Source organism: Pecten maximus, chromosome 19, assembly GCF_902652985.1.
Source record: "Pecten maximus chromosome 19, xPecMax1.1, whole genome shotgun sequence".
NCBI classification, from domain to species: Eukaryota; Metazoa; Mollusca; class Bivalvia; order Pectinida; family Pectinidae; genus Pecten; species Pecten maximus.
The window spans coordinates 20,448,819-20,570,714 of NC_047033.1; the positions used below are offsets into that span (position 1 = coordinate 20,448,819).

The 121,896-nt window shown below is 36.5% G+C and overlaps 4 protein-coding genes and 1 long non-coding RNA gene across 6 annotated transcripts; 3 read left to right on the forward strand and 2 right to left on the reverse strand.

The window, feature by feature from the left end:
- Window positions 1-3,961: 3,961 nt before the first annotated feature.
- On the forward strand, window positions 3,962-5,285 carry LOC117317459 (putative uncharacterized protein DDB_G0294196). The gene is made up of 2 exons (XM_033872270.1): window positions 3,962-4,585; window positions 5,247-5,285. Exons 1-2 carry the CDS (start codon window positions 3,962-3,964, stop codon window positions 5,283-5,285), a joined length of 663 nt encoding a protein of 220 aa, XP_033728161.1.
- Window positions 5,286-29,434: 24,149 nt separating this feature from the next.
- On the forward strand, window positions 29,435-45,244 carry LOC117318087 (chitin synthase chs-2-like). The gene is made up of 15 exons (XM_033873088.1): window positions 29,435-29,682; window positions 30,564-30,954; window positions 31,300-32,276; window positions 33,092-33,191; window positions 33,921-34,090; window positions 34,929-35,008; window positions 35,336-35,444; window positions 35,997-36,150; window positions 36,708-36,921; window positions 37,582-37,782; window positions 38,061-38,458; window positions 39,129-39,293; window positions 39,727-40,001; window positions 40,595-40,809; window positions 41,088-45,244. The coding sequence occupies exons 1-15, from the start codon at window positions 29,471-29,473 to the stop codon at window positions 42,404-42,406; spliced, it is 4,980 nt and encodes a 1,659-aa protein (XP_033728979.1). The 5' UTR covers window positions 29,435-29,470; the 3' UTR covers window positions 42,407-45,244.
- A 4,310-nt stretch (window positions 45,245-49,554) lies between these two features.
- Window positions 49,555-88,370, reverse strand: LOC117318088 (nicotinamidase-like). The gene is made up of 6 exons (XM_033873089.1): window positions 88,142-88,370; window positions 76,135-76,421; window positions 73,672-73,835; window positions 72,299-72,452; window positions 60,775-60,861; window positions 49,555-49,745 (listed from the first exon to the last, which is right to left on the reverse strand). Exons 1-6 carry the CDS (start codon window positions 88,156-88,158, stop codon window positions 49,591-49,593), a joined length of 864 nt encoding a protein of 287 aa, XP_033728980.1. The 5' UTR covers window positions 88,159-88,370; the 3' UTR covers window positions 49,555-49,590.
- LOC117318090 lies at window positions 82,995-83,892 on the forward strand. Its single transcript, XR_004530297.1, has 2 exons — window positions 82,995-83,413; window positions 83,759-83,892. It is a non-coding gene; the product is annotated as an uncharacterized LOC117318090 (long non-coding RNA).
- Window positions 88,371-93,892: 5,522 nt separating the features above from the next.
- On the reverse strand, window positions 93,893-120,400 carry LOC117317766 (chitin synthase chs-2-like). Of its 2 annotated transcripts, none has more exons than XM_033872692.1 (15): window positions 120,317-120,400; window positions 108,102-108,227; window positions 106,935-107,149; window positions 106,173-106,623; window positions 104,745-105,697; window positions 103,897-103,999; window positions 103,116-103,288; window positions 102,649-102,728; window positions 102,206-102,314; window positions 101,841-101,994; window positions 101,372-101,582; window positions 100,901-101,101; window positions 99,749-100,143; window positions 98,796-99,420; window positions 93,893-97,810 (listed from the first exon to the last, which is right to left on the reverse strand). In XM_033872692.1, the coding sequence occupies exons 1-15, from the start codon at window positions 120,386-120,388 to the stop codon at window positions 96,324-96,326; spliced, it is 5,355 nt and encodes a 1,784-aa protein (XP_033728583.1). In that variant the 5' UTR covers window positions 120,389-120,400; the 3' UTR covers window positions 93,893-96,323. The 2 variants fall into 2 exon arrangements, with proteins under 2 accessions (XP_033728583.1, XP_033728584.1); XM_033872693.1 differs by lacking the exon at window positions 120,317-120,400 and adding an exon at window positions 110,902-111,055.
- Window positions 120,401-121,896: the final 1,496 nt, after the last annotated feature.

A 121,896-nucleotide genomic window follows, 5' to 3' on the forward strand; every position in this document is an offset into this window, starting at 1 on the left:
TTAACAGGACATCTCTCTAACATGTCATCTCTCTAACAGGACATCTCTCAAACAGGACATCTCTCTAACATGACATCTCTTTAACAGGACAACTCTCAAACAGGACATCTCTCTAACAGGACAACTCTCTAACAGGACATCACTCTAACAGGACAACTCTCTAACAGGACAACTCTCTGACAGGACATCTATCTAACATGACAACTCTCTAACAGGACAACTCTCTAACATGACATCTCTCTAACAGGACATCTCTCTAACAGGATATCTCTCTAACAGGACATCTCTCTAACAGGACAACTCTCTAACAGGACATCTCTCTAACAGGACATCTCTCTAACAGGACATCTCTCTAACAGGACATCTCTCTAACAGGATAACTATCTAACAGAACATCTCTCTAACAGGACATCTCTGTAACAGGATAACTCTCTAACAGGACAACTCTCTAACAGGATAACTCTCTAACAGTACATCTCTCTAACATGACATATCTCTAACATGACATCTCTCTAACAGGACAACTCTCTAACAGGACAACTCTCTAACAGGACATCTCTCTAACAGGACATATCTCTAACAGGACATCTCTCTAACAGGACAACTCTCTAACAGGACGACTCTCTAACATGACATCTCTCTAACAGGACAACTCTCTAACAGGACAACTCTCTAACAGGACATCTCTCTAACAGGATAACTCTCTAACATGACATCTCTCTAACAGGACAACTCTCTAACAGGACAACTCTCTAACAGGACAACTCTCTAACAGGACAACTCTCTAACAGGACATCTCTCTAACAGGACATATCTCTAACAGGACATCTCTCTATCAGGACAACTCTCTAACAGGACGACTCTCTAACATGACATCTCTCTAACAGGACAACTCTCTAACAGGACAACTCTCTAACAGGACAACTCTCTAACAGGACATCTCTCTAACAGGATAACTCTCTAACAGGACAACTCTCTAACAGGACAACTCTCTAACAGTACATCTCTCTAACATGACATATCTCTAACATGACATCTCTCTAACAGGACATCTCTCTAACAGGACAACTCTCTAACAGGACAACTCTCTAACAGGACATCTCTCTAACAGGACATATCTCTAACAGGACATCTCTCTAACAGGACAACTCTCTAACAGGACAACTCTCTAACAGGACATCTCTCTAACAGGATAACTCTCTAACAGGACAACTCTCTAACAGGACATCTCTCTAACAGGATAACTCTCTAACAGGACAACTCTCTAACAGGACATCTCTCTAACAGGACATCTCTCTAACAGGACATCTCTCTAACAGGACATCTCTCTAACAGGATAACTATCTAACAGAACATCTCTCTAACAGGACATCTCTGTAACAGGATAACTCTCTAACAGGACAACTCTCTAACAGGATAACTCTCTAACAGTACATCTCTCTAACATGACATATCTCTAACATGACATCTCTCTAACAGGACATCTCTCTAACAGGACAACTCTCTAACAGGACAACTCTCTAACAGGACATCTCTCTAACAGGACATATCTCTAACAGGACATCTCTCTAACAGGACAACTCTCTAACAGGACGACTCTCTAACATGACATCTCTCTAACAGGACATCTCTCTAACAGGACATATCTCTAACAGGACAACTCTCTAACAGGACAACTCTCTAACAGGACAACTCTCTAACAGGACATCTCTCTAACAGGATAACTCTCTAACAGGACAACTCTCTAACAGGACAACTCTCTAACAGGACAACTCTCTTACATGTAATCTCTGTAACAGGACATATTTCTAAAGATATTATGCTAAGCTCAATTTTAGAAAAATATGATGACAATAGCTTAATTCATTAGCGAGTAATAAGGGAAAAACTTTTAATTGTTTTGCTCTAAATAGACACTAATCTACATATAGTCTATGTAGAGAACGTATATGGGTGTTAGGGGCCCACAGACGGGATATGTTACTGAAGAACAGGTCTCCTGTATGTATAACCTCGCCGGTCACACACTCGATAATGGAATCAAAATTTGTCCCTCATTTACTGTGTCTGTTTCCATGAGCGAAAACATTCCATGATATTTCGAACTTGTACTGCTGGTATGACAAATTAGTTGCAGTCCAATCAAGTGTTCAGCTTACCTGGCACAAAGTACCAATGACCTGACGAAATGGCCAGGAGTGGTCGTAATCCACTTTCAGTTCCTTCCAGAAAACTGTTAGTTGACACTGGACACTGCTATTTTTGCAAACCAGTGGTTCATTTTTTTTTTTTGTACATATGTAAGTTACTTCTCTGTAGAGATGAACATCTGCCCTTAGACACAAACATAATTATGTTTATAAAAACAAGCAATAGATTAACGGTTATAATATAGAAAATTAGTCGGTTTTTATGTTTGAAACGAGAGACGGTCGCCATCTTGGGAACTCGCATGAGATTCAATGACGTTCCATTATATGTCCCATACTATTTGTTACAATTAGGGCCAGTTTCATTAACGTTCCTTGACTTAAAAAATTGCTTGACTTAACATTTTCTATTAGTAAAGCATTACAAAAAAAAGAGAGGTGCTATTTTTGGCCTTTCTGTGGCCAATCAGTGATAAGGTTAATATTTTGCAGGAAGATACATGTACTTCAAGGTCAGCGGCATATGGTATGCTATTCAAAACATCAGATTTTTTCTGCGCTCATAGACATTTCAGGGGTCAAAGGTCACAGGGTGTAAAATGTAAGTTACATTTTTCGGGCTTCCCGAGGCGAACAATGTAGTTACAGTGTGTGTTTAGTTCAGGTTTTTTGCCGACATGACTGTCTATTGCTGGTGTGCGGCAATGTCTCTTCGGTCCCCTGTCGAACACCATACATATATTGTATCCATAGCGGAGAGTGACTCAATTATTATGTAATAGGTCATGCCACGTATCACTATATCACTTAACGAGATGTGCGACAGATAACCGTCAATAAAGAAGTCGTTATCGAATGAATAAAGGTACTCTCGAGTATCTCAAGAAGATTTATCGCTCCTGTATTAAAAGGTTATCTCTGTAGTATTGATAAAATACCATAATAGTTCGGATATATCTCACTGTCCGTATAATTTCTGGGACAAGTCGCCTTAGTCGGAGATGTACATATTTTCTACCGTATATGCACATGTTATAAGCTCGATGTGTTGCTTGAACAAAATTAATGCCTTTATTTGACCTTAAAATTAGCGTAATTTGAAATTCCGTAGAATAAACGATTTTATATTGTATACACAATATGTTATCTTACATCGCAAACATGTTGATAACTTTGAATACCTGATAACAATCTAGTTCGATTCTCTCACAATTCAGAATGTTACTACCCTTAACGCTGGTAGACTGCAGTGACGTAACTTCCGGTCTGTTAAAGGTGTTTTTTTGCAATTCTTCCGCCTATTGATACTTGCAATATAGTACATGACTTGTCAAGGGAGAGACTTGCCGGAAGATGACAATTGGTGAAATTGGGTTTATATATCGATGAGTTATACTGATTTCTTTTTTGATTTGATTAAAAAAAAAAAAATTGTTGCTGCAAGTATCTTGAGTTGTCTGTTGTCGCCCCAGGTAAATCGACATGTTGTTCTAAAGCTATTTGTCAATACTGGATACCGGGGTAATGCTTGTGAAACAAACACCTATTACTGATAACACCACGATAAGAAGACATTTAGTATCCATACCGAATCTTATCGATTTAATTGAACTAGAGTGCAAAGCCATATTTTACTTCCTACACATTCGGTATTGGTCATATCGCGGAGGGATATATTGCGGGACTCTTTACATGCTATCAGCGGCTCTGGGCATATTGTCAAGAGGTTTTTTCGTTTCTTTTTTAAGACATTGTACATGTACTACGTAATTTTACAATATTAGCCATGCATTTGTCTACAAGCGGTCATCATGAGCAGGTACAAACTAACTTCCCTTGTGTTTGATTCCCAAAAAGCCGACATCAAGTTTACAAATGAGAAACCTACATTACCGGTGAAAAAGAAATCACCCAAAATCAATACAGGGACAAATTATTTGGATATTTTGAATTCACCATCGGATACTGGTAATGAACCGGAGGAACGCCGACTAGATTCTCAGCAGCCAGACAAACATTTGTCTCCACTGACACCATCGGCACCACCACCACCACCACCACCGCTACCACCGCCAGCTGCACCGCCTTCTCCCTCACCGCAGCCGGCACCACAATTTACATCGCCACTTCCGGAACCGACGTTATTTGACCATCTTACACCGCCTTCCTATCCCGCTGAAGACGGAGATACAACAGTCAAACCGAAGATAAACTTGTTTGCAGAACTTGAAGCCCAGTCTCAATTCATGATGGGGTCACGTGATGAAGAGACAATGGAATCCAACAGCAGCTGGACAACCGATGACCAACAGCCTCTGGCGGAGAGTTCGCCACGAGAGAAACGACGAGGGGGAGGTCGTCCTCCGGACTTTTCATTGACCGGAAGTGTGAGATTCCCCGTACAACCAGATAACAGGATGTCCAATATCTACAACGTGAGTATCATTTATGTACAATCCAAATTATTTCATTTATATGTTGTCTTCAAAAGACGCATTAGATCTTTAATCTCGTCAGGTATGGTGTGTCCATGTATGCGGTGTTTGGAGTTTTCAACGGGAGTTGGTTTAGAAATTATACTTTATTCAAACAATAACTTTTCATTTTTAATGGAACTTCGACGCTGGAATCATCTAAGCAACCATATTATGTTTCCTGAAAGTGCCGAACACAGATAAATATTAGTTCCGCGTATTTCCAGAGAACCAACACGCAGAATAAACATGGGTCATAATTTGTTTTTGTACATGATCATTCGCTTTCCTGTCCGTAGACATACTTTCATATCTATTTTCGTTTGAAATTCATCTATATATCGAACATACCTCAAATTTCAGTAGCTAGTAACATTAAATATCTGCTCAGATACGCTTTACTAGAGCATTGTTACCTAGGCGACTGGGGTTCGATTCCCCGATCGTTTGTGAAAAGGTATTGTCGTCACCTTCCTGACCAGGAGTTTTCTGAATTTATGCTTGTTTTACCCCTCGCGCGCTTCAATCGGTGGCCCAATAACATTGGTTTATAAGCTGATTTAACTTTATACGTAATTATTGTAAAAGAAATAAAGTTATTCGTTTTCATAATTCTTTTTAGAATGATTCCATGCGAAGATTTGACCCGACGATATACTAGAAAATCCCTGTATACTATAGTAACTATGGACTCGAGTCATTCTCCAGACAACATACTATTGTACGTACGGTATCTACGTTGACCTTCACGTCTGATCGTGACCTTGAGTGTCACCAGATGTAGTTACTGCATTTAATGCATATACTAGTAAAATACTTGAGGTATTAAATCAACAGTTTATCTCAAACCAGGGGGCCAGATAATCTGGCTTATTGCAAGCAATATATAGATAGTCACATTTTATATCAACACACACACACACACACACACACACACACACACACACACACACACTCAGACACAAAGTTCAAAGAAACTATCTATGCCTTACACGTTTCCACATGTTGTTATCCGGGACCGGCCACCAACCTCATTTTTTTTTAATTTTTTTTTTTTAATTTAGAATTGCTCTAGTAAATTATAATACTACATTATCTTCTTTAATTTGAAACTTAATCAGACATATCCTAGAGACAAGAATCACAAAGTTTAATTTTGTTTATAGTTTTGATAGTCTAGAGACAGGGGGCTAGTCTTTCCAAAACTTGACTAGCAAATTAAGAATTCTATAAATTCCCCGGGTTGTTACTTACCCCAGATATCAATTGTTCGGTACTTATTCGTTGCTTACATGCGCTAATAATGATTCGGCATTTTGCCTACTCCCAAAATCAATATTTCAAACTCATGATACGAGACGTCTGCACCTGAACATGGTAACTGAGCACCGAGTTATAATTAAATCAATTTAACTGTTTTTTTCTGTTTCAAAATCAGTCCTGTATTGACTGTGTGAAAATTTAAATTGTGCTTAGGAATCAGCATAAATTCTACTTTATTGAAAATCACGTGAACGATTTTTGATTGTTTGCCTTGTTTTTTGTTTGTTTTTTTGATTTTTTTTTTGTTCTTAATTTTTGTTTTTGTTTTTAAATCCTTAGATTATCTATATTTACCTCGTAATGACCTTGACTGAAATAAACACAGCAAACAAATAAACAATTAAACAAACAAACACAGCAGACAGACAAACAAACAAATAAACAAACTTCACTCATTCTGTATATTTAAAATCTAAATCTAAACTCAATATACATGTATGGGCTGATGACATTGAATAGTTTTGTCGCAAACCCCGGCTCATATAACATGACATTTCCATTGTATATTAACCGTGTTAACATACAATGTAATTTGTTGACTTCTGTTTAACTTCACATGACACATAAACCAGTTTAAAACACACGACTGATATCACAGCGCAAGTGTGACTTTATAATGAGGCTAATCAGAATCTTGATTCACTATATCAAGAATACCTGTAAAAGTATTACTGTATCTTTTAATTAACCTTTGACATCTTAGTTAATCGTGTAATCGGCTTGTCGCTACTGTGAAATACCAAGGAGAGTTTTTCGTTGGCTGTGTAAGTCAGAAATTGATGTGATGTCATAATAAGGAAAATGGCGTGATGTCATAAATCGCGGATGGCGTAGAAGAGCTTCCATATTTTGACTATAAAACTTGTCAAACTAATTATCTGATAAAAAGAAACATAAAGTTGTTTTCTTTTCATATCAGATTTAATGAAGCTCGTCCCGAAGATTTAATTTTTGTTCGCCAAGCCTTGCAAAATTGAAAAAAAAAAAAAAAACTTTAAAACTCATTTAATCAAATTTCAACTGAAATGAAACAAATGTTTCAGATTCTACATCGGTGTTTTTCACACATTCATCCTATTATCCGGTAGATTCATCAATACTATAGTTTTTGCATATGTCACTCGTGCTATATATTCTGACTCATTTTTATCCGAGTTGAAATTCGTCTATCTTGTAAAGAAATATATTTGAATTTGACTTATACTCTCATAAATAAAAGTTATGTGATATACAGAGTCTTACACTCAGGTTCATATGGGATTCGGTATCTTATTGAATTGATTAAACTCGAAAATTAATCAAAATAGTTAAAATTATCAAACTCGTTAAATCAATCAAACTCGTTAAATTAATCAAGCTCGTTAAATCAACCAATCTCGTTAAAATTAATCAAGCTCGTTAAATTGATCAAACTTGTTAAATTGATCAAACTCGTTAAATTGATCAAGCTTGTTTAATTGAGTAAACTTGATAAATTGTTAAACTCGTTAAATTTTAAAACAATTAAACTTGTTGCCTGAAGGTTCGTCCGTTAATGTTGCCACTCCATAAGATCGTCTATTTATCAATCACAACGTATAGTATTCTATACATATTTGAAGTCATCAGCAAGTAGGTACCAAGATGATATTTAAAACTGATGTGGTATAGACGAAAGGAAAAGTGTAAGTTCGATAGATTTAACATCTGGTAAACATTTGATTCGAAATCATATCAACGCCTGATTGACTGTTCAATCTTAAGTGATCATGCTATATCCACCAACCAAATAATTTTACTTTGGAAGATAAAGTTTAGGAAAAACTCATAACTTTTAGGTTTTAATAATTATGCATGTTGCATGTACAGGCAGCATGTCATGTTGCACTAGCGCGCAACATTGTGTTTGCCTACTCACGTAAAATAACATCAAGGAAGTTCGATTGTTGAAGAATTTCTAAAAATACCTTTGTTACTTAGTAGAAGTCTAGTCATAAGGGGGTTTTGGTCCTTTTACCTGTTTCTAATAAATCAATACATAAATAAATCACAATGCGCCATGTTGCCGATACCATTGGGCAGGAAATCAATATAGCCTTTTATATCAGCGCACGATTTGGACAGATTCGTACATACAATCTAGAAATAGTCAACTTCCTGGATCATGTGATAAGGACATGTACACGTGAATAGCACGTGATTTCACCGAAATATATGCAAACGACTAGTTTCATACTATAAGCATAGCATACATTGGACATGTTAAAACTGAGTGATCGTTCTATATTATGAGAAATAATAATTAGAAATATGAAAATACCCTCAAACCAGCACATGAAAGTTATATTCTTACGAAAACATACAATCGAAAATCAAGGGTTATGTTATTGATATAAAAAGATCTACAGATATGTTTTCTGATGAGAAAATACAAAGAAATTGAGCAAATAATTGTATTCGTTTCAACAGGAAAAGTCATTCCGATGAAATTCGAAGACAGATTACTCTAGAACATTGGAAACAAAGTCATGTATTATAATCTTTTGAGGTAAGATATTGGGTATTATAGAGTTGTAGAGATTTAAATGGTGTTCATGGATATACCGGAGATACAGACTGACAACAATGTTATAATCTGGCCAATTGATTTATTGTAGGAATAAATACTGCTTTATATAGTTTTATATCGTGTTGGTAGTAATATCAATATTATATAAAATATTGGTTAATCTACTGGAATAAAGTATTTAAACATTATAAATGCCGAATAATTCCCTGGAAAAACATCGTTACCATGGTTGCCTGTGAGGAATTTGTAATAAACTTAGTGGTTATATTCCCAGCGCTAATGGTTCATATTTAAATGTGACATTCCCTAAACGGCTTTGTTTGTTTGTTTGCTGAATTAATCGCTCCGTGAACAGCCAGTGTCATTTGGAGTCAGGGTCTCCCTGTAGTAGTTGGTGACTACCTCACTGAATAACATACGGGAGACCCGTCGTATGGATTTGATATTTGATTATACATAGCGGTTTGCGTAAATGAACCGGAATAAGCAGTTTCCTTGAACATTTTGTTTCAAGGGTGATTGAGTTTCTGCTCTAAAGTTGTTCAAATTTACGGGGCAATTTTGTTCGCGGGTATTACCATTCGTTAAACCGCGCCTTATTTACATTCTACAGTAATCACTTTTACTCATTTGTACAAACATTCGCTCGCTATTTATTTATTGACCGTGAATATAGCGAAAAATTTAATTCCCGCCAATATTATTTTCCAAACAGTATTTAAACCTTTTCTTTAATTATATTTTGCACTCGTTACCTTGGTTTTGAGTTGGAATAACGGTTTCATTTTCAGTCAGTAGTTTATTATTGTTTTTTTTTTGTATTTGTTTTATTTTTTCAGAGATTTTCATACAGTGTAAAGTACATAGTATACAATTGTATTCAGAATAATCATTATTACAGCACCATAGAATTGTAGATGATCCAACACAAATACACACATCTTAATCCAGATTCATAAAATCATTTACTTTTGATGAATTTTCTTAATGTTACTTTCCCACTGTATTTAAAGAAAGGAAGAAAGCAGAAGAGAAGGTGTAGAGCAAACAGAAAAATCATAACAATAAAGCAATAGGAACGAAACAAGAAACATGGACAAAGACATATATATAGTAACAAAGACAGACATAGAGACAGAGAGAGAGGGAGAGAGAGGGAGAGAGAGACAGAGAGAGGTATCAGAAAATCAAATATTTATAGTATGGTCTGTAGTCTAACCCAGATGTACCCAGGATAGACAGAATTGCTGGTAAGACAATTTAGGTCTGACTTATAATTAGACCAGCTTTACTGTATATGAATGAAGACTGGCAAGGGAAAAGACAAGAGGATTTAAACATGTATTGTCGTCAGCAAATGTCACCACATATGATTATAGCAATAAAATTTTATTTTGAAATCTTATAGAAACAATAATATGTATTAACTTTGGTTAAATATAACATTACAAAGTATAGCAGTACACAAGAATCTAAGGACAATAATCAGCAAATTGAAGTTCTAAGAGATATTAAGTAATTTTTGCCATTTTTCCATTCATTTTGAAAATTTTCCTTATACTTGTCCCCTTTACCCATTGCAATATATTTTTGTGTAACATAATGATCTTTAATAGTTTTTTTGAGACCAGTCAAAGATAAAGCATTTTGTAGACACCTTGTTGAATAAATATACTGTTTAATAATTAAAATGATTGTACTGTCTATTGGTGTTCTTATTCCATCTTGATTATATAATCCAAAAATAATTAATAATATTATTGTTTTTATCAAGGAACAACTTCGATTAAGTATGTAAACCAAGCGTATAAGTTACCGTTAAGTTATTAATATTTGGGGACTAAACTGCGCGAAATTAAATAGCCGCGGACTAGGTCTGATTAGGATAACCGCGAAATGTAAGCCCCGTGAAATTTAATAATGATGCAGTATTTTCTAAAATATAATATGTGAACAATTGGCACCCATACATGTATACATTGCGATCCAAGTATACATATCATATAATAGACGATTTTTCGGGCCGAAAAAGTTCTTTTTAGTGGTATTTCTGGCTAAGCGATAGGGTGCCGTAGATCGTGAGTTCGAGGCCCGGCCAGGGCACGAGTCATAAAGTTGTTTTCCTTCGTCATTTGTGTTAGTTTGTTATATAAAAAAAATACATATATATATATTATATTGAGATATATAACATCTTCAAATGAAATATAGGGCCGGTATTTCTCTTAGAATAAATGTCAACATAGCATGGTTTGATAAATACGACAAGATATATGTTACTTGGCGAGAGGCAGAAATGAGGAGTAGTCGGAGATCTACTGTAAACACAATCTTAAACTTTTCAGGAAAGGTCTCTGTTAAATAAATACAAATCTATCTACAGTTTGAATTTTAGGCGTTTCCCCTCATTCTCAATAAACGGAAGGGCACGTAACTCTCGAAAACCGGAGTACATACCTTTCTTACAGGTACGTTTCTTATCAGGATTACGATAGAGGATAATGGATTTATTGTCCGGTCATTTTCAATCGTTCACTTTTATGACTAAAAAAAAAAAAAAAAAATAATAAAACAAAAAACAAACAAAAAAACACGTATATGTTTATTTCTGTATTATGTATACAGTATTGTGAAACGCTGTTGGAATGTCGATTGATTAAGTAAGTGGATTTTATCTTACTATTTTAGAAACAGGTGGTTAATGACGACACCTGTGTCGTGCCTGGTTCCTAGTTACGCGTGGATAACATACAGATCTTACGCTGAACCAGGAAGATATTTTCATGGTTAGAGGGTCCCTAGAGATTATCTACTGCACAAAGTACTGCACTGTGTAAGTCTTATTCAAAGTAATAAGATAACGTCTCCTTCCAAATATGTTGTGATTGGAATTTCTCCAGAATGGTAATAACGTCGTCATCAATGCCTGATTTATTAGAACCAGTCAATAAGAATTGAGAATTAGATTAGTACAGCTAGAAAGAATTAAACTGCACTGTTTTGTCCTTCTAGAACTTGTCAGTGAAGAAAAAACAAATAAATAAATAAAAATAAATAAATAAATAAATAAATAGAAATAAATAAATAAATATAAATAAATAAATAAATAAGTAAATAAATAGATAAATAATGTGTCGATAACCAGGAAGCGAAAAAGGAAACAAAATAATAAGTCAAAAGAAAATTCAAAATCTAGAATGGTGGTACAATAGCTCAAGAATTCAATAAGGGACCTCTTTCACGAACAACAGACTTTTAGCCACGAACCAATTTGACCAAAGTCAGATGTTATTTGTAGCACCCTTAGAGTGAACACTTAAAATAGGCTTCAAAAATTCAAAAGGTCCCAGGTGCCTGTGCTATGGCCAAAATATACTTGTCTATCAGAGGTGTATGACTGAGTTCACTTTTTCATCCAAAACACTATCAAAACAATATTTTATTTGGTCAAATGATCTTATTTCTAAAGAGCATGATTAGCCGTGTTAATTCTTTACGTTTGCTTAATTAATCAAAAATTGAATGAAAATTAATGACTGGTGAATTTTTCATTTAAAGAATATATGCAAGGAGTCAGTACCTCGAAATCGTCATTATCAAATTTAATGTTATGGATATGACTGTTTTTTTTATTTATCTTCAGTTTTTTTGTTTTTCAAATGATGATATAAGTATTCTGATGAAACGTTTGATATGATAGTATCTATGAAACTATATCTGAACATAAAGTAAGAGGCCTAGAGGGGTCTGTGTGGTTTTTCGGCATAGCCGTATAATTTTCTTTTGGCCCCGGATATGACGCGATAGGTGGTGTTACTGGTCAAGATGAAGTATGTGATTGGTCAGTGTAACGGTAAATGCAAATTACAGATATGCAGTTAAAAACGAAACAAAGATAAGATTGAATGCAAGCTGAATAAGTAGATTATCTATTTAAATGACACATTAATAAAATTATATTCCTGATTCAAATGCAGTCTTATTATTACCAAAAATTATTCAAAATGATATAATTTTGTTAGTCGTGCTAAAACGCTTTAGTTCGTTAATTTATTTCACCATCAGTTTTACATTATAACCACCAGCATTAAAACTATGCCGTTTATCTTTTTTAAGATATTTCTTGTTTCAGTTTTAAACGAATTACAGTGTAGAGTGTATAATGTTAAGATGGTATAATAGCATTATCATCACTGTAATTCATTGTTTATATAGAAATAGCAATAGATAAGTTATTATGAGCTTTGGTGTACATACATACATGTATGTACATGTTGTGTCATTTGTCTACAAGTTCAACACGGCCACAAGTGTGAACAAAAGATATAATGTGAGGGATCACTAACGCAGATGTGTTTTAGAAGAGCTTGCTCAGCGTCGGCGTCAACATGTCGAAGTGGTTTAAGGTAAATAGTTTATTAAGATAAAATTAAATTAAGTTTCGAAAAATAATTTGATTATCCGAAAAACATTAAAGTACATTTTGAACCTCTGTTTTATAACAAAAGCATGGCTATAGCACACGATGATTCCAAAAACAAGGTGTTAATTCCTATGTGATTGGATTCGAAATAAAGAGGATATGGTATGTCACATACCATCTAGACAAATAAGGGTAACGTGTCTTACCCAATGATAAAATGACGACAGCACAGATCGGCCTGTTTCTCTCCTTCCTAAGAAGCACAAACCGATACTCAATTCATGTATTCCTTTGGCCTTTCGGCCAATCAGATTTTACAACATACATTAGACATATACATCAGTAACACGACGCAGTGGAGAGTGACACACCCTTGGGTATCGCAAAATATTACACGACTCACATTAGATATAATACGGTATACCGTAAAACTACAGCTGTGAGATTAAGGTATCACACCTTCATTTCTAAACAGCATGTTATCCGTACAAGCAAATATACACGTACGTACATTCAGGTACGCCCATACATGCGTACATAAAGTACAAGCATGCACATACATGCGTACATACAGGCTCACACATACATGCGTACATACAGGCTTACACATACATGCGTACATACAGATTCACACATACATGCGTACATACCGACTTACACATACATGCGTACATACAGGCTTACACATACATGTGTTCATACAGGCTCATGCATACATGCGTACATACAGGCTTACACATACACATGCACGGATAGGATTTGTCGAACCACTCACCTCTGACTTTCACCTAAGGTTACGCGGGCGGGGCTCTAACCGACTGACCATTCACAGCCCAGAATAGAAATAAGGACAAATGACAAGATAGATACGTTAAAGCTGTATCATAAAAAATGATTTTATCAAATATTTTATTGTACACATGCTTATTACACACAATTAATTTCGTAAAAAAATAAATAAAATAACGCACTTTCAAACTTTACAGGATTATTGTAACGTTGAATTAGCGGATCAACATTATTACCTATAGAAATAGTATATATAAGGTGTTATAAATTTCAAACGTGATTCCAGCTCAAAAACGTGAAAATATAAATTACCGTTAGGGTATGTGAGTTTACAGTAGGCTTAGCAAAAAAAAAAAAAAAAAGCAATTCGTTACAATAATTCGTTATTTATTTATTTCTGTTGAATTCTTTTGATTTTCTTTTATTTCCATTTGGATATAAACATACAGTAAGTGACATATTTTATGTGCAAAGTAGTCTTAATCAACCAAAGTTTGTGTCATGGTGTCGCAGATATTATGCCGAAAACTCCAATGAAAATGTAAACTGATTGTGGCAGTTATACCTTGAGGAAATTAATGCTTTATTACATTGTATTTCAACGAAGCAACACGTTTGATTTTGTAACCATGTATGTACAACAGTGATATTTGTTTGTTTAATGATTAATGTGCCTCATACAACTCGAACTAAGGTTAGCATACATATAAGGTCAAATGTTACCTCTTAACGCAGATTCTACGGCAAGAAACAAGAGAATTTAACAGCAGGAAGTCCACATTATTTCCATGGTATAGTTTAAACACTTGGAGGCAATGACATGACAACAACATCCCGTGCCATCTTTATTTTCATCACGCCTCATTGACATACAGGAAACTCACAATACGGCCAGCTTTAAATATTGTGATGATTTCTTAATGGACATTCCAAAAACATTACAAAATAAGGATTTTATAACATGCAACTTGCCTGGTATTTAATGGATTAATATTTATTGTATCAACTTTTGATTTGAAGAACTTTAATTTGTTATTTTTATTCTGTTTAACTATCATAGTGTTACATAATTGAACTTGAAGTGAAACTGATCTATTTCGATAATTGCATTATTGTTGATTATTCTGACTGGATTGATAAACACATCCATGAATTACGGAATGTGATATATCTATCCTTTCGGGATACATCGGATCCTTTACTAGAGATATGTCTATCCTGTTCGGGATACATCGTATCCTTTACTAGAGTGATATCTACCCTGTTCGGGACACATCGTACCTTTACTAGAGTGATAGCTATCCTGTTCGGGACACATCGTATCCTTTACTAGAGCGATATCTATCCTGTTCGGGACACATCGTATCGTATCCTTTATAGAGTGATATCTATCCTGTTCGGGACACATCAGATCCTTTGCTAGATAGATATCTATCCTGTTCGGGACACATCGTACCTTTACTAGAGTGATAGCTATCCTGTTCGGGACACATCGGATCCTTTATTTGAGTGATATCTATCCTGTTCGGGATACATCGTGTCCTTTATTGGAGTGATATCTATCCTGTTCGGGATACATCGGATCCTTTTACATAGAGTGATATCTATCCTGTTCGGGATACATCGTACCTTTACTATGTGTAGTTCACTTGGGTCTTTTGTAAACATTTAGATCTATTTCGCACTATTATTCAATATTATAGCCCGTTTTAAATCTAAATCCGAGTATTTTTAATGCTTTAGCACGTTTTCGATATAAGTTTCCATTATATTTTATGTCACGAAGCCCATTTTAAAGCGAAATAACTCTATTCCCTAGTATTGTACAGCTTCAAATCATAATCTTAACTCTGTCCTGAAGCTGGGCAATGTTTAATGTGTGTGCTGATTTACGATCCGTCTTATCAGTATCTAGATATGTGTTTATTTCCTATAGTGATATACAGTAGACAGGTGAGGGTATTATGACGCCGAAATCCACAACTCGAAATAAAATGTATTTTAAAACGGTGATTGTATTGAATTTGTATTAAAAGGTGCTAGTATCGTCTGTTTTATGTGCAATCCTTGCAGGTGGTAGACTCTTGATGGACTTAAGTCCCCAAAATTTACTAGTATACCTACGTCACGTTTAAATACATTTGTATAGTGAAACGGTTTAAAACACACAGATGTACTCGGCGTTATTTCGAAATCTAACATTTAAAACTATGATTTATTACATTTTTACCAGTGAAATATCGAAAATTATACATAATGTAAAAGTGACATTTTTCACTAGCGAAAACTATGACTTTTTCTTATTTGACCAAACATTCACTGCTTGGGTAAAATTAAGATTTGAACTGGTATATTTTACTATAAAAATGTAATTAACATCTAGGCCAAACAGCATCTGGGCACTCATGAAAAATATCAAAATATCTGCCCCTATCGTGAAATATAATTAGTATTACTGAAGACTCTCTGCATTTGATTTCTGCCTTTACGATATCAAACTATCGATTTGAAATGAAAACTGTTTATATATGAGGTGTGTTTTTGTATATTCCCTGTAGGCATTTTCAGGCAACATAAAATCAAAAGGCTTATACAAAGTCATATCAAGCAATATGGTCCAAATGATGAACGCAAAATGTTTGATATACAATGTGATTAATTGGGAGTTGTTTTGGACATGAATTTGTACAGCTTTACAGCTGTAGAACTTGTTAGTACATGTAATGTTAGGGTTTAAAATCGTGAAAATCCAGAGGAGAAGTTGGGAAAATCAAATAGAGCCAAATACGTGGTGCGATATAGAGGGGTGGCACTTAGCCCCATGATTGAATACATATGTTTTCATATTCTGAAGCGATCTGAATTCAGAATTCATAGGAATTTGAACATTGCACAGAATTAGATTTTATAATTCTATATACATGTATAACGACTTCAAATATATATGCTTTGACATATAAACATTATTTGTTGGGGGTTAATATGAAAACATAGATGTTTATCAGTAGAATAAATTAAATCACATATCATAGAATAAATATCAAATATAATTGAAGAAAACTATAGAACTATTATATCATAACGTAAATACACTCTATTAATCTGTATGGTCTTTAGTATAACACAAATCATGAAATATGTTCATAACATACTTAGACTGAACGCTAATGTAATAATAAAAACGTGGAGTAGTAAATATACCATAAAAAATTGGGTGGCAGTAGGTTTATATGATATATAATAACTTATTACACTGTATATAAAGTAAACTACATGATATTTTCTATCAGAAAATGTGTAAAATAATATTATATCATAACGTATCATTTGTTACATACAGTGACGTGTCAAACGGATTCGGTCGCGGAATATTTTTACTATATACTTATTGCATTTTGACAAATTTTCTATGGATTTTTATGACTTCGTTTTCAATGGAAATTATGAAATTTTGTGTACGTGTAGAGAAATATTTGCTCATTCCGTTGCCGACTTCGAGATGATGTATCAAGTAAGTAAGAATTAAGGAAGGAACGAAATTTGTGACGTGCATATATACGTCTATTTCAGGAAAAATTGAAGCACGGAGAAAGAATGTAAATATTTTAAAGGTAAAACAAATTTGCAAATGTTTACTAGCGTAAAGAGAATCCAACGGAAATCAAAGTCTTAAAATTTCCTTGAAAATTTGTCATTGTACATGAACGACATACAATGTAGTAGGAATGTTATGTTATCGAATACTGTAACAGTCGATCACTGGAAGACTTACACGTACAATGCTCTGTGAACTTTCGGTTGTTTAAATGCTAAATAGTTATAAGTCACACAATAATCGGTAATGTGTGAATCTTTCCACTCATGTCTTGTTTGATTTCTCTGTTAGGATATATTATACAACCTAACCGCATTTTAAATTTAAATTTAAAATGATATCCATAATATGTTATTGTTTTCATTATGTGTTTTCCATTTCCAATTTTTGTATTATATTAAAATTCAAAATTAATCCAAAAAAAAAAAAAAAACAATCCAAAAAAAAAAAAAAAAAAAAAATTAAAAGAAACAAAACAAAGGGAAAAACAAAAACAAAAAAAGCAAAACGCAATCTACAGTTTTGACAGCTTTTGCAGCCGTCCACATGCGTGTCGTTTAAACGTAGACAAAGATAGATATCGAAATCTGATTTGACCTGTGTACAACACAGAAAGATAAAGATGTTTGTATTAATAAAATAAATAACATTGGTGCCCTTTTTGTCTTCCCACGTCGCTGTTTAAAATGTCATTTTATCCAATATTGACCATCGTAAATTTCGTTTTATTGTCTCACTGTGACATTGGAAATGCGTAACAGATTATATCTGTTTTCCCGGGTTGAGATCTGATATAACCCCTAAACACATCTCATCTCTGTCGGGATACACAAGGGCAGGCTATGGTGCCGGCGGTCAAGGTGGTACAGCAGCATGATAATATAAATGAAGTTTGATAATATAACTGAAGTTTGATGCGGTGTGTGGAATATTAATACTGGTAGGTATATCAATTTGACATAATCTGAAATCAGACATAGTCTTTATTGATTATCAAAATATCTGCTTGAGCAAATAATCGTTATTCGTACTGTTGTCAAATTAAAAAAAAATATCAAAAATATAACATTTAACCAATCGAAATAATCAGAAGAACAATTAGAATAAAGAAAAAAAATATATTGAGCTTCACGTTGAAAATTAGTATTTGCATCTCTTAGTGACAGGAATAGGATTTGGAGAAATTTAGTTACCTAGATTTTGTTCTTTGTCTACACTAACATGACGTTATAATGGACATACCTATCTGTAGGTTTGTGATCTCCAATAGCCTCTATAAATCAGGTCGTCATACTCTTGAGACGGTAGAGATACACCCGAACTCATAAAATCTATCAGCAATATAATGATAAGTACCATAGTTAGTTTAGGTTACCTTGGTTGTTGTTGTGAGTTGTCTGGTCGGGTGATAGTAGAAAGGTCATGCTCTCTAGGCAGTAGGGAAGGGCTGACACCATCGATATATCGTATCTTTAAATCATGAAGGGGACGAAGAAATCAGTACGGGTAAGTATTCATCTTAGCAACCATGTAGTTAGAATATTGTCAAACATAATAAATTACTATATAGACATTGGTACCTTATATATACATATGCTGTTCAAAACAAGGCATGCATAAAGTTAAAAATAGATAATCAAATAAATATATAAATATAAAATAAATAAATGAATAATTGAAAATTAAGCAAATGAATTGAAATAAAGAAGGAAGGAAAAAAGAGAGAAATGAATGATATCAGAAGGAATCCTGGACTATTTTGTACACTATTTAAATGTAATAACAACATAAGTTATATTAATATGATAATTATTCTTATTCACGATGTATACATTAGTTTACGAAAGCTTATAATCATAGGCTTGAGTAGAATGTATCACATTCTAGTTATAAACTGAAAATACGACTTTTAAATCAGATTATTGTAATCCTCAAACAAAAGATGATAACATAAAAAATATCTGATATAGATAATGATAAAATAGTCTTTGGTTCTCTACGAGTATATACAGCTTTTATAGTTCAAGATATTGCTTATCACTTTATCAAATAGTTTTGTTCAAGCAGATTTCCTGTCAAAAACGAAACATAAAAGTAAACTCTCATTAAAGAAGGAAAATACAAAGTTTAGAATAGTCGTTACTTTGCGAAAATTGACATATTGATTTATCTTGCATAGATAGTTTTTCAAAGTACAAACTACTTTAACATTGGCTCCGTAATACACGTTTTTGAGACGAAGATACAATTAACGAAAACCTATGCCTGATTTTTGTTAAAAGTAAACGTTGCCAGTAAGCGTTTTCACTTGACATGCTAACCCTTTCCATCGATGCAATATTTTATGTGGCTTGACACCGATATACAGGCGGTCTTTCCTCGTGGTAGATAAAGTGGGTTGTAGTTAATCACAACACCAATAAACGGGATACTTTTAGATATATATGTTTACTTGTAAAACTGTTTTTAGAGTCATGTCTCATTCAGTTTCAATCCGCGTACCGTTCGAAATTCAGTGTTCAGCATAAAAAACAGCTAACACCTTCAATATATTTATTACGTTATGGAGATAAAACACAAGAAAAGGAGTGAAGTCTAAATGATCTACGGTTTATGATAAAAATACACTCCGGTCTTCTGTGTTATAGTTCAATAACATAAATATATATATATCGGAGTCAATCCTTTTAATTCAATTTAAATTTACTGTTAAAATCCAGTTTTATTGACGGACTCTTTTTCTCTTATATATTTATTACGTCGCTGTATCGGCCAATCAAAGGCGACGTTACAAACAGCGATATCATCTTTTATAAACCAATGAAAAGGCTTGTTACAATCAAGATTAAAATATTCACTAATATATGAAATGAAATTAATGAAATTACAATTTAACGCAACTCTCCCCGAGCGATAAACACGAAAATAAGCTTACCGTTTAAGTGCCTTTTCAGTCCATACATTTAGTATGTGGCCCCAATCTATAGAAATGAAGACGAAAATCGAAACATAAGATTTGGCTGACCGAGGAATTATTGGTTAGAAAAATTTACCACCGAAGCGATGTTTCTAATGTTATACGAAAGAATAATGATGTTGAAAATTGATGTAAATATTGCATAACTGGGTATATTGCAAAATTTGTAACAAACATTCGTTTGCCTGAATGCATGGAGTTTTAGGTTTTTATCAAATAAATTAATAATAAATAAATAATTAAAGCATACTATCGCCCGAGTGTAACGTCTACCTTGCTGTTGGTATTTATTTACTTATCTTGTTATTACGTGTTCAGATTTACCGATTGCAAAAAGTAATCTTAATGTTGATTATAGGTAAGTTTTCAACCAAGTTTACGTCTTTTGGCTGTACATATACTTTATCTCAAAACATATATACTTTATCAACAATAACAGAAAAGAACTATTTAATCAAGAAAAAGATTCTTCGAAGCTCGTTGATATTTGACCTGCCGTTAAACAAATGCTGAATACATGTTCAGACATGAACATATTTTATACTTCAATGTAATCTTGTCCGTCGCTCACAGAAATGTCAATCAAAGTGTCTACGATGACCTTCAACGACCTTGTGATTGTCCTTTCAGGAAGTGCACCTTTACGTTTACTGACAAATTAATGCAAACCAGCCGCATGCTGTGTCGTAATACTTCTCAAAGGTCCATTACACTTCCTGGGTGATGTAGTTATGTTAGACGATAACGCCGCGATTTTCTGACACAGGTGCAAATGACTCGCTGATTTAATATAGTAACTTTATTATGAAACATTCAAGGATTGATTATTGCTTGATCATATATTAGCCCTCGATAAAAATGCAGAGTGACTTTGCAATAAAATAATTTAGAGTGTTATCAACAGTGTTATGTTTTTCGATCTCACGTATTCGATATGGAATAATGTTTTAAATCTTCTTGGTTCATGATTAAATGGCTCACTCAATTGATTCGTTTGTTATCACATAATCGAACATATGTATTAAGAACGTTGCTGTAGTGTTGATAATTTTCTACTAATAAAATATATATCAATAAAAAATCCAATAAGAAGAAGGAATATTGCAGGGCACGTGCTATAGCACGACTTAGACCAAATAAACACACATGGCGTCAGGCAGCTGTGAAACATGTACCAGAAATGTAAAGAAATTTTAGATATAAGCTATCAACTGGAAAATAATTGTAGTCGCAATAGGAAAAATAGAATGCATGGAAGTCGTTCATCCTTTTGATAGCAAAATGATAAATTACAGCATGCTTTTAAAAGCAAATACTTTAGTATTGTTCCAACACCTTTATGTATATTATGTTTTAAAGAAAGATAAACACTTATTCACAGTATATGGGAATGTCAAGAAGTTCAAAAATTACTGAATAGCTTTGAAGTACTATTGAATATACTAACTATTCCATTCTCTTTGAATATAACTTCTTACATATTTGGAATACTAAATTCAACTTGTGCAAATGCTAGAGTTGATAATGAAATAATGTTACAGTGTACTTGTTAAACAATATATATATAGAAGCAGGTGTCTTAATGATTCTCTTCTTTTAGGAGCCCTGGTTCATACAATCAGGGATAATTGCCAAACACAGAAATATATATCAAGAAGAAAAGGTCTGACTGAAAAAAATGACAGATCTAGAGAATGGGACAAATACATTGGTTTACTTGAACTAGCCATTTGACTTAACTTATAATTGAAATACCATAATATCCTAATCTTCCCATATACATGTACTTGATAGTTAACTTGAAACAGATACAAGTTACATGTAGCTTTACATTATATATAATTTATGTATATTTTACTAGTGCTACCCCCCCCCCCCCCCCCCCCGCCTCCACACACACACCACCTCCCCCTTTCTTTGCTCTCCTTATTTCTCCTTCACATGTACGTGTTTATACTAGAGTTATGTATGATGGTATATGCATGTTTTCTGTGTTCTATCTAAAAGGTTCATCTTTTCATTATCAGAAGATAAGAAGAATTAAATATTACCGATAATAGAATTACCTCTCACTACAGGAAGAGGAAAGCAATAGGGTAAGGTGAGGCAAACTCGTCAGCCAATACATTGTCTGGAATCTATACTGTAGTTGAGAGGTAAATTGTATGTCCATTCTAAACGTTACAGTAATATATAGACTATTCCATGTATCTCTAGGACATGAGTGCTCGGTTTGTCGAATGGATCCCCTCCTCCGTGAGGGCGGCATGTTGTGTTTTCTTCTCTATTTCTTTAAAAAATAAAATCATTGAACCTAAAAAAAAAAAAATGCAACTTTGATAACCATAACATGTCACATACATGATTTAGGACTATAAGATATTAATACATCCTGAGTAAGGAATTCAACATTAAAAAATGATGACTAAATAAATACATGTACAGTCAAACTTGTCTATTACATTTATTAAATGAAGAAGCCCAACTTTTATAGACAAAGGAACTCAAGATGAAAAATAATGCCGAATCTTACATTGGGGATCCAACAAAGTGACAATATAGACAGGCATTTTGTTCAGAATAGTTTTGATTTTGTCTGATTGTGAACTATGACTAGATACTGAATACATTGTTTAATAGTATTACGGACTAAGCTAAATATTTTATTTATATAACTGTCTCCAAATCTCTGTAGCTATTGATAATTCCATATCAACAGTTTTGTCGTTGTTGAATTGTTTTCTGTCGTGTAAAGTCAATGTTACTGCTTTACTTGATTAAACGAATACAGATATACGTTGGTTATTTTCGATAAATAATTCTTATCTTCTTTGTCCCCTATACAAAATACCAATGTTCATTGACTCTGTAACAAATGACAAACCCCTCCTATGGCTTGTCCTGATTTATGATTCTAGGATTTGGTTTAATAATGCTCACACGAGAACAATTTCCAAAGATGATCAAGGATTATGGTTAAAACCAGGAAGACATTAAAACTTCAAAATTACCGAAGTATTGATCCTACGAGAATGGTCCTATTACGTGACTTGCTGATAATGATTTCTTACATAAAGATCAATACTAGGCATTGGATATAAGGACAAGCTCGAAGTCAGTCTGTTCTTCATATCTTATCGAATACGCATGCTGATGGGTGAAATGTTGTTTGGTCTGAAAGACATAGCCATATAATGACCATCCCCGCTGATGTGTATAATTTTGTCAGATTATGCGCCGATATTTTCAGTCAGTGACACACAGAACTATATAATTGACTACGCCCGCCATTTTATGCAAATTGCTAGGTTCCTGTATTGGAGTTTCAGTCGTCTGTGAAACAAAGATATATATTTGACTACATCCGCTGGAGTTATATTGTTAGATTCGTGCACCGAGATTTTCAGCTTGGGATAAAAACAATCTGCATATATGATTACACTCACTGGTCGGTGTAATCTTATATCATGTAGCCCTACAGATGCTGCTTTGTAGGACTTAGCATGACAAGGAACCGGTACTCGGTATGTGATTAAAGTGACAATCATGCTGTATTGAATTGTACCCGACATATACCCCATATTTTAATGACATGCGTATTTCAGCTTAACCTTCTATTTGATGCATGTGTTGTTTATAAATAATTTAGATATTTTTAGACCTATATTACAGAAATAACATATCAGCATCATTTCTTATATTGGTTAAGTAATGTAATGATACGATGGAAAGATATTACAAAATTAATTAATTTACATACAAAGAGATACTTGTGTAAAAATGAAGAAATATTACATTGAAGTATTGACGTCGTGATCGCATTTGAAAATATTCTGTTTACTATTTGGAACACCTAGTCTGGTATCCATACGAATGTATATATTTTTGTGCGTGTTGTGTCTGTGTTTTGCGATTTTTAGTTAGAATTACGGTTTCCGATTAATTTTGATATTTTCTTTTTCTTTTTTAATATACATTAATGATTTGATTATGAGACTGTGACACATATATTTTGATTATGTTATTCATTTATATATATATTGGTACCAATGTGTTTGATCTATACTATGAATGAGCAGACATTATGAAACTTTCAAATGTGATGATTCGATGTGATGCGACAAATTACGTCGCAAGTAATTTGTATTTAAGCGCATGAACAAATTTCACAAAGCTTTTAACTGGTCCAACCATTGTGTACGATATAGATTATTGCCATAACCTCCACCAATTTTAGGGTAAAACTCGAATAGCTCTAAATCAATACTATCATTTAGGAAAAAACATAATTCGGCCGTTTAATATTTGTATCCGTGATGGCAGTGACGAAATGTGCGGAAACATAGAATTATTTTACAAATGGATCAATATAAACCGGCAAACGAACTAGTCATTTAGCTTGATGAGTTCAATTTTCCTGGTATATTGACAATTTGACAGCTGAATATTTGTATGAATCTGTAGTTATTATCAATGAATGAATTTAATTAATTATTCGATCAATAATGTGACACATATGTAGTACTGGTAAGAAACGTATCAGTGATGTGAGGTTTGGAACCACGTTACAAGAGTAGAGGCCATGCATAATGATAAAAAAACCCGTGATGTACATAGACTTTAAAGCTTCCTAGTTCATGCTGCACGAACTAGGAGGCTTTAAAGTCTACTACTTACAATGTTATCAGCAATGTCTAGGGCTTTTCTGTATCAACATAGCCTTCCTTTATCTGAACTGAAACCCGCTGGGAAATTCCCATACGTTTGGCAGCAGTGATTAGACTATAACTTGATCTCACATGGGTATGAAAGAAAGGTTAATCGCAATACATGCTTATCAGACATTAATTTCGTTTTCATACAATGGTAAATTTCTCTGATGAATACTTCAACGAAGTTTAGTATTAGTATTAGGAATATTGGTCAGAAAAGGGCCGGAACAAATATAATTACACTAGTATGAAAAGGTATTCGATTAGATTTGGATTTTGGTTTGTTTTTGCTTAACGTCCTATTAACAGCCAGGGTCATTTAAAGGACGTACCAGGTTTTGGAGGTGGGGAAAAGCCGGAGTACACGGAGAAAAACCACCGGCCTACGGTCAGTACCTCGCAACTGTCCCACGTAGGTTTCGAACTCGCAACCCAGAGGTGGAGGGCTAGTGTTAAAGTGTCGGTACACCTTAACCACTCGGCCACCGCGGCCCTATTTCGATCAGAATCTCAGGGCCAGTATAAATATGTATCTTCTACGTACAATTAATTATCTTGTACGTATATCTTAGTATTCTATTTGTACAGTTTGTTATATTGTACGTTGAGGGTTATCTAACCATTTTTACGCTTAGTCTAAAATATCGATATTTATTTGGTTGAATTTTAAGTGAAGCAAAATCTCACAAAAACAGTAATTTGATGAAACTCTCAACGACTTTTTTTATTAACAATCTGGTTAGGAAGGTAATATGTACATGTCGAATCAATTCTTATAGTTTCCAAATGACCTTGACTTATATTCAAGGACACTTGGGTCAACGTTATCAAATAAGCTCAAAATATCATTTTAGGTTTCCAGAAAGGCCTAGAAGCAGGATGTTAAATACCTCATACAATTTGTCCTGAAACCAAAAAAATCTAGGTTTACAATACTTGATATGGAACACACTTGGAAGAAGCCTGATTATATGAGAACTCGATTTCAAGACGGTCATTTTACGGCTATTTTATATAGCTGACCAGTTTCAAAACTGAACATGTGCAACTAGATTTAAGGGGATACCAACATTTGAAGTTCTCGAAAGAACAATTTAGGAACCTATAAGAAATATTGGTATAAGTTCGAAATGACATCTTGTCGTCCAATCTTTTCATGCGCAGTTACGGACTAAATGATAACGTTTTTAAGATGAAAAGAGAAAACAAGACTTACAATTGACTTACGGACGGACAGCCGGACGACGGACTATGGATAGCGATTTGACAAGCACGTTTCACCAGATATTTTTCGGTTGGTCAGATTAAACAACAAAATATTTCATTATCGTCATAGAACAACGGTGTTCTCACATCGACATCTCCACACAGGGGAGTAGGAGGCATGCTTGATTGTTTCAATGCCATAGACGCCGGTACCATTCCCAGTAATCCATTGTGAAGTGTATGTGATATCTTTGTATCATTACATACATACTAAATACATACATACATACTTGCATGCATGCATGCATGCATGCATACATACATACATACATACATACATACATGCATACATACAAGCAAATATCCATATCATCAGAACGAAATCGAAACTCGATGAGAAAACATCACAGTTATGTAGTTCACTTTTCAAACCCTATGTCGACATCCTTATATAAATGACAAACAGAATGACGAGATAGCAATAAAAAAAACACGGGGTTTCTTGAAATAGGGATAGCGTATTTGACAACTATATATTAACATGAGGGGTAGTGGTGTTTGTTTTAGATAACGGATTTGAATAGCTTTATACATGCAAGCCAGTGTCGAGACAGGGATCGGCTGGAGTTCACAGTGCGTAGATTTTCACCTCTTTTAATAAAAAAAAACCAACAACCTTACTCTTGCACGTTTTGTGCACTATAGAGAAATCTTATGATAGTAAAGTTATGATATAATATTTAATATAAAAGGATTACATATTAATAAAAAAAAAAGACTATCGTATGAACTCGATAAATAGGATTGCATAAACATTTTTGATCAAATAGAACACAAACAATAATTTGATCAAGTTGAACACATGATATTGGTAATTCATTTTTCAAGATTTTTTAAACTAATTTAATCTTACATTGATAGGTTCTGATAGAATATGTGGATGTTTTACAAGAGCTTGCATCTTATACGTCCTTATGGCGAAGGAAGAGTTTAGTCCTCTTTACTTAATAGAAATAACCCTTTAAGATGCTGATTTCCATGGTGACATCAACTCCCAAAAGGATTTGGTAATAAAGGAGGGATAATACTATGTTATATTTTAGAATATATTACACAAACATCGATATAAACAACTCAAATCATCCTGAAACTGCAATGAAGGAATTTATTTTTATTTTTGCGAACATACATATACAAGCCGTTTTTTGGTTTTTGTTTTGTTTATGATTTATTTTTTTTATTTTTTTTTTCGATTTTTAGGTTTGGGATTTTTCATTGACACTTGGAACCAAAGATATATATGATATCATACGTATTCGAATTATAGCTGGCGGCCATAAAATGTCCACCCACCCACATACAAATGTAGGGTGATGCCCTAATATTGCTGTTCTCAAGTAGGCAAATAGTAATAAAATCCATATCGCCATTATAATAAAATAAGAGATCTAGTCATAAAGGTTGATAAGATGATTTTACCGTATAAGAAGAAAGTGTCTAAACGGATAAGATGTATAGTACTCTGAAATATTTACATCCCGGGTGTATCTGAGTAGTAGGTTAGCGCTTTCATGTTCACACATAGCCCGTGCGTCATACGACTATCATACGTCAGGATCACATATCATATTCTATAACGAAGAATGAAACAATTAATCGTCTCTTAATACATACATAGTTACTAATATTCGCGAGGGATTCACTTTTGCTGAAGTCGCGGCCATTAAAGACAGCGCGAACATAAATACCCCGGTAACATTAACACGTTGTGTTTGGATAACACACTACATAAACCGCTTATGAAACCAGACCTTGGTATCATAATATCTGAATGTGCCCGAAACACAACAAAATATGCCAGAAGCTACTATTATGTTTGGACCCTTAGGTGAACTCAGGTTCGCTTGGTGCTCGGGGAGTACCCTACATAAATATATTCACTTAAATCTATAGCATTGATAATTTCAAATTCCCTACAAGACGTGGCTGCGCGAATTCATCCCTAGCTATCTTGATTCGACTTAAGCAACGCCGAAATATTAGTTCCATGACATTTTATTTTGCTTGCTTTTTTAATGTCTCTGCAGTACTATTCATAATTTTCTTATCTTTTTTTCTTACGTCTTAATGGTCATCGATAAAGGGAGGCATTTCAGTCAAATGCTCCTATATCATCCTTTAAGGCAACTGGTTATATTAGCAATGACCTTTTTAAGACAAATTTCTAAACTGGTGATTTTAAGGGCCTTGTTCAGAAATATGCATCTTTTACCCCAAACTCAACGGATAAACATTTTCTTCTAAAACAGTCTTCCTGCCAGGTCTAGAGTTCTAAGAAGTATCTAATAAGAGTATTTTATGATGTTTGAAATACCTCCTTATATTCTATAATTGTGTGATATTATTCACAACCGACTTTTGTGTTTCAAGGTAACATAAAATCAGTGTTTATACATATTATAAAGTCAAATCTTGTCAAACCAATGCTCCTATTGTGTGCCCTATACACTTGTGAGCAAAACGACATGACTGTTTTGTGCAATTTATGCGAAACAAATCAGCTAAGTATGTCCCCTGAAACATGCATTTTCTCATGTTTTGTGGTAATTTATAAACAACTTAACAAATTGAATATCAACAGCAAAGCCCTCAGTTTGACATGATACATATCAAAAGTGTATCAAGTTACTGCTGATAAATTGCCCCTAGTAAGGATTTTTTGTACAAAATATAACTGTTTTAACTGGATTTACTGTTTAGATGCCCTTTATCATTTAGAGTCTGGATATTTTGGTCTAGTAATTAATATCCGGTGTTTTCTATGTTGATATTATAATTTGGCTGAAAAGATCATAACGTTGAATAGTCCCTGGAATATCATATGAATCTTTAAGGTAGCTTTAGTTTATCGAACACTACAAACCGGGGGATGTGATAGGGTAAAACGATAAGGAATTGTTAAAATGAGCTTTGCCCTCCAAATGCATGCACTGCTGAATGTTTATGTTATACACATGTTTATTGATACCTACGGTTTTATGTTACGGCTCTTTGTAGACTTGAACTACAAAATTGTTGAAATGAGCTTCCCTCCAAAATTCTTGTATTGCTGAATGTTTATGTAATATTTATCTATGGTTTTATGTTATGGCTGTATGTTGAAAACAAATTAAGTATCCTATCAGATATTATATGCAGACTTTCACAAACAGTAATCTCGTTTTCTTTTAGTTAAATCCTTCTGGAAAATTCTTCCCGGTTCTGGCCACGCAAATGCCAGAAACCGTACAAATGTCCGGCATGACGAACGGCCATGTCAACGCTGCATACGTCCCAGATGAAGACGCGGATTCCGAAGACTCCGAAGCATCTTCACATGAAATAGTGGATGAGGTTTTCGATTCTGATCGTGAAACGGAACCGAAAGTATGCTTCCCACCTGAAGTCGGAAATGGAGACATGTCTCGTAAACAATCTACAAAAGAGTAAGTAAAATACCTGTACATTGTTTATCGTTATCAAAACATAGATTTCGAAAGGAAATATACATTTCATAGTATCTTTCAAGCATACAATTAACTTTAAACGTAAATGATTACGTCAGAAGTGAAGGATTATGTAAAGACAAACTTGATAGGCAAATTACTTTCCTAAATAAATGTCAAGTAAAAGTTTCCCTCAAAATTGCTATTCTTGTCATCAATGATAATCGTAATATTAACAATAAAGAAAAAAGAGGGGTCTCTTTTATTTAACATTGATAGGTACGTTTAATTCACAAATTCATTTGTTCGATAAAGTATAATTTGTTAAAACTAACTTGTTTTAATATAAAAAAAAAATTTAAAAAAAAAGAAAAAAAAAGAAGAAAAATATGGATTTTTGTCCACAATTTATCAACGGATTAAAGCAGTATTGTCATATATCGTGAATTAAATGTAGATATCTCTATTTCTGAGAAAATGAACTTTTTCTTAAAATATCAAATTAGAGTGTTTTTTGTGATAATAGCAAAAAAGAGAATAATTTACGATGTGGCCAAATTGATGCCTTTTGATAGTGAAACATTTTTTCTGTATTAAATGTCAAACGGGTTAACTTTTAAAATATCAAATTAGAGTGTTTAGTAATATTCTCTTTTCAAGAAGAGAACGTTTTTTCGAGGTGGCAAAAATGATGCCTTTGGAACAAAAATATTTTTGGAAGGATATATTTCGAAAATATTTACAAATTAATGTTTTTTGTGATAATAGCTTTTCAAAAAGAGAATAATTTACGATGTGGCCAAACTGATACTTTTGGATAGAAAAGAATATTTTTGGAATGTTCATCCAAACCGGTCCTTTTTATGGTATTCTATTTCCAGGAAAAGCATGTTTTGGGATGTGTTCCGAACTGGTTCAGACGACAACGTGTCGAGTTCAGAGATAGACTGCTGGAATAAATGCACTGTCATCGCCCGTATCATCGTCCTCATCATCATGTTCGTAATCGTGCTGATATTCTCAGTTTTGTCTAAACTCACTTTCGTCATGATGACCTCAAACATGTTTCCACCAGCCGATAATTCGAAAAGTGCCGCGCATAAAACTTTTAACGGAAAATTGACATACCACAATGGTGGAACAATGAATGTTACGTGGATATGGGCTTTTAATATGGTACTGTCGGCGCCATACTTCTTTACATTTTGTAAGTACCTCTGGAGATTATGTTTCAAGAAGACAGGAAAACTACAATGGCGTCCTTTTCTCGCCGTGAGTATACATCATTTTGTGGTGATGATTTGAAAATTCTTTGAATTTGGCGATTTTCATAATCACTCCTATGAGATATATGGTTGTTCTCGAATAAATAAAAAGATAAATAAATCAGATGAAATACATGATATAACAAATTCACCAACAACATGATGATTTTGCCTAATGATGATTCTTTTTTTAATAACAATTATAAATGATTTGATTTTAGCGACCCGAACCGAATGTATGCAAGTAGTACACATCTTAGTTTATTGCCAATGTTATATTTGATACAGTATGTGGATCAGGATATTGTATGCTTTCCAAACGTATAACAACATTTTATACAATTTCTTGCAGTCGATGGTAACAGAGACGCTGCACACTATTGGCCTTTCCTTCTTCGTGTTTCTTGTTCTGCCCAGTTTTGAACCAATAGCGGCGTGCCTTTTATGCATGAACATCGCATTGATACCAGGAATACTAAAGATTTTCTATCCAGCAAGAACTGTTAAAAAGGTGGAGCCAAGTAAATCAGTTAGATTTGCGCGGTTGATGAACTTCATAGCTTGTGTCTTACAGATTGCCAGTCTGGCTTTTTGGATTCTGTATGTATATAACGACCCAATAAAACCCTCTGGGGATCTTTATCTCATCATAGCGATGGTTGTCTCCCCTATATTCATATCTGTGAACTACTGGGAAAACTACGTTCGCAAAGGTGACAAAGACTCCTCAGGCCTGCCATATCTCAAAAGAATGATCACACGGGGAAGAACGAAAATCGGACTGCTTACCATGCTATGGAAACTTGTACTGACCTACAGTGTCATGCCCGCTCTATTGTTCGGCGCCAACTGCAATTCATCGACATCCTGCATTGACTCCGTTTTCTACCACTTTGAAGATAATGTTACACCACACATGAACACGCCTATAGGTGATGATATAATCATGCAGGATAACAGAGAAGATTGTTGGTATTTGCCATTACTGATGGCAGTTACGAACATCCTTTCCGACATTATCTGTTTCAAAGTGGCGAAGGCAGCTTGCAAAATATTGGCTCACAAAGTTGGATATGCACTTCCGATCGCGTTATCGACACCGGTCACGATTGCGTTACTGTTTGGCAGTTACTCCAGTACCACAGTGTCCACCTTGGCTTCCTGTAAGATTCCCTTCCCAACCTGGGATGGTGACGCCAGTAACGTTGTTGATGAATTCGACTTCTTCAAGTATGCTGTTATCGCAGGAATTCTAGCTTACATGTCACTTCTTCTCATAACAAATCACGTGTGGTCACCGGGCAAGGAGAGGCTCGCCGCCACCGAAAAGTAAGAACAGCATACACATTGTGGTGATCATTGTTATCTTAATCAATGTTGCTGATACTGCAGATTTAACGCAACTCAGAACATTTTCTTTCTTCATGAATATTTCTTGAATTTTCCTTTAGATAGCCAGCATCTTAATTTAAAGTTAAAAGATAATCAATTGCATCCTATCGCATTTTTTTTTCTCCGCCTACAGATTTGTTGTTAATTTTTGAACTTTAATATACCATTTCAGAACACGGTTATCATCTTTGTATTTATCGACGATGATAACATTTATTTCTATACTGTATCAGCGAACAAACATATTCTAACGCTTGCATCAATTCACCAAAGGCATAAATGTCATACATATCACACACAAAATAGAAAAAAAGATAATACAATATTATAATAATAAAATAAAAGTACAATATACACATTGTACATAGCATTACGCTATCAATTTAGAAAAAAAGATTCTACAGACAACGCAACTAAGAACATTTTAGTCGCATATCCATGTCAGGTCATTTTAGATAAAACAGTATCATATTATAGAAACCGTTAACAATGTTCTTTTGTTGAATTTTTGTTCTTTAGACCATCGTTGTTTTAATGCTGTTCGATATATGGTAAACGTTACTTAATCATAATACTTTCAATTAAGGTTAAAGGATTATCATAATGCGTCGTCTACGTCTTTAGATAGACGGTATGTCATGGACCTCGAGGGGAGCTACTATGCACCGTTACGAACATAAACACATGACAAACACTGTTGTTTGACTATTCTGATTATGTACATCACAATGTTTTCCTGTTTTAATGTACAGGATCTTTGTTAAACCTCTGTATTGTGGAGCCCTTCTCGACCAATCAATGCTACTCAACAGACGGCGAGTAGACGACGAGTTCAAGTCAGCCAATGAGAAGGTATGGTTTCTCACGTGATCTCTATCCGTGTTCGTTATTAGACAGGCAAGATCACGTGATATGACGCGTTATACCCCGTTAGTATTCAAGTTGACATACCGTGTTTAATACATAAAATGACGTCTGCAATTTATACATTTCCATTACGCGATCGGTTTGTTCACTTAGTTTATTATAAATGTTAAATACCGTTAAGTTACTGCAGTTGAGACATATCATTCAAACTGTGAATGTAGAACTTCTATATCTCTTATAGTTTTTCACAACATTTTCATCCTTGGCAATTAAATTTAAATTTTAATACATCCCAGAAGGTTCTGGCGCTTAAGGCTTCTTCGCTGTGTATAACTTTCGCAAATGCTTTACTACTTTTTTGGTTATTTTAAAAACAGTAAGTTTACGCGGATTTTGATATTGTATAATAATACAAAATGATGAAACAGTTTCCAAAATTCGTATTTATAGTTTCACTTATTTATTTTAAGCTGACCAGAGGTTAACTAGTGGTTAGACACCTTTAGGTTTTAGAGAAAAAAACCTATGCTTAACAATATGTTTCCTTGTAGATGATTCTCTCGAATATGATCAAATCACTTATTAATATTATTGAGTTAGATTAGAGCCTGTTCATACAAAGTAATGCATAAAAAGGCATATTTATGGAACCAAAAGCAATCAATGTTGGGAATATCGAATCTGATTACATGTATGTGATTGCCTTACTGACAGAAGGTCAAGGTGGATATCCCTATCCCGGACATACCGACTGACCGGCAAACAGATATCGGGGAAGAATGGTCCTTCCTGCGCAAAGACGACACTCCTTTCCTCTATCTTTGCGCAACCATGTGGCACGAGACAGAAGTCGAAATGACACAAATTCTCAAGTCCTTGTTCAGGTAAAATACATGTAGTTGTCCCCCATTGGACTAGAATTCACGCTACTTTATTTTGCGATTTAATGGGAATGTATACCCGAACAAACATAGCACGTAAGAAAAAAAATCAGCAAAAAATACTAAAACGTAATGATGTCACTACGAAATCACGTCAATAGAATATTGACTACAGTGAGTGTGACGAAACCCGGCAATAGGCAGTCATGTATAAACCAGTAGATAACTAACTAACAATACGAAATCGTAAATAATAGTTTATGTACTTATGTATTGGAAGCTGTCAAAGAAGATACAAAAATGCATTTCCTATTTAAAGGGACACATACAATTTCACAAATGTCGAGATATTTTACGATGAAATATGATTGTTTTTTTTCCAAATGACTCGGGTGTGATTTTTAGTAATAATGTTTATTTTCAAATGGATAGGATAGAGAACAGTTACTAAACATAGATGTATTAACAATAACATCAATCAAAGTATATGTAAAACGTTACATTTGTTGCACCTGGTCTTCAGAAATTTTGATTATTCGTATACCACGAAACATTCAATATTTCAAACAGCATTCCACAGAGCACATGCACGTTATGTATAAGCACTATTGTTTTCAAATTGTTTTTTTTTGCGGCAAAAAATACGTCCATGATTTCCCCGACAAAATTCTTTTTAAATCAGTTTTCAAATTAAAATGTTTTGCTATTGTTAGACATGAAAAAAAACCTAGTGAACTACCAAATTCTTAGGAGTCATGGGAGGCGACTCGCATATCCTCTAACAACCATGAGTAACAATTCAATGATATAATTATCTAATTTTGTTTCCCACTTTCTGTAGAATGGATGATGATCAGTGTGCAAGACGCCATCTACAGATGTACCTCGGTATCCGAGACCCAGATTACTACGAATTCGAAGGTAAGGTCTTTTGTCTCTAACAGATGGTATAATACACTTTCTAAATACAAGTAGTGGATAATATGTTTTCTATGTAACACATAGACAATAAAACGCATGTCAAATTAATGAAATGTATGCCGCTTTGGATTCCAGCAGTGTTTCTTTCATTTGCTGAACGTTAGCATGGATAAAGTGTAAATTCCCCGGAAGACGGATGGCATTTACATGTGTACATATTTCTTGATATATTGTTTATATGGTACACATAAGGCCAAAGTAACATCAAATATACCAGGACAAGGAAGATACAGTTAACCATTCATACATACATACGATTCCTTGCAGGTCACATTTTCTTTGACGACGCGTTTGACAGTCATGACGAAGACGGGACCGAATACTTTGCCAATGAATTTGTTCAGTTATTGGTTAATGTTATGGACATAGCAGCGAGGTGAGTGGTTACATTATATCTTAAAATTCATTCATGCCCTTTCGGGCCCAATACTGTTGTCAGATAAGCCTATCAAATTCAGGTCTTGTTACAGCTTAATAAAACCAATGTTATTCTTTTTTTCATTTTTTTTGTGAACTCATTCATAACACATTTCATAATTTTAAAATGACATCACCAACTTCTAAGATTAAACGTATTGTAGTTATTAAGATGACTTCCTGACTGAAATTTTAAAATGGATTTCCTTTGTATTAAATGCATTATGAATTTATCTCAATGCCATAAGATTGATGAAACTCGACAATTCTATAGAATAGCATTACAAAACTCTACAACTTTTACCACGCAAATGAATCCCAGATATGATCCTTTATCGTGTACATTGTATATACGACTGCTTATCGACACTCGAGAAATGTGAAAGTCTCCTCAATATTTTTAGATTAATTAATTTGTTTGATTGATGTTTTTTTGTATAAAAAAGTTCATATTCAATTTCGGGGTTATGAATTAAAATAGTGATTAATGATATATAATTAAAACCTACAGTGCAGTCCATGGCAACGTGATACGTGTGCCACCCCCTACCAAGATCCCTACCCCTTACGGTGGACAGCTAATCTGGAGACTTCCTGGTGGCAACAAACTCATCGCTCATCTCAAAGACAAGGCCAAAATACGTCATAGGAAACGATGGAGCCAGGCGAGTGGTCACTTTATAATATCATAACGTAGAACTTGTACAGAGAAAAATTATATCTACTCAATTTCTATCATTTCGATATTTTTGTTTTAAAACAAGTTCAACTCGGATTGATTTGCTTTTTACTTGGCCTTTAGTACAAAGAAGAAAACGACTAAAAACAACCGAAAACCAAAACAAAAACATTTAGCACAACTTGATTTTAACTGGTATCTTCTTAAAAAGAGTCCCAAACAAGCTTCCTGAATACAGGGTCTAATCTCGTCTTAGGAAGTTTCGAATGGACGTTTTACTGGATGATCAGATACCTGGTCCTTGCTACAGATTACAAACGGCCGATTTTCACATGTTTACCAAACTTTTGAAGCAAAGCGTTTATAATTTTCAAAACGCATTGATTAGAACTTGTTCTATACTTTCAAGATAGATATTTTCAATGTTTTTTATGCTACACGCGTAAAATTGTAAAAATAGAAATCTGGGAATCTAATATCTTGTACATGATGTTTTCGGAAATATCCTTGTCATAACAATATGTTTATGTTGCTGCTGTGTAGGTGATGTACATGTACTACTTCCTGGGTCAACGCCTGATGAACATTCCAAATAAAAGTCGGCGACAGAAAGAGACGATAGCTAATAACACATTCCTACTGGCCCTGGATGGTGATGTCGACTTCCAGCCATCCGCGGTACAGCTGCTGGTCGATAGGATGAAGAAGAACCCGAAAGTTGGTGCAGCATGTGGCCGCATCCACCCGATAGGCTCAGGTTTGTACTATGCATATACTCGCTCTTATATTTTATGTATACACACGCTTGTTTTCTTCTGTGTTGGTTGTCCAATTTGATGTCATAGGTCCAAGTAAGCTATGACGATATGCTGTAAAATTAAAGCTCACTGATCATTGATTGTTTATGTATACAGTCTGGGAACTCAAATAAATCCTCATATTATGTGCGTGTGGAGAAATAACGGATTGAGTAACAGCTCCGAATACTTTCAGTCGACTTTTACCCGTATGTAGATTTATCAATGAAACAAAGATGATTGTATGGATTTGGTCTTAGCACAGGGGAGACAACTCTTTGATTTAACATTCTCAACACAACGATGACAACTTACTCATAACTATTCAGGATACCAAAGACTTGAAAAGTTATCGGCGAGTGTTACCCTTATTGTAGGTGTAGTAAAATCTTAGTGTTAGCTAAGGAGTCCAAGTAACAGTCTCCAATACATAACCTTACTCTTTGTTCTTTGAAACACTATGCAATAATTGTATGATTACACATCATTGCAAATTAAATAAAAGATACACCTTTAATGGTTGACCCGTGATTACATAATTACTGTGTACAGCGATGCATTATAATGATCATACCCACATGTAACGAAGTTGTGTATTTTATTTCCTTACCCCCATACAGGTCCCATGGTATGGTACCAGAAGTTTGAGTACGCTATCAGCCATTGGCTTCAGAAGGCTGCCGAACACATGTTGGGTTGTGTGCTTTGTAGTCCTGGCTGTTTCAGTCTGTTTCGGGGTAAGGCTCTCATGGACGACAACGTCATGAAGAGATATACTACACTCCCAACAGAACCGGCTCATTATGTCCAGTATGATCAAGGTAAGTACAATCACTCAAAATAGAACTGTTACATTTTCTTCCGCTTCAGGACTTTATGTTTTAAAGATGACTTTCTGCACTTGGCACATATATATAACGATATTATGATCAGTTATAAATAAACGACAGATTTAAGGGGTAACCAACCTCAATTCACAACGATTCAAACAAATAATTTAACCAATATGCCCTCTAGAATAAAAGAATGAAGCTTCATGTTGGAGCTAGTTCTAACATATCAATTCCTTCATCACGACTGATTTCTTCATCTCTTTAAGGCGAAGACCGGTGGCTATGCACATTACTTATACAGCAAGGTTACCGTGTAGAATATGTTGCGGCCTCAGACGCATTGACCTATGCCCCGGAAGGATTTTACGAATTCTACAACCAGAGAAGAAGATGGACACCGTCTACCATGGCCAATATTATGGATCTTCTAATGGACTGGAAAAACGTCACACGTAAGAACGAAGACATATCCATGCTCTACATCTTCTACCAGATGTTTCTGATGGTGTCCTCTATTTTGACCCCGGGAACAATTTTCTTGATGATACTGGGCGCCATCACAACTGGCTTCCCGACAATCAATGTCTGGACTGCGTTTGGAATAAACCTGGCGCCCGTCATATTGATGGTGATTCTGTGTTTCGTAGCGTCATCACAAACCCAGGTAAATCACTATGTTTTGTGCCATTATACTGTAAACGTGGTTATTTTTGCAGGGGATTAATTTCACGATTTCGACATGTAAACTTCATGCGTTGGGGAAATTTTCGCGATCAATCCACCTTCGTTTGTAGTTCGAGATTACGTAAATTTTCTACCTCGCGTGGATTTCCACGTTTACAGTACTAGAGAAGTGATAACACTTCTGTACCTCCAATGAAGTTTCCTTTATCATGGAGGTATGGTGTTAATTTCTAACTCACAATGTATATCAAGATCTTGTGACACCGATTGTGTTAAAATGATTAAGTAAGGAACAGAGCCACTATGAAGTTATAGTCAGAGTGATGAAGGAATGGTATATGTGCATTCCATTCCAAGCGTTATTACCTAATTTTATTTTAAAGCATCCCATATACATGTTTAAACTTTTCCATCTCATACTAAGAATATCAGTATAACATTGTCTATTCGAAGTGGTTCATACAGAATTGATCTTTTCATTTCAATTCTGAGATAAACGTGATATCGTTTATTGATGACGTCATGGCAATGCATACATTTTTAAAATAAAAATGTTCAGCGATACATACACAAACAATTATTTTTACTTCTAAGAGCGCACAAGTTTCTTCTTTTGTACGCAATATATATATGGCGTGTGTTTGTTCCAGTTGGCGTACTCGGCAATCTTATCAACAGTGTACTCCTTACTCATGATGATAGTGTTTATCGGTTTACTAAAAGAAGCCGCTGAGGCCGGATTCTGTTCTGTCACGACTGTCTTCCTTCTGTTTGTGGCTGGTGTCTTCGTTCTGGCTGCATGTCTTCACCCACAAGTAAGAAAGTTTCATTTATGGTTGGATCGGCAATATATGTGAACTTAAAATCTATAAGCATACATTATACGAAAGAAAAATCAAAGTTTATCCTCGAGAATTATTGTCTAAAATTGATATGCTTCTTGCAGGTTTTAAACAAAAGTATCAATTGAAATATTATGATAGGAGTTGGTATCAAATAGCAAGATCTGTATACCAATGAGATCCAAATGTCATTATAATGTATGTTATTAATACTATCTTAATACTTTAATACAGAAATGATATTTTTCCTAAATAGTCGCTGATGAAATAAAATTATAGTATGCTTCCTTACCCAAACATCTTTTACATTTATCTTGTTCTATTTCAGTAGTATTTCTGGATGTGTAGCCTCTAACTCAGGAAATGTTTTTGTTAAATTTTGTTAATGATGTTCATTTCTTTCAAGGAGTTTTTCTGTGTCTTACACGGGTTTCTCTACTTCCTGTCCATCCCTTCGATGTCTATGCTGCTCATGATCTACTCTCTTGGAAACCTCCACGTGGTTTCCTGGGGAACACGGGAATCCAAGCAACCAACCACGGCTCCGAAACCCGCGGAACAAAAAAAGGACGAGGGCAGGTTAGGTCAAGTGAAGGACTGGATCAATAAGCAAATGCCTGCAAGCGGTTCAGCAGCAAACCCTTCCTCGGAATATGCCTTCTCGTTCGGGAATTTATTTAGGTAAATCTTTACTATTTTTATCACGAAGTTTACATGTGCATGGCATGCATAGGTAAGCATAATTGAATATTTCACTGCATTGGATAACACACATACTGTGTCTCAAGCCGAAAGTGGTTCTTCTGATTATAAACATGGCAATGTAACAATTGTGCCTCAGGATTTGAGATCGCCCTTCCCAGATCACATGAGGATTGAATATTAATGATGTTTTACTCGGTTGGTCCGCTAACTTGTGTAATATTAGCGTTATATAAATACAACATTCTGTTAATCCAATTCAATTGTCAAGATGACATCATAGAATCGTTATTGTGACGTCATAAGTTGTTTAAATGGGGAAAACAGCCGGTATAGATCCAGGGTTGAGACAACATAATGTCATATATGTAAAATAGAGAAGAGAAATGATATTCCTGTAATAATAAACAAAATGCCGAACGACGGAAAAATATGAGAATATACCTCGTAAACGACTAATTTGGAAATTTGACTTGAGGAAGGTCGAATTCATGTGCCAAAGACCACTTTACAACAGTTCTTGTTGTTGTAATTGTTGTTGTTGTTGTTATTGTTGTTGTTGTTATCTACAGGTGTTTTTGCTGTCCAACCAACGATCATAGTGAAGATGACAAGTTTAAACAAATTCTATTTCGTCTGGCCGAAATGGAAGAGCGCATTACAGACGTTACTCGCCACACTTCAAGGAATGCTTCTTCAAATTATTTACCAGAAGCTGAATCTATTGTACAAACTGAAACTCCATTTTCTCAAGCGACAGGGTTATTTGAAGGTGCAGGAGAACGTCGTAAGTATTTTAATCACATTTATATCAAAGATTTGTTTTAAGGTCTAACTCAGTTGACGCGTCAAGTACAGATTAATAACGAGAAACACTCACTGATGGCAATTTTGGCATCAAATCATTAATTTTAATATCGACATCAATAACGAAAATAACACAAATATGTTTAATGATTAAACAGTACAGATATGTGTCCTATAGTATCAATTGATATATATATATATATATATATATATTGGGTGACAATGTAAAAAATCTCAATTATTTCACTCAATTTGCAGAAAATCCCATGTTTGAACCGGTGGTGGTTCCGAAGAGGAATGACTTAGTTAATCCATACTGGTTAACAGACAAAACCCTTAAGAATGGAGCTGTTGATCGCATGGGCAAGGATGAAACAGAGTTTTGGAGAAACTTTATCGAAAAGTATCTCTATCCTCTCGAAAAAAACCCGGACGTTGAGAAGAAAATTGCGAATGATCTGATAGAGCTTAGAAACAAAACGTGTTTGGCGTTTCTTCTGATTAATGCTCTCTTCGTAACCATTGTCTTTGTTTTAACGATTGTCAATGCTGCAGACAGCAGTCTATCGATACCTCTGCCATGCACTAACACCAACGGCGATGACCAAGGCCAAGTCGAACCAATCAGCTTCGCGTTTACGGTCGTGTTTGGAATGTTGCTATTCGTTCAATTCATCTGTATGTTATTCCATAGACTGGCAACCCTACTACATATTTTGGCGGCGACTGAAATCAAAGCCAAGCGGCGTATCAGACAATCGTTACAAGGGGATGATCAGGACGAACGTTCTATCGGTGTCGATGAAGGTTTACAGCTTGTGCGCGACATGCAGTCAGCCGCTATTGAAGACGACACGCGATCCATCGTATCTGAATTTAGTACAACAAGTGAGCCCGAGGATGATGAAGTCACTATCGGAAAAACGAAAGGGAAACAACTTTGGAAAAAATTCGATCAAAGACGACGAGAACAACAGAAGAGCACGCTTGGTAAAAATTTTCTTCGGAACTTCCAGAAACTTCAGAATGTTATGGACGATGATGATAATATGAGCACAACAGGCGTAGCTGAAGGAACTGTAGAAGAAGATGCCACAAGGATGAACGATATCCAGAAGAAATTCTCTCGTTTTGGTCGTCCATCTTTGTTCACAATCACGAAAATGATCAGAAATTCCTCTAATCGTGATGAGATAAGACGGCGTGGAAGTATGGTAACTGCTAGGAATAGGTGGAAGACAGCAATCAAACAAAGTAAGTTGAAAGAGCTCATGGCTAAAGCCAGAGACAATGGAGGAAATACTGAGGGTAGTTCCGCCAATGGAGGGAACCGATTCTCGGCGTTGGTGAATGCCGCCGTTATGAAAAACAGAGAAAATGAGCAAAAAAACAAACCAGAAAATGATGTCATCAAAGAAGAAGAGGAGGAAGAAGATAAAACAGAATCTGACAAGCAAACAGATGCAGTAGTTCACTTCAATAGCAACATGGACACAGCACAAGGGGATACCCAGCCAGAACCCCCGACCTTTCATGGACAGTCGACTGGGCTGGAAAACGTAGATGTTCTGTTTTGAGGAAATGTAAAGATGTGCTGGACGCATTTGTATGTTTTGAACATGTATGTGTAAAACACAGTCAATACTGTAAATAGTTTCTGTAGCACCAAAGAGGCATACCTGCTTGTTTTTTTTTGTTTTTTTTTATGTAATGTATCTTTCATCAAAATTGTTCACATTTGCCTCTACTATGTGTAGTTACATTATTATTTTTATTCCGAATTTCAACGAAAAAGTAGTTTTTATCACCCCGTGAAATTACAAAATGAAAACTACCAAATAATATGTTTAAGGAAGTCCCAACTGTACGAAAGATCATATAGACAAACAATTGGATTAAAAAAGATCAAGTAGTCGTTTTTTAGATAACAGAAAGGAGAAAATTTCGACGAAAAACGGTGTTATTATAATTAATTTCTTGACATTTTTGACAGCGATGAGCATCCTTATATAATAATACACGGTTTTGTTGCAGGTAAACACGATTTTGCTCAATAAGCGAAGGATATTCCCAACTGTTTATGTCGATATAATAATTTCAGTTCCGGTCAATGCAAATAAAAACTAAACTCCGACCTGTCACATGGCACAGTCAGTTTGAAAGTTGTATTGTAGACGTATATTGACGTCCTAATGACTCCTAATCGATGTATCGTGGGGCGGTTTGGTTTAAAGGGGGAGGATATAAAAATTAAACATCATAATCCTACAAACTTTAGGCAATTTATTTTAATAACTCATAAAGCAGTTTTGCTCTGTTTCATACATTATTTGTAATTAAGAGGTTTCTATTTTTGTCAATGCTATTCGTTATAGTTTACTTTTCCGTTGGACTGTGTTTCTATAGAAACGATGTAAATATCTATATCAGGTTATACCTAATCTCAGACATGCAGGCTTGTTTTATGATTGATTTTGGATTAAGATTTTCAGCGAATTAACAAGTAATACCACAATCCGATAGACAGGAGGATTTCAGGTATTATTCCATTGTTGACTAGATTTTTCCACTGCGTCACATATTTCCATGTATATGATAGTGACTCTTCTTTTCAAATTACATTCGGTACATTTGTAGATTTGCAATGATATCCAATTATGTATATATGACTGTTTGATTAAGAATGTGGAGATGGCGCATTGGTATAAGATGCGGGTATTTTTGGCTAGGCAATGAAGTGACGTGAATATATCATATTCACTATGTGCTGTAAGCCTAAGGTTAAAGAGTTGAGTTTCCCATCGTTGCTGTACTCTGTTGAATATATAATTGTTTTCTTATATATAGATGTGTAAATTATTGTTCTTTTGTGATTATATAAAAAGGAAAGTAAATATTTCGTACCATTTTTATAAATAAATAGTAGGTGTATGTGTATCCCTCCTCCCCCCATATGATGGAATGTATAATGTAAATACTTTCTGTACAGTACTTAATGTACAGTAATTACATAATTGTTTTTGTGTCGCCAATCGGAATGTAATTAGCCTAGTAACATGTATATATAGGTATTATTGTCTACCCAACCAGAATGAAATTACCTGCAGTATGTAAAAAATATGTCCTGTTGATTCGGGATCCATGCTTTTTTGTTACTCATTAAACAAGCTGTGATATAATTATTCGTAATCAATTAATGTAACCGCATTTTTTTTTTTTTTTTTTTTTTTGCATTTTCAAACTTATCAGGTCAACGCACCAACATTTTTACTATATAATAAAATACAGAGAATATAATTAGCACAACCGTAATTAAGCAATGCTCCCAGCGCGGAAACATCTGTAACATATGTATCTATTGTAGTATTTAGTGAAATTTGTTTGATAGTAATGGGATCTATGACGTCATTGAGACTTTTGAGTTGGTCTTTATCTATCCTTCCTATTACCTATGTTTAGTTCGAAATATACTGCCCAGATAATCATAACCGGATTAGGATAAATTGCTAGATAACCTTTTGTAATGATTGTAATTGAAATGCAGAAAGTATTCAGCATTTTATAGAAAAAAAAGCATTTATCAGTCAGCTATAGCAGTACAAGCCATGGGTCAAACGTGGGAAATTTCTCTTTTTATATCTCAAAGATTGTTATCACCGATTCATAGATAAAAACATTATAAATATAAAATATAAAACAAAGTTAATGTTTTTTTCTTTGGCAGGACTTGTCATCGTATGTACAACGACGAGGGACAAGAATTTGTTGATAACAATAGAAATTTATCTTTTCATCACCTGTACCTTTGTAAGAAAATATTGTAATAATGAGTGTTTTCTGTTGTATTGAGCTATTTTGATGGATTGTTCAATACTGCATTGTATACAGATATCGTTCGTTCTATTGGAATCCCTACATTCAGTGGTAACAATCACTTTCAGTTTTACGAGGGATGCTACAAAATATATTACCTGATAAGGAAGGCAATCGGTTCATTTAAACGGTGTTTGACGTAACCTTTGTTTTGATTAGAAACGATAGACAATGTGTGCATTAATTATGTATTTTTTATTTCATCATTTAAGTTATTTGACTCTCTCTCTGTCTCTCTGTCTCTCTCTGTCTCTCTCTCTCTATTTTCATATATTACCTTATTATAATATCCCGTTTTACATGTATATTTTCGGGTTATATTATATGTGTTAAAGTTATGTTATTTCAAAAATAATGTATAGTTTATGTGTATGTTTGAAATGTTTTACCCTAGATGTTTTTATCAGATTATATTTGTAGAAATCATCTCTATATTTATTGAAATCAAACTGAGTGAATTCAACTTATATTTTTGTATTGAATGCGATGAAAATCAAAATTATCATTTTTTCTTCAATAATAATTAATTAAAATTGATAAACATCATCGAAATACTCTTCATTGTTTGTTCATATCAATTTTAATTTCACGTTACATTAAATGTTTTACATCAAAAAATGATATTGAGGACATCAAGATAAAATAAGTACGTAGAAGATATAGCGATGCTCAATGCGACGTGTTGAAATTAATTTAATCGTCACCATAAAAAAAACTCTGCTGTAGCTTCCACGCGAATTCATACAGATAAATAAAGTTTATCTTGTTTCCTTACAAATACTGTGGAGCTGGTAATATTTGATTTTTTACAGTAGAAATTTTCCAATTTGTGGTCGAGTGAAATTAGCCGCGAATAACACAGTATCCGATATCGGCTACAATGGAATCAGGTGTGAGATGAAACATGTTATTTCCAAACCATCTTTTTAAACTGGGCTCGATAAACATAATACGGATATGCTTAACAGCTATCCGAGTTTATTCTAATTAAAAACCTAATGACGTCACAATGTCGGCCTTAAGATTAGTTATAATTCTGATATAGTTTTGAACATATGATGACGTGGGTCGAGAAAAATCTAAAATAAAAAGTAACGTATCTGTTCTTAGAAGTTCAGGCAGTCCCCATGTCTACTCGGAAGTGGGTCGTTATAATTATTCCCTCAGAGCAAGTTTGAAGACGTTGTTTTTGCTCCATTCCTTATGTTTTCCGACATGTTTCTCGAAAACAATAAGGGGTAATTGATTGAAACTACACGTGAGAGTAACATTCAGATCCACCAGAGTGACCTCCCTTTGTATATCGGTACAGTGACAAGCTTTCTACCTTAAGGTATCCAATAGGATAAACAGAACACAAACACGTGGATGCATTTCACAGCGACAGAGGTACCGCATGATTTAATCAAATAACACGTGTCAAACATTAAAACAATTTAATTGATACTTTCCGTTCCATAAAGCTATCAAAAAGCCATTAGATTTCAACAAATTAAATGCATTCTCATATGATGAGTTATCGCTCAAACGATTGGCAGCAAATTAAACCCATCATTATCAAAAATAAAACAAGAGCTGTTGGAGAACAGCATAGCTCGTCTCGCAAATGTTTGTCAATAAATAATTAAAATATATTAATTGGTATGGTTTCGCAAATTGCATTAATAATATTTATATTGTTTACTTGATCAGATTGTGTTTTGTGTATTCATGCAATTTTCAAAGCCATACAAATTTATATCGAAATTATTTATTAACAAACATTCGGGAGACAAGCTATGATGTTGTAGATTGAATAAATATATTAACTACAAATGTAATTGCTTTTGGACCTATTTCTTCAATTTTTTGGATAAAATATTATCCTAATGAGAATTGTCTCCCTTGAAAAATGTGGACGATATATAAATTTTCTAATGTGAGCATTTTCACATTGTTGTGTAACTCCAGAGGGACTCTTCTACCAAATATCAGCACCCTAGTACAATCATAAAGTGATGTGTTAATAGCTTTCAACACTTGCACACACACACAAAAAAAAATAAAAAATCTGTCCCCCCCCCTCCCCAAAAAAGGTTTCAGTTTAACTCCGGCAAGGGATAGTTTAAGCCCCAAAGGAGACCTAATACCATGTATTACTATGCCTTTCACCACTCGCAACATAAACTTACAAAAATCATCTAAGTCCAAAGATTTAAAAAAAAAAAAAAAAAAAAAAAAATTTAAAAGAAAAAATCTTTTTTTTTAGTTTTACTCCAGGAAGGGATAGTCTTACTCCTGCCAAATCTCAGCAACCTACTACAATTATAAAGTGATGTATTAAAATCTATTAACGCTTACACCAAAACGTAACGCAAACATTTTCTAAGTCCAAAAAATTTCAAATATGAGTCCCCCCCCCTAAAAATCTTTAAGTTTAACCCCTGCAAGGGATAGTTTAACCCCCACAGGGACCATATTACCATAAATTATTATGCCTTTTAACATTTGAACCAAAAACTTAACATTTGAAAAACCAACGCCGACACCGACATCGACGCCGACGTGACAACATAAGCTCTCAATATGACATCTGATGATAACCAAGAATGATACAAGAAACCATCTTTCAGTCTAGAATGTTGAAAGTTTCTATGAGTTAACCAATATGTGAAACATTATACGGAATACACAAAGCGATAGAAACAAGTATAAACAAATTAAATGGCGACAGATTATTTTTCAATAAATCAAAATTTAATTAATGTTAATGAAAAATGTTTCAATCAGAAAGAATGTAAATGATCACAAATCATTCATAGAAAAAAAACCTAAATACTTTAATTTGCAGTGTAGCAAAGAATCAATTCTGATAAAACAAATTACACGATTGGCGCCCCTGTCCAATTCATAATTCAAATCAGCTATATATCCTAACATAGAGTTCGTTCTGTACAAGTCACATGTTCAGTGGACATAACAAATAAGTTCAGGAACACTTACATGTACCTTAGAGTTATACTATCTCACCCAATATAACGTTTTGCAAACTTCAAGCACAAACAAATATACAAAAATCATTTCATTCAACCTATATGATTGATGTGATATTGTGAAATGAAATTATAGATCAGTATTTTTAATTTAGATTTCAACGAATTTAAAAATAATATCAAGTGATCATAAAATTTGAAATATTTAAAGATATGATTATCAGAACTAGCGGAAATATATGTCATTCTTCATGATAACCATGATATATATATTACACCATCAAGGCTAACAAATACAAAAGACTTTGTGACACTAAGTTCTGCTATTACTACTTTAAACAATAGGTGATGTGTGACACTATTAAAGGTGTCACTGGCTGAACCGGAAACAGATAGACCGTATTTGTTGTATATAATGCTTTATTGCAAATAGGGTGATTTAAATAAGTGTTAAAAAGTTTTATTATTGAATGTTTTGTGTTAAATATACGTAGAGAGATAATATAAACATTGGAGTATACGATTTTATGAAGTGTACAGTTGTAGTGGATTTAGGTGTTGTAAATGTTTATACAATAGGTGCACTAAACATGAATGACCTTTGCAAACCAGTACTGTATAGGCACTGGAGACCGGTGTGTAACCGGTGGTTTCAGAATCGGCATATTTGTATGAACAATGTTTATGGTGGCCGACCTTAAAGGTCAGTGTATACTATTGAAGCAAGTGATGTTACATGTACGTATCATGAAATAGTACATGTATCATGTAATGTTTACTACATTATGTTTATAGTTAAACAGCAGATGGTTTTATCTGCGCAATTAAAACTAAAATAAGTAAAATGTTATATAAATAGTGACTGGTATCCCGGTGGTCTTTCTTGCTGGAACACCTGGATGTCACTTGCGTCAATGCGGCTTAGGATTGGGGAATTGACCAATCAACGGTTGTCGCACTAAATGTGCATCCCCAATCTGTCAGCACTGTCGCCATGTAGAATAACAGATGGCCCCAAGATTCTGCAGTTGAATCCAAAAATGTATCATTTTGACAGAATCTTGGTGTGCTTAGGTCGCTTAGATCAACCATTGTTATTGTGGTGTTTGTAGCTGCGTAGTTGCCCAATGTTTGGTTGGCCCTATAAATTCAGGAGCAGGTTCTCTGCTCACCGCACTTGGTTTTGGGGGCTTAACCAACGTACAACTTCCGCCGCTACAACATCAGACTTCACGGAGCTGGGCGTGCCTTTGGAGTTGTGTACCTGGCCTCTACTATACATTAAAAGACATTGAACCTGGGATCCTTCTTGTTAACTCTATTGAATGATAGGGTGACAATTGTCGCCCCTGTCCAATTCATAATTCAAATCAGCTATATATCCTAACATAGAGTTCGTTCTGTACAAGTCACATGTTCAGTGGACATAACAAATAAGTTCAGGAACACTTACATGTACCTTAGAGTTATACTATCTCACCCAATATAACGTTTTGCAAACTTCAAGCACAAACAAATATACAAAAATCATTTCATTCAACCTACATGATTGATGTGATATTGTGAAATGAAAGTATAGATCAGTATTTTTAATTTAGATTTCAACGAATTTAAAAATAATATCAAGTGATTATAAAATTTGAAATATTTAAAGATATGATTATCAGAACTAGCGGAAATACATGTCATTCTTCATGATAACCATGATATATATATTACACCATCAAGGCTAACAAATACAAAAGACTTTGTGACACTAAGTTCTGCTATTACTACTTTAAACAATAGGTGATGTCATATTTCATCTCACAATAATTCATTACTTAAAGACATTGGTGATTCACAGAATAATTACACTTTATGACACAAAGACAATGATATACGTGTACATACATGTACTATAAAAAGCTACAAAATCATTCCGAGACAGATTGGCAACCGAGCAATTTCATAAAAGTTACCATCGTGACAACTATATAAATCGTTACTATCGGACCCCCACGTGATCTAGCACCACTTGTGATCGATTCCAAAATGGCGCCGACTTCTTTGCTCTGTATGATGTGAATTCCTGCAAAACAACAAACATAATTCCCGCTTTAGGTTAAAGGAACTATAACTGAAAATTGGTGATGGAAAATATTATCAGGCGTTACATTTTTTTTCAGATAATATTTAAGCATAGCGTAGCGGATTCTTACAGAAGTTTGCAAACAAAATTTGATTCATACCCCGATGAAACTAAAAAATAATTGACATCAACGCTTATAATTAATTTTTGTAAATGATTTTCTAATTTAAAACATGTTTTATGTACAATTTTACTGGTTTTTAGATGGGATTCCTTTTCTCAAATCAATACGCAACGTCAATTGTCGTATTGTGACGTCACATTTTTCACGCCATTCTCGGAATTTCTTTCATATATGGATTGAATAGATTTTTTTAAATTTCCATTGCGGCTATGAATACCAGTAGCTAGCTACATATCCCACCGCGCGCCTCGGAGGATATGTAGCTAGCTACTGGTATTCATAGCCGCAATGAAAATTAAAAAAAAAAAAATCTATTCAATTCATATATTTACATAACCTTGATTTAAAAAATTTATATCGAGAAAACGAGAAATTTTATTAAAAATGAAAAATGTGTCATGTATACGACGAAACGCCAAATTCTTAGAACAGCCGGGAGATCCCGCCTATGCACCACGCCATTGTTTTAATGTCGTTCCGCATTTTCCGGTCTTTTTTGTTTAATTTTGTATAAAACGAAAAGAAAGAAGTATTAAAGTAAAAATAATATTAAATACAACCATTCAATATTTTTAACACTTATCTCGTACCAACGTTATCGATCCAAGGGAAGCTACTCTTCCTGTCTTACTGTCGATGGCGTATGAATATGACCCGATTAATCAGGTGATTTGCACGAGAGACAGTGTTTTCATACTGTTTTCATAGTGTATTCATGGTCATGTGTTTGTTGTTTTCACTTGGTATGCTCATATCAGCAAACCACATTAGGAATGTAAATATAGAAGAATGAAAAGAATCTTTCGACCAATCACATTTGAGTATTTATCATGAGAACAAAGAAAAATTAATTATATAATAATAATAATAAATACCTAAATCAGTGCAAAATAATTACATATCAATTCCGTATTTTCCGCAAGGATACAGATAAACCAGACTGCATCCTTAGTTAATTCATTGCCTCCGCTAGGGATCGAACTAGGGACCTCTGGCTTACTAGTCTTACACTCAACCGATCGAGCTACACAAAATATCTCCCTAGCCGAGCGGTAAATTACAGCTAGTAATCACCAGGGTGACATACTCCCCCTCCCGGAAAGAAATCGTCCTCGAGTTTCTATGGGTTACAGCGATGCTTTCGCAAGCGACGCCGAGTATAATTCCCGGGTCCCTAAATGGGCGCCATAGTAAATATAAAACAATATACAAGCGGCTGTTTTGTCGTTCTAGGACTCGTAAGGGACCAAATATGTGAGAATGAAGAGAGAAGTCAGAAAATCAAAACGTGCTGACGCAATTTTTTCACGATAGGAGCGAAGATGAAATATGTCATGTGTCGTGAACGTGTAAGATATTAAGTGTCATGTGTCGTGCACGTGTAAGATAGTTAGTGCCATGTGTCGTGCACGTGTAAGATAGTTAGTGCCATGTGTCGTGCACGTGTAAGATAATAAGTGGTATGTGTCGTAAACGTGTGGAATATTTACTGTCATGTGTCATGAACGTTTAAGATAGTAAGTGTCATGTGTATTGCACGTGTAAGATATTTAGTGTTATGTGTCGTGAACGTGTAAGATAGTTAGTGTAATGTGTCGTAAACGTGTAAGATATTAAGTGTTTTGTACTCCAACCCCGCCCTACCAACATGTAGTCAGCAAAATCGACAAACACTCCCATACAACCATCGAGTTATTATCTGTAGACTTGTGTAATGTAAGTTCAAGTTTAAAGAAGAGGCCAAATTGGCCTCCAATTTCACCTCCTGATGTAACTTTTGGTTGATCTGGGTCATTTATGTGAAATGCTAAGCTGACTACCACTTTATTCAAATGAAAGAGGATAACTTAAATCATTTAAGGACATTCTGTAGCCGTAATCGCATCATACTACTGACACGATACCACATACTACTGACACGATACCACATACTACTGACACGATACCACATACTACTGACACGATACCACACACTACTGGTACGATACCACATACTACTGGTACGATACCACATACTACTGACACGATACCACATACTACTGACATAATACCACATACTACTGACACGATACCACATACTACTGACACGATACCACATACTACTGACACGATACCTCATACTACTGACACGATACCACATACTACTGACACGATACCACATACTACTGACACGATACCACATACTACTGGTACGATACCACATACTACTGACACGATACCTCATACTACTGACACGATACCTCATACTACTGACATAATACCACATACTACTGACATAATACCACATACTACTGACACGATACCACATACTACTGACACGATACCACATACTACTGACACGATACCACATACTACTGACACGATACCACACACTACTGGTACGATACCACATACTACTGACACGATACCACATACTACTGACATAATACCACATACTACTGGTACTATACCACATACTACTGACACGATACCACATACTACTGACATAATACCACATACTACTGACATAATACCACATACTACTGACATAATACCACATACTACTGGTACGATACCACATACTACTGACACGATACCACATACTACTGACACGATACCTCATACTACTGACACGATACCACATACTACTGGTACGATACCTCATACTACTGACACGATACCACATACTACTGGTACGATACCACATACTACTGGTACGATACCACATACTACTGACACGATACCACATACTACTGTCACGATACCACATACTACTGACACGATACCACATACTACTGACACGATACCACATACTACTGACACGATACCACATACTACTGACACGATACCACATACTACTGTCACGATACCACATACTACTGGTACGATACCACATACTACTGACACGATACCACATACTACTGACACGATACCACATACTACTGTCACGATACCACATACTACTGACACGATACCTCATACTACTGACACGATACCACATACTACTGACACGATACCACATACTACTGACACGATACCACATACTACTGACACGATACCACATACTACTGACACGATACCACACACTACTGGTACGATACCACATACTACTGGTACGATACCACATACTACTGGTACGATACCACATACTACTGACACGATACCACATACTACTGGTACGATACCACATACTACTGACACGATACCACATATTACTATCACGATACCACATACTACTGGTACGATACCACATACTACTGACACGATACCACATACTACTGACACGATACCTCATACTACTGGTACGATACCACATACTACTGACATAATACCACATACTACTGACACGATACCTCATACTACTGACACGATACCACATACTACTGACACGATACTACATACTACTGACACGATACCACATACTACTGATACGATACCACATACTACTGACACGATACCACATACTACTGACACGATACCACATACTACTGGTACGATACCACATACTACTGACATAATACCACATACTACTGACACGATACCACATACTACTGGTACGATACCACATACTACTGACACGATACTACATACTACTGGTACGATACCACATACTACTGACACGATACCTCATACTACTGACACGATACCACATCCTACTGACACGATACCACATACTACTGGTACTATACCACATACTACTGACATAATACCACATACTACTGACACGATACCACATACTACTGGTACTATACCACATACTACTGACATAATACCACATACTACTGACACGATACCACATACTACTGGTACGATACCACATACTACTGACACGATACCTCATACTACTGACACGATACCACATCCTACTGACACGATACCACATACTACTGGTACTATACCACATACTACTGACACGATACCACACACTACTGACACGATACCACATACTACTGACACGATACCACATACTACTGACATAATACCACATACTACTGACACGATACCACATACTACTGACACGATACCACACACTACTGACACGATACCACATACTACTGACACGATACCTCATACTACTGACACGATACCACATACTACTGACATAATACCACATACTACTGACACGATACCACATACTACTGACACGATACCACACACTACTGACACGATACCACATACTACTGACACGATACCTCATACTACTGACACGATACCACATACTACTGACACGATACCACATACTACTGACACGATACCACATACCTCTGACACGATACCACATACTACTGACACGATACCACAAACTACTGACACGATACTACATACTACTGACACGATACCACATACTACTGACACGATACCACATACTACTGACACGATACCACATACTACTGACACGATACTACATACTACTGGTACGATACCACATACTACTGACACGATACCACATACTACTGACACGATACCTCATACTACTGACACGATACCACATACTACTGACACGATACCACATACTACTGACATAATACCACATACTACTGACACGATACCACATACTACTGGTACGATACCACATACTACTGACACGATACCACATACTACTGACACGATACCTCATACTACTGACACGATACCACATACTACTGACACGATACCACATACTACTGACACGATACCACATACTACTGACACGATACTACATACTACTGACACGATACCACATACTACTGACACGATACCTCATACTACTGACACGATACCACATACTACTGACATAATACCACATACTACTGACACGATACCACATACTACTGACACGATACCACATACTACTGGTACGATACCACACACTACTGACACGATACCACATACTACTGACACGATACCTCATACTACTGACACGATACCACATACTACTGACACGATACCTCATACTACTGACACGATACCACATACTACTGACACGATACCACATACTACTGACACGATACCACATACTACTGACACGATACCACATACTACTGACACGATACCACATACTACTGACACGATACCACATACTACTGACACGATACCACATACTACTGACACGATACCACATACTACTGACACGATACCACATACTACTGACACGATACCACATACTACTGACACGATACCACATACTACTGACACGATACCACATACTACTGACACGATACCTCATACTACTGACACGATACCACATACTACTGACACGATACCTCATACTACTGACACGATACCACATACTACTGACACGATACCTCATACTACTGGTACGATACCACATACTACTGACACGATACCACATACTACTGACACGATACCTCATACTACTGACACGATACCACATACTACTGGACACGATACCACATACTACTGACACGATACCACATACTACTGACACGATACCACATACTACTGACAGGATACCACATACTACTGACACGATACCTCATACTACTGACACGATACCACATACTACTGACACGATACCACATACTACTGACACGATACCACATACTACTGACACGATACCTCATACTACTGACACGATACCACATACTACTGACACGATACCACATACTACTGACACGAACATACTACTGAACCATACTACTGACACGATACCTCATACTACTGACATAATACCACATACTACTGACACGATACCACATACTACTGACACGATACCTCATACTACTGACACGATACCACATACTACTGACACGATACCACATACTACTGACACGATACCACATACTACTGACACGATACCTCATACTACTGACACGATACCACATACTACTGACACGATACCACATACTACTGACACGATACCACATACTACTGGTACGATACCACATACTACTGACACGATACCACACACTACTGACACGATACCACATACTACTGACACGATACCACATACTACTGACACGATACCACATACTACTGACACGATACCACATACTACTGGTACGATACCACATACTACTGACACGATACCACATACTACTGACACGATACCACATACTACTGACACGATACCACATACTACTGACACGATACCACATACTACTGACATAATACCACATACTACTGACATAATACCACATACTACTGACACGATACCTCATACTACTGACACGATACCACATACTACTGACACGATACCTCATACTACTGACACGATACCACATACTACTGACACGATACCACATACTACTGACACGATACCACATACTACTGGTACGATACCACATACTACTGACACGATACCACAAACTACTGACACGATACCACATACTACTGACACGATACCACAAACTACTGGTTCGATACCACATACTACTGACACGATACCACATACTACTGACACGATACCACATACTACTGACACGATACCACATACTACTGACACGATACCACATACTACTGACACGATACCACATACTACTGGTACGATACCACATACTACTGACACGATACCACATACTACTGACACGATACCACATACTACTGGTACGATACCACATACTACTGACACGATACCACATACTACTGACACGATACCTCATACTACTGACACGATACCACATACTACTGTCACGATACCACCTACTACTGTCACGATACCACATACTACTGACACGATACCACATACTACTGTCACGATACCACATACTACTGACACGATACCTCATACTACTGACACGATACCACATACTACTGACACGATACCACATACTACTGGTACGATACCACATACTACTGACACGATACCACATACTACTGACACGATACCACATACTACTGACACGATACCACATACTACTGACAAGATACCACATACTACTGACACGATACCACATACTACTGGTACGATACCACACACTACTGACACGATACCTCATACTACTGACACGATACCACATCCTACTGGTACGATACCACATACTACTGGTACGATACCACATACTACTGACACGATACCACATACTACTGACACGATACCACATACTACTGTCACGATACCACATACTACTGACACGATACCACATACTACTGACACGATACCACATACTACTGACACGATACCACATACTACTGACACGATACCACATACTACTGACACGATACCACATACTACTGACACGATACCACATACTACTGACACGATACCACATACTACTGGTACGATACCACATACTACTGACACGATACCACATACTACTGACACGATACCACATACTACTGACACGATACCACATACTACTGACACGATACCACATACTACTGACACGATACCACATACTACTGACACGATACCACATACTACTGACACGATACCACATACTACTGGTACGATACCACATACTACTGACACGATACCACATACTTCTGGTACGATACCACATACCTCTGACACGATACCACATACTTCTGGTACGATACCACACACTACTGACACGATACCACATACTACTGACACGATACCACATACTACTGTCACGATACCACATACTACTGACACGATACCTCATACTACTGACACGATACCACATACTACTGACACGATACCACATACTACTGGTACGATACCACATACTACTGACACGATACCACATACTACTGACATAATACCACATACTACTGACACGATACCACATACTACTGACACGATACCACATATTACTGACACGATACCACATACTACTGACACGATACCACATACTACTGATACGATACCACATACTACTGTCACGATACCACATACTACAGTCACGATACCACATACTACTGACACGATACCACATACTACTGACACGATACCACATACTACTGACACGATACCACATACTACTGACACGATACCACATACTACTGGTACGATACCACATACTACTGGTACGATACCACATACTAATGACACGATACCACATACTACTGACACGATACCACATACTACTGACACGATACCACATACTACTGGTACGATACCACATACTACTGGTTCGATACCACATACTACTGACACGATACCACATACTACTGACACGATACCTCATACTACTGACACGATACCTCATACTACTGACACGATACCACATACTACTGACACGATACTACATACTACTGACACGATACCACATACTACTGGTACGATACCACATACTACTGACACGATACCACATACTACTGTCACGATACCACATACTACTGACACGATACCACATACTACTGACACGATACCACATACTACTGACACGATACTACATACTACTGACACGATACCACATACTACTGGTACGATACCACATACTACTGACACGATACCACATACTACTGACACGATACCTCATACTACTGACACGATACCACACACTACTGACACGATACCACAAACTACTGACACGATACCTCATACTACTGACACGATACCACATACTACTGGTACGATACCACATACTACTGGTACGATACCACATACCTCTGACACGATACCTCATACTACTGACACGATACCACATACTACTGGTACGATACCACAAACTACTGACACGATACCACAAACTACTGACACGATACCACATACTACTGACACGATACCACATACTACTGACACGATACCACATACTACTGGTACGATACCACATACTACTGGTACGATACCACATACTACTGACACGATACCACATACTACTGACACGATACCACAAACTACTGACACGATACCACAAACTACTGACACGATACCACATACTACTGACACGATACCACATACTACTGACACGATACCACATACTACTGACACGATACCACAAACTACTGACACGATACCACATACCTCTGACACGATACCTCATACTACTGTCACGATACCACATACTACTGACACGATACCACATACTACTGACACGATACCACATACTACTGACACGATACCACATACTACTGGTACGATACCACATACTACTGACACGATACCACATACTACTGTCACGATACCACATACTACTGACACGATACCTCATACTACTGACACGATACCACATACTACTGACACGATACCACATACTACTGACACGATACCACACACTACTGGTACGATACCACATACTACTGTCACGATACCACATACTACTGACACGATACCACATACTACTGACACGATACCACATACTACTGACACGATACCACATACTACTGACACGATACCTCATACTACTGACACGATACCTCATACTACTGACACGATACCTCATACTACTGACACGATACCACATACTACTGACACGATACCACATACTACTGACACGATACCACATACTACTGACACGATACCACATACTACTGACACGATACCACATACTACTGACACGATACCACATACTACTGACACGATACCTCATACTACTGACACGATACCACATACTACTGACACGATACCACATACTACTGGTACGATACCACATACTACTGGTACGATACCACATACTACTGACACGATACCACATACTACTGGTACGATACCACATACTACTGACACGATACCACATACTACTGACACAATACCACATACTACTGGTACGATACCACATACTACTGACACGATACCACATACTACTGACACGATACCACATACTACTGGTACGATACCACATACTACTGACACGATACCACATACTACTGACACGATACCACATACTACTGACACGATACCACAAACTACTGACACGATACCACATACTACTGACACGATACCACATACTACTGGTACGATACCTCATACTACTGACACGATACCACAAACTACTGACACGATACCACATACTACTGACACGATACCACATACTACTGGTACGATACCTCATACTACTGACACGATACCACATACTACTGGTACGATACCACATACTACTGGTACGATACCACATACTACTGACACGATACCACATACTACTGACACGATACCACATACTACTGACACGATACCACATACTACTGACACGATACCACATACTACTGACACGATACCACATACTACTGACACGATACCACACACATACTACTGGTACGATACCACATACTACTGGTACGATACCACATACTACTGGTACGATACCACATACTACTGACACGATACCACATACTACTGACACGATACCACATACTACTGACACGATACCACATACTACTGACACGATACCACACACATACTACTGGTACGATACCACATACTACTGGTACGATACCACATACTACTGGTACGATACCACATACTACTGGTACGATACCACATACTACTGGTACGATACCACATACTACTGGTACGATACCACATACTACTGGTTCGATACCACATACTACTGACACGATACCACATACTACTGGCCATGACCCTGGGTTTCTTGGTAAAAGAGAAATCGTTAAAAATTACCATAAATGACCTATGTAGCCTTGAAATTGTGTCAATGTGATTCATTTGAATAAACTTGGAAGCCCTTTATCCCAGCATGCTATTGGCCTACATAGCAGGACTTTTAGCCTCTTGGTTCTTTTGGTTATTGAGAAGTTGTTTAAAGGGAAATGTTGACGGACGGATGGACAACAGATTTCTCAACACGACATAAGGGCATTCGCCTTTCGCCAGGCGAACTAGCAAAAATCAATACAAACTGCTAAAAGGAACAAGACTACAATCTTTAAAGAAAATTAAATTGTAACTCAAGTCACATCCGTGTGCAGAATCAGTTTGATTTGTCATATTGATCAAGATATAATTTGTTTTTACGATTTCAGGTGAGGTTTTATTTAAGAAATTATCATCTATATACCAACCTTTGGATTTCATGTCCGCCACGGCAGCCACTGATGTAGCGTTGGCGACTCCACGACTGGCATCCTGGACTAGGTACGTCGTGTATCCTACCACGGAAACAACATATAATTAACAATCTAATTAAAATCAGACTGGTAATTCCCACTCATCTACGATACACTGCAATACTTGTATTACAGTGTTAAGTACGGTATCATAGAGGAATGGAAATTACAAGTCTTATCTTAATCAGATTGATATAAGTAATTAAGAGAAATTACGTCGGAAGGAGAGTCATTTCGACTCGTGCTCGATCAACCATCTATGGCGCCTAATCGGCAAGGCAGAAATACCCGCAGCTTACCTCCCTCTACCGAGAGCTAGGCATTGTAAAACAAAATCATGAAAGTTATTGTACAATAATCAATGGGTCTTTTACAAACAAACAATATAGCTAGCCCATTGTACAAAATGAATATAATCAAGAAACACCAATGGCTGCACCATGGTGTTCATCACGTACATATTACGATTTAGTTTTGTAATCATCATTTTGACATCCAAGGTGAGAAAGCTTACAGGTTTGTACCAAATGCAGATATTTGTAACTTTTAAAATAAGAGTGGGTCGCTTTGTAAAATCGATGAAGACTTCTATCAAGTAAAAGTATTTTGGTTATCTCTTGTTAATTAGACTTGAAACAAGTGATCTAATTTCTTAAAAGATTAGGTTTCCGCCGTTAAAGCTTGTCACTTAAATTTCAATTATTAAAAGCTTTCTCGATCCAAAGAAATTAGCATCGCTTGACGGAAATGGGACGAACATAACCCAGACATTCGGTACACTTAGTGCATTATCGTAGTATAATACTGCCACTATACACTGAATATAGCCAAACTATACAATACACAATAACGATGATGTTTTCCTGTGTAAAAAAAGAGAGAAGGTGTCTAATACCAGCTTGTATATTGGAAATTGACATTTAAAAGGGACAAGCTTCCGTACACAATACCTCATTAAAAGATTAATCGCTTTTTGTTTTCGAATTAAAAATTGATAAAACGTATCAATATATATTACACTCTACTTTCAAAGCATAAAAAATATTCAACAACAACAACAACAAAAAAAAAACACGAAAAAAGTACGTCATGAGCGTAAATTGGTAAAGAAATTGCTTCCAGGTACTTCTAATGCAAAATATATCAGAATATTTCCTGTCGGTGTCTCCCTAGATACATGTACTACAGTATAGCTCCTGTCGGTGTCTCCCTAGATACAGGTGTACTACAGTATAACTCCTGTCTGTGTCTCCTTAGATACATGTACTACAGTATAACTCCTGTCGGTGTCTCCTTAGATACATGTACTACAGTATAACTATTGTCGGTGTCTCCTTAGATACATGTACTACAGTATAGCTCCTGTCTGTGTCTCCTTAGATACATGTACTACAGTATAGGTCCTGTCGGTGTCTCCCTAGATACATGTACTACAGTATAACTCATGTCGGTGTCTCCTTAGATACATGTACTACAGTATAACTCCTGTCGGTGTCTCCCTAGATACATGTACTACAGTATAACTACTGTCTGTGTCTCCCTAGATACATGTACTACAGTATAGCTCCTGTCGGTGTCTCCCTAGATACATGTACTACAGTATAGCTCCTGTCGGTGTCTCCCTAGATACATGTACTACAGTATAGCTCCTGTCTGTGTCTCCCTAGATACAGGTGTACTACAGTATAACTACTTTCAGTGTCTCCCTAGATACATGTACTACAGTATAACTCCTGTCGGTGTCTCCCTAGATACATGTACCATACATGTACTACAGTATAACTCCTGTCGGTGTCTCCCTAGATACATGTACTACAGTATAACTATTGTGTGTGTCTCCCTAGATACATGTACTACAGTATAACTCCTGTCGGTGTCTCCCTAGATACATGTACTACAGTATAACTCCTGTCTGTGTCTCCCTAGATACATGTACTACAGTATAGCTCCTGTCGGTGTCTCCCTAGATACATGTACTACAGTATAGCTCCTGTCTGTGTCTCCCTAGATACATGTACTACAGTATAACTCCTGTCTGTGTCTCCCTAGATACATGTACTACAGTATAACTCCTGTCTGTGTCTCCCTAGATACATGTACTACAGTATAACTCCTGTCGGTGTCTCCCTAGATACATGTACTACAGTATAGGTCCTGTCGGTGTCTCCATAGATACGTGTACTACAGTATAGCTCCTGTCGGTGTCTCCCTAGATACGTGTACTACAGCATACCTCCTGTCGGTGTCTCCCTAGATACATGTACTACAGTATAACTCCTGTCTGTGTCTCCCTAGATACAGGTGTACTACAGTATAACTCCTGTCGGTGTCTCCTTAGATACATGTACTACAGTATAGCTCCTGTCTGTGTCTCCCTAGATACATGTACTACAGTATAGCTCCTGTCTGTGTCTCCCTAGATACAGGTGTACTACAGTATAACTCCTGTCGGTGTCTCCATAGATACATGTACTACAGTATACCTCCTGTCGGTGTCTCCCTAGATACATGTACTACAGTATAACTCCTGTCTGTGTCTCCCTAGATACAGGTGTACTACAGTATAACTCCTGTCGGTGTCTCCATAGATACGTGTACTACAGTATAGCTCATGTCTGTGTCTCCCTAGATACATGTACTACAGTATAACTCCTGTCGGTGTCTCCCTAGATACATGTACTACAGTATAACTCCTGTCGGTGTCTCCCTAGATACATGTACTACAGTATAGGTCCTGTCGGTGTCTCCATAGATACGTGTACTACAGTATAGCTCCTGTCGGTGTCTCCCTAGATACGTGTACTACAGCATACCTCCTGTCAGTGTCTCCCTAGATACATGTACTACAGTATACCTCCTGTCGGTGTCTCCCTAGATACATGTACTACAGTATAACTCCTGTCTGTGTCTCCCTAGATACAGGTGTACTACAGTATAACTCCTGTCGGTGTCTCCTTAGATACATGTACTACAGTATAGCTCCTGTCTGTGTCTCACTAGATACATGTACTACAGTATAGCTCCTGTCTGTGTCTCTCTAGATACATCTACTACAGTATAACTCCTGTCAGTGTCTCCCTAGATACATGTACTACAGTATAACTCCTGTCGGTGTCTCGCTAGATACATGTACTACAGTATAGCTCCTGTCGATGTCTCCCTAGATACATGTACTACAGTATAACTCCTGTCGGTGTCTCCCTAGATACATGTACTACAGTATAACTCCTGTCGGTGTCTCGCTAGATACATGTACTACAGTATAGCTCCTGTCGATGTCTCCCTAGATACATCTACTACAGTATAACTCCTGTCTGTGTCTCCCTAGATACATGTACTACAGTATAACTCCTGTCGGTGTCTCCCTAGATACATGTACTACAGTATAACTCCTGTCTGTGTCTCCCTAGATACATGTACTACAGTATAGCTCCTGTCGATGTCTCCCTAGATACATCTACTACAGTATAACTCCTGTCGGTGTCTCCCTAGATACGTGTACTACAGTATAGCTCCTGTCAGTGTCTCCCTAGATACATGTACTACAGTATAACTCCTGTCAGTGTCTCCCTAGATACATGTACTACAGTATAACTCCTGTCGGTGTCTCGCTAGATACATGTACTACAGTATAGCTCCTGTCGATGTCTCCCTAGATACATGTACTACAGTATAGCTACTGTCAGTGTCTCCCTAGATACATGTACTACAGTATAACTCCTGTCGGTGTCTCCCTAGATACAGGTGTACTACAGTATAACTCCTGTCTGTGTCTCCCTATATACATGTACTACAGTATAGCTCCTGTCCGTGTCTCCCTAGATACATGTACTACAGTATAACTCCTGTCTGTATCTCCCTAGATACATGTACTACAGTATAACTCCTGTCGGTGTCTCCCTAGATACATGTACTACAGAATAACTCCTGTCGGTGTCTCCCTAGATACATGTACTACAGTATAACTCCTGTCGGTGTCTCCCTAGATACATGTACTACAGTATACCTCCTGTCAGTGTCTCCCTAGATACATGTACTACAGTATAGCTCCTGTCGGTGTCTCCCTAGATACATGTACTACAGTATAACTCCTGTCGGTGTCTCCCTAGATACATGTACTACAGTATAACTCCTGTCTGTGTCTCCCTAGATACATGTACTACAGTATAACTACTGTCGGTGTCTCCCTAGATACATGTACTACAGTATAACTCCTGTCGGTGTCTCCCTAGATACATGTACTACAGTATAACTCCTGTCGGTGTCTCCCTAGATACATGTACTACAGTATAACTACTGTCGATGTCTCCCTAGATACATGTACTACAGTATAACTCCTGTCGGTGTCTCCCTAGATACATGTACTACAGTATAACTAATGTCGGTGTCTCCCTAGATACATGTACTACAGTATAGCTCCTGTCGGTGTCTCCCTAGATACGTGTACTACAGTATAACTAATGTCGGTGTCTCCCTAGATACATGTACTACAGTATAACTCCTGTCCGTGTCTCCCTAGATACATGTACTACAGTATAACTCCTGTCTGTGTCTCCCTAGATACATGTACTACAGTATAACTAATGTCGGTGTCTCCCTAGATACATGTACTACAGTATAACTCCTGTTGGTGTCTCCCTAGATACATGTACTACAGTATAACTAATGTCGGTGTCTCCCTAGATACATGTACTACAGTATAGCTCCTGTCGGTGTCTCCCTAGATACAGGTGTACTACAGTATAACTCCTGTCAGTGTCTCCCTAGATACATGTACTACAGTATAACTCCTGTCGGTGTCTCCCTAGATACACGTACTACAGTATAGCTCCTGTCGGTGTCTCCCTAGATACGTGTACTACAGTATACCTCCTGTATGTGTCTCCCTAGATACATGTACTACAGTATACCTCCTGTCAGTGTCTCCCTAGATACATGTACTACAGTATAACTACTGTCTGTGTCTCCCTAGATACGTGTACTACAGCATACCTCCTGTCGGTGTCTCCCTAGATACGTGTACTACAGTATACCTCCTGTCAGTGTCTCCCTAGATACATGTACTACAGTATAACTCATGTCGGTGTCTCCTTAGATACAGGTGTACTACAGTATAACTCCTGTCGGTGTCTCCTTAGATACATGTACTACAGTATAACTCCTGTCAGTGTCTCCCTAGATACATGTACTACAGTATAGGTCCTGTCGGTGTCTCCCTAGATACCTGTACTACAGTATAGTTCCTGTCGGTGTCTCCCTAGATACATGTACTACAGTATAACTCCTGTCAGTGTCTCCCTAGATACATGTACTACAGTATAGGTCCTGTCGGTGTCTCCCTAGATACCTGTACTACAGTATAGTTCCTGTCAGTGTCTCCCTAGATACATGTACTACAGTATAACTACTGTCAGTGTCTCCCTAGATACATGTACTACAGTATAGCTCCTGTCTGTGTCTCCCTAGATACATGTACTACAGTATAACTCATGTCGGTGTCTCCTTAGATACATGTACTACAGTATAACTCCTGCCTGTGTCTCCCTAGATACATGTACTACAGTATAGCTCCTGTCGGTGTCTCCCTAGATACATGTACTACAGTATAACTAATGTCGGTGTCTCCCTAGATACATGTACTACAGTATAACTCCTGTCTGTGTCTCCCTAGATACATGTACTACAGTATAACTCCTGTCTGTGTCTCCCTAGATACATGTACTACAGTATAGCTCCTGTCGGTGTCTCCCTAGATACATGTACTACAGTATAACTAATGTCGGTGTCTCCCTAGATACATGTACTACAGTATAACTCCTGTCTGTGTCTCCCTAGATACAGGTGTACTACAGTATAACTCCTGTCGGTGTCTCCTTAGATACATGTACTACAGTATAGCTCCTGTCTGTGTCTCCCTAGATACATCTACTACAGTATAGCTCCTGTCTGTGTCTCTCTAGATACATCTACTACAGTATAACTCCTGTCAGTGTCTCCCTAGATACATGTACTACAGTATAACTCCTGTCGGTGTCTCGCTAGATACATGTACTACAGTATAGCTCCTGTCGATGTCTCCCTAGATACATGTACTACAGTATAACTCCTGTCTGTGTCTCCCTAGATACATGTACTACAGTATAACTCCTGTCGGTGTCTCCCTAGATACATGTACTACAGTATAACTCCTGTCTGTGTCTCCCTAGATACATGTACTACAGTATAACTCCTGTCTGTGTCTCCCTAGATACATGTACTACAGTATAGCTCCTGTCTGTGTCTCCCTAGATACATGTACTACAGTATACCTCCTGTCGGTGTCTCCCTAGATACATGTACTACAGTATAACTCCTGTCTGTATCTCCCTAGATACATGTACTACAGTATAACTCCTGTCGGTGTCTCCCTAGATACATGTGTACTACAGTATAACTACTGTCAGTGTCTCCCTAGATACATGTACTACAGTATAGCTCCTGTCGGTGTCTCCCTAGATACATGTACTACAGTATACCTCCTGTCGGTGTCTCCCTAGATACATGTACTACAGTATAACTCCTGTCGGTGTCTCCCTAGATACATGTACTACAGTATACCTCCTGTCGGTGTCTCCCTAGATACATGTACTACAGTATAACTCCTGTCGGTGTCTCCCTAGATACATGTACTACAGTATAACTCCTGTCGGTGTCTCCCTAGATACATGTACTACAGTATAACTCCTGTCGGTGTCTCCCTAGATACATGTACTACAGTATACCTCCTGTCGGTGTCTCCCTAGATACATGTACTACAGTATAACCCCTGTCGGTGTCTCCCTAGATACATGTACTACAGTATACCTCCTGTCAGTGTCTCCCTAGATACATGTACTACAGTATAACTCATGTCGGTGTCTCCCTAGATACATGTACTACAGTATAACTACTGTCTGTGTCTCCCTAGGTACATGTACTACAGTATAACTCCTGTCTGTGTCTCCTTGGATACATGTACTACAGTATAACTCCTGTCTGTGTCTCCCTAGATACATGTACTACAGTATAGCTCCTGCCTGTGTCTCCCTAGATACATGTACTACAGTATAACTACTGTCAGTGTCTCCCTAGATACATGTACTACAGTATAGCTCCTGTCGGTGTCTCCCTAGATACACGTACTACAGTATAACTCATGTCGGTGTCTCCCTAGATACACGTACTACAGTATAGCTCCTGTCGGTGTCTCCCTAGATACATGTACTACAGTATAACTCCTGTCTGTGTCTCCCTAGATACATGTACTACAGTATAACTCCTGTCGGTGTCTCCCTAGATACATGTACTACAGTATAACTCCTGTCTGTGTCTCCCTAGATACATGTACTACAGTATAACTCCTGTCTGTGTCTCCCTAGATACATGTACTACAGTATAGCTCCTGTCTGTGTCTCCCTAGATACATGTACTACAGTATACCTCCTGTCGGTGTCTCCCTAGATACATGTACTACAGTATAACTCCTGTCTGTATCTCCCTAGATACATGTACTACAGTATAACTCCTGTCGGTGTCTCCCTAGATACATGTGTACTACAGTATAACTACTGTCAGTGTCTCCCTAGATACATGTACTACAGTATAGCTCCTGTCGGTGTCTCCCTAGATACATGTACTACAGTATACCTCCTGTCGGTGTCTCCCTAGATACATGTACTACAGTATAACTCCTGTCGGTGTCTCCCTAGATACATGTACTACAGTATACCTCCTGTCGGTGTCTCCCTAGATACATGTACTACAGTATAACTCCTGTCGGTGTCTCCCTAGATACATGTACTACAGTATAACTCCTGTCGGTGTCTCCCTAGATACATGTACTACAGTATAACTCCTGTCGGTGTCTCCCTAGATACATGTACTACAGTATACCTCCTGTCGGTGTCTCCCTAGATACATGTACTACAGTATAACCCCTGTCGGTGTCTCCCTAGATACATGTACTACAGTATACCTCCTGTCAGTGTCTCCCTAGATACATGTACTACAGTATAACTCATGTCGGTGTCTCCCTAGATACATGTACTACAGTATAACTACTGTCTGTGTCTCCCTAGGTACATGTACTACAGTATAACTCCTGTCTGTGTCTCCTTGGATACATGTACTACAGTATAACTCCTGTCTGTGTCTCCCTAGATACATGTACTACAGTATAGCTCCTGCCTGTGTCTCCCTAGATACATGTACTACAGTATAACTACTGTCAGTGTCTCCCTAGATACATGTACTACAGTATAGCTCCTGTCGGTGTCTCCCTAGATACACGTACTACAGTATAACTCATGTCGGTGTCTCCCTAGATACACGTACTACAGTATAGCTCCTGTCGGTGTCTCCCTAGATACATGTACTACAGTATAACTCCTGTCTGTGTCTCCCTAGATACATGTACTACAGTATAACTCCTGTCGGTGTCTCCCTAGATACATGTACTACAGTATAACTCCTGTCTGTGTCTCCCTAGATACATGTACTACAGTATAACTCCTGTCTGTGTCTCCCTAGATACATGTACTACAGTATAGCTCCTGTCCGTGTCTCCCTAGATACATGTACTACAGTATACCTCCTGTCGGTGTCTCCCTAGATACATGTACTACAGTATAACTCCTGTCTGTATCTCCCTAGATACATGTACTACAGTATAACTCCTGTCGGTGTCTCCCTAGATACATGTGTACTACAGTATAACTACTGTCAGTGTCTCCCTAGATACATGTACTACAGTATAGCTCCTGTCGGTGTCTCCCTAGATACATGTACTACAGTATAGCTCCTGTCGGTGTCTCCTTAGATACATGTACTACAGTATACCTCCTGTCGGTGTCTCCCTAGATACATGTACTACAGTATAGCTCCTGTCTGTGTCTCCCTAGATACATGTACTACAGTATAGCTCCTGTCTGTGTCTCCCTAGATACATGTACTACAGTATAACTCCTGTCGGTGTCTCCCTAGATACATGTACTACAGTATAACTCCTGTCGGTGTCTCCCTAGATACATGTACTACAGTATACCTCCTGTCAGTGTCTCCCTAGATACATGTACTACAGTATAACTCATGTCGGTGTCTCCCTAGATACATGTACTACAGTATAACTACTGTCTGTGTCTCCCTAGGTACATGTACTACAGTATAACTCCTGTCTGTGTCTCCCTGGATACATGTACTACAGTATAACTCCTGTCTGTGTCTCCCTAGATACATGTACTACAGTATAGCTCCTGCCTGTGTCTCCCTAGATACATGTACTACAGTATAACTACTGTCAGTGTCTCCCTAGATACATGTACTACAGTATAGCTCCTGTCGGTGTCTCCCTAGATACACGTACTACAGTATAACTCATGTCGGTGTCTCCCTAGATACACGTACTACAGTATAGCTCCTGTCGGTGTCTCCCTAGATACACGTACTACAGTATAACTCATGTCGGTGTCTCCCTAGATACACGTACTACAGTATACCTCCTGTCTGTGTCTCCCTAGATACATGTACTACAGTATAACTCCTGTCTGTGTCTCTCTAGATACATGTACTACAGTATAACTCATGTCGGTGTCTCCTTAGATACAGGTTTACTACAGTATAATTCCTGTCTGTGTCTCCCTAGATACATGTACTACAGTATAACTCCTGTCGTTTATAGCCCCTGTCTGTGTCTCCCTAGATTTATCTCGAATTCTACACGTATCTGTCATGTCCCTGTCCTACATACTAAATGTCTCGTATAACATTTGCGAGGACGTTCGACCTCATAATCCTATTCACTTCCTATTTCACATAGAAAACACGTTACTTATTTTCTTTCAAATCATACCGATTAGTTTCGTTAACCTGCGGCTTTTAAATACAACAACGATAAACTGTTTTGTTAAACAGGTATATGTTTTAGACATCGGGTACATGTAACTACATTTTGTACCACTATTGTGATTGTATGAAGTTTTACGGGAATACAGGGTTGAGTCGGTTAATATGCAACGCACGGCCTTGTAACGACGATATATATTGTTCACTTTTCTATAGACTGAAAATATCCATGAATATAAAAAACGACACGATCGAATAGATTTACCCGTGAAAACCTTACAGTCAACATTTTTCAATATATGGTAAGGCTATTGGCAATCTAATATGACGTAAGGAAAAATGCATCATATTAGTGTGTGTAACATTTCGTTTGTGTTGTTTAACGTCCTATCTGCAATTAAAATCTAAGAAATACTTGATGAATACCGGCTGTAACCTGATGTGAATAATGTATTCATATGTTCTAAATGGTAGATGTTTTGAGTAAATATCATTGTACGACCTTGAAATTTTGATCACATACATTATTACATGAAAACATGGGTTTTATCGCCTTCAATTCAGGTTCTATTAATGATTGGTTTGGTTTGTTTTTGTTTAACGTCCTATTAACAGCCAGAGTCATTTAAGGACGTGCCAGGTGGAGGAAAGGTGGAGGAAAGTCGGAGTACCCGGAGAAAAACCACCGGCCTACGGTCAGTACCTGTCTGGCCACTGTCCCACGTAGGTTTCGAACTCGCAAATCAGTGGTGGAGGGCTAGTGATAAAGTATCGGGACACCTTAACCACTCGGCCACCACTGTATTAATGAGAACAATGGTAGATGGTTTGAGGAAATATCATTGTCGGCGTTTTTTGAGAGATACTGCTTTGCAACTGTGGTACACTATACATTGTGCGACCTTGACACTTCGATCACATACATTACTACATGAAGGCCTAGCTATCGGGTTTTATAGCCTTCAATTCAGGTTGTATTGCTGAGACAATACTGGTTCGTTCTGTTGTTTTATATCTTGATTGATATCAACTGCAAATATAAAAATTTTAGCGGTAATCTTATTTTAGCGATTTTCACACTAGAAGCTCTGTGCTAAAATATATTAGGATTGTGTTAATTACATTTTCTGTTATATGTATACCAGTTCTTTAGTCCAAAATATGGGCGCGCCGATTCATATTGATGCTAATCTGTTTTAAAATTAAGATATAGCTAAAATTGGAGTCCTCCAAAAATAGCACGCTTAAAGTGGTATGGGTTTAGAGACAGTGGGCAGAGGGTTTGGTTTGGTTTGGTTTATTTTTTTAACGTCCTATTAACAGTCAGGGTCATTTAAGGACGTGCCAGGTTTTGGAGGTGGAGGAAAGCCGGAGTACCCGGAGAAAAACCACCGGCCTACGGTCAGTACCTGGCAACTGCCCCACGTAGCTTTCGAACTCGCAACCCAGAGGTGGAGGGCTAGTGATGAAGTGACGGGACACCTTAACCACTCGGCCATCGCGGCCCCTTGGGCAGAGTGACCTGACACATACCAGAGTATCGAGTGTAGGAACCGACAGATTAATCTTTGGTCTGATAGCCCAGGTAGATACATACATTTGTAACGTTTTACATACTCACCTAAACGCTTGGAATCAGATGACGTGTAATACACACAATAGTCTAAAGCTAGACCCGTTACAAACACAGTTGAGATATCAGCATCTTGTAAGATCGTATCCAGGCCAGTTTGACTGATTTGACCATTGTCAAAGAATGCAGAGTAGGAATCAACCTGAAAGTTGTAATGAAATATAATATTTACATAAAACATAATATGTTGAAAACGGAAAAAAATTTATGTTCATATCTAGTTCTGAAAATACCACAGCAAAAATTATGTCAACAGAAAATTAGTTTCCCCTCACAACCCATTTACCATAGAACACAACAATAAGTATCGTGTACATCGACAATGATGTTACCCAATATGTGCGTTACTGCAAAGGTTGTCTTTTCAGATAGACCAAATTGCTGCGATTTTAATCAATCATCGTAAATAGTGAAAACTAAAATCTGTCGCGAAAATAACCTTCATATTGTTGTTAAGGCTTTCTCCCAATAACTTACTCAACAAATCAATTTTATCTAATGTAAACGCCTTGTACATTGTACTACAGACAATAATTCCACAGAAGTTGTACGATGCCTGTTGCCAACTTAATTAAAATGGTGCCATCTTGGAACATATGAAAAGCATCATGCTCTGTCGCCAGTTGAGTTTTTCGATGTGGCTTAGCGTCCACATTTGTAAATTGGTTTAGAATCTTTTGTCGTATGGCAATGATTTAAAGATGTGAAAATTGACCAGAAGCGGTCGAGCTAGCGGACGTGGAACGGAAGTAGGCTATCGGTCTTAGAGCAGTTTTGCAACAGACAGTCTGATTGGTTAACAAATATAGCTATAATTGTTTGAAATTGTGTAATAATGATTTCCTATGAGCAAAGGGTCATACACTCTAACAAAATAAGGAATACTAGTACTGGGCTCAAAACCTGATCTGTTATCCATTATGAATAAGCCGTATATGAAATTTCATTTATAGCTATCGGTATACATATTCTAATAAATAATTAACAAGAATTGCATAACCTAAAATTGCCTGCTTGTCAAATATTACATGTAGCACCCTCATCCAACTTCTTTAATAATGTACAGTTAATAGACCATTTCAACACTTGCAATCCCTTTTTTCTTCGAATAGGCGAGTCTAAAGGAAAATGGGAATGTCAGTTTATCATGCGAAGCATATAGGTGCCTGCTCACCTATACGTCCATATTTAAAATACAATGCATAACGATGAAACAAAGACACATACACAAAAGGCAGGTCACCTTTCTCTTGAAGCAATACATTTCCGTCGCGTTTCGTCAAGTTTAATGTAGCATTTAACATGTAGGTCGTAACGTAAAATGCCATTGTAAACATATATCACATAATTTAACGACCTACTTCACAATTATAGCCCTTTCTGATGATAATGTCACTGTCCTTCCGCACAAGAGTGTCGTCAAATTCGGCTGAGGTCGTGTTGATGATGCAATGATCCGGCCATAACATCTGTGTGACGTTGTATGCTACGGCTTGGCATGAGGTCACCGGGTCACAGAGTACTCCTGAAATAGCGACAATGATTATAAAATATTTTAACGCTTAATGTTAAACTTTCGTTTAAATATGCATATGTCCGTGTGCTGCCTAAAAGCAGTACCATAGACCATTAAAGGTTATACTGTCTCCTTAAACTATTTATGACGGTAGGCTGTATGCGTCTCAATTTCGTTCAAAAAATACAATGTAATAATTCAATTCAATGGTGTACTTCAGTTTAACGTGTGGTTAGAATCAGAAGCAAAAATATCACTTGCGAAATTGTAATAAGATACCTGTCGATAATTAACTGTGTGACAATTATATCTCTCATTGTACTTCGGTCCCTGACGCGACGAAAGTTAGGAACGGAATGTATAATAGAAAACGAGAACAACTACAAAATGTTATGCTGTGTCTAAAGGTCGTGATGGCCCTTCGGAACCATTCTATTGTCCTGACATTCCCATGTAAACTAGTAAATGGATTTTCTTATAGAGGAGTAAAACCTATTTTGATTTGGTTCGAGATTATGTCCCTTCAAGGGGTATACAAATACATGAATCTGTGTCGGCCTCCAAATCTCCAGTGTATAGTGAAATCTATGAATCTCTTATACACAGGTCCTCTTCAGAGTTGTAAATAACTCTCGCTCGTATAGATAATGGAAACTAACCTAATATCGACACTGGGGACTCATATTGGGGTTGTAAAACATTGAATAACAGCATATCCTTTCCATTTAATTTCTTTCATTGGCGGGCAATTCCGCAAGGACATCTAGGTAATGCATACAAATAGAAACCATCAATAGATACATTTGTATGACGGCTGAACGACAAAAGGTAAAGTTTTTTGTTTTTTGTTTTTTTTTCAATTACTTGTTATATTACTTTCTCGAAACTTAAAATTCCCGCACCTTTCCCATGGATTTTTCACCCCGTAAACGTTAACTAGTACTGCTCCTAAAACCCTTTCTAAGGAACCAATTTAATATTCCTGGTTTTATCCTTCATAGAAAACAGCATTTCCAGATTTAGACATTAACCAATGTGTATCTCAACTACTTTAAACACTTCACGTTTTACCCAGTAAATGTACAAGGGCCCTATGAATAACACTTCTAAATATAAACTCAGAATTATATGCCGCAATGCACCAAATTATAAATACATCCTTGTTGGGACGCGTCCGTGATGCTAGAGACATCATACAGCTGTTTCGCCCTTGATGGACTCGTCAGTGATGCTAGACATCATACAGCTGTTTGTTTATCTTGTTAATGATGGACCCGTCAGTGATGCTAGACATCATACAGCTGTTTCGCCCTTGTTAGACTCGTCAGTGATGATAGACATCATACAGCTGTGTGGCCCTTGTTGGACTCGTCAGTGATTCTAGAGACATCACACAGCTGTTTCGCCCTTATTGGATTCGTCAGTAATGCTAGAGACATCATACAGCTGTTTCGCTCTTGTTAGACTCGTCAATGATGCTAGACATCATACAGCTGTGTGGCCCTTGTTGGTCTCGTCAGTGATTCTAGAGACATCATACAGCTGTTTCGTCCTTGCTGGACTCGTCGGTGATGCTAGACATCATACAGCTGTTTCGCCCTTGTTGGACTCGTCAGTGATGCTAGAGACATCACACAGCTGTTTCACTCTTCCAGGACTCGTCAGTGATGCTAGAGACATCAGACAGCTGTTTCGCCCTTGTTGGACTCGTCAGTGACTCTAGAGACATCATACAGCTGTTTCGTCCTTGCTGGACTCGTCAGTGATGCTAGACATCATACAGCTATTTGGCCCTTGTTGGATTCGTTAGTGATGCTAGAGACATCATACAGCTATTTGGCCCTTGTTGGATTCGTTAGTGATGCTAGAGACATCATACAGCTGTTGGCCGTTGTTGGACTCGTCAGTGATGCTAGGTACATGTACATCATACAGCTCTTTCGCCCTTGTTCGACTCGTCATCGGTGCTAGAGACATCATACATGTTAACGTTGTTTCGTCCTTGTTTGACTCGTCGGCGAAGCATGATGCCAAAATTGCAGAATTCCAGAAAGAAGGAAATGTCGGGAAATAGACAGATTTTAGAAATGAAAGAAATCTTCATCAACCTTATTAACTGAATTAAGTTGATTATTTTTATTGGATATATTTTATAATGAATAGTTTATACAATGTAGTTTGAATAGTGTCAAAGTTAATAGGAGCGGACGTGTAGCACGCACACCACATAATTATTTGCTCTTCAATTCAGGGTTGATATTGACGATAACGGTATCTTTGTTTAAAATCGACTCGCAATAAATCTTACCATTCTTATCGTAAAATAACGTCACTTCAGTATAGACGTCAGATCCATTGTGTTGGGAGGCAAACGAAATGTGATCAGAGCAATGCCAGTCCTGGGATAAAACAACCAATCGGAATGCGTGTTCGTAGTCACTGCGGAGAGCGTTGATTATTGGTACGACTTCCTCTCCGTTTGAAACTGCAAGGCTTCCTCCGGGTAGGAAACAATTTTGGACATCGATGATGATGAAGGCAACATTTTCGGACAGAACAGCAGGGATTGTGGATACAATAAGTATCCAAAACAACCTAGAAAGCAGAAAAACACATGACCAGTATAAAAAAATCCTAAAAAAAAATGTTACAAAAGGTGTTGTATATGGTTAGATAAATGTCCGTACATTGGATGATTTCGATGGTGGTAGGGTAGTTGGATAGTTTTCCATACATTGTGATGGTGGTTGGATACTATTACGTCCATTATGATGGTGGTAGGGTGGTTTGATACTATAACGTCCATTGTGATGGTGGTAGGGTGGAAGGATAGTGTTACGTACATTGTGATGGTGGTAGGGTGGTTGTGATAATATTAAATCCATTGTGATGGTGGTATGGTGGTTGGATAGTATGACGTACATTGTGATGGTGGTAGGATGGTTGTGATAATATTACGTCCATTGTGATGGTGGTAGGGTGGTTGGATAATGTTACGTACATTGTGATGGTGGTAGGGTGGTTGTGATAATATTACGTACATTGTGATGGTGGTAGGGTGGTTGTAATAATATTACGTCCATTGTGATGGTGGTAGAGTGGTTGTGATAATATTACGTATATTGTGATGGTGGTAGGGTGGTTGTGATAATAATACGTACATTGTGATGGTGGTAGGGTGGTTGTGATAATACTACGTACATTGTGATGGTGGTAGGGTGGTTGTGATAATACTACGTACATTGTGATGGTGGTAGGGTGGTTGGATAATATTACGTCCATTGTGATGGTGGTAGGGTGGTTGTGATAATATTACGTACATTGTGATGGTGGTTGGGTGGTTGGATAATGTTACGTCCATTGTGATGGTGGTAGGGTGGTTGGATAGTATGACGTACATTGCGATGGTGGTAGGGTGGTTGGATAATATTACGTACATTGTGATGTAGGTAGGGTGGTTGGATAATATTACGTACATTGTGATGTAGGTAGGGTGGTTGGATAGTATGACGTACATTGCGATGGTGGTAGGGTGGTTGGATATGTTTACGTCTATTGTGATGGTGGTAGGGTGGTTGGATAGTGTTACGTACATTATGATGGTGGTAGGTTGGTTGGATAATATTACGTACATTGTGATGGTGGTAGGGTGGTTGTGATAATATTACGTACATTGTGATGGTGGTAGGGTGGTTGTGATAATATTACGTACTTTGCGATGGTGGTAGGGTGGTTGGATAATTTGACTTGCATTTCGATGGTGGTAGAGGGGGGGGGGGGGGGGGGGGGGGGAGCGGAGGGTGAATTGTATTTCATGCACACATAATGAAATTACTACCAATATTCTTTTATCTCTCAACCATCAATTTTCGTCATATGTTTAGATTCATTATCTGAGATTTTTACTAAAAATACTTTTTTTTAACAAACTGTAAGATTGTAAACCAGTCCAGTCATAATCAATTGCTGAACAAATGTATCTTCACATGTCGGTGATCAAATTTTTAACATCGGAGGAAGATTTCTCGACAATCCTTTCAATTAGGGACTGAGCTTTTCAGTTTTACATATACTTTAATTTTCAATTCCACATATTTAATCATCATCAGGAATACGCTGTATTTTTCGGCAAAGTCGTATCAGATCGTTTGGCAAAACTTACGTCATACATGTATAGCATCAAAAAATTGAAGCGTGATTTCGCGAAAGGTTGAAAGAAACTACATTACCTTCATTTGAAGTAACTCCCAGTACAAATTAATTAATTTGTAACCACGGAATCGCTGTATGGACAAGTAAACTTTAAAATCAGACAACTTCGTGTGTAATTCCACGCAGTGTTTTAAACTTCGTAATCTGATTATCGGAAGCAAAATCGCTATTTCAAAGTTGATCGCCAGACTTATCCACGAGTCTAATTTTAGATTAGCCCGAGTTTCCTCTGGCCTTGACACGTGATGGTGTCATGCATGGCCAGATGAAACTCGGGCTAATTTTAGATCAATTCGCATTCCAAGCATTTCCAACCGTAGCCCTAGTCCGGATGATGCGTAATACGAAATATAATCAATGAGGGGTTGTTTCTTAAATGAAATAAACAAATTAGTTCCAGTAGTATTGTAGTAATAACACCACAGGGACCTGGGTATGTGTTACGATCTAGGTGTAATGTACATTTTCTGATGTTTTAGGGGTTTGACTAACATTCGATACAAAATGACACCCCTCCGGATACATTATATACAATTTATATATATGATAATTAGTCATTTATTTAATGAATATATAGAACTAATTAAAGTAAGTTAACTTTTAATGATCATTGAGCATGCCGACAAGAAGATAGTGTTTCATTTACACGAACCAACTGATGGTTTGATACCGTGATTTTAACAACAGTCGTTTCGGTGAATGATTATTCCTGAGCCTGGTGTTTGAAGCAGACGATGTTAAATTGTGTGTAACTCCATAAAATGTTCAGCGCCGAGCAGCAAAACATGTGCTACAGTATCAATTGAGGTTATCAACGTTAACACAAGCATACAGAAGATCCCGCGGCGATATGGTTTGCATACTAACTTCTGGTAAATTTGACAAAGAGGTCAGACATAATTAGTAATTAAAGAAAGTTCAAATACGTGTGAAAATATGTATCCTTGCAATTATATTCTACATTAAATTATCTTCCATCAAATAAAGTAAACACTGTGGCAGTTAAGCAATATATGCATCAATTGGATGAACAGACAAAATTCCAAACACAAATATATATTGTTTTAAAGGAACATAGAGTTAATATAAAGCTTTATAATGACGATGTACACATATATTGTATCTTAAGCTAACAGTTAAATGATTATAAATTATTTGCGGATTGCTGTGTTGTAAATGCTATACATGTTGTCAGAATGAATATGTGTTTCTGAAAACAAAAAACATCCAAAACGTTATTTCTTTACAAAACAAACATGTTTCCGGTTAATGTACAAAACACATAAAATATAAAATATTCTGGACTATTGCACAGACAACCATGATATACTAGTCACTAAAACACTGTTAGTGCCTAGAATTGAAGTCACCGTGACTGTCGTCGGCAGTGTTGACATCTGAGTGACTTAGACGCTTGAAAGGGTAGGGCGAACTTTCGACACGTCACAGCTGTTCAATAGTTCGCACCTGACCAAATTCTAAAGCGTCACATGTGTTCAATAGTTCGCACGTGACTATGCAATAGTCATTTTAGCCATGCAATAGTTTACAGTTGTTTCATGCCTCATCAGTCAACAGTCAAAACTGTTTTCACGAGCTCGAGGTGTTGGTACTGACCAGGTGAACTGTTTCCCCGAGGCCGAAGACCGAGGGAAACAGTTTAACTGGTCAGTACCAACACCGAGTGAAAACTGTTTTGACTGTTGACTGATGAGGCACGAAACAACTGTTTTGTTATCTGACCATTGAGGTGAATAAATTAAAAAAGAGAGTCTGAAATTCAAAATTTAATTACTCACAGAACCCTTGATGATATTCCTGGTATCAAACCTAGAAGTCATGTTTAGAGTCATGTTTACAAACCTGTCAACGACAAGTTGTGTAGTCACTGTCATCTGTACGCTTGTAATTAGGCGCGTTCGATTGGGCAGTGCGTGATCGGGCAACAGTTCATGGGTAGCATTCACGGAAAATCACGTGATCGGGCAACAGTTCATGGGAAGCATGTTTTATAATTAATCTTTTGGGGAAAAAAGTCAAATTTGGTTAATATCCATTTATATAGTGAGTCAGATAACAATTCAAAATATACCTTATGTATATATAGTTAAGGTAAATCAAACGCATTATGTAATAATACATATTAGAAAATATATTATCATATTCACTATGTGTTGTTGAACCTAAGGTAAAGATTTGAATTTCCTGCCGTAGTTTTACTGTGCTGAATATATGTTATATGTGTACAATCTGCATCAATGTAACATTGCAATCCAGGTATTCATATGTAGCATCTAAAATAGACGACTTGTCACTGATCATGTCAGGGTATCGGGCCGACCATCACTGCGCCATTTAACGTTCGTTTTCAAGGTGGATGTGGCGCTGTGGTATAAGATGCGAGTATTTCTGGCTAGGCGATTGGGTGCCGTACATCATGAGTTCGAGGCCCAGTCAGGGCACGAGCCATACAATTGTCTCTTCGTCATTTGTATTATTTTGTTATATTTATAAAACAAATATCAAGGAAAATGTCGAACCAGGAGTTTGAAACCATCGTTATGGAAGGCGCGTGATGCTCTCAATGAACGTTGAAATATTCCTGTTTTAAAGACTCGAGATTCAATACAAAGCAATTACACGGGTGTACCTTAACACGTCCATAGGGAGTACGTACTGCATTTCCTGATCAACCGAGAGCCATTCACACGAGCCACGAATTATTGCGTTTTACACGTGACGGCAGGAGAGCTCTACAGCGATAACAGCACGTGCTAAATCAGATATGGCGTCCCAGTGGATATACTTTGTTAAGGACGTGTTAAGATAGTAGACTATTGCAAAATGCATCTTTCAGTTGGTAAATGGAACGGAACGTTTGTAATTAAAACCAACATTTTTCAAGATTAGAATGTAGTAGTTAAACCAGCATGGTCCTTTAGAGATCTATTACATGCGACTTGAAAACAGGACCCAGAGTGACATGGTCACAGCGTCCATGACGGTTGTTCCGTAAGGCGATGTGTTTCGTCATGTACAAGTTCCTGCTTAGAGTTTTGTTGCTATATTTTTTAAGGCATAGTCAAAATTTAGTGAAGTCACACACAGTGCATGAAGTCGTACGGGTATCACACATATATTCTTAACAATGTTTACCTTATATTTATAATTATGTATACAATATATGTAATCTCGTCTTTACCAAGTCTTTTTGTTTCTCCTTAAGACTACACGTACTCTATGTTTATATAATCTGAATTGTATATTGTTTTCTATCCACATTTACTGAAGGGGGGGGGGGGGGGGGGGGGGGGATAAAAATACACAAATCGACACATCACCAATTAAATCTCCACAACGTTTGTGACCCGAGATTCCTGTCCTTTCTTAACTTAACAATATTCTTTGGCTCGGATAATCTCATTATTGACAGATATATTATCCCAAAGTGAGAGTAGGAAATGCGATTTTTTAGTACTAGTGTTCCCCACCAGGATTGCTTTTTTATGCTAAGTTCTACCCATCTAACTTGACATTGTATTAACCCTTCACTTAGACCTGTCTTTCGTCAAGCCTCTAGCTGTATATTATTTTTGAGGACATTAAAATCTTTACTGTTAGTTATAGCCGAGACGTATGCGTGTATATGTCTCTGGTTATAGCCGAGGATAGCTATGACGCCGATCGAAACGAGCTAAGTAAGTCCAAGATTTTGTTCAAATCATGATCAAGATGCTACAACAATATTTTCTATTGAGAGGGAATATCAGGACGAGTACGTCAAGCAGTGACGTAATAAGCCCATTCATACATTTGATAAGTAATGTCACTATGACCAGTTTAGCCCCTCCCACTGGTGGTCTGACTTTGGTGGTTTGTCTATATGTATCACTGTACAATAGAAGATACATATATACAGATATATATGTTTCTGACAATAGGCAGCTTTAATAGTCAATTTCTTCTTTATTTTTTTTTCACCTAGATTTTTAAAAGCCTTGTACCAAAATGGAGTTTGAATTATTCTCTTTCCCGTGGTGCCTTTCATTTTCACTGCTATGACTACATGTACATCAACAGTTATCAGCTCGTATTATTTCACTATATAATCCTACTTAACCCAAGCCAATTAAGACCACCAGTATTAATGTGTCATTTGAAAAGATACATCCACTTATTCAGCTCGTAAAAAAATGACGAGGGGTTCCGATTGGCATAAAATAAACCAATCGGAACACTTCTCAGAAGAGGGGTTCCAATAATAGCAAGCAGCTACGTACATGGGCGTTTGTAACTCGATCTAGCTGGATCTATTCAGAATTTCCTCGAATCAAATATCCCTCGTTATTTGTGAGGTGAATTTGAGCAGAACGATTAATCCTAACTTTTGCGATGTGTCCCTTTAATACGTCAGAAACTTCCAGGTTATATTTGGATGTGACCCGTGTTACACTACGATAGATACACAAAGCGGCTCGTGCTATTACGTCATCTGTACTTCACCGAGTTCTGAGTCAACTTTTCCGATTCAATTTTGTTAAGTAAACACATGCTCGGATATGAGAGCTTTTATTGTTTGGGTTATGAAGTCGATCATAGCTGCATGGGACATAAAGTTTGAATTCTGTGTCTAGTATAATGGCTCAATATGTTTAAGGAGCCATCTCGCCTGTCATAATCCCCAATTTAAAGTGATAAATGAATGTTGTGTAGTGACTTGAGATGACTTGGCATGTTAAGATGTATATGTGTTAAAACGTAATTTTTCATTCATTTTTCATCAATTGTGAAACCAGTTTTAAATATCGTGCAACTTATTTTTATCAGTTCATGTTGACACGGACGAAAGGCCGCCTTTTATGTAATAGATACATAATGGGTACGAGTGATGTATCGGATATATCACACGAGTGCGTAGCACGAGTGTGATATATGCGATACGTCACGAGTACCCATTTTGTATCTGTTTTATCCAATGACAGCCGAGGTTTTGTCACCCACGTGCCTAGGGGTGGAGCTATAAAATTGATCAAAACCTGTCACTGTGATATGTTTCCCGCCAATTTCTGACACGTTTCATTCTGTCACAGTCTAGTCCATTCATTTCTAGTGAGACTGTCAACCATGGCGGATCATGAACTGATCATTGATGTCGATGTATTTACCGACCAAGTATGAGTATGAACTGGAAGATAGTGACACTGTAGCTACTGACATTGGATTATTTGATACCAAGGAATTAACGTAACCAATTGTTGTAAATAAACTGAACGGTAATGTGAAAAACATGTGAAAGACTGCAGGATTCGAGGGAAATTACACAAACGGTAACTGCTCCGGAAAGAGGACCTGCGCTACTTCCCTTTACCAAGCAGGTAAGTCTAAAATCATATTGTTTGAACAAATTGTGAAATGAAATATTTTTCGTAAATTTCGACGTTCACGATGTCACGAATCTTTCAAAGTCCATGAAATTGTTTAAATACATCGATGAATCGGTTAATCGGTATTTTTATCCACTCGTCCTGTTATCATTTTCATCACTATTTTGTTTATGATAAGATTTTTGTGCAACGAAAATGTATGGTTACATTTGGCGTAATCTGTATAACCATTTTTTTTAAATGACTGAAATTTTATATGTAATCATGAATGCGTTTTTTTACTGATCTGTTAGACCTAAAATATACTCAACAGGGTTTTATATTCTGTTTCGTCAGGTTTTGATGAGCAACTCAATATGGACAGGACGGAACATCGCAGCACGGCTGTATGCATACAAGGTGAAGAAAGAAGACAACAAAGAACATTTCTAAACGGCACTCGTATTTCATTAAATTTTGTTTAAAATGTTTTCCTGTCTTTGTTCATTTGTCACGCCCACATTTGAAATTGGCCCCGCCTCAAGACTGAGGCATGAACCAATCAGAAATGCCATGTGATATTTCAGATATCACATATGTGATATTTGAAATATCACATAGTATGCAATATAACGCCAACAAAAGATCAAAGAAAAACCGAGGCGTCATTGGATAAACTTCCGATCAAGGAAGAAAGCTACGATTGCACCAGGCAAATGTGTGTGAGTGTGTTACCACTACGCCATCCGACAACCCCGATATGTATGTAAAACAGCAAAATTATTCCCATGGCTCAGATGGTACAACGTCGGAATAAAATAACTTCCGGTTTGCGGTTCGAACCCCTTTCACGAATGAGTAGGACCCGTACCGTGATATCATGAGGAATTTTTCCTTGGGAAAGATACCTTACACCGATTTCTCTAGATGCGACACAATGGTCTTAGGTTATATTTTTCAATTATGTAGAGGGGCCGCAGTGTGGTTAAGGTGTCCCGACACTTTATCACTAGCCCTCCACTTCTGGGTTGCGAGTTCGAAACCTAAGTGGGGCAGTTGCCAGGTGCTGACCGTAGGTCGGTGGTTTTTCTCCGGGTACTCCGGCTTTCCTCCACCTCCAAAACCTGGCACGTCCTTAAATGACCCTGGCTGTTAATAGGACGTTAAACAAAAACAAACCAAACCATTCAATTATGTAGCCACCAGCTACTACAAAGAAACCCGCCTCAAAATTTCCCTGAGCGGTCACGGGCTGGTGAACCCACACTTTCAAACATATGTATTTTCCTGCAATCGCATATTATAATCTTATTCAGCATGAAATTGAAATTTATATATTTATATTATATTTTAAGTAAAACTAAAATGTGATAATTTAAAGGCACATATAATGATCACTTCTTAATTAATTCTATTTGATTTAAGTTTCAAATTATTTTACAATATCGTCAAGCTTTTCAGATGTTTGCAATGGTCCAAATGTATTTTAACTGCAGAAAATGATATTTCGTTCATCTCGATATTATTTCATGTATGTAATAAAATGAAATAAACTGAGTCTATTAAAGAAACACACTGAGAATGTTTTATTGACCGAAATGTAAAAAATACTTATTTGTCTTTTAATTGGTGTAGGAAGAAATAAACACAAAGTTTTTATTGTTATATGCATTAAGTCAACCCGATCTAAGCGACAATAACTGTACCTATCCAGCTACATTTAAATCACAATGACAACATCCGTTCCTCAAATACTGGTACACTTCAGTCTCTAAACCAAATATGTACAGCTCCGGGCGTTTCCTATTTGACTGGCCAGTTTTTATATAAATTTAAGAGAAATCGTAAGATAATAAAGTGAACTTGTCACAGGAACACTGGAACATATCTTGTTGGGGTTTCACTTAAAACGAGAAAATTTCGCAACAAGGAAATCTGGTAATACCCGTTACAAACATAGATTTATGACTTAGCGTCCCTTCTGACTATAACAAAACAGTTACGTAAGGAGGAGTGACCACTTCAAATTGTGATGCGTGGACATAAACTGTAGACACCTTATCGGTCATTGGACCAATTAACCCCTGTAGACTTATTCCAGGTGTGTCTTGACTTATTTATTTATTTAACGGGTTTTACGTCCGCTATTACGGCCTTGCGGCCTTCCAGCTGACGAGAACTGATAGGAAATTGAGTAGAGTGTGTACAGTATGGAGTAAAAGGAAAGAGTTGGAAAGAAGAGAGGGGAGTCGTTTATATAACTTATGAATAATGTTTGAGACGACTCCCCAGTCCGAACGAGTCCTAACCTAGCACTGTTTAGTGTCAGCTACGCCTACCCTATCGAAGATGAGTGGAGAAGAGAGGGCTCTACCCTGTCAATTTGGTTTATCGAAGTTTTTGATGTCCGTCTAAATACCTATTAAATAATACGAAAAAAAATTGGCCTAAAAATCCCTACCCTCTGGGCCGGCATTATCACACCTACGTACTCTTCATCGAAAAACCGCAGAGGGATCTTTATCGTGCAAGTTGGACATTCTTACACGAGACACCGTTTTATATCCAATCCGACGGACTTGGTGTTAGTGGTTAGTGGTTGTTTTTAAGTGCTGCTGTTTCATTTTTGGTGTCCTCACTTGTAAGCTTCCTTCGATGTCTCTCTGCCATAATATATACTGTCCTCTTTACCAAATGTCCATACTTTCCTTGGAGCCACACAATTCCGACATTACTAGTCTGTACACATTCCGACGTTTTACTATATACAGTCGAACCCGGTTATATTGAAATGCTTGGGGAATGGAAAAATACTTCAAATTAACCGGTTTTCAATATAACCGGGATCCAGCCTTTTGCCGACATATTTCAGTACAGCGCTACGTCAAACAACACACCATTGTTCAATATAGTTAATCAACATTTACTTAGTATTTACAATCGATTCCAAAATGATAGTAGTTTCACGGTTTATTAGAAATAATGTTAAATTCGATGGGAGGCGTTTTCGACTGTTGCTTGTTTTTGTTTATGTTGAGTTCGCGGACACACATGAGAATGACAAGTTTCCGGTACATCCGGGCTACTTTCCGAGAACTTTCGTCTGAAATCCGGGACCTGTGCGTCGGTGATAGATGGATTTCCACGAATTGTTTGAGGGTTGTTGTCAATATCACTGTTCTGGTTACGTTGTTAGCATTGTCTGTCAAATCCTTAATAATGGCCTCGTCATTTGTAATTGTCTCGCGTGTAGTTAAATCAGAATTAATTTCGATGTATACTGTACATGTAGCAGAAGCCAAAATAAGCTGTGTCCCTCAAGGTATACTCGTAAACATAAAGATTCATGCACATAACAAACGCATTTAATAATTAAAAGTCACAATTTATTTGTATTGTGTAAATCAGAATATCATTTTTATCTGTCTTTTGATCGGACGCACGTACCGTAATGACCGGTAATCGAAGCCTGTCGTGGCGACTTTCAATTTAAGCGATACATAAACAATGGTTTAGCATTGCCGGGGGCAATAATTTCCTTTCAAATAAAGCGATATTTCAAATGAACCGATTTCAAAATAACCGATGAAACAATACAAAGACAAAGGAGGCATTCGGACGGGGATTTTATTTCACTTCAAATTAAACGATATTTCAATATATCCTATTTCAAATTAAGTGGGTTCGACTGTAGTTGTGCTATGTAGAGTGTGAATTTAGTACTGTGCGGGGAAAGAGGTTGTGAGGGATGCGGGGTGGTTGGTTGCAGGCCGAATGGTGCTGGGAACAATTTCGTATATGAGTTTTGTGGGTAGGTGGTCGGAAGATAGAACTATTAGAGGGGAGTAAGAACAAAAGGGTGAGGGCTGGGGCGGGGTCTTATATCCCTGGGGGTTGGTTGGGACGTGTATGTGTATTGTGTGTGTGGAGGGTGATGGTTTCCTGTTCCTAGAGTGTTTATCTATTTGGGAATGTTTGTTGTAAGTTAGGTTCATGTGATAAGGCAGTGCTCACTTTTTGTAGGATAATACACACAGAATTTAGACATAAACGTATGGTACGGGCCTGTTTTGAGGTCTTTAGGACGTGTGTTTTAGTATCAAACGTCACACAGCTCTAGCAGGGAGTATACAACTCGGACAAACCCGGGGCAGACACAACTGCTGAGTATGCGGACATCTAATATCAAGTTGTGTTACCTAGTCTGTTTGTTGTGTTTTTGTGTTGTTTATGTTTATAATGTGATTATACGGAACATTCACTACTAAGCACAGGGCTACGTCACTATCGTATCGTTTTGAGTTTACAAAACGATACGATAGTGACGTGGCCCTGTGTACTAAGTGCACCTGACGAGGTGAGAAGCTGTACAATACACATTATGTGCTATCGTGTTGTCTGGATGTTGTGTTTTTTTGTTTTTTTTTGGTTTGGTGTCCACGCAACATTGTCTTGACACAGACGACACGATTAATACCTGTGAACACGTCCGTTACCATTCAGACCATTCAGACCAAACGTTCGTCGGCTAGTCAACTTTTCTCAAATTACTCTTCAATCCCAGTCATTAATTGGTATCAACTAGCTGGCATAATTTTTAATAATTATATATACTTGTAGGATTCTTAATTACATTCGATGATATTGAATTTTAATGCTGGCGTCAAGTGCCATGGTCGTCCTTAACAATCTAATTTGTACACTAAATATATTTGTTGAAAAATCAACGGGAACACTTACCTTACACCAGCTAACATCGTCTTATATCCCGTTGTGCTTTGTAAACAGACTCTGTCAACAGTGGGAACCTTTTAATGGTCCTACTCGGTCCTGTGTCACAATATAGCTCTGAGAGATAGAGGAACGTCAATCAAGACCGACTGTTGGCGCAGAAAGGTCGCGATCGGTTTACGCCTCCCGATACATATATATCTCAATGCATAGCTTCTTCAGGTTCCGTCTACAGTAATCAGATATGTTTACAGTCGTTATCAGAGTAATGTAGTAGGTCTATCTGTAACATGTAAAGAATTCCTTACTGACGATGCAAGTTTATCTTTCTTTACGTAACTACTTTATAAAATCAGACAATAGAAAAAAACGATTATATAACACCGACCAACCACAAGCTATTGTTGTAAAGGTGTAGTGTAAACACCTACGACATTATTTACAACTGCGGGAGTCATTTGGAGGACACGTAACGACGATTAATTGTTACAGAATGTATTATTTTTCTATTTTTCACTACAAACGCATGTGGTTAATCTAGTTCCCTAAACTGTTTTTAAAAAAAATTTCTTTACACACTGGAGTTCGACCAAGATAGAGAAAACAAAGATCAGGTGTCATAGCACACTAAGTCGGAGTATGACCTAATTCATCAATTTGGGAGGCTGGGGGTCAGGGGTCAGGGAAATCCTGGATCCGCGCCTGTATATCATACATACGAACCCTATCTGAACAAACACTAGTTAAATTATCTATTCTGGGTTTGAAATGAGTTGATACGACTAACACAGACACGTAGCCCTTGACACGATTGATCAGGTTACCAGGAAAATGTAAGTGTGTGTGTGGAGGTGGGTGTAACAGGAAAATGAAAGTGTGTGTGTGGAGGTGGGTGTTTTTTTTATGTCTGTCAATAATTATTAACGTGTATGATCATGAGTATGTATGATTATGCAGGATGATGATGTTGAAGAAGAAGAAGAAGAAGATGTTGATGATGATGATGACGATGACGACGACGACGATGATGATGATGATGAGATTGTGATGAATAGTATGATGATAAGATTATGATGATGATGATTGGGGGGGGGGGGGGGGGGGGGGGGTATACTGGAATTGGCCTGTCTGTCTGTCCGGCGTCTGTCGTCCAATAATCTTGTCCGGACAATTAATCCTAAACCGGAGGGCCGTTTCCAATGAAACTTCACACAAATATAAAGGGTCATGTGTATATGTGCATGCCACTTTGTTTTCCATAAAAAGTATGGTTGCTGTGGTAACCGGTCACTATAAACAGGTTTCCAATAAGAGCCATATCTTTAAGTTCTCCTAAACCGGCGAGCTGATTCCGTTGAATTTTCACACAAATATAAAGGATCACGTGCAGATACACATTCAATTTTTTTCTCGTAATTTTGGTTGCTATGGTAACAGGTCACTGTGAACCGGTTTACTGATAATTACTTTTCCGAACCACTCCTCCTAAACTAGTTGACCGATTCCAATTAAACTTCAAACAAATGTAGAGGACCATGTGTAGATGTGCATGCTGCTGTTTAAATTCCAAAATTGTGGTTGCCATAGTAAATGGTCACTATTAACACTTCTGCTGTTCCTGTCCCCGATGTTAAAATACATGTTGGTTGAGTGGGAAGACACTAGAGATCCTGTACTATCTCAGTAGGCATACAAAGTTTGGCGCCAAATATAACGGGAGAGGGGAAATATAATTACTAGACCGGGATTCAAACGTGGAACCTCCGAAAGTCATGGAGTCTATGACTGTAAGTGGCGTACACAATTCATCAAAAGCTATATGTTAAATATCTTTTAAGGATAACTGTCATTTCGAAAAGACTCATCCTACATTAAATGATGTAACAATTCAGAAGGGATACACAGTTGTATCGCAAGTTTACTCTATGACTTTTCCATCTCCACTTTTAAACGATTAACGCCAGGGCTTCGTCACAATGTAAGTGTATGATGTCAGCATAGGAAATCATCACGTTTCCGTGTTGAGTGGCTAATCCTTCTTAAATCCCGAAAATTCAAATAATTCTAATATCTCAGAGCTGACACTAAATGCATAAGATAGACACATATTTATTTATCTTGTAATACTGGATATAATTTTTGCTGCCATTTCACGGTTTTATCCATATGTACCTGATTAAGTTTTGATATTTATTTGATTTCAGGTTTTTAAGACACGTTCTTAAAAAGGCAAAAGTAGTCGATAAACTCACGTTATCTATCGGGTGTTCTGTCCAGCGAGAATGATACGCGGGCTCCAGGGACACTCCAAATATGCGTCTCAAGAACTGTGATTTCAATACGAGTTACTTCCCTTCCATTATTAGGCTTGAATGTATTACATCGGACACAAAGTGATATGTAACATTAAACTGTTACATATCACTTTTACATATCATGTTGTTATCTGACTCACTATATAAATGTATATTAACCAAATTTGACTGTTTTTCTATAAAACATGCTACCCAGGAACTGTTGCCCGGTCACATGATTTACCGTGAATGCTACCCATGAACTGTTGCCCGATCACGCGCTGCCAATCGAACGCGCCTTATTACAAGCGTACAGATGACAGTGACTACACTTGTCGTCGATAGGTTTGTAAACATCGGTCGACTGTAAACCTGACTTCTAGGTTTGAAGACACTTTTAAATCTCACAGAGAACAGAGACTCAGCTAATACCAGGAATATCATCAAGGGTTCTGTGAGTTATAAAATTTAGAATTTCAGACTGATTTTTTGTTGTAATTTATTCACCTCAATGGTCAGATAACAAAACAGTTGTTTCATGCCTCATCAGTCAACAGTCAAAACAGTTTCCACTCGGTGTTGGTACTGACCAGGTGAACTGTTTCCCTCGGCCTTCGGCCTCTGGGAAACAGTTCACCTGGTCAGTACCAAGGTGTTGAACTGTTTCCCTCGGCCTTCGGCCTCTGGGAAACAGTTCACCTGGTCAGTACCAACACCTTGTGAAAACAGTTGTTTCATGCCTCATCAGTCAACAGTCAAAACAGTTTCCACTCGGTGTTGGTACTGACCAGGTGAACTGTTTCCCTCGGCCTTCGGCCTCTGGGAAACAGTTCACCTGGTCAGTACCAAGGTGTTGAACTGTTTCCCTCGGCCTTCGGCCTCTGGGAAACAGTTCACCTGGTCAGTACCAACACCTTGTGAAAACAGTTTTGACTGTTGACTGATGAGGCATGAAACAACTGTATAATATGCTTGACTGTTTACATTGACGAATTACATGTAGTCGTGTGGTCTAAGTGGTACGTTACAGGATTCAGATTTCAGATTTGTATTTATCGCTCAGACACACACATACACATGTGTTACAAGAGATCAAACAAAAGCAGCATATTTTATACATGCAATAATAATGGTGCAACACAAATCTCATAACTCTGTGATACTGAGGTACTGGTGACAGGTTAATGAGTTCGAATCTCGAAGGGTATTTCTTTTTCAAATTATTGAATTTTTTTATGTTGTTTTACATGTAGCAGTAAATATTTTGTTTGTAATTTTTTAGATTTGGTGTGTTTTTTTAATTATACTTCAAATATCGTCACTCTTCTGGCACCTTAAATATTAGACTAAACTATTGACGTATTAGAAAACGTTTAACGAGATACGGCCAAGTTTCTCAACAACGTGTACAAGCAAGTTGTTAACAGGTTGACATAGCCATGTAATGTAGGTTTCAGATTGATATAAGTGTCTTGACACTTGTTTCTGTTTCCTTTTTCTTTGTATAAGTTATGTGTTGTCCACATATCGTTAAATAAAAATTGACACAGTTTAAACTAAATAGGATCGCCTACTTTGAATATTCCACGAAAAGGGCAATGCGATAGGTCATTGTTGCTGGACTTTGTCTGAATGGGCGATTTATGTGTTGCCTTTATATATGTACATGTACATAATTCAACATTATCAAGTACCTCGTTACACAGGGGCTTGGCACGATTTTCCAAATGATAGTCGATATATATATGTATATAGTATCAGATTTTTGACCCGCAGAATACGACAATTTTTTTTTTTTAAATACGTTCGTCTTCCCCCTCTTTGTAGTTACTACCCTTGATACTATATACATATATATATAGACTATCATTTGGAAAATCGTGCCAAGCCCCTGTGCCTCGTTATATGACAAGGATACTGGGAAAATAAACTAGTCAGGAAGTGGATTGCCTACGTGTCATTTTTACAATGTATCATGATTTGTTATCTTTGATCGACTGTTTCCTCTCATACACCGCTGTTGTTACACAGCAATGGGTTACTCTCTTTCGAAGTCGTAGCACAATGAAAGATTGTGAATACATCTGTAAACCTAGACTGGCCACCAGACCCTAAGTTTGTTTGTTTTTTCAAGAATTGCCAAGCTAAATTATTCTAATACCAGATTATCTGCCCCTAGTTTGAAACTTAGGATCAGACATATCCTAGGGATCAAAATCATAAAGCTCAATTTTATTTATAATTTTAATATTCTAGAGACAGGGGGCCAGTCTACTGTAAACCTTTCAGATGAAGACTCAATTAGATCAATTAATGTATCTTATATAACCATATATTATCTATAAATGCCACACCCTCTTAATCTCGTTAGTTATTGTTTCACTAGGGAAACCTAGGCGGCCGGGGTTCGATTCCCCGATCGGGCATGAAGAGGTATGGGGTCCACACGCTAGTTTTTCCTGGATACTCCTGTTTCTTCACGCAGTAAAACCCCTTGCGCGCTTCCATTCGGGCCAACATGAGTGATTATTACAAGTTGAAAGAATTTGTTTTTCATTTGTTGTAAAAAAAAAAAAAAAAAAAATAGATTTGATTTTAATCTAAAAGTTTTACTGTAGGTATCTATTATAATGTTAAGCTGATGTGTTTAATAAGTTAACACACTTTTCAGACATATAAACTAATGAAAACGATACAAAATAGATCCAAGAGATATATTGCTGCCGACCATTGAATGACCTCCATTTGATCTATGTTAGACTGGCCCTTTGTCTTTAACTGGGGCCGCGGTGGCCGAGTGGTTAAGGTGTCCCGACACTTTATCACTAGCCCTCCACCTCTGGGTTGCGAGTTCGAAACCTACGTGGGGCAGTTGCCAGGTACTGACTGTAGGCCAGTGGTTTTTCTTCGGGTACTCCGGCTTTCCTCCACCTCCAAACCCTGGTACGTCCTTAAATGACCCTGGCTCTTAATAGGACGTTAAACAAAAAAAAAAGAAATTATCTTTAACTATTTTGGTTTTCTCTTCTCCTCTGGTGGAGCAGTGGAACAATCATGAACTTTCTCAGAAATACATGTAGCGATAACATATTTTCACTATCAAAATTCAACATGGCTGCCTGTCGGCCATCTTGCTTTCCCAATCAGGCTCTAGATTAAATGTGTACAATTTCGAACAAAGGAAACCTACATACTAAGTTTGAGAGTATGTCGGCCATTTTGTTTTACCGATTTCACACAAAATTGAATGGATACAGCAAGAAACCAAGGAAAATCTTCATGTCAAGTTTGAGAAACATTTTTCAGTGATTTTCAAGAAATAGAGATAGCAAGGATTGTTTACGGATGGACGGACGTAGGGCGAGAAGTCCACAATATGATGATGGGATAAGCGCTGTGAGGTCAAATACTTGATCTGTAAATTGAAATATCTTGCCGAGGACCCGTGTTGAAAAGAAACAAGTAGTTTTTGGGTTAATCTTTATTTAGAAGAGATGTAGGTATACATATTAATTCAAATGATCATATCTCAGTACATGTTTTTCTGATACATGACAAAATACAACACATTAAACAATTACAAATTCATCTGAACCACGAACAACACATCACAGATCAACGAATAAGAACATATCCATACAACAAAATAGCTCGAAAATATAAGTGTTTCGCATATTTATGAAACAACATTTTTATGTCAAGTCAAGTCCGATCAACGCTGAAACACATTAGTATACAATGAATCATCATATTTCTTATATTTCCCCCACCGGAAGAGGACATATTTGACGTTTTAGCACCTAATGCATGTTCAACTTTAATTAGAAAGAGCAGGGATATTTTTTTGTGTACCAGTGGGACTTTTCCCTGATACATCGGGAGTAAGGATAAATAATAACAGGTGGTATATTTACTGAAGACGTACTAAATTTGGCTAGCTCAAATTTTAGCGGGTCACCGAATTAATTTTGTTAGCGCCACAATAAATTTGCGCTGCCACAAAGCTTGCCATAGAAAACATTATAGAGAAACGGTTATTAGCACAGCCAAAATTTAACACAATGCTCCCAACGCGAAAATCGCTATAATGTGATTACCGCTAAAATAAGTACTCTTCCGGTATCCCACTGACGCACATCAGTGGTCAACGAAGATACTATTTGATCAGCTTAAGAGGCCTATGGCGTTTGTATCAACTCTACATGTATATATATAAGAATACTCAAAAACATTTATTTTTGATGGTTCAAATATTCACGGTTTACCCAAATTGTTAAGTAGAAACGTTTTATCTTCGCAGAAATTATTAACCTGATTTTACTATAAATATTAATTCTGATGTATCAAGTTTTCATGATTTTATTGTATCAATAAAATGGCGAAAAAACAGATTGTACAGTATTTAAGCCTTCGGCCAATTTTGGAACCAAATACATCAAACAAACAAAAATATATAATCGAGCAGAAAGACATCATATTTGAGCTAATTAAGTTACATTTTAAAACGTAACGTACATCATAGATACAGATATATTAAATACACAGTATTTTTTAGCAGATAACTTTTCAGCATGAATTTATGATTAGCTACATTTCATTTAATACATACATCTACCGATTGCGCATCTAGCAGATTAACAAAATAAAATTTAAACAACAAAAATAAAACAAAGCATATGTAACAAATAAAAGCATGTCATCGTTCATTTACTACAGAATATAATAAAAAGAAAAGATATTTGAACCAATCACACCAAAACCTGTCATACCCAGTTACACACGAGTAATATCAGTCAGACCCGAGGTACGCCTATGTCGCGTGGACAATCATGCATACTAAATATCATTTGGGCGATAGTTTATGTTTCCTGCATATGCGTATTGGTAACGTTTGCCATTAAAGCTTATGTATATATCTAGCGGCAATAAGAGCGCATGGCCTCTTTCGCACAAGGTGAATTTAACATCATTTCCGGCGTTATCATCACAAGTTTAAACAAAACATTCTTTATTCTTGAGATGTCGAATGCACCGTTAGAGCCGAAATGTAAACAAAATTCATTATTTTGTAAACGGAACCAAACTCACTTTTTACTGTCAAACTTGCTATTCAGGACAATAGAAAATGGAATATGAAGACAGTGGATATTAGGCTTTTGCAGCTTAGCATGAATGAATACTTGTCCTTTTTAGCCAGATATCAAGAAAATGATAACTTTCGTCTAAATCTTGGTTGATACATTAGATTATTAGGATGTTTGTAATTATTATAATTCGATGCATGTAATTATCATTTGACGCATATGCAGAAAACCTAAACAAAAATAATGAAACTAAATCTACATTGTAAATACTTAGCATAAAACAACACATTGAATAAACTAATTTGTCAAATAAACATAAAACATCTAAAAAGCATATGCCTGAGTAGAAAATTGTTTTTCTTCAGATTCTTCATGTTTTCTTTTACTGGCAAATAAGTAAAAGTTTAAGCACAATGTATGTATGATTTCTTGAAAAGCACTTTACAAATAATTTTCTACAAATATCAATTTGAAAAAGAAAAAGGGTATTAGGTATTACGCAAATACTTCGTATGTTTATTAAACGACTATAATAGAACTTGCTCAAAAGACAAATATATTAACATTTTATTTTGTTATGTTAAATAGGTAAAATATAATATCAAAATATGACATCAGTAAAGCACCAATCACAATACAAGTACTGTATAATTATCAATTAGTTACAAAGTCGTTCAGGGAATGGTTAATGTTTTACATCATATATGATAATGTACATTCGTAAGTTGCACTTTTTGAAAGACAACGAGTGCTACAACAAAGCGATATATAAGTTAACAAACATCACTTACTGAAACATATAAGTGACTAAGATCATAACTGTGTGTCACCTGTGTCTTTCGAAAGCTTTGGATCTGCGGGAGGTACTCGCCTTAGTTCAAAGTCATTGTCACGCGGCACATGTCGCGAGGATGAGGCATCCGAAGCCTCGGTTTCAGAGTCTGACTCATTCACAATTTCCGCCCCACCATCTGCGGTGTCATAGATATGTTCCGTTTTCCGGGTAGGGGAGGTGCTTTCAATAATGACATCCATGTTCCTGTCATGTTTACCATTGTTTATAACACCGATAGACTTACCATTGTCTTTATGGCGCGATGCTTCCGGCGGACCTATTCCGTCCGTGATTATGTTAAAAATAGGCTCAGCGTAACTATTCCTATTTGACCAGGCACCCATATCTGGCAACGAAAACTCGCTGTTTGACCGGGTCATCTTTGCAAAACCTCGTAACCACGAGTTTCGTTTGTCGTCCTCTGAGATTGTGTTGAGGCTTGTACGAGATTGTCCCATCACAGATCGTAACAGGGAGCCCCAGTTGTTACCTTGGCCCTCATATTTGGCTTTCGTAGCCAGGTTTTTCCACCTATCCTTAATGACCTCTGCTTTATGAATAACAGACTCCTTATTTTGTTCGAGAGACTCCAGTGCTCGCCTAGCTTTTTTGCTTCTCTTTTTGTCACTTCCTTTTCTTTTGTTCCTTGAACCATCATGACTGTTTTCACTTCCACGTTTTTCTAGATCCTTTGCAAATTCAATGAAATTGTTAAGAAACTTTCCTCCCAGACTTCCAGCTTGAGGCGCTTGACGGCGCTTTCGTTTTGTCAGCCGTATGATTGTCTTTCTTCGTCTAATTTTCGGAGAGTCGTCTAAAGTAATACTGCTATCCTCATCAAGATCGCTGCCAGTGGTTGATATCGACCGAGTGTCGTCGTCATCAACGAAACTTTGCATTTCCTTTACTAACTGCACTTTACTAGCAATGTCCATCTGGGCGATTTCATTCTGATTTGGCTTCATACAATTAGCCTCCGTTGAAGCCATGATATGCAAGAAGGTAGCGAGACGATGGAAGAACATAGCAACAAACTGGATGACGAGTGCAATACCGAAAACTGACATGAACAGAAGTGAGATAGGTTCGAGTGAAAGTAGTTTGCCCGTCTCAGTGTCCCTACAAGGGAGCGGAATAGCAAGTCCTGAACCCTGGGTCCCATCGGCACTTTTACTCGTTGCATTGGAAAATTGCAAGCTGAATATGATTATGACGAAGAGGGCATTCACCATGAAAAACATCAAACTGATCTTATTCCGAAGTTGGAGGAGATCCTTTTGCATCTTTTTCTTTTGCGCTTCATTACTTTCCAGTGGGAAGAGATATTTTGCTACTAGGTCCTTCCAGAATGATTTTTCGTCTTTGTTGAGGTAGCGGATCTTGCCGTGTCCAATGTCTGGATCGTGTATCCAAAAAGGTGTGTCGTCTTCATGAGGCATTGCCTTGTTTTGATAGATCGGATTATCTGTGGACAGAAAAGAGGGTTATGTGTAGTAGTTGTTACAGCCTCTGGTATTGAGTAGCAAAATAGATTTAGGATAAAGGGTGGCCATTTCGACTGACGGGGAAAAGATTATGGATGTACATAAGGGGAGATAATCAGATCTACTAAATACTATAGGTAATACAAAAGGGCAATGAACGCTCCTATAAGTGTACAAGAGATGATGCTTGGTGGTATAGACTTTAAATATGTCCATTTTAAAGTAAACATAAACAAAACGAGAAAAAATAGAATCCCTGAGATTGTTATTACACGGATTAATTATGTGATAATCAATATTGTTAGGGTCATCGATATCTTCAGTTTTGATAATCATATCTGCAGGAAAAAGAAGTGTGATTTATTTTAGGAATCCAACACTGATTACTTTGATACATGTATGTACAGTGTGCATGTGATATAGAAAGCCACACACATCATTAAATGTACACAATTTTTACCAATTGGTGACAATCAAACAAAACTTGTTTAAAAAATATTTTGATAAGCCTCTAGAATGCATTATCATTAAAATCGTTAGATATGAAAACGTTTATTACACGAAAACACTTGTTTTAAATGTCTAACTCCGACTACAGGTGATGCGCCAAATGACCTTCAAATTGACCTTAGGGAAACTTTCCCTAACTTAAGTAGTGATGACAATATAAAGCGACTGGATCGTTCTTCAAAGTGCCAATAAAAATCATTAAAACATTAAAACCGAATGAAAAGAAATTATCAACTATATTATGTCAAACATAGAGAAAATTTGACATTGTATGGAGCCAGATATCCTCATAACTTCAACAGTCTGCTTATGTTCGGATAAGTCATTTCCGTGTTACTGGTTTACATATAATGTTGGGGCACGGCGGAGTTCGAATGATTGAACGATCGGATATGTCACTGCTGTCAAAGTGAAACATTTTAGCTATATACAAGTATAACGGATTTCTGTACTTACATCTTATTCCAGATTCGTCCGAACGCTTCCGGTTATCCAATGTCCCCTTCCCATTGAAATCTTCATCTGTTACATGCGTCCCAGCATCAACAGATTGTACTGTTGCTTTTTTCTTAAACATGGCAGATTCAAGGCTATCTAATTTCTCCAAAATGGCGGCAAATGTGTCCTCTGTTTGATCCTGTTGTGTTTTAGGACAGCAGAGACACTTGAATAGATTCCCGAACGAAAAGGCGTAGTCGCTATCCTCCTGGTTCTTGTTTTTGAACTTATCCATTATTGACGAAATTTTATTAGACTTGGTCGCTTTCTTTGGTTCTGCTGGATTTGTAGCCACGGCGTTTTCACGAGTTCCCCAAGACACGATGTGCATGTTACATATCGAGTAAATCATTAATAACATGGACATACTGGGCACTGCCAGGAAGTAGAGAGCGCCATGTAACAAACATGTAAACTCCTGGGGATGCAATATGGCCGCTGTAATGAACGCTCCTACCAAGAATAGAAGAAAGATGGTGGTCGGTGAACAGATTCCTTCTCGTTTGATCTCCAGGCCCAGACCGACGATAACAATCATCATAACCATTGAGTAGATCAGCGAAAGCACGCCCGCCAGACGGAGCTGCATAATAAGAAAAAATACTTTGGTTTAAATATTACCTGCCATACAAAGAAATAATCAAGTCTGTTTGATTGAATGTCAGAAAGGGGAAAATAAAAGTCTAAATACGCACGATCATCTACATATGTATTCTTCTTAGTCATCTTAAGAAAGGCATTTCCCTAGTGGATGAATACATTATCCTGTTTCAGTAAGTGATTAGATCTGCCTCAAAGTTGTTTTATCGGGCGTTTGATTAACAAATACGCTAAAATTTTACATAATATTGATAGACAGTGTAGGAGGTTATTTAAGTGTGTATCATTTGTGACAATCCAGAAGTACGCACCTGCCATTTCGGCTTCAACACGAAACATCCAATCAGAAACAGAATAACAGGAGCGAGGTTGATAAGCAGGGAGGTGACGAGGTCTATTCGGAAAGCACTGTTGAGGGCGCCGATGATAAGAAGAAAGATAGTCCCGGGAGTGACGAGAGACGAAATGAAGAGCAGCAACTGGTACAACATGTACAACCCGGAAACGTTTTCGTTAATAGAGATGACATTTCGCCAGTCCATCAATAGATCCATGATATTAGCCATTGTCGAAGGCGCCCAACGTCTTCTCTGGTTGTAGAACTCGTTAAATCCTTCCGGGGCATAGGTCAGAGCGTCAGCAGCAGCAGAATATTCTACTCGGTAACCTTGCTGTAGTAGTAGGGTACATAGCCATCGATCCTCACCTTCAGGTCACAAAGAATGTATTTTACATGTTTATGGTTAACAAAAAATATATCAATTGTATGATAAGAAGATTAGGTTAAATCAGAATAATGATAAAACATTACTTAAATATATTATATATCTTATGTGCCGAATATGAATATCAAAAAAATTATTTTTATATCCACTTGTTGTGAAGTACATGTAGATAATATCACGTATCAAAACATACAAATTATAACTGTTTATCTCAAAATTCATAACATCCCCTAAAATAAAATTATTAAGAAAGTACAAATAGCGACGGTTATGAGGAAAGACACTATGAAAGAGAAAGCATGATCTGATTATGAAAACCATTTAGATTTTAATTGATTGCTTGTCGAAAAACACGTATAATACCGGGTATACATAATCTGCTCCGTCATATTCTACACAAACGCCATGAATTGCCTTTGACACCCGTAAAATAAAACTAACATTAAGTGTGTTGTGACGTCATCCGTTCATATCGTCATACGATTGATTAGTTTAACAAAATGAAATAAAACATTTTTAATGAAATGATTATATTTAATAATTTCTCTTATTCTTATTCACCATGAAATATGCATCATCGTCAATTTATTAAGCTCAAGAGTACCCTCGCAAATGAAATAAATTATTTTAAAATATATTCCATATACCAAACCTATACATTATGCTCTCCTTATCATAAAAAAACTATTATCAACCAATCTCTTACTGTATGGCCGATAATACTGCGTTAACACTCACCCTGATCGTACTGTACGTAATGCCTCGCGTTAGACGAAAGTGTAGTGTATTTCCTCATCACGTTGTCATCCATCAGGGACGAGGCGCGAAACAAGGAGAAACATCCGGGGCTGCAGAGTACGCAGCCAATCATATGCTCGGTAGCTTTTTGAAGCCAATGACTGATGGCGTATTCGAACTTCTGATACCATATCATTGGACCTGAAACAAATTTATTACATGTCAGACTTTATCTAGTTTCATAATTAAGATCAAACTTATAAAGCAAAACATATTGCAATCAACAAGTAATTAATATACAGACTCCCAAATGGTGAAAGTCAGCAAACACTTTCTTCAAAAATTATACTTTCCGTTCCGTGTCTTCAGGGGACATTTATTTTTGACAATGCATCCAAGTCATCTTGGTATGTCTCAATATCCCAGAAACAATATATCTTTTTAAGAAGAATACAGTTATACATTGTTTACCTGTTCCAATAGGGTGAATACGTCCACATGCCGCGCCTACTTTCTCGTTCTTCCTCATTCTATCGACTAGAAGTTGGACTGCTGCTGGTTTGAAATCCACATCTCCATCGAGTGCCAGTATGAATGTGTTATCAGCAAGCTTCTGTTTCCGTCGCGCGTCAAGGGGTTGAGCAACCAGTTTGTATCCAAGTAGATAGTACATATACATTACCTGCAAAAATATATTCAAAATAAGTATATCGCAATCATCCAAGGTAATAGGTCGCCATCTTCGTTAGTTTTACGACATCAACATTAAAATAGCTGAAACTTTATTGCCAATTTCTTTTTGATCCAGTTCCTAACCAAAATTTAAAGAACCTGTTGCAATATAATTATATAGGTTGTATATATGTATATAGGACTAATTCTGTTTCCTTGTATGTTTTGAAATGTTCATCGTCATAACAAATAATATCGGAAATCGTACCTGGCTCCATCGCTTCTTGTGACGTATTTTGGCATTGTCTTTTAGGTGGACGGTTAATTTGTTGTTTCCCGGAAGTGTCCATTCTAGCCTACCCCCATAAGGCGTTGGATATTTTGTGGGAGGAGATATCTTAACCATAACCTTGTGTACTTTACTGTAGGTTACAACAATAAAGAAATGAAATATTTATCAGTTAATAAATCGACAACCGTATAGAGCAGGATAATGTTGTTTGATGGAAATAATCTCTTATATTATGGGAGTTAAACAATAATGGGAAAAGGTAGAAGAAAACAGTTAGACTATACAAAATTGAAATTTATATTGCATCTGAGATGAAGAATTGCGGGCTATAAGATAGCTACCTGGCAGCTTCGTCCAGAACGTTTATCATTTGTTTGACGAAAGTGTTGGCTCGGTACTCGTATTCATCGTCATCGTGGGCCTCGAAAGCATTGTCGAAAAATATATGGACTGTAAATAAAAGGAAGAAGTTCAAACATATTATACGTTAATGGTTTCATAAAACAAATATTGTTAAAGTATACAATTAAAATGATAGTTTTCCAGTTTACGTGTAATCATTGATATTTTTGTTTTCAAAATAAAAGAATTCTACTTAGCAAAGTCCATTTATGAAAGTTCACCTAACAAAAGATTTATATGACTTATATGGTAAAATGTTTCTCTAACTAAAACTTCTCCAATTTAAAGAGCACTTCATAAATTGTATTTGAAAAGAAAAGCATCTTTGCCAGGGTCAATTCTGGCAATTTAATGAGTTTGCGTAGTAGGTTTTAGTTCTTACCTTCAAATTCATAATAGTCTGGATCGACAACATCGAAAAATTTCTGAGCATTCTTTCGGGCACACTGGTCGTTGTCAAGTCTGTAAAATAGACATGTTATATAAATGAAATGTTCTATCAAACAGGTACTTTGAAGATGTTGGCATATGGTAATAACACCAATATGGTCTCCAGTGCGTTATTCAAAACATATCTCCTTCATAGAATACCCGTTTCCTGAAGCGTGATAAGAAATAATGTTAAAATTTCATTTTCGTTTTGCTCCTGTTAATTTGAAACATTTTATTATATAAGCAGATGAGATATTTAATATAAAAAAATCATAATTTATTTTTATTTTGTTCTGAGTTCTACACATAGAAGGCACACATCAAACAATGCATAAAGAACAACCGTTCTTTAAACAAACAAAAACAGGAATGGACGTTTGAGAAAGCTAAATCAAAACATGTCCTAATATCAAGTACCTGAAAAGTGACGTCAGCATCTGACTCATCTCCTTTCTCGTCTCGTGCCACATGGTTGCACACACATAGATCATAGGTGTTATGTTGGATTGTATGGACAATCCCCTACTGGGCATTCTGGGGCCAAACTTATCGGCAGACATGTAGGTATTCTCCTCTGTGAACTTCTTGACCTGTTCATGTTTAAAATGAACAATGTTAAAAATGAACAATGTTTAAAATGAACAATGTTTAAAAAGACGCATTTCGACTCTTTCTTATCTAGTTCATAAACAAGCAATTCTACTTGATCTGCTAACCATCATTATGGTATGCAAATGATTACTCGATGGGCAGTTTCTGTAAGACCAGTTTCTGTAAGAACAGTTTCTGTAGGGACAGTTTCTGTATGGACAGTTTTCTGATATATTGGAAACCTGGCATACGCTTAACTTATAGATATACCGAACATGCACGAAAATATCTTAAAATTATAGATACGTTTTACTATTGTTTGTATTTATAGCTATGTACTGTGTGACGTCAGTGGTATATGATAAAATATTCTAATATTGTGAAACGATTATAACAAAGAAATAATTTTCGCATTAAATGGGGGAACATTTTTCTCTACTGGTATTACTCCTTTCTCTAAAATAACGAAAATATGACTCATTAGCTGTATGAAGCAAAAGACGCTTATTCCTCCGGGTCACCAGGAGTCTTATTCTCCGTATACTCAGGAATCTCCATGCAAATTTATACTTTGCGGATGGGACACTGAGTAGAGACAAAGGTCTACCTTTTCGGAACCTCGCGATTCTCGGTCTTTATCGTCCCGACGTCTGTTTAACATCAGAGACTGTTCGAGTAGTACTCCGCAGTAGAGAGGCTGGACGAAAAGTCTGAAAACAAGGGCAACATTACGATAAATATTTATTAGGTATACAATGCTTCCTAAAGATAACAATTTTATATAAATTGTTAGTTATCCTGATGCCTGTACTGCATAGTTGTTAATTTTCAAGGGGCTAATATTTTGCGGTTGTCCCTGCCAGACCTAGTTTGAGGAATTTAATTTCGCGCAACCATGCCTTGTTAACTTTCTTCCGTAAACATCTCTACACATTATTTTTTGCATGTGTAGTAATTCGCTGTGTATCGGACTATATTTAATGACCGGGAATATTTAATCCATCACGAATTGTTAACAACTCTGCAGTATTTGGGAATCGCATCAACGTTAACAACTACGCAATATTGTGACTACTGGATAAAAATATTAAATATATTCCATATTGCGGACGTCATTATAGCGATGTTTATTCCTTGGCATCCCATAACGATGTTCAATAATAAGATGGTCTCTACGGAAACACAAACAGAAAACAGTACGTAGAATTTAAACAGAGAAAACGAGAATCGGTCATTATATTGTAATTCAAATTTGTTACTTTATATTTGTCTCCAGTTATTCCCACTTAACTCTAGCTATCTCGAAAAACGTATCTTTAAACGTTTAGACGTATTTTCGGTCTTGGTCGTCAGTTGACAACATTTGAACCTATCTACATTTGTAATCAACGCATAAACAATACTTCTCTGTATGGAGTTTATTCATTAAATCGAACTCATCTTTATGTATATTACCTTTCTGTCTGCGCTAACCGCTCTACACGAGGAATCCATATATGGAATGTCACCCACATGAAGGACAACCACCAGCCGAGTGTGACCGGAAGATAGTAGTCGGAAACGAGGTTGTCCAGGAAGTCATAGGAAATTCCATGTATGTCACATGTCCAGTAAAGATAGTCCGGCATAAGCGGACCCGTGGATCCGTTCAGTTTGAATGATTCACAATTCCCCATGAAGAGACCTAACATTATGGGGGCCGCTAACATCAAAGGCAAAGAAAAACTTACGACCTGTAATAGAATTTTACAAGCGGATTTGGCGAACGTGTAGCACAGAAGACAAGAAAACACCTGCACTATACTGATCCAGAATGGATCGTTCATGTAATTCTTGCTCTCGACGTTGGCAGCATTTAGTGGATTCACAAAATGTGGGCAACTCATAACTTTGTCGTCGCCGAGATAGAGTAGTTCTGCCACACAAGGAGCTTTGAATTCACTAATCAAGGCGACCATAAATCCAAACGTCATCAGGATCTTCCAGAAACTGACTATCATATAAATCCGGGTTCTCATACGGCGGATGTTTCTTTTAAACTCCTTTAAGGCATTTCCAAATTTCCCTAAGTGAGTGAATTTGTTGATATAATTTTCCCACCATCCTAACGAAATAAGAAATAGTGACACGAGAATCGACCAAGATTCATTCAAGTTTTCACCACGCGTCAAATTGACCGCAGGCCACAAGATCAACACAGAGGCTTGAAACACCATTGCGACAAAGTCGGCTATAAGAAGGTAAACGGGTTTTCCTGCCTCGCTCTTGTTGTCGAATATCTTAAGTAGAGATGGTAAAAATGCTACCCCAAAAGTCAACAGTAACCCTCGCACAGGGTCTAAGGTAGGGAGCAGGTAAAATACGAAAATGCTGATCCCTAGGGAGTGAAATGTTTCGATGACAAGAACCTAAAATGAAACAGAAATACTGATAGATATTGGTTGTTATTGAATACTTGTTGATTTATTTTACTGGTGCGTGTATTAAAATATTCTATGACCTACTTTATTGAACCTTGTTGATTTCAAATAGGATATCATTAATGCAAATTTATCTACAAAATAAATATATATTATACTGTGATAAACCACTCAAACGAAGACAATGCACATGCATGTAACCGAAGCCTTGTTTTAAAGGATAAAACACTAACATGGGGGAAATTTTACCATCAAAGTGTCAACTAGAAAGTTGTTCTTACCATGTTTCCAGATTATTTTCGTAAGATTTATATAATATTTAATTTAGAACATAAATTTAACTTATCATTCATACTTTTGTAGTTTTTCTAAATTTTTGCTCACTTTCGACTGCTGTACTAACAAAAGCTTACATTTAGAGAATTTATTTACCAAAGAATTTTTTTCTGGAAGTTGAACTTACCAATGCCAACACTCTGAACCTAGTATGCCGTGTTTTCTTGAAACAAACTCTCCAGAGCGATTTCACACAAGTAAACATATAGGGCGTGCACACCACAATGAATAATGCCCAAATCCACCGAACTTCGACATGCTGCGAAAACTGAAAGGTGTCTTTCAGAGGTTCGTCCGGAAGCACTCGACGGCAAGACGTTACTTCCCGTGGTAGCAATGTTGTAACACAATCCAACGTCACATTCGTGTAAATGTTTGATGTTATGAGAAACAACATACTTTTGCTAAGTATTGTCATCGACATGATGAAAAGTGTCAGGAATATGCTAACAATCACCTTCACAACTTTCTTTAAAACGTTTACGAACAGATCATCAAAGACAGAGTTACTTTTCCTTGGCATAATACGGAACACATCCCACGGTTTTATAGCCGTCTTTTTGTCGAGGTTCGATGAACTGAATCAAATATAAAAAGATCACAATCAATTGACTCACACAACGTATAAACTAAAAAGAAAACTAAACATATCAAACTCGTACATCAATTTATATACATGTATCGCATCCTTTTATAGAATTATATATTATTTGCATTTCTAATATTTGGTTACTGAAACTATTTATATTTATATTTTATCAAGGAAAAATGAACTTGCGTGTAAACAAGCGGTATACTGTTGTTATCATATTTTTTTTCTGGGGAAACTTTAAATTATTTATTCATTTTTTTTCTGACAGGTTTTGTATATTTGCCGGAGAAAACCTACAGAGTTGAGTCCCTTGTGTCATTAATAACACTGTAGTTCCGGTCCGGTTCCGGAAGTGCCTCGTTTTCCATAGTTCTTGTTAGAGTTGAGGCACGCGAACTATTTGGATCTTTGTTGTCACTGGTGCTGCTCGTGTCGCTCCAAGATGGCGCCTCTGTGTTGACGCTGTCGACATTTTCAGTGAAGGCGGGATTAACGATCCCAGTGTGGTTAGCCTTAAACAAATAAGGGAGTTATTAGATTTTCTTTGACCCAAGATAAAATCAAAGACGTTGGTCTAATTTTCATATTCAGTAGGTCATGATACTTTCAGAAGTGGCTTGCCATAGGTAGATCGTAAGGTGTTGTAGGCGTGAAGGCGTTTTCTATGTAAGCCCTTGCATTCTATTGATGTGGTGGTAGGCCCGAGTTTTTATCATCACGAGTGGGTAAAACAAAGGATTAGTATTTATAGGTATGTTTACTTCAATCCCCTGCCATGTTGTCATCAAATGTTAAAGTTTGTGAAAGCTTTTTTAACATCCAAATGAAGTTGTATGTGCGAAATAATACTACTGTTTCATAGGTTGTACATAATATTTACCAAAACTATAGAATTTTTTTTTATTCCGCCTTTTAAAAGCGGTATTTTGAAATCATACATTGATGATGTATGATCATCATCATACAGATGACAGTGAAATGTATAGCAATCTAACCATACCAGAGTGAAATTCCACAGATATTCTTTGTAATAATTCGCAAATGATTATGATCGCACGTTTACTTCAAAATAATAAACATCGTAAAGAAGCAATATCGATATACTTCCTTGACTATTCTGTATTAACCATGTAACGTATAAGTTTAGCCTCGACAAATCCTTCATAGAAGAATTAAGGTGTTACACCAATACCCATAGAATTACAGTCTACTACGAGGAGTTTTTCAAAGATTTGACTTTCTATCAAAAGACCACTCTTCACTAAAGAATAGACGTACTTCAGTTAACATCTAACCGTTCAGGTTTGCACCAAAATGAATGATTTATTTTACAGAAATCACGCAATAGACTTCAGCTGCTAGTGTATTTTTTTTAATTTTTTTTTTTAATTTTCATTTGTTCGAAGCATATTTCCACTTGAAAATAAAGCTTTCCTCAGGACAGGTAAATAACAATACACTTACCTGTAGCATTCCGGATTTCATGACTAAGTTCTCGGTGCTGGTAAAACCGTTTGTATTCGGGAGTGGGATCGACCTACGAACTACAGGTCCACCCGGCTTTGTCTCTGGAACCTTGTCTGGCTGTAACTGATAAAACAGATTCATCCACATTAAAACGACATGCTGTGTCTATTTCTGCTCGGTACAATTAACACATATGTTGTTTTGATAAATAGAATATTTCCACCTATTGGATACTTTGTGTAAGTATAATTCTATTGCGATTGCGTGTAAAAATGCATCAATACAAAATAAATTGGATTAAACATTAATGTTACGAAATTAGTGCTAGACATTGATAAATTGACGGAACATATAAAGTAGACTTATCGAATAACGTGCGGACAAAAATGTAAGGATGTAGCATACTAGTAAAAGTTTTAAAATGTTATAAAAGAGGGGCACATATAAAGAGTATGGGCTTGGCCACGCTATCAGTGTCAGCCGAGCAGGTAGTTGGTATGTCATTTCACATCATTCTCTTAGTATCAATCTTTCATTGATAAAATACATGCTTTTCAAAATATTGACGAATTGATAATAGAATGGATAGTGTTTAGCAACAAAGATGTTTTGCAACAAATATTATATGCATTAGCACCCGGATATAGAAGCATGGATAATAATTTGGTGAATATCACGGAGTAATGATATATATAGCTGCTGTGACTATCAATCGATAAACTAATTAAGTTCATTGCCTGTTTCCAGATCAACACAGTTTATTACTAAAACAAAAGTATACCTTTTTCATATTTTAGAACCAAAGAATTTAAGTTAAAAGACTTGAACAAACTCTTAAATTGACAACGGATAATTAATACATTATAACGATTTAAAACATCATTACGTTGTATGAGTTTGTTACATTTGTGTCTTGGAGGAATAATGGTTATTATCTACCTGCTCTTAACATTGGCAATACCTTGATGGTTGATTAAAATGTTAGTTGAACAAAGCCGCCGTTATCTATTCTAATCAAATCTTATTTTTTACATCCAAACATTATCATGTTTACATATCATTACATATATTCATTAACAACAAGACACCTTTGTCATCTAGATTATCACATTTCGTTCGATGTGTTTTAATTTCCTCTGTCGCCTCAATGAAATAAACACTATAGGCACGTGACACCACTGACGAGTCCTAGGCCAACTTTACAGCGGTAGGATGCAGTTTATGATTCATATTTATTTTCACTATTTCTAACACACAATAAGTATTGGGCGATATTAATATCTAAGCGTGTCTTATGCAAAATCCTTTGAATGAAAGCTTCACGGGAGTCAATACATTCCAGTGTGTCGCAAGTTGTACATTAACATAACAAATTTTCCTCTTGAAGAATAAAGTCAGATCACCTACACCGACTACCACGAGTCCGGCTGGTAATTTTGATCTTTAGTAAAGGTCAGGATTGTCAGAATACCAGTGTTGAGTGGGCTATAACCAGAGCAGTGTTCGTTGTCGGGATGATCCTTCCGGAAAATGACGGACTGCTTTAATTTTACATATGTCCTAATCGACAGATGTGTCCTTCTTTGAAGATTGAATTAACCAAACATGACAGAACGTTTTTAATAGTTGTTATGGTTAGTATATTAAAGACGATGTATGTATTCGATTGAAGCTGAGCATAATGCTGGCCTATCAGAATGAAAGTTTACTCAGAACGGTACACAAACAATGGCAGATGTCCCGATTAAGAACATCCGATAGATTACAGGGAAAGAAATTTGTGATAATTTTAAAATCTGGAAATGGACGAACTGTCAACGATGTATTCTTCTTCATATCATTTATTTACAAAATGATTATTAACTACGGGAATCCATTGATTAATTACAGAAATATTCGAACTAATTACCTTCCTCATTTAATTTTTTTGAGTTTGAATTGAGGTTTTGTTTCAGGTCGATATTCTATTGATATCGGTGTGGCATATGAAATACGTTATATGTAAACTATAAACATATCTTCAACAAAATAAATATACATGATCTTATTAAAAGAAAGATATTTACCATTTACTAATCAATTAAGATTACATGTATATACGATTTTACGTAACATACATGTAATACATGCTCATAATTCATTTATTTCAATCACGCTTACAGTAAGATAAATGTTAACAAATTGAGTATATCTATAATTAGATTGGTTTATTATTGTCAACTTTTCCCTAATTACACAAACTATTATTATTCCCGTAAAAAACAGAGCATACATCATATATTGTACTAGGCAAGAGTACGGGAACATTTCAGTTTTATATTTAAATGCTTACATAAATGTTGTATTTTTGAAATAAACGAAAAACAAAAGAACTGTAAATCATATGTAGAAAGTTCTAATTTAACCACCACGAGATCGCCCGTACTAGGTTTCATGCATCAAAGATTTTTAATCATTCTACAGTAAACATTTAAATTCATTTGTGAATGCATTTCTCTATTTTCACGCTATATTAAATCCCCCGCGAAAAAAAATGAAGATAAATGTTTATAAATTGATTATTTGAATTATCTTTAAGCATGTTATGCAAATTAACAGAAAATGAAAAAAAGTTCATTAATTAGTCAATTAATTACTGCCCTCATGTTTTCCTTGTAAATGAAGAAAAAAGTGTTTTTCTACTTATCTACAACAGCTTGTGTATGCCATGAAATTGAACAGAACATAATTAATTTTCTACAAATCATAGAGTTTGTTATCTTAATGACCTGGAGAACTGTGCGCATTAATTACTTACAAAACCTTCGTATACTCTACGTAAGAGAACTGGTGTCCAATTGTCGTCCTCATGAAGTAGGTCCATTATCATAACAATGAGGGTAACAAATGAAACACATTAGATGGGACATCATTCTTACCAGGTTGTTCATTTCAAATGGAACAGTTGGATTAAACACTACACCTTGCGCCCTTGATGAGTGAAGCAAACATCGAGTCTCTACTTTGATGAGGACGGAAGGTAGACGGATGACATATCATGGTATCGTTAGCAACTAATGGCTAATTGTTTACTTTATCAGTAAACTTTTACTTATGCAGAGTTAACCCTGTGTGTCAGAGGGAGGCTGATATCATTACTATCAGTAAGACGGTCGTCAGCGGATGTGAATCTGGGCGGTGGTGACAGAGATTCCAAGTAATTCCGCGATAAATGAGAGCCGTCCCTTTTATAAACATTCTACCATCACTATGACGTAACATCAAACGCAACATACATGCTCGCTTTCACACCTTCCTAATGTTTATCTGAACATTTTTTGTGTCCTCTGAGTAAAACTTCGAAAAATGTTAAGTAATTTAAGTGTTTTGCGATGAATTCAGTTCTTCCTTAATTTTAATTTGTTTGTTTGCACATTTGTCGAGACCACATTTGTTTTACTCACGTTTTGCACACGCCCGTATTAGGTGGGCGTAAACCACGTAACACCTAGGCGATATGTGGATCACCTTCAGGAACAAATGTTTGTGGTATTAGTGAGCAGACGAATTACTGTATTTGGTAATTTAACGCCTCTTCCGGATTCCGCTTTTACCGAATTATTTCGTTACACCTTTGTTTTCTACGTTTGGATTATGTGAATTTGAAGAGTTCCTTGTTCATCTTCACTTGCAACACACTCCAACGTAGCTACGTGCACATTTGAACATATCTTAGACAACTATGATTAGTACAAAAATAATTCACAGACGTTTTTGTTAGGCATCGGAGTTGATGTCAATCAGTATTGAAGATACATTTCGAATACAGAATTAAAGCTTATTTCATTTGATTTAGAATATAACCTCTATTATATATTAAGTTGTAAATTCATAAGCTATTATATTTCAGTATGTAGTATATATTGATTTGTTTTGATTATGCAATAAAGAGAAGTTTCCAATCACCTCGGACAGTACTTGTCACAAAAACGCAGAAAATATAACATGAAATGTATAAAAAAAGACCTAATTAACATTAGATAATAATGATGTGGGGTACAAGTAATTAATTATTCCCTGAAATGTATAGAAACAGATCTAATTAGCATTGGCTAATAATGATTTGGGATACAAGTTATTAAATATTCCCTGAGAGTTACACAATATAAAGGGGGTCTTTTGAAGGGTGGTGATAGTGAAAATAAGCAACGTGTCTGGTATTGTATAACAGATTTAACAGCCCATTCCTGTTTTCAATTGATCATAATTATTTTTTTTCGGAGAGGTAGCAATTTCAAAAGGAGTGGGTGGGAAGACGGACTTGACCTACATTGTCAACATTATAGCTTATGCCAAGGCTCACTTGGGGCGTCTGAGGATGGTAAGACATTATATATCGTGTGTGTTAGTGATTGGAGTCAGTATTGATCATGTATGATTAAATGACCCGACGTTTACCAAACACTTCATCCCGAACGACCTTTTATACCACACGGGCCGTCACTCTCGAATGTAGTTCGATTTCACGTCTATAGAGACCTATGTTTGCAAAGCGTTGTCTACACGCACCAAGTTTTGTATCACAGTCAATATTATTTTATGAATATACGTAATAATATCTCAAGTTTTGATTAAATTGTACAATTTAATTCCAATAATAAACGCAAATAAGGAAAAGTTTAAATAATAACATTAGCAGTGAAAGAAAATCATCGAAACACACAATATACAATACTGGCACTTTACCAAAAGCAAAAGTGTATCATAAATTTGCATTACACAGTGTATCATATATTAACGACTAACATCCTTGTAACATTACAACATCTATATTTAGCTAGTTTGTCTATTGCAGAATATCAAAATGTTTTAACAATGAATAAAGTGAGTTTTATAGGCAAGATTTTGTTTCTTTTACAAATTTGCATGAATTTGTTCAGCCACATTTATTTCATACAAATTGATCCTTTGATGAAGTTATAATTATGCGTATTGAACTAATTGTACTGAATCCTTAACATTATTTAATTATTACGTATGTACTAAAGGAAACATATTAAGGTTTAATAATTTGCACTCTTCGTTTATAAGGTGAGCTTATTAAACTTCAAACAACAGAAACTCTGTAATGTTTTGGTACCGCTGACAAAGCTGATCATTTTTTAAACTTCAAACGATTTAAATTAATACTTTACTTATTTATTTTTAGAATAACAAAGTTTGAAATAATAATGAGTGTTGTACAATGTACTTGCCTCGGTTAAAGTCATTAATGACGCGATCAAATATTCCCTAGTGTTAATAGTATTGATCAAAGAGGGTTTAGTAGAAATATATGTATACCAATATACTGTAACTAACTATTTCTCTACACAATATGTACGCCAACATATTGGGCGATATCACTCTTTATCGACTACTAGACATAAGAGCTGGAATTGAATGGCCTTACATTGCTGTCAGGTAAATATCTGAGTGGATTGTTTTAAGTTTTAAATTATCGGAACTGACCCACTTGATGCTTTATCAGATAAAGGTCCCATTCTTGACCTTAAACAATAACAAAATGACGTCTACCGCCGTCTAAGGGGGCGTGCTACACGCGCCTTGGACGGCTACATAACGTTGAAGGGTGTGGGATAAGTCGTACCATCTGTATTGACATTACAAGCACGTAAGTGCATTGAACAAGTATTGATTTGTGGTTTTTTGAGTTTAAGCAATCGAGAGTAAACCCACTTAAAATTTAAAGGATACAAATCATCATACTGCGATATGCATATAGTTGGAATTCTCAACACGACCCCCACAAACGGAAGGTTATATGTTAACATAACATGACATACACTGTTTATCAGACCGGAAATATATCAGGTTAACCGTTAGGTTACAATAGCAAGCCAGCTCAAATACATCATTATGCTAATTCCAATGCTATATTGATCGTACCGGAGATACAAAAAAATGTACGTTCACATATAACGCCAGTTATCCTGTTGCTTACAAGCTTTGTCGAAAGACAGCTTTTTACAACATTGTGTTCAACTTACCAGAAATACACTAACTTATAATTTATCTGGTATATATATCTTTCATCTCAACGAAAATACACTCACTTATAACTCATGTGGCCTATACATTATATCTTACCGGAAATACACTCACTTATAACTAATGTGGTACATGTATACGCATTTCATCTAACCGAAAATACACCCACTTATCATTCATAACTAAAAATACATTTTATCTTACCGGAAATACACTCACTTATAACTAATGTGGTACATGTATACGCATTTCATCTAACCGAAAATACACCCACTTATCATTCATAACTAAAAATACATTTTATCTTACCGGAAATACACTCCCTTATAACTAATGTGGTACATGTATACGCATTTCATCTAACCGAAAATACACCCACTTATCATTCATAACTAAAAATACATTTTATCTTACCGGAAATACGCTCACTTAAATGTATAACTAATATCTAATAAGAGCGAAGTTCTTTACCGTTAACGTGCACGTATGCACAATATTCTAGTCCAACTTCGCATAACGTCCTGCGGGATGGTACAGCCAGAAAAATTTCTGCCGGAAACGGAAACAGTAACAGTAAGGAGCCCGGTGCAGATGTCTGCAGAAACTGTTAACATAAACAGTCTATATAACGTACAATCCAGTTGGTGTGTTCATAATGCTGACTAATTATTTTATATAAAAAGATATCTCTTATAGCGTGAGAATGAAATATAGCTCGACTTATGGTTTCGAGGACGGAACTGGGAACATTCGGCATATTTCCGAAGATTGCCGGAAATTAACCGAGATGTTGCGATTGCATTTGGACGGAAAGTACCGACAGTTCCCGGTTGCAGAATTGGAATGTCGAAAACTACCGAAAGTTAACGACTGTCAAAGGTCATGTCATATAAGGTCACATTCTCGTATTTAAACGGCGAAACGTTTATCACTATATTTTTATGTTGTACATTGGCATACTAGCTAGCTTCGCTCTTTTCAGGCATTGCCTGTTTCATATTATATACATTTTATCTTACCGGATATACGTCCAATTATAACGTCAGAGCATATATAACTAATGAAACTTACATTTATATTACCGGAAGTACGTCCACTTATAACACCAGGTCATGTTTTTCTAACGTGATACAAATGTATATACATTCTTTCTTACCGGAAATACGCTTACTTATGACATTAGTACAAAAAATGTATATGCGAGATATACATTTCATCTTACCGGAAATGTGTACCAGATGAAAGATAATGTTTCCATCGGTGTGACAGATGGTTTTTGATAACTCAAAATGTTGATAACCTGTTAAATGTGCACTATTTGTCGTTGCGTTTTAGCTTTGTACTCGTTATGACCCCCTTATGTATTATAACGCGGATATGACAATGACATCGTAAATCAACAAATACGGTATTTTCAAATAGACGTCAGAGTAAGTATATCCTTAGTCGATAACACTAGTTCTTTATTCTCGGAATATTTCACAGTACCATTTCATCATAGTCTGATATTGGTTGATGTCTACCTTCCAGTGTTCTGTAAAATATTGTTAGAATCCTCATTTTTGGTACCAAGCATCAAGACGAGGCCTATGTAAATGGGTAGTAAGTTTAATATTCATTATTTCTTACAGTGCGCCGTTTGCTAAATCTTTAGTGATATGTGCTTTCAACTTTAGTTTCCTTTGAATCATTGTGACGTTAACATATTGAAATTTTAATTATTGTTATATGTAATAGATAATTGCTCCCTTTGGAAAACTAAGATATTTGATAATAGGTTTGATTTCAAAGAGATACAACAAAACCGGTTCGTTAACGGCGTACTAGAAGGAGGGCAGCTGTTTCTCGAGCTGGTTTTAGCTGTGTATTAATGTCCTACCAATACCTGTGGTCATATAAGGCAAATTTCTGGAGATGGCCTAATCACAAATAATTCATATATAACACAGAATCATGTCTATGATACTATCGATGTAACATTAACACAATATAGGTTTGTTTGATCATTCATTTAGGGCGGTATGGCGATACCAATAGTGGAATAATTTCTATTTTATGAAAAACATATAATAATAAAGCTATGCTTTAGCTGATTATTGTCTTAATGTAAACATTCATTCTAACATAATTACCTGTTCTAAACACTCCGCCATAATGTTTTCCGAGCCGCCCCAGTCTGTATACAGCTTTTTGTTTAAACAAAATGATACCTTTACTTATCTGTGTATGTCTACATCGCTTGCTTCCTAGATGTCGTCTTTAACGTCAACTACGTGACAGGTTTTTCCCTCGATAGTTCTAAATGGTTATATAATAGTTATGTAACCATATTCTCTCGGACAACCTTACAATGCCAGCCGTATGCTTTCCCTGTTGCTATGGTTACGATATATGCACATTCACAAAATATAAATATAGATCTTGTATCACCCTCTTCCTGATTCCGTTTCCAAAACCGTTTGTGACAGAAAAAAAAAACCCTGGAGGGAATTTTAATTGATTCCATAGAGTAAACTGTAAACTTTTGATCTTTTAGACAGGCTGAAACTTAAAAGACTTGTTAAGTTTCTAGAATTTCCTGGACAACGCCTCGTTCTCAAATATCCAAAGTAAACATTTGGAAGATACACGACACGCTGTAGTGCCATACCGACATAACATATACCATGGTTACCAGACTACGTAGTTACCATGGTTACTGAAAATAATGCGTGAACCAAATACACTCACACAAAATACAAATACCGTTGGTCACTGAACCTAAGCTATACTTGCAACAAAACTGCTCATATATACATGAATGATAAATATTTTATCCTGTATATTGAAAGAACATGGACAAAACACATTGCTGGCGAGTGCCTTGTCAGGCATGGAAACCGGGTTATTGCCGTTGTGATCTCCGTCTCTACATCCGGAGTCAAAGATGCAACCTCCATAAGCTGAGTGACAGAAATAGTATTGAAAATATTTTATACAACTTTCTTTTTTTCCTATGAATTTGAACTGAGACTCCCAATAACACCGCATTAGGATTTCGTTGGATGACGTTGTAGAAGAACAGGAGGAACAAACCGCAATAGGAATCGAACCCTGATTTCCGGTATGATAAACCACGGCTCTACCTTCTTAGCAGAGAAAACATGCCCCGTCAGCTAAGTGGCATGACAGCAAACGTATTTACTATTAACGATAAGCCATCCCTCTCCCTTCACGTAATATTAGCCATCGTGTGTTACCTTCGCTGTAAATTTGAGTACAACGTTTCAATACCTGCTGTCGTCGCCTTCATTTCTATATCTTATTTTTTTTTACATCTTGATAACGTCACATTGCTTGCTCCCCACTGTATTTCTTCTTTCTACATTTTAAACTTTTCATATCCTACTCTCTACAGTGTTATATTTTGAGACGTGCTATGGTTCATGTTAACGCCCGCAAAACTGTTTAACTAAGCAACGGAAATATCAAAATCAGGAGATCTGATCTGATAAGATCTGATAAGGATGAAACCCACTTAAGCAAGAATTTGAAAAACTATCTTAACAGATACGCCCGTACATGAACACGAAATATACATCTTTCGCCCTTTTTTGTGCTTGTGTTAATAAGTTTGAAGCTTTTCGTTAAATAGCGTTGTTTGCTCTTCCGGATTTTGAGAATATTTTCTTTTTTATTTACTTATACTTTCTTGATTTATTTTCGTGTGTGAAAAAAATCAATTGAAGGGATATTGCCGCAAATGAACCGCCACTTTTAACATGTTTTATTTAACGTTAAGATTCAAATAAAATGTGCTTTGGGGGAAATCGTGCAAATGGCCTACCTATGTTCAGTACAACGGAATACTTTCAGGTCAGATTTATTAGAAAACATTTGAATCGAGTATTACCAGTTATTTTGATAGTTTCGTATATCAAAGTAAGAAATGTATCGAATGCAAAGCTCAGAAAGAGTAATCATTAGGATGACTGGAGGTTACCACTATAACAAATGATTATTCTCTAATCTGTACACAATCGACCTATTTTGTAACATGTTTTATAAACACCTAAGGCATCGTTAATATTACCTCAAGGGATATCTGTGGCCGTTCTCGTATTGGTCGAAATAAACCGTACCAATTAAATTTTGTAATTATCGGCTGTAATGAATATTTGTATTATTTCGTGAGTTGTTGAAATAAATAAATAAATAAATAAATAAATAAATAAAAATGCTTTACTCCTTAACAAATTGTCCATAACTTTCGGTTGTTTGTTTTGTTTCTGCATTACTGCAGTTATCAGTGTAGATTTTTTATCTTTTTTAGAATGATTGGAATCTCGATTAATGATTTTTTTAAATGAATATCTATCTATATAAATGACATACGAAGTTTTAATGGCTACAGTCGATAGAAAAGTGATCAGGAGCGAAAGTCCTCTGTGCAATTTCCGAATGAACGATTTTCCACTAAATAACTCCAAAATACCGACATTAGCGATACTCCACTTTGACCAGTCCGAAAAATTAAAAACTAGTGAACCAAATCCGGAATAAAAAATCGGTATAACGAGTCTTTACTGTACACAGTCCAGAGTGAGATGTGCTATTATATATATATAACACTGTACAAATGACTGAGACCATTATATTCCAGATTAGCATGGCTTACTGCACACAATCAGATCAAAAGGATTATCTTATTAATATTACGGACTGGGGTGGTTCCGTTATGCGAAAACATCATGACGTTTCGCAAACAGAGTTTATCATAACATCAAACCATGGCTGTATGAATAAATCAACGGGAAAAAACGATATGCAAAACGAACAATATTACAATATCTGTACAAATGGAGACGAGGGGAAAACGAGGGTAGGAAAAGGGCAAGAAGAGGGTAAAAAAGTGGGGACATGTTATAATGGTAACACCAAGAGAAAGCAGAGTTATAGAAAATCGTAAACAAAATATTGGCATCGCAACAAAAGCTTTAAAAATCGCAATTAAAGTATGAGTAGAATGAAACCGGATTTGATACTAACACAACACTGCACGTATAGTTTAAACATTACAATGTACATTTAAAAGTGGAAGCCCGAGTGATTGAACGAAACATGAAACTAAGGATAGAATGAATTGAAAATGAAATGCATGATAATAATAGTCACCCAATATGTCATAACTATACTTCAGAATGTGTTTCAATATACTCCAGAAAGTGTATCATTATAGCAAGAATATGTATCATTATACTTAAGAATATGTATAATTGTACTTCAGAAACTGTATAATTATACTTCAGAAAGCGTATCACTATACTTTAGAATATGTTTAATTATACTTCAAAATATGAATCATTATACTTCAGAATATGGATCAATATACTTCAGAAAGTGTATCATTATACTTTAGAATATGTATAATTATACTCCAGAAAATGTATAATTATATTTCAGAAAGAGTATCATTATACTTTAGAATAATTTTAATTATACTTCAGAAAGTGTACCATTATATTTTAGAATATGTTTAATTATACTTCAGAATATGGATCATTTTACTTCAGAATATTGATCATTTTACTTCAGAATATGAATCATTATACTTCAGAATATGGATCTTTTTACTTCAGAAAGTGTATCATTATACTTTAGAATATGTATTATTACACTCCAGAAAGTGTATCATTACATCAAGAATATGTATAATTATACTCCAGAAAGTGCATCATTTTACTTCAGAATATTGATCATTTTACTTCAGAATATGAATCATTATACTTCAGAATATGGATCATTTTACTTCAGAAAGTGTATCATTATACTTTAGAATATGTATTATTACATTCCAGAAAGTGTATCATTACATCAAGAATTTGTATAATTATACTCCAGAGAGTGTATAATTATATTTCCGGAAGTGTATCATTATACTTTAGAATATGTTTAATTATACTTCAAAATATGAATCATTATACTTCAGAATATGGATCATTTTACTTCAGAATATGGATCAATATACATTAGAATATGTATTAATACATTTCAGAATACGTATCACTATTACTATACTGAAGTATATTGAATCATTATACTTCAGAATGTTCAGGATAATAAATCCAACGAGCTGAAATTAAAATGATATAAGGTTATATAGGCCTATATTTTTGGTAATACAATAAGAAACTAAAACTCACCTTTTGGAATTGAAACTTTTCTTGAATGTTATTGTTTTCGGGTGTATTCATATCATTTATTGTATATACCATTTTGTAGCCCCCTATCCTGTAAGTAAACAAAACATAAATAAAAAATGTAATTCGGCAATAATGTATTGTTCATTTAAGATAATGTCAGATATCAAACATAGAAAATAATAAATAAATATGATTTGAATAGGGTATCCATAAATTTCTACCCTATATATGAATTATAGAACAGAGGTATATAATATTTTACTGTTTATAAATACACTATATATACCTTAATATCACGGATTAAAATCAACACATTGCTCAGAATAAAATGAATTTCATAAGTACACAGTAAAGAGTAACCACATTAAATTTTCGTTAAGAAATAAATGAAAATAAAAAGGATGTGTATTTATGATAAAATTTTAGTTATATTCATGATTTACAAAAGACTATGATGTAAAATAATGTTTTCATAACTTACACATTTGTTTGGGTTTCATTTAAGGACTGAGCTCAGATTTGCGACACTTTTTATCTTAACTGAAATGTGTTTTTCTTAGTTAAGTATTTCATTAAATCACTTGCCTTATCCAAACTCCTTCTGGTAATCATTTTTAATGTCGTGGTATATATAATGATTTCAAGTTTACAATCCTTAATAATGCAATGACGTCACAGCGTAGTCACTCTTATATCATCCCACACGTGCATTCCTCATACTGGTGACGTCATAAAAACATACCGCATTTAGAAAAAAAAATCCTAATTCGTCCATTGAGGAAACACTCTCCGATATTTCATAATATAAATATATATATATTCCTGAGAATATAATAAGAATGGATCCAATTGTAGCGACCTTCCGAGAACTTAAACGAAAATGGATGGTTTAAAAACAGCTGATAAGTGTCTTTATCATATCGGCCGGCAATGACGTATACTATAATACGCCGCTGACCAACATCAAAGTCAACAATCCGTCATCGTATGGAATGGTACTTTTACTAATATAAGTATACTTAGATACGGTAAACACCACAACAAGGATTAATTGCATTATCTGGTGTAGTTGTGTCGGAGTCTGACATATTTCTGTGTCAGTATACCTGTACGAATGTGAGAGAAAGTAGATACTCCCCCACCAGAACCGTAAGATAACACATACATCTTTACCTACCCTTTGCGGAATTTCCTCGCTGACCCTTCGGGCGGATGTCTATCGAGATTGTTCATGATGCTGACCAGGTGGGGATGTTCAGTATATCTCGGGTTAGTTTGGTAGGTCAGTTTAGGGTGTAGGCCTCTTTCACAGGTAAGACAAACGGGTATAATAGGTAAACGAAAGTATCCGATGGGTCTTTATCGGTGTTTGCAGATGAAAACACCCTGATAAGGCCGGGTGCGCATTCCTACTGTGGAGCGATCCGCCCGTGTCTACTGGCGGTGGGAAATGGCATGTAGGAGCTTATCTTCGGGGACGGTCAGTTCGTCTGTAATGGATGCCAGAAAATCAGTTTATAATTTGAAGATATTAAAGATAAACATACCGAGGTGTTGTTGACACAGAGAGAGTGAAATGT

Coding starts and splice junctions, on each gene's coding strand:
- LOC117317459 (XM_033872270.1), top strand. CDS start 3,962: ATGAGCAGGTACAAACTAACTTCCCTTGTGTTTGATTCCCAAAAAGCC. Junction 4,586..5,246: donor GGATGTCCAATATCTACAAC/GTGAGTATCATT, acceptor AATTCTTTTTAG/AATGATTCCATGCGAAGATT.
- LOC117318087 (XM_033873088.1), top strand. CDS start 29,471: ATGCCAGAAACCGTACAAATGTCCGGCATGACGAACGGCCATGTCAAC. Junction 37,783..38,060: donor TTATGTCCAGTATGATCAAG/GTAAGTACAATC, acceptor CATCTCTTTAAG/GCGAAGACCGGTGGCTATGC. Junction 38,459..39,128: donor TAGCGTCATCACAAACCCAG/GTAAATCACTAT, acceptor TGTTTGTTCCAG/TTGGCGTACTCGGCAATCTT.
- LOC117318088 (XM_033873089.1), bottom strand. Junction 60,862..72,298: donor ATCTGATTCCAAGCGTTTAG/GTGAGTATGTAA, acceptor TTTCCGTGGTAG/GATACACGACGTACCTAGTC. Junction 49,746..60,774: donor GGCGGACATGAAATCCAAAG/GTTGGTATATAG, acceptor GTTGTTTTGCAG/GAATTCACATCATACAGAGC.
- LOC117317766 (XM_033872692.1), bottom strand. CDS start 120,388: ATGGTATATACAATAAATGATATGAATACACCCGAAAACAATAACATT. Junction 103,289..103,896: donor AATCGCGAGGTTCCGAAAAG/GTAGACCTTTGT, acceptor AAACATGAACAG/GTCAAGAAGTTCACAGAGGA. Junction 101,102..101,371: donor TATTCACCCTATTGGAACAG/GTAAACAATGTA, acceptor AATTTGTTTCAG/GTCCAATGATATGGTATCAG.